The sequence below is a fragment of the Alnus glutinosa genome, chromosome 3, assembly GCF_958979055.1.
Source record: "Alnus glutinosa chromosome 3, dhAlnGlut1.1, whole genome shotgun sequence".
NCBI lineage: Eukaryota > Viridiplantae > Streptophyta > Magnoliopsida > Fagales > Betulaceae > Alnus > Alnus glutinosa.
This window is the reverse complement of record NC_084888.1, coordinates 18,721,906-18,866,084: the sequence shown is the minus strand read 5'-3', so window position 1 is coordinate 18,866,084 and position 144,179 is coordinate 18,721,906. Positions and strand designations below refer to the sequence as shown.

The 144,179-nt window shown below is 37.1% G+C and overlaps 5 protein-coding genes, 1 long non-coding RNA gene and 1 pseudogene across 8 annotated transcripts; 4 read left to right on the top strand and 3 right to left on the bottom strand.

Moving 5' to 3' along the window:
* Window positions 1-16,007: 16,007 nt before the first annotated feature.
* LOC133863241 (beta-amyrin synthase-like) lies at window positions 16,008-17,344 on the top strand. Its single transcript, XM_062299202.1, has 4 exons — window positions 16,008-16,107; window positions 16,650-16,816; window positions 16,958-17,146; window positions 17,321-17,344. The coding sequence occupies exons 1-4, from the start codon at window positions 16,008-16,010 to the stop codon at window positions 17,342-17,344; spliced, it is 480 nt and encodes a 159-aa protein (XP_062155186.1).
* Window positions 17,345-17,346: 2 nt separating this feature from the next.
* Window positions 17,347-20,230, top strand: LOC133862417 (beta-amyrin synthase 2-like). The gene is made up of 11 exons (XM_062298225.1): window positions 17,347-17,434; window positions 17,698-17,817; window positions 18,022-18,144; window positions 18,243-18,341; window positions 18,477-18,533; window positions 18,810-18,856; window positions 18,934-19,077; window positions 19,236-19,413; window positions 19,565-19,645; window positions 19,763-19,846; window positions 19,954-20,230. The coding sequence occupies exons 3-11, from the start codon at window positions 18,055-18,057 to the stop codon at window positions 20,074-20,076; spliced, it is 903 nt and encodes a 300-aa protein (XP_062154209.1). The 5' UTR covers window positions 17,347-17,434; window positions 17,698-17,817; window positions 18,022-18,054; the 3' UTR covers window positions 20,077-20,230.
* A 4,133-nt stretch (window positions 20,231-24,363) lies between these two features.
* LOC133865121 (small nucleolar RNA Z247) lies at window positions 24,364-24,462 on the bottom strand (annotated as a pseudogene).
* An 18,683-nt stretch (window positions 24,463-43,145) lies between these two features.
* On the top strand, window positions 43,146-44,258 carry LOC133863240 (uncharacterized). The gene has a single exon (XM_062299201.1). It carries the CDS (start codon window positions 43,146-43,148, stop codon window positions 44,256-44,258), a length of 1,113 nt encoding a protein of 370 aa, XP_062155185.1.
* A 6,778-nt stretch (window positions 44,259-51,036) lies between these two features.
* On the top strand, window positions 51,037-92,416 carry LOC133862412 (cycloartenol synthase). 3 transcript variants are annotated; one of them, XM_062298214.1, is made up of 18 exons: window positions 51,038-51,453; window positions 53,080-53,265; window positions 53,597-53,686; window positions 54,004-54,195; window positions 54,290-54,374; window positions 54,643-54,809; window positions 55,893-56,081; window positions 56,338-56,451; window positions 56,701-56,823; window positions 69,426-69,548; window positions 69,621-69,719; window positions 80,342-80,398; window positions 85,742-85,788; window positions 85,876-86,019; window positions 86,187-86,364; window positions 90,706-90,786; window positions 91,603-91,686; window positions 92,163-92,416. In XM_062298214.1, exons 1-18 carry the CDS (start codon window positions 51,223-51,225, stop codon window positions 92,274-92,276), a joined length of 2,304 nt encoding a protein of 767 aa, XP_062154198.1. In that variant the 5' UTR covers window positions 51,038-51,222; the 3' UTR covers window positions 92,277-92,416. The 3 variants fall into 3 exon arrangements, with proteins under 3 accessions (XP_062154199.1, XP_062154198.1, XP_062154200.1); XM_062298216.1 differs by lacking the exon at window positions 51,038-51,453 and adding an exon at window positions 53,775-53,868 and having other exon boundaries at window positions 53,126-53,265; XM_062298215.1 differs by lacking the exon at window positions 54,643-54,809 and having other exon boundaries at window positions 51,037-51,453; window positions 54,290-54,337.
* Window positions 92,417-93,057: 641 nt separating this feature from the next.
* LOC133863239 (uncharacterized) lies at window positions 93,058-93,623 on the bottom strand. The gene is made up of 2 exons (XM_062299200.1): window positions 93,587-93,623; window positions 93,058-93,398 (listed from the first exon to the last, which is right to left on the bottom strand). The coding sequence occupies exons 1-2, from the start codon at window positions 93,621-93,623 to the stop codon at window positions 93,058-93,060; spliced, it is 378 nt and encodes a 125-aa protein (XP_062155184.1).
* A 43,892-nt stretch (window positions 93,624-137,515) lies between these two features.
* LOC133862419 (uncharacterized) lies at window positions 137,516-140,191 on the bottom strand. The gene is made up of 4 exons (XR_009899221.1): window positions 139,965-140,191; window positions 139,822-139,886; window positions 139,158-139,214; window positions 137,516-137,783 (listed from the first exon to the last, which is right to left on the bottom strand). It is a non-coding gene; the product is annotated as an uncharacterized LOC133862419 (long non-coding RNA).
* Window positions 140,192-144,179: the final 3,988 nt, after the last annotated feature.

Sequence of the window (144,179 nt, the reverse complement as noted above, 5' to 3'; positions counted from 1 at the left end):
CAAAAACAAAAGAGAAGAGAGAAAGAAAAGAAGAAAGAGATAAAACGTTCTAGATCTTGAAGGAAAAGAAAATAATGGAACCCATTTGTCCCTTTTTCGGTCAACTTGCTAAGTAAAAGGAACTCTGTGTGTGTGGATTCTCGGTTGGTGATTAAGGAAACACCAAAATCTCTCAACTCCCTCAACCGATCCTCTTTCCTTCAACTGGACTATAGTGGGATAAAATATCTAACCTGAGATATTTTAGGTAAGTCCTTTATTAATCTCTATGTTGATTTTATTAAGTTAAAGTTATTAGAAGTTTTGTTTTAAAATTATTAGTTAACAAGTTATTAACGTTTTAATGTTGGTTTTAAATCAGGTTCAAGCGGAGTATTTAATTAATAAATACATCGTTATAATGCCCGAATAAAAAGTCACTATTTTACAAAAGCGCCGTTACGCCGTCCAAATATTTTAAAGTATTTTAGGTGTTATTAATACTAATGCCGTTATTCTGCCCGGATTTTATAAGAATAAAAAAAGGTTATTATGTTTATTTGATATAAAAATAAATAAATAAATAAATATATATATATATATATATATATATATATATATATATATATGATTTTTAATGTTAAAGCTTTTATAATGCCATTTTAACTAAAAGGGGTATTTTGATCATTATTTATAAATGCTGTTATAATGCCCACATGACATATATGGCATTATAATTAATAAATTGTATATGCCATTATAATGTCCAAATGACATTATATTAATTAAAGATAAAAAATGGAAAAAGAAATATTATGCTTAAGGATCTTAATAAATGTCGTAATAAATTCCACATAAAAGATTAGTAATAAAATGTAATTGGACCAATTTTATATGTCGTGGTAATGTTCAAACGAAAATAAGAGATAATATTTAAATAGGAAATTATATTAAGAATTAAAGGTCAGAAATTAGAATAGGATTAAAATGCATTTTTAGTGAATTATACTAATTAACTATTTGCTTGTATTATATATGTATATATTGCAGTGATTATATCTGTGAACGCTTTCCTTAAGCCAGAAGAATTACTGTGAGTATTTCTTACTCGAAATACTCACTGGGGATGATACGTGTGGTGGTTTTTGATTATGTGTTGAAGTCTGCTTTATTTAATTGTATGCATATGGTTTGGCATTTGATATGTTTAACATGCTCTAGTTGGAATTATATATTTGATGTTGTTTGCATAATCATATTATGAGTTATGAATGAGTTAATAAAAAGACTGGAGGTTTAGATACCAAGGCGTCAATGAATTGAGGAGACCAACGGATGAACTGAGGTTTACGTACCAAGGCGTCAAGCAATTGACTAGACCAACGGGTAAACCGAAAGTTTAGGTACCAAGGCATCAATACACTGATAAGATCGATGGATAAACCAAAGGTTCAAGGATTAATAACAAAGCTGGTGAGCATAGGCCACCAGTGGGAGCATAGGCCCCCTGAGAGATTTATGAAGCATAGGCTTCCACTAATAAGCATTGAGCATAGGCTCATAATGAAAAAAGCATAGGCTTCAATCTAACGGAGCATAGGCTCATAATAAGTAAAGCATAGGCTTCAAATGGATGGAACATAGGTTCTCATTAAGGTTAATGCAAGAAGTATATATGGTTGTGCATGTATTTATATAACTGTCGTCATTTGATTGCTTAGTGTTAGTTTTTGTGTTGGCTACATTCTGTTGGACAAAATCACTTCTATGTAATGTTACTGCTTTCACAGGGATGCTGCTTTATCCAGAGTCTATTCTTCAGCTATGTTCTTTAAGAAGATTCTGTGAAGTTTTCAAGGATTTATTTCGGTTCCCTGTCAGCCGTCCGGACGACATGGTATTCCTTCCGGACGCTCATCAATCAACAACATCCGTCCGGACGACGAGATCTTTTTGTCCGGACGCCCATCAATGTCTAGAAGCTTCAAACAGTTCAAGGTTGCATCCATCCAGACGTAATGGCGAATCGTCCGAATGCTCTTCAGAGTTTGAGAAGATCTCAGTGTTCCAGTGCATCCGTCCGGACGACGTGGATATACCATCTGGACACCATTCAGTGTTTGACAAGTATTCAGGTTTCTGCCTCAAGACACAGTTATAGGAAGATGGCCGCTACTGTCCGGACGATGTGTGATCCCGTCCGGACGAGGTTCTCTATAAGGCAAGACGTGCATACAAAGTTCAACCGTCCGGACGTCAGACTTAATGGTCCAGACTGTTGTGCAAATATCTACCTAAATAAATAGGCAAATACTTGTACGTTTTACTCGCAAGTGCACAAGATCAAAACAATAGTATAGCAGGCAAATACGAGATCATTCCCACGAGGATTGGTATAAATTGTCTTTAAAGAGAAATTCCTAAAAGCGATATATTGAATAAGACAGGATAAAAGATTGAATTAAAAATACTATGAAGAAAAGGTAGGGCTTTGATATCCACCGCTAATCATACTCAAATAAGATTCGCAATATGCACAATACTACAATCATAACATGATGCTTAATGCTTACCAGCCACAAGGGAATGGTATCTTCTCCTAAAGCTATTGATTTCCCTAAACAACGAGTTAGGCATGGTATCTACTCTAACTCTTTTCTTCCTTGAAGGATTTAGCATGGTATCTACTAAGTTGTTCTTCAAGGAAGCATAAATCTATGGAAATCGGTAAACACACTCAGATTAGAATATGGTATCTATTCTAGTTGTCTTTATGTTGATTAATCCAAGAACCTGTGTCGGGGTTCTTCCGTTACTCTATTATGCCCAGGACTCGGTCATCCAAATTGACATAAATAACAAATCCATACCACATGCATATGATGGCCAAACATAAACATATGAGGAATTCAAGAAACTAGAATTAATCAAGTTAAGCATCAATATATAAATTGTAGCAAAGCAAATTGAAAAACTTAAAGAGACATGATTAGGGCTTCAATCGAGCCCTAACTAAAGTATTAGTTACACATAATTTGGATGGAAATCATCCTCATAAGAAATTAATAAAGGAAAAGAAAGAAAATAAAAACTATAAAAAACCTCCTTCTTGATGTAGCCTTTGATTCTTCCTCCAAGTTTGTGTGTCTTTCTTCAAAGGCTAGAGGCCTATTTATAGGGATTAGAGAAGCTTTAGAAGCTCTAGAATTCCTATTACAATTCTAAGTAGGTTTTCTAGTCCAAAAAGAATAATTACAAGTCTTCTCCTTTTTCTGAAATTTCTATCCAAGTAGGAAAAGGATTCCAAAATTCGTACAGATTTGCGGTCTTTTATTGCGGGGCGATTTTGGCATGGAAAACGTCCGAATTAGGAAAAACCTATTTGAGAAATATTTGTTGCATTTATTATTAGCTTTCCAACGCCATCAATTTTGTTGCAATCTGATACTTGAACCGAAAGTTATGATTAAATTACTGTGACATGCTCATTCTGGATTCTTTCCAAAGATAACGAATTTTTGCCAACTTCTCTTTCCTTAAATTCAAAATTGATTTGGAGTTTGAATCTATCCAAAAGTGAGTTTGCTGACTTCATTATAATCTTGGAATTTGATTGGTTTTTCTTCTAAAACCTGTAAAATATAAGAAAACACAAAAACAACACAAAACATCAAATTATAACAAAACTAAGAGCATAACATATGTAAATTAAGGGGCTTGAATGTGTAACATTCAGCACTTATCACAGACGATCAAGCTATATATATGGAAATTGCGCGCACCAGTTCAACCGTCCGAACGTCAGCCTTCAAGGTCCGGACACTCCAAGCCTTATTATGGTAATTTCGTGCAGCCGAAGTACAACCGTCCGTATGCTAGGGCAACACCGTCCGAACGTGGCCTTGTTATGGAAGCTTTCAGTGCTACTTTGGAAAGGCAGTTGCAGTTGACCGTCCGAACGCTCGGTCAAGCCGTCTAGACACCTTCCGGTATTTTGGACATAACGTTTTACTTAAATATCGGATTGGGATGAAATTGGAGTCATTGGAAAGCTAACAAAATTTTATGTAAATTGAATATCTGGACGACCATTACACTTGTCCGGACAGACCACGTCTAGACGGAAACATTTGCCCGTCCTGACGACCCTGCAGAAAATTCCAGAATTACTTTCCGGACAAGAAAAACTTGGCCCGTTCGGACGACCCTGGCTCCCGTCCTGACGCGTGTGCCTCAGAATCCGTTTTTGACTAGATTTTGAGTTTCCAAAGCCTATAAATAAAAGGCTTGAGGCATGCTTTCAACATAGAATTCGGTGGTGAATCTCTACAGCTTAGAGAGGGTGTTTAGGGAGATATTGAAGATCTGCTAGCTCTCTAGCTTTGCCAATGTGTGATTATCAGCTGTGAAGTCTATCTTAGGGGACGACCCTAAGGTAAAGGATTCCATTGAAGACCCCTTCAGGTAGGATACCTAGTTGGGAGGCGTTCGTGTTGGGTTACACGTCAGAGTTCAAGGTACGACCACTGCATCAGGGGTATGTGAGTGCTACTACTTTGTAACTAGCTTTGTCTTCTGAATAGTGGATATCCTGGGCTTGGCTGCCTCGGAGTGGTTTTTCTCTTAATTGAGTTTCCACTTCGTCAACAAAATATTTGTCTCCTTTAATTCCGCATTTAATATTTTGTTGCACACTGTTCACACACTTGTTAAAATTAGAAGTCCAATAATTGTTCACTTAGTGTACTTTTAAATAATGCAGTATTTCACTGTGGTCAAAGACTGTTGACTCACTTGACCACAGCATGAGATTGTGGTGATAACTGCAATCTCATGCGAGTTTTTGCAGGGTGGATCGAAGGTCAAGACTACTGGAATAATTATTTTAATATGTAATATTTGTTATGTTGGAGAAGACAGTAATTATGTATTTATTAAGTGCCGCTTGTGGCACATATGTTATTATTTTTTTTATATTGAGGTTATTTAGTCAGCTCTGATGTGTCATTGTTAAAGAAAAATTATATTCCGCTGCTAATTTATAACTCTGGTGAGTTAGTAATGTCACGTGGAAATCGAAAAATTTTCACTTACGCTTTTTGTAAAAGTGGGGCGTTACACATTCCCCTTCATGTTTGCATGCAAGTGCCTGACACAATAACGATGCTCGAGACCGAGCATTAGGTCCTCCGGAGCATCGATTAGACCCTATGTAAACAAAAAATAAATGTCAAACAAATGTTATTAAAATAAAAATGACCGTACGATAATTGTATTAGATATTACCTTCTGTCAGTCCGACATGAACGACCATATATGCTCACATGGATAACCAATATCTTCCAACAGTTGGACCAAGAACCACGTCCATGTATCCTTGTTCTCGGTCTCGCATACCGCATATGCAATAGGATATATGTCATCATTACCGTCACGGCCGATGGCGGCATGCAATTGCCCACCCCATTTGGTCTTAATGAAACAAGCATCAACACACATCATCGGCATGCATTCTGCCAAGAATCCTTCTTTACATGCCGCCAAAGAAACATACATCCTTTAGAAGAACACTCTGTCCCTTTGGATGTAAGCTAAGCTATCGGGATTCCACTTCCGCAATACACTGCAATAGTCTTGGGTGTGACAATATTGTGAACCATCTCTTCTGTCGAGTATATCAATTGCCCTCTTCTTTGCACAATGGCAACTCAGTATTGTCATCTGCACATTGTAATCTCAGCGTATCATTTCCCGCAATGCCCTAGCCGTAAAGTTTCTTTGGTCTCAAAAAATCTCTACATATCGATTTGCAGCCCACCTTATAGTTGCCTTCTTGTTGTAGTAATCACTGCCACAGTTATGCTCATCATAGAGAGTCTTGATCTGAAAATACTTTCTACACGGAGTCCAGGAGACATGTATTTTCCAGTGACATAATGTTAGTTTTTGGCCTCATTCTGTGTTTGGACAAAATCACTTATGTGTAAAGATGTTGTAAACCGGGATTCCACTTGTCAGAGTATTTTCAGAAGACTCTGCACTGCGGAAAAGATAGAAGATTTCAGATTCCCTGTCAGCCGTCCGGACGACGTGTCATCCCATCCGAACGCCCATCTGTCCACTGTTCCATCCGTCCGGACGACATGTTCATCCCGACCGGACGCTAGACAGACCAGCATCATCCGTCCGGACCCTACACTGTGTCGAGAAGCTTCTGTTCCAGCTTGCATCCGTCCGGACCTCTCAGCAGCCTGTCCGAACGTCCATCAGTGATCGATCAGCTTCAGATTCTTTCCAAGTTCAGTATACCATCCGGACGATGTGGTTTCCCGTCCAGACACTATCATAAATAAGGCAAGAATCGCAATTCAAATGTCACCGTCCGGACGTAAGTCAGCATTGGTCCGGACGCGCGCTCATCAGTTAAGGAAATTGCCGATTCGACTTCAACCGTCCGGACGTCTGCCTCTATTGGTCCAAACACACGCATAGCAGATATGGAAATTGCGTGTTGAAGAATTGCCGTCCGGACGTTCATCCCCTTGGTCCGGACGGGCTAAGCCTTATATGGAAATTACTTGCAGCGGACGTGCGACCGTCCGGACGCAGGTCTTAAACATGAAAGATTTTCAGCGAAATTTTCAGAAAATCCTGTCGTACTGTTGTCCGTCCGAACGGCCCAGGTTCACCGTCCGGACGGCGTCCATACATATTACAACAGTCGCCCATTCTGCACCTTAGCCTATAAATAGAGGCCCCTGGGCATTGAGAACTGCAAGAATTTGGTATTGAATTCCACAAGAGCTCAGAGAAGTTCAAGATCCCTCTGAAGCCGTTTCAAGTGTGATGCGCTACAACTAAAGTCTATCTTAGAGGTCGACTCTAAGGTAAGGAATTCCATTGAAGACCCCTTCAGGTAGGAGACCTGGTTGGGAAGCGTTCGTGTTGGGTTACATGTCAGAGAGCAAGGTACGACCACTGCATTGGTACATGTGAGTGTTACTATCTTGTATCTAGCTTCGTCTTCTAAATAGTGGAATTCCTGGGTTTGGCTGCCCCAGAGTGGTTTTTCTCTTGATTGAGTTTCCACTTCGTGAACAAAAATCTGTGTGTCTTTTACTTTCCGCTGTGCTTAATTTTTGTTGACACTTGTTGCGCACACTTTATTTTTAGAAGTCAATTTCAATTTTCAATTGGTATCAGAGCAGGCAAACTCCGTTGAAAGGATTTATTTCCTGAGTGTGATCCTCATCTATTTGTGACTTCTATTTTTTATTACACCTTTTATCATGGATTTCTCTCAGTCATCTGAAGAAAATTATGATATTGAGCTCTCTAAATTTTTTGCAAAATTCGATAAACTTATTTCTCCAAAAGAGCTCAAAAAGGTGAAGCAAGAAAAAGAGTCTTTGATTGTTTAGTTGTCTGAATCACATGCTTTGATTGACTCTTTGAAATCTGAAAATACCATGTTGTTTGACATTATTGATAAACTTGAAAATGAATTAAAAGAATCTGAAGATCTCTTGAAAAAATTCTCTAGTGATAATTTGAAGAGCATGCTTTGTATTCATTCAGATGTTCCTAACAAGACTGGTTTAATTGTTGATGATTTGAGTGCTTCTACTTCACATGCTTCTGATTCTGAATTAGATTCCACTATTATTAAGCCTGTGATAGTAGACACTGCTTGTTTGGATAATTCTTGCTTGAATAATTGTGTGATGCCCAAGTCCAAGGAATCAGGAACACGAGGTAAGTTTTTTCCTACTTGTCATAATTGTGGGAAAATTGGTCATATTAGGCCAAATTGTTATTTGTTGAAATCCCACAAGCCTTGGATTAAGCAAGATGCTATGAGGAAAAGTGAAGTTGATGATTCTTCCTCATCAAAATATGTCCCTCCGCATAGGAGACTTATAAAAGGTAAGGGCAATGTTATTTGTAAGAATGCTAACCATAATTTTGCAGAGAATGTCAAGAAGCATTCAAACAAAAGAAGCTTGCCCACCTGTCATCACTGCGGCAATACCGGTCACATCCGATTCAAATGTCCACATCTCCAGAAGTTGAAGGTTCAGAGAAAGCTGCCAACAAGAGCTACATCAGGCACTCTACCTCCTACGGCACTTCAGGCTTCACGGCATCAGCAGCAGTTTGTTCCTGCCTATCAGAGTGGCAAATCAAAGAAGAACAAACCAAAGCGCTACAAGAGGAAGCCGCAGAAGCCCACTAGCGACCATGGCTATGAAGGGTTGCTGAGCCTGATGCAAGATATGCTAAGGAGTATGGCCAATATGGACATGACCCGCAAACCATCTCCAGGGGTTAAGCAGGTATGGGTCAAGAAGGATGAGACCATTCACCCCATGAGGGGGAATGAACGCACCTAGCAGGAGAAGGTGTTCATGCCTAGGATTCGGTTCCTAATCCTAAGGCATCAGGTTTGATTGCTTGCACTTTTACTTGTTATATTTGTGTGCTTACTATGCAATCTAGGAACCAGTTTGTTGTGCCCCCTATTCTCTTGAGAGAGCATTGCAGGTACTTGTTGGGGAAGACAGAAAAAGCAGGTCGAGCGACTGTTTTTCTGTATTGGCATCATCAGGTTTGATCTTGCCTTGCATATGATGTCTTTTCCATATTGCATTTTTTTTTTAAAAAAAAAAAAAAAAATGGGGAGAAGATGCGGAACTTTATTTCTTTATTTTGATAGCTTTTCAGATATTGCATGTGTTTTTACCTGATATCTTAGTTTATTGTGCATTGATTAAATATGCTTATATATGATTGAGAGTTTATGCATGATATCTGCTAAGTTTTCCTATTGCATCTTAATGATAGATAGTTACTTTCCTCATGCGATGAAAATGTGCACTTTCTAAGACTCCCCTAAGGTACATCTTTTCCTTCTCTGACCTTTTGCTTCTAGAAATTCTAGATAAGAGAAAAGGTCTTTGATTAAAATGGTCAAATTGACCACATGCTAGTTGAACCTAGAGCCTAAAAATTCTGGCACTCTCTAGGTTGCAGCACCATAAGAATCAAGCAGTAAATCATATGCATTATGCGCTTTTAAATTGTATATTCACTGCTTATGTGCTGAATTTGCTATATGCCTTGCCTCTACATGCAAGTAAAAATTTTACTTTGTCCTTCATGGTACAAGTAAAATAATTAGGTGCTGCATCTTAGGGGGAGTGTATCAGATGAGGGTGGCTAGGCCCTAGTAAGATAAGGTTTGACTTTCGGTTGATCTTTCATTGATTTTCTCTCTTGTTTGGAAAATCTGGTTGCTTTTTGTCATATCAGTGAATTTCATACCTTATTGAGAAAGTCTTGACACACACACGCATTGCATGAGTTGAGTAATCAATTTAAAATTTCTATCTGCAGGGAAATTTGTGCTTATTGAATACTTAACTCTCATTTATATCTTTGTATATTTTTGCAAAGCTATTTGACTGCTTTATCAGTTGATTATACATGCATGTTCTGAAGCTAACTTTTGGAAAAAATATTTTTCTACATATTTTCCTCAAGTTTCAGATTTTCAAGTGTGAAGCATTCGGATGAACCTATTCTTCGTCCAGACGAGAGCAGTCTTGCCATATACTGACCTTGCAGTTGCCATCCGGATGGTTAAGTGACACATTCGGACAGGATCTCTTCAGGTTTAAGACTTGCATCTCTTTCTCTGCCATACACACATCTTTGCATTTTTATTGATTTATCATGGCATCTTGTGTGTTTTTCTCGTGGATTTTTCCCGAGATTTTGGCATTTTTTGCACATCTCATTTCATCCCATGATTTTCATTATGTCTTCCATTATTCTTTTAAGTCTTTGTGCTTTTAGAATATTGGAATATTTGTTGGGATATTTTCTTGAGATAGTGTGCATGAAAATCCTTCTCTGTCTGTGTATTGGGCTGATCTTGATATATTTATGCCTTATGAGTAGCTGCATTGCTTATATTTCTCTTTGGCATCCATTTGACAGCCGTCTTAAATACCACATTATTTTTGGAACTAACAGTATCTAATGGTATTTTTGGAAGTATTTCTAGTTGGTTTTGATTCAGAAATATGACATCCAGCAGCTCCTAGCACAATGTTTGACAGATGGATCCTTTGGAAAACTGACTGTTGTTGAAGTTGGATGTTCAAATTCCAAAGGTCTCAGGATTAAGATGAGCTTTTCCCCTAGCTCATGCAATGTCTTCCGTAGCATTCCCTCAGATCTGCATCGGTTAAAGGTTCAGTGGTGAATCTCCTCAGTTATCTTGCAGACCAATTGCTTAAAGGATGTCAATCTGCGGATAACCAGGCTCAGGCTTTGCAAAATCAAGAGATTGAAGATCTTTCAGTCCATGGTCCCTGGCTTCCTGAGCTAGAAGCCGAAGTAGTACAAATCCAGCCTTTTATACGAATTTCTCTCCATTACTTGATTTCAGTGGATCAGCAGGATTTGATACTTGGAGGATTTATGTTACTCTCTTTTGGGCCACTTGCAGACTTTTCTCTAGTTTCCTATTGATTAGGATTTTAGAACGTTTTTTGTCTGTGGATATTATTACTCTATTTACCCTTGTACTTCTGAGACATTGAGAGGGAGAAATTGTTGTGTAGTTTTTCTCATTACTCTGTTTTACCCTTTGTTCCTTTGTGACAAAAAGGGGGAGTAATTTTTATTTTTGGACCGGGAATGTATTTCCAAACCGGTCAAGTGATTTTTGTCCCAGAATAGCCAAAGGGGGAGTTTGTTAGTTTTTAGCCTCATTCTGTGTTTGGACAAAATCACTTATGTGTAAAGATGCTGTAAACAGGGATTCCACTTGTCAGAGTATTTTCAGAAGACTCTGCATTGCGAAAAAGATAGAAGATTTTAGATTCCCTATCAGCCGTCCGGACGACATGTCATCCCGTCCGGACGCCCATCTGTCCACTGTTCCATTCGTCCGGACGACGTGTTCATCCCGACCGGACGCCAGACAGACCAGCATCATCCATCCAGACGACGTATATTTTCCGTCCGGACCCTACACTGTGTCGAGAAGCTTCTGTTCTAGCTTGCATCCGTCTGGACCTCTCAGCAGCCCGTCCAGACGTCCATCAGTGATCGATCAGCTTCAGATTCTTTCCAAGTTCAGTATATGGGAAGATCAACTTCAACTGTCCGGACGATGTGGTTTCCCGTCCGGACGCTATCATAAGTAAGGCAGGAATCGCAATTCAAATGTCACCGTCCGGACGTCAGTCAGCATTGGTCCGGACGCGCGCTCATCAGTTAAGGAAATTGCCGATTCGACTTCAACCGTCCGGACGTTGCCTCTCTTGGTCCGGACGCACGCATAGCAGATATGGAAATTGCATGTTGAAGAATTGCCGTCCGGACGTTCATCCCCCTTGGTCCGGACACGCTAAGCCTTATATGAAAATTACTTGCAGCGGACGTGCGACCGTCCGGACGTCAGTGTCTCACCGTCAGGACGCAGGTCTTAAATAGGAAAGATTTCAGCGAAATTTTCAGAAAATCCTGTCGCACAGTTGTCCGTCCGGATGGCCTAGGTTCACCGTCCGGACGGCGTCCGTACATATTACAGCAGTCGCCCTTTCTGCACCTCAGCCTATAAATAGAGGCCCCTGGGCATTGAGAACTGGAAGCATTCGGTATTGAATTCCACAAGAGCTCAAAGAAGTTCAAGATCTCTCTAAAGCCGTTTCAAGTGTACTGGGCTACAACTGAAGTCTATCTTAGAGGTCGGCTCTAAGGTAAGGAATTCCATTGAAGACCCCTTCAGGTAGGAGACCGGGTTGGGAAGCGTTCGTGTTGGGTTACACGTCAGAGAGCAAGGTACGACCACTGTATCGATACATGTAAGTGTTACTATCTTGTATCTAACTTCGTCTTCTGAAAAGTGGAATTCCTGGGTTTGGCTGCCCCGGAGTGGTTTTTCTCTTGATTGAGTTTCCACTTCGTCAACAACAATCTGTGTGTCTTTTACTTTCCGCTGTGCTTAATTTTTGTTGACACTTGTTGCACACACTTTATTTTTAGAAGTCAATTTCAATTTTCACATAACGATTTGCAGTGGGCAGTTACCCATTTTTTGTCGTTGTACACATACTTGTAGTCGAAGTTATTTCGCACTGCGAATAATTGCAATGCTTCTTTAAATTCTTTCAGGTTCATAAACCTCAACCCTACACTCAACTCCATTGTCTGACTCCAGTCCCGCTTTTTCTTCCACTCTGGATATCTTTTCTTACGCTTTACAGTTGACCCTTCACTTTCTTCACCACTGTCTAGACTATTGAAGTACTCACTGTCATATGTATCCGAGTCTAGTTCATTTGCTGCATCGACTCCAATGCCCGCTTTGGAATCTCTATCCCAAGTCTGAAACCAGGTATTTATATCATCATTGGGTTCGCGTAGGACATCCTTTTCCATCGCTACAAACATGTCCTCCTCCTCACCGTCTGTCAACTCAAAATCATTCAACTCAATGTCCTCCTCCTCCTCCTCCTCCTCCTCCTCCTCATCCCTTTGTTTCCTTGGCCGCTCGAGTGGCCGTTTCCTTGGCTGCTATGTTAAAGGTTGCACTGCTAGCTCTTGGGGTGTCTATTGCACTGCTGGCTCCTGGGGTGGGTCCTCTGACAAATTCTCCTCCGCATATTTTATCTCAACTTCTGCAGGAGACTGGTTCAAAAGCAAAACAGGATCTACCACTTCAATAGGAACAAGTTCTTCATGATCCACAAAAACATGCAGCTTTTTCCTGCCACTATTCAACAACCCTTTTTTCAGAGTAACGAAATCACCATTTTTGGTAAGACCTTGTATTTGCTTGTTGGTCTCATCATCAAACTTGTAATACATTTTGGGCATGTTGTTGTATTCATATTCCAGGTAGCACTCCAAAATGTTGGTCAAATCTCCAAACTTGAACTGGGATGTATCTATACCGGCAATTGTCAAAATGTCTCCGCCAAGATAGGTCATCCTGTGTCCAGATAGTGACCCATGATGGTAAACAAGTAGCTCAAATGTTGGATCTGACATATTTTGCACCCTGTGAATTAAACAAAAAAGAATCGCCATACTCTAGCAATAAAAACTGTAAAATTAATTACCAAAGAGAGTATGTAAAATGTAAAAACAAGTAAGACCATCTAACAAAAGGAATGGGATATGATATGATCACTGCCACAGTTAGGTTGTATCAATCATCCAGGAGTATGTTTAGGAAAAACTAGTTGTGAACATTCTTATTATCCAAAATTGAATGGCAGACCATAAGTGTCGAGAATTAATCTCGACACTTAATAATACATGACATGCCACCTATGCAAACTCTGTAGAGGACCTAAAAATATGGTACAAATCATGTAGAATTACATAAACTATAACAAAATACCCCCTAACTATAAATTCATTCACAAGTTTAATTTTTTTCAACTTAATTTCAAAACTGTTCACCATGGAAAAGTTCATTTTACACTTAACTAGGTATCACTAAATACCAAGAAGCTTTCAAACTTCATACTAACTAGCCATATGTAAAATATAGACTACAAACAAATAAATCACAAAACTTTTCAAAGAAAATCTTCTCTCTTTCTAAAGCCAATGATAATTTGAATCTTAAATCAGAACACAACTTGACAAAAGTCCAGTCTATCCCTGTTCTTGGTTTTTTTTTTTTTTCTCCCCTGAGTCCCTATCAAATCCTCCACCAAGGCAACAATCCAATAATGTAATTATTACAAGTTGTGTAATCTTTCCCAGTTTAATGTGATTATTACAGGTTGTGTAATCTTTCCCAGTTTAATGTGAAAAGTAATGTGTATCTCTAGTTTTTACCAAGCTGAGCATGTTTTGACGTGCACAGTTGGTGAACACATTATGGATTAGATCCTTTATCATGTCTTAACTTAGCTGTAGGGTGAAACTAATCTAATAACTGTGCTTTTGTACTTTATTGTTCCCTTTTGCCCAGTTGGGACCCTTTTGCCCACTATGTACAACCACAAACACAATAAACTAAAAAAAAAAAAGACAAAGACATGCAATAAAGCAATACATTCCAAAATGCAATGTGCTGAACAACAACCCAACCAAACTAGTTGTTGGTTTTTTTTACCCAACAAAAGACAAAAACACGTGATGATGGTCAGGCCCTACCCAACTTTTTTCCATCCACAACAACCGAAAGTTTTAGTTTTTATAACCTCATCACTTTGCCCAACAACCGACAAGCATTTGTTCCAAAAACCAAAAAAAAGATTCAACCGACAATCACAATACACAACCCATATATATAGCACAAAATAAACTTCTAACAAGTCCTCTAAAAAAACAAAAATGGGCAAAATACCTCGGTGAGAAGACCGCAAGTCATGGAGCACCGGCCGGCAGGTTCTGTGGAGTCGACGGGAGAGAGTTCGGGAGGGAGTCGGCCGAGTCTGTGGAGTCGACGGGAGAGAAATCGAGCGAGAGTCCAGGAGGGAGTCAGCCGGTTCTGTGGAGTCGACAGGAGAGAAATCTTGAGGGAGTCGGTCGGGAGGGATTCGGTCGAGAAGGAGTTTAGGGATTAGGGTTTTCAATTTACAAGTTAATTCCTTTTTGATTTCTTTTTAAGATGAACGATGAGATGATTTCAATTTTTTGTTTGAAATATTTGAGTTTCAGTTTTAAGTTTCTTAAATTGTAAAACACTTTCCCCCCAAAATAAACAAATGACGTGGGTGTGTGATGTGGAGGTGTTTGGGTGATTTGGAATTTAAGTGGATGCTGACGTATCTGACTGGACAGATGTCGAGTTTTTAGTGGTGCTAAGTGTCAGTGGCGTGGCGGGCCGTTAGTTTTTGTACAGAGAAGTTAACCGAGGTACTAATTTGGTCATTTCACAAAACTTATGTATCATCTATGATGCACATTGAAACTCAGGGATTAAAAAATAAAGTTTCCAAAACTCAGGGACTAAAAAGGTGTGTAACCCAAAATTTAATGACTAATTTTCTAAAAATATTGTATAAAAGAAGAACAGGAGAAGAGAAAGACATTTAAACTATCTCTTTTTTTCTTTTTTTTTTTCGATCAGGGTATCCCACAGTACCTATAGCTATGATGTACCTCGTTTGCTAAACGACTGGCCCACACAAGGTGGTAGTCGAACCTTCCGAGCGTAGTGACCACCTACCAGGAACTGTAAACTAATCCCCGGCCCAATGTCCGACGCCACTCCAAGCATTGGGCCTTAAATCGCAAGCAGATGGTCAGAGGCCCGAAGACCCCCCCACACAACCTGGGTGGTTGGCCCCAAAAGGAAGTTTGCACCTACGAAGTTTCGAACTATCTCTTCTTTTAATTACCTTTAGTACAATTAGTTTTTTGACATACTCACGTTCAATCATTTTATCGATCGATTTGGTACAGCCAAGAAGAATAGTTGTGCCTGCAAGTGTTGGTACAGCCAAGAACAATTTTTAACCCCATTGGTTGTCACGTCTATACTAATGGACGTTAAATGTGTGCCTAACTCGATCATCCTAGCTATCTACAAACTACTAATTTTTTATTAAATTTTTTTTAAAGAAAAAAAAACTACTTTATTAAAATGCAACCCTAATTTATAGACTGGCTCCACCAGTTAGTTACTAGCTAATTTACATCAATTACTGGAAAAATAACTGTAGCAAAAAAAATTTAAAAAAAAATGGTAATGGTGTTAATAAGTTGGTAGTTGGCTAGCTAGCTAGTTTCCCTCCAAAGCAAGCAAGATAATCAGCATTAAGAGAGGCGGCTCTCAACTCTCAGGTAGTGCTTGGCAGCTCTCATAAGCGAATGAACTTTAATTTAATGACTAATTAGTCAACATATATATATATATAACCTAGCTACGTACGTAGGTAAGATTAATAGTGTACTTACTTACTTTAAGATCGAAGGAAGTGTATATAAATAGAAGAGCAATATTTTGTGAGTGATAGGAGGGGAGATCGAGTAGTGCATGCTAAAGAATGTGGAGGGTGAAGATTGGGGAGGGTGCAAACAACCCTTACCTCTTTAGCACAAACAACTTCGTGGGGAGGCAAATATGGGAGTTCGACCCTAATGCCGGTATGCCTGAGGAGCGAGCCGAGGTTGAAGATGCTCGTCAACATTTTTCCGATAACCGCCATAACAACAGGAACAGCAGCGACCTCCTCTGGCGATTGCAGATCTCTCACCTTCATCGATCTTCTACATCTTCTACATCTTCTATATATATATTGTGGAACCATTTTTTTTTCTCCTTTTATCTTCTTAAAGTTCATTTGGCTTTTAAAATTATTATTCGGTTTGAGATATATGGGTCATTATTGAATTTTGATTCAATCATATATAATTTTAAAAGCCACATCAACTTTATGAAAATAAAAAGATAGTAAAAATATGATTTTTAAATCGCTATTTTTAGATTGTACGTTTTGAAATCGTAAACTCAAACGGATTCTTAACAGAAAATTCGGAGGGAAAGGAGACATTGTAAATTTTTTTGGAAATTAAATTGACGTTGTAACTTTTTAAACTTAAGAATCTGATTGCAAAAGTGTCGAAACATAAAGAGGCAAGTGAAGTTTCCGTTGATAATTATACATTTATCCCACGTATACATGCAGCAACACTTTGGTGCTATCTTCGGGTAACTTATTTTTCAATTTCATATTTGTACGGGAAGAGGTTTGTTGGGCCGATAACACCTCTCATTTTAGAGTTGAGAGAAGAGCTGTATGTTGAACCTTACCATACTATTAATTGGAGGATAGCACGCCACTTATGTGCGAAGGTGATGATCGATTTTTGCATATATATACCATTTAATTTTTACGACAATATTTATTAATTAATTTGATTATACATATATATAGAAGAAAATGAAATGATTTTTGTAAAATTAATTAATTAATTAATTGTTGTACGTACGTAGGAGGATCTGTATTATCCTCATCATTGGATACAAGATTTGGTTTGGGATGGTGTTTACATGCTCACGGAGCCTCTTCTAACTCGTTGGCCTTTTAACAAGCTAAGAAATAAGGCTCTTCAACTAGTGATGAAACACATTCATTATGAAGATGAGAGTAGTTGCTACATTGTCATTGGAGGGGTGGACAAGGTAATAAATAAATACACTATTCATTTTTATATACAAGGAATACATAGAGATCGATCAAGGATATATATATATATATACACCGCACGCATACACTCCTCATATATATATATATGATGAAGTTATATATGCCTACTCCTCAACTTGAGAGACTCTTATGCCCCTTCAATTGGACAGCCATTTTTTACGCTAGCTACTTGAATCGAAGATCCACATGGGGTTTACTTTAAGAAGCATCTTCATAGGATACATGATATCTTATGGGTTGGAGAAGATGGAATGAAGTTGCAGGTTAGTAGACATATATATTAGTCACAACTATCATATATAGAATCTTGAGAGTTTACAGCTTTTATTTATTCTTGTTTCTCAAATTGAAAATAAATAAATAAATAATTTACTTAATTTTCAATCACATTGGAGATGCTTCCCAAGTTATACTTTTCATTCTATATTCAGCCAGGCCTTCTCTTTAAGTAATAATTTTTGTTTTGAAATTACTAGTTGTACGTACGTCTACCCAATTTTCATACTTCATGTTCATATATATGCAGACTTATGGTAGCCAGGTTTGGGATGCTAGCTTTGCCATCCAAGCTTTGCTCGCTACTAATCTCAGTGATGAAATTGGACCTACCCTTATGAAAGGACACGACTTTCTAAAGAAATCCTAGGTTTTTCTCATTTACATTCTCCAATTACGGAGTGTCAAAGCTACCAATTTATAAGTGATTTTGTAGTAAAAGTTATATAGTACCTCAAGCATTTTTCATATGTATTAATAAACGTATGTCTCTTCAGGCAGTTTATACACGTGGGTTTAGATCCTTTTCATTAACATTTTGCCTTGCTTTGTCAACTAACGTAAACTTGGGAAGGTCAAGGATAATCCTCCTGGCGACTTTAGAAGGATGTTTCGTCACATTACTAAAGGGGGATGGCCCTTCTCTGACCAAGATCATGGATGGACTGTTTCTGATTGCACTGCAGAAGCTTTAAAGGTAACTCATTATGTTCAACTACAATTAATTTGAGACTTGAACCTCACCTCATCCACATTTAAAGGGGTTAATGATCATTGAGATATCTTATATGCCAGTGTATACTGTTGCTCTCTATGCTGCCACCAGAAATTGTCGGTGAGAAAATGGAACCTGAAAGGTTATATGATGTAGTCAATTTCATACTTTCTCTGCAGGTGAGAATTAGACTGTACTGGAATTGTGTATTCCAACTACTTTATGTTTGCACAAAGTAGATAAACTTGTGTTTCCTTTTGTCTCTCCAACATATTACTGTAATAAGAAGCTCCATCTTATGAGTACTATTGCAGAGTAAAAATGGTGGTCTACCAGGCTGGGAGCCAGCAGCCGGCTCGTCATGGTTGGAGGTAAATGCTTCAACATTTTGAATTAACTTATTGTTTGAACCAGTGGAAGCCATCGACACCACAATCTAACAGCAAAATGATAATTAAATGATATTCAGAGACTAGAAAAAAAAAATCATATTTCATTTTCCCCCATCTGCTTTAATTTCCATTTCAACTTTAGAGATACTTCCAATAACATTTAGTGTTAGTGGAAACCTTGTACAGTATTATTGTTTTGATGGCATCTTTAGCAATAATTGACCAAAGGTATTCTCTTTCTGTGTTGTTCTTCAGCTGGTTAATCCTGTAGAATTTCTTGAGGACACTATGGTTGAGCATGAGTAAGACTTGGCACCTTTTCTTTCTAACAATTGTTTATGTTGTAAATTACTTAAGGACTAAAAAGCAGGTAATTCAGGTATGTTGAGTGCACTTCATCAACAATACAGGCATTGGTTTTGTTCAAGAAATTATATCCAGGGCACAGGAAGAAAGAGACTGAAATTTTCATCACAAAAGCTGCAGGGTACCTTGAAGACACACAAAAGCCTAATGGTTCATGGTATGTTTCTTTGTTGAGTTAATTAGATTCGTTTGAATCGTCAAAGTTCGAACTCATGACCTTTGCTTTGATACCAAGTTAAATCATCCCTTATTCCAAAAGCTTAATCTGATAAAAACTGAAAAATTTAATCATTTAATTTATATTCTAACATGTAGGTACGGAATTTGGGGAATTTGCTTCATATATGCAACCTGGTTTGCACTTGTAGGGTTAGAAGCTGCTGGCAAGACTTATCAGAATTGTCTAGCAATGCGAAAAGGTGTGGAATTTTTACTCAAAACACAAAACGATGATGGGGGTTGGGGAGAGAGCTATCTTTCATGCACAAACAAGGTAATTTCTTTCCTTCAAATAATCTTTCTTATGCCCTCATTGATGCCTAAATTTAGTTAGTTAGTGCAGTAACAAAGAGCTGATCTTGAATTAGTTGTTGACTATCTCCAAAAACAAAAATACAAAAATATTTTTTGTCCATGGTTTACAGGAATATACGCCTCTTGAAGGAAATCGATCAAATTTGGTGCAGACTGCAATGGCTTTGATGGGCCTAATTCATGCTCAGCAGGTGACTTCATGATTTAAGCTCTTTGTAGTTAACTCATTCATAAATCATTTTAATTTTCCATATACTTTTTTCAAAAGATTTGAAGTATAAAATTTTATGTCATATATATAATAATAGGCAGAGAGAGACCCTAGTCCTCTTCATCGTGCAGCAAAGCTTTTGATCAATTCTCAAATGGAGAATGGTGATTTCCCCCAACAGGTACCACTCCTTGTCTTAATTAAAAATTACACCAAAAGTAGCTTTTATTTATATTAGAAAATGATTTTGTCATATAACCATTTACTGCATATATATTTTTATTGCAGGAGCTTATTGGAGCTTTTATGAAGAATGACATGTTGCACTACGCGCTTTTCAGGAGTACCTTCCCGTTGTGGGCACTTGCAGAATATCGCAATCATGTTTCATTGCCTAGCAAATCTGTTTAAACTATACATTGTGGATTATAGAATACAGCAATTCTATATACCCATTTCTCGCCTCACCTTCATATCATTAGATTGATGTGGCACTGCCTATCAGCTCTTCAATTTTTTCCATTTTTAATAAAGACGGTTGATGAAAACTGTCACTTCTACCCAATGATACGGAAGTGTAATGGGAGATGAGTATTGAGACACAGCTTGAAAAACAATGAATTAGCTTCAAAAACATGTATTCTTATTGAATTGTTATATTCTAGTTTTTAGCATGTTTTATTATAAAGTTTTACAATTAATATCATATTATCCTCCATGCTAGGACTAGCTAGCATACATTTTCATGTACGATGTTGCTGCAAAAGTGCGGGTGCATGCCTTAAAGAAAGAGTCAACATTAGCAAATTTTCTATCATTTGTAATTATTTCAACGTTGTTTTAGTTTAGTTTGGGTCTACTATTGGAGAGTCTATAAAGTTTATGATTGTTTGATGTTTCTGCCCTCCTTAACCGTAGTTCAGTGATCTTCATATATAGCAAATAAGAGTTGGTCCTTTAATAGGACTTTACAAGATGGAAGCTTAGTAAGACTAGAGGTAGAAACCTATACAACGACTATCAAGATAGTTTAGATAAACTAGAACTCATATTCAAATCTAGATAGATTAATCTTTATCAGGTGATAAAGATTTATCTAGTCTAATACACCCCCTCAAACTCGACATAGGTGGCCTAACGTTGAGGTTGGAAGCAAGGAGAAGAAACCGGCTGGCAGGTAGAGGCTTTGCAAGGACATCAACAATCTGATCTTTTCCAGAGATGAACCAAACATTAAATAACTTATCTGTAACTTGGTCACGAACAAAATGATAGTCTATCTCTATGTGCTTTGTACGTGCATGATAGATAGGATTGGAAGTGAGATAGGTGGCACCTATATTATCACAAAATAAAGTTGGTGCACATGGAGGTGAGATCCGAAGTTCATTTAGTAGAGTCTGAATCCAAACCAGTTCTGCAGAAGCATTTGCAAGGGCCTTATACTCCGATTATGTACTAGAACGTGACACAGTGGGCTGCTTTTTGGAACTCCAAGATATCATATTTTTACCCAAGAAGACGCAATACCCAGATGTAGATTTGCGGTCATCCAGGCAGCCAGCCCAATCTGAATTCGAGAAGGCTATTAGTTGATGAGATGAGAGCTTGTGGATGCAAAAAGTGTACTCAATTGTGGCCTTCAAGTAACACAAGATGCATTTCATAACAGTCCAGTGAGTTTTTCGGGGATCTTGCATAAACTGAGAGACCTTGTTGACAGTAAATGCTATGTCTGGACATATGAGAGATAGGTATTGAAGAGATTTAACCGTGCTGCGATAGAGTGTAGGGTCTGTAATGGTTGATCCTTCAAACTTGCTAAGTTTAGTAGATGAGGACATTGGAGTATAGACAGGCTTAACAAGCTCCATATTAGTCTTTTTGAGGATACCCAGAATATACCTTTGTTGAGATAGGTGAAGTCCATCCGATTTCCAAGAAGCTTCAACACCTAAAAAGAAGTTTAAATGACCCAGATCTTTTAGAGCAAAAGAGGAGTGTAAATCTTGTCTAAGTTTAGATATAGCTCCTCGATGTGAACTAGTGATGATGATATCATCAACGTAGATTAACACAAAAATTTGAATGCCATTAGCCTTGTAGATGAAGAGTGATGAATCAGCCTTGGAGCCCATGAAGTTGAGTTCTGTAAGCCAAGCACTAAGTCTTGAAAACCATGCTCTTGGTGCTTGTTTTAGAACATACAAGGCTTTGTGCAGTTTGCAACCTGCCGTAGGATGAGATGGATGCTGAAATCTAGGAGGTTGTTCCATGTAGATAGATTCTTGGAGGTTGCCATGGAAGAATGCATTGCTTACATCAACTTGATGGACTAGCCAACCTGCAGAGACAGCAAGAGAGAGAATTGTTCTAATGGTTATAGGCTTGATTATAGGGCTATAGGTTTCTGAAAAATCAATTCTGGGTTGTTAATGAAACCCTTTTGCTACTAAACGAGCCTTGTAGCACTCAATAGACCCATCAGCCTTCCTCTTTATTCGAAAAACCCATTTGCACCCAACTATGTTCATAGAAGAAGAGGGAGATACAAGTGACCAGGTACCGTTTTTGAGAAGTGCATCAAACTCTTGATTCATTGCCTCTCTCCATTCAGCATGCTTGCTAGCTTGAGTGTAGCAAGTAGGCTCAACATACTGACTTTGGAGTGAAGCTGTGAGTGCTTGAGGAGTAGGATATCGTAGTCAACAATCTGTGAACTTAGTAGGTTTGAAAATCTAATTTTGGGATCGAGTTATCATGCCATGCACTCTTGAAGGAAGGGCTTGGTTTAAAGGAACTAGGGCCTGTATAGGGGATGTTTCGGTTGGTGCAGATGAGGCGGAAGTTGTTGAAGAGTGGAAGGGAATTAGAGGTTGAGGGGAGTAATTTGGTAAGGTATTGTGGGAATTTTCTGGTCTGGAGCTGCGGGGGTCAGGAATATGATTGGTTGATGGAATTGTATGAGGAATAGAGATAGAGGAAGAGAGTTGATGAGGTGGAGACCGGGTGGTAATAGATTGTGAAAATGGAAAATTATGTTCATTGAATACTATGTGCCGAGCAATGTAAACTCTGCCAGAAGGGATGTGAAGGCACTTATATCCTAGGTGATTCTTGCTATAACCAATGAAGACACAAGATTGAGATCGGAAAGCAAGTTTGGTGGAATTGTGGGACAAAGGAATGGCCAACATTCACAACCAAAGATTTTCAACAATTTATAATCGGGGGAGATTTGGAATAACTTTGCAAAGGGAGATTTCTGTTTTGTGACTTTGGATGGGAGTCGGTTAATTAAATAAACGACATTCTCAAAAGCCGAATCCCAAAAAGAAATTGGTGCACTAGAAGTGGCAAGAAGTGTAAGGCCTATTTCGACAATATGTCGATGCTTTCTTTCGACAGACCCCATTTGATGGTGAGTATGTGGACAACTTAGACGATAGGAGACTCCCATTGTTGTGAGGGAGGTTTGAAGAGGGCGAAATTCACCTCCATTGTCACTTTAGACAGATGTTATTTTTGTTCCAAAGTATGTTTCAACAAGTTGCTTGAAACGTAAAAAAGTGGCAAGAACATCAGATTTGAGATTGAGAGGATAAAACCAAGTATATTTACTAAAATCATCCACAATACTGTGGTAATACCAATTATTGTTTACAGAATTTAGTGGAGCAGGGCCCCATACATCAAGGAAAAGTAATTGCAAAGGACGACTAGAAATAGAAGGACTTAAACTGAAATGGAGACGGTGACTTTTGCCCTGTTGACACGAAGAACAAACAGAATTGATCTTGGATGGACACACGAGCAATTTATTGAATTTGATAACTTAACTAACGATAGGAGAAGTTGGATGACCCAACTGGTTATGCCATTGATCCAAGGAAACTTTCTCACCAATGAGGGCAATAAGAGGCTTGGAAAAATGATCACGAGATGAGGGCCATGGATAGAGACTAGATCTACTCGGGCCTTTGAGGTGCAGCTGGCAGGTTTGGAGGTCCTTGACACCAAAAAAAAAAAAAAAAAAAAAAAAAAAAAAGTGGGATGAAATTCAATAAAAACCTGATTGTCATGTGTAAACTTGTTAACAGATATAAGATTTTTCTGGATTTTAGAGACATGGAGCAGTGATGGTAAAAGAAAGTTGTGTGAAGGTGTAGGCTAGATACCTCGACCAGAATGTAAAATTTCCAAACCTTGGCCATTGCCGACTCGAATTTTGTCAGTTCCAGTGTATTCCTCTGCATTTAAGTTGAGATTGGAGACGTCATTGGTGAGATGGATGTTGGAGCCAGTGTCTAGATACCAGGAAGAATCAGAGGCAAAGGAAACAGATGCTAGGTTGGCATGCAGCGGAGAAGCTTCAGTTTGATACCCTTGGTCAAAACGGAACCAGCAGGTTGAGGCAGTGTGACCTTGTTTATGGCAAACCTGACAAGTGGGGCGCTGAGAAGCACCTCGACCAGAGAAGGAGAATTGCTGAGGTGAGAATCGTCCTCGGCCACGGCCTCTGTCGCAGGAGAAGTTCTTGTTGCGCTAGCCAATGGAAGAGCCACGGTTGAATTGAGGATAAGATTGGCCTTGACCCTGAGCAGTGTTAGCAGTGGAGATAGACAAATCAATGGATGATTTGTGTTGCTCTAAACGCATCTTATAGGAGAGCATAAAACCGCAGAGTTCGTTGAGAGAGACTGAGTCTTGGCGTGTTGTCATGGAGGTGACAAGAGGATCATATTCTGGACCAAGACCTGCAAGGATGTGGGAGACGAGTTCCGATGCGTCAATGGGCTTGCCAATAGCAGCTAAAAGGTGAGAGAATCCCTGCGCTTTTTTATAGTAAGCAAAGATTGAGGGGGCTCCTTTCTTCAAGGTAGCAACTTGTTGTTTGAGTTGCATGATCCGTGATTGAGATTGAGCGGAGAACAGGGTCTCCAAGGTGAGCCAGACTTCCCGAGAGGTGGAAAGACCAATAACATGTGGTAAGGCTTCAACCGAAAGGGTGGAGATGATGGCACTGAAGATCATTTTGTCTTGATGATACCATGACTGATATTCCGAATTAGAGAGGAGGAGACCGGAAGTGGGATCGGGAATAAGTTGGGGTGGTCATGGATGAGTTCCATCGACATAGCCGAAGAGATTTTGGCCCTCAAGGAACGAAACCATAAGAAATCGCTATAAGATTTAGTTATCTTGGTTGAGCTTTTCAGAAATATGATTATGCACATGTTGAAATGCTGTTGGGTTTGCAGAAGAATTGGTTTGAGGTGGGTTTGAAACAGGAGGCGTTGTTTGGGAAGAGGTAGTTTCGGAGATAGGAGGGGGAGTTGCCATAGACGTTTGTCTTGATATGCTCTGATACCATATAAAGTTTATGATTGTTTGATGTTTTTGCATTCCTTAACCGTAGGTTAGTGATCTTCATATATAGCAAATAAGAGTTAGTCCTATAATAGGACTTTACAATATAGAAGCTTATCAAAAGATAAGCTTAGTAAGACTAGAGGTAGAAAGCTATACAACAACTATCAAGATAGTTTAGATAAACTAGAACTCATATTCAAATCTAGATAGATTAATCTTTATTAGGTGATAAAGATTTATCTAGTCTAATAGAGTCCACATCTTTTTCATTCATAGGATCGTCCACTTCTTCATTTTGGATCAAAAGTGGGAATAATCCTCCCTTGTAACCATTTCCTTATTCAATTAAAAAAAAAAAAAAAAAAACTATTGTCAGAAAAGAACCCAAATTTTGCCGAAAAATATAAATTTTGTCAGTATTTGTTACCTATTCGAGACAAAACTAAGGTAAAAAATGAACAAATTCGGACTAAGATGGGCCATGAAAGGATTTTGAACTAGTCAGGGTTAAAAGCTTTTGATTTGGGTAAATGGATCTGAATCGCATCAAATAAATTCACCAAGTTTAGAAATTTATTTTGATCCTATTTTTTTTAGGAGCTTGGTCAGTAATTATGTAAGAAAAATGGTTTAGGATTCTAAAATGTATTTTCTATCAGATTCTAATTATGCAAAAATTCAACAGATGAAGAAGAGAGAAAAGAAGATGAACTTTGAGAGAGAAAGAGAATCCAGAGAGTGAAACCTTATCTCATTAGAGTTAAGAATGAATGATTAGAGTTGAATCCGTATTTATACAAGCTAGAAACCAATAACATAATTACATGTGTTTAACTAAGATAACAGACTGAACTAATTCGTAACAAATTAAAACTAATCTAACTAATCTGTAATCTGATAGCCCCGCTCAAGATGGATGGAATATGTTGATGACATTCATCTTGGACAAAAGATCATGAAAAGCAGGACGAGGAAGAGCTTTTCTAAGAATGTCTGCAAGTTGATGAGCAGACTTAACGTGTAATGTCCGAATCAACCCTTGAGCAATTTTCCCGCACACAATGTGACAGCCCAATTCTATGTGTTTAGTGCGTTCATGGAAAATCGGGTTTGCTGCAATGTGAAGTGCAGCCTGATTATCACAGAATACCAAAGCCTCTTGAGAATGAGAAAGCTGTGATAATAGCTTAAAAGTGCATATTTTCTCTATTAATATAAACATTATCATACTATGTTTTATTCTAATTCTTGCATTTTATATTTAATTGTGGAATATTGTTTAATTATTAAATGTGAGCTGAAATTGATATCAATGCAATGAATTGTGTATTTTTTTTTTTTTTTGTAGGAATTACAAAAAGAAATGAAAAATAAAAAGGATGAGCTATTTTGTAGAAGACCAAAAGAAAAGAAAAAATAAAAGGAGAAGAAAAGAAATAAATGAAATGGAGAAGCTAGACGTGCGTGGGACCTGGGACCTGGGACCAAAAGAAAAAAAAAATAAAAAAAAATAAAGAAAAAAAGAGAGAAACACACGTGGTGTGTGGCGCCACTTGAGGGGAAGAATTCTTTCCAAGCTAAGCCACGATTTGCCCGAGGTTTCTTTCCATATCCGGAGGCGCCATTTCAAGCGCGTAAAATTTTTTTAGACCAAAAATAACACCCGTCTTTCCTTAGATTGTGAAGGCGCGGAAGCCCTAGAACGTGTAGCCTATAAATATTCATTCTTCTCTTGAAAAAAAAAAAAAAAAAAAAAAAAAAAAAAGGAGAGGGGCAGTAGGCAGAGAGGGCACTGAAGATTTTTGAAGCAGAGTTTTATTTATTTTTTTCTCAATTTATTTTATGTTTAGTACTTTGATTATGAGATTTATTTTTATAGACATGAGTGGCTAAATCTTTAGCTAGGGCTAGAGGTGAAGCCTAGTATTTTTTTTTTTTTGTCTTCGTGAAACCATTTTATTTGTTGTTCTTCATGGTTTAATAATTGAATGTCAAGAATAATTTTAATTTGAAAGAAGTTTCATGATGGCAAATTTATTTTGATTTGTTATTATTTTTGCTTATATCAAATACTTATTCTATTTGGTTTGATATGATTCAAATTAATAATAGATACTTAATTTATTGTGTCATGTTATCAAAATCAAATTCTAATTAAACCACATTCAATTTATTTTATTTTTAAGAGTGCTTTATTGTTGTATTTTCCGATTAAGAGAATTGAAATTCTACCTAATTGAGTTATTGTTATATGTCTCATGAATACGTAAAATGATGCTAGGTGGATCCTTGAAATCCTAGTATTTCCATTAATTTCGTCCAAAGCCAATTTATTTATTTTAGTTTCGTAGTTTACTTTTTAATTCAAATTCTATTCCATTGCTCCACTTTCTAGTGGAAACCAAAGTCAAATTTCTTCTTCTTATTTTTTTCTGCATAATAATAAAAATTATTCTCTCCTGTTTGATCATTCCCTGTTGATCGACCTCGTACTTACCGAGAATTATTACTTGCGAAAGCCTACACTTGGGTTTGCACCCTTTTTCGTACAACATTGGAGATCCTTAAGCAATCCAAGTAACCAAGTAATCTCACAAGTCATAGCAACCATGGACCTGTATTTAGCCTCAGCAGAGGACCTTGAAACCGTATGCTGCTTCTTTGATTTCCAGGAAATTAGAGAGTCACCTAAGAAAACACAAAAGCCGGCGACTGATCGACGAGTATCAGGGCATGCAGCCCAATCTGAGTCACAAAAGGCCTTCAACTTAAGAGAAGAATCATAAGGAAATAAGAGACCCTATCCTAGAGAGGACTTCAAGTATCTCAAGACCCGAAATGTTGTATCCAAATGTGGTTTTCTAGGAGAATCCATAAACTGACTTAAGAGCTGAACTGAAAAGGAAAGATCCGGCCGTGTAATGGTTAAGTAAACCAATCTGCCAACTAATCTGCAATAGCTAGAAGGATCATCAAGTAGCTCACCATCACCCTGGGATAATTTAAGATTCGTATCCATGGGAAAGAGGGCTGGTTTAGCACCAAGAACACCAAAATCCTCTATAATTTCCAAAGCATATTTGCGTTGAGAAATAGAGATGCCTTTAGCACTGCGGGCTACCTCTATACCAATAAAGTATTTCAATGGACCAAGATCTTTAAGGCTGAACACACTATTAAGAAACTTAGTAAGTTCTGAAACTGCTGCAACATTATCACTTGCAATGACTATATCATCAACGTAAAAAAGCAAAGCAATAAAGGAAGAAGCTTGTGTACGAGTGAAGAGAGAATAGTCAGCCTTAGACTGTGTGAAACCATGAGAAATCAAAGTAGAGGAGAACTTGGCAAACCATTGTCGAAGGGCCTGCTTGAGACCATAGAGAGATTTCTGCAATTTGTAGACTTTAGATGATCCTATAGTAGCAAAACTGGGAGGGAGCTTCATATAAATTTCTTCATCTAAGTCTCCATGAAGAAATGCGTTATTAACATCCAACTAATGAAGGTGCCAATTCTTCACGACAGCAAGAGCAAGAAGGCATTGAACGATTGTGAGCTTGGCAACCAGGGCGAAGGTATCATAGTAATCCAACCCTTCCCACTTAGTGTATCATTTTGCCACCAAACGAGCTTTGTAATGCTCAATTTCACCATTAGCCTTAAGCTTCACTTTGTACACCCATTTGCAACCAATGAGATGTTTATTGGGAGGAAGATCCATAATAATCCAAGCTTTGTTTACTTCAAGAGCACTAATCTCAGCAGCCATGGCATCACGCTATTGAGGAGATTTAACAGCTTGGGAAAAGGACTTAGGCTCAATATGAGAGGAGACAGAGCAAGTAAAATGTTTATAAGACTGTGAAAGATTATGATAACCAAGAAATGAAGAAATATCATGTTGTTTACCTGAAAAATGTCTTGTAGAATTGATTGGAAGAGCATATTGAGTTGCTAGATTACAATGATAATGCTGCAAATATCCAAGTCTACGCTTAACATGAGTGGAATGTCTTGTAGGAATAGGAGGGGATGAAACAGGTAAATTAAGAGAAGAAGAAATTGTAGTATCAAAAGATGAGGAATTATGTGTCAAAACAGGAGAAGTATTGTGAGCAACAAAAGGCTGAGAATGAACTGATGTAGGGCTAGAAGAGTTAATATCTGAAATAGGATAAGGGATGACAAAGCAACCAGTAGAATTGAAATTAGTAAGCTGAGAATCAAATGGAAATATATGCTCATGAAAATATAACATCCCGAGAGACAAAAATAGATTTAGAAGCTAAATCATACAGTTTGTATCCCTTGGAATTAGAAGGATAACCAATGAAAATCATACGGTTTAGACCTAGCATCAAATTTGGACCTATTGCGGGTAAGTGTTGATGAATAGCACAAATAACCAAATACTGCAAGTGATGATATGAAGGAGACTTGGAAAAGAGTAATTGATAAGGTGATTTATTTGACAGATTAGGAGCAGGTATTCGATTGATTATATGAATCAAGGTAAGAACACATTCACTCCAAAATTGAAGAGGCAATTGAGACTTAAACCTTAATGCTCGAGCAACATTAAGTAAATGTTGATGTTTCCGCTCCACAACTGAATTTTGTTGTAGAGTTTCAACACAACTTAACTGGTGTATAATTCCTTTGGTAGAATAAAAGTCATGAATACAAAATTCAGCCCCATGATCAGATCTAACAAATTTAATCTTGAGCTGGAATTGAGTTTTAATAAGATGAAAAAATGACTGAAATAAGTGACGAACTTGAGCTTTAGATTGTAACAAGTAAACCCAAGTAAAACAGCTAAAATCATCCACTATTGTAAGACAGTAAGAGCTGCCATTTATTGATTGAACCGAAAAAGGTCCCGAGATGTCTACATGAATCGAGTAAAAAATTGAACTTGAAACAGAAGTACTAATAAAACTTAATCTTCGTTGGCGAGCTAAAGGACAAACTGTACAAATAGTAATGGATTTACAAGAAGCAAAAGGAAGTACATCATGCAACAAAGACAATCTAAATTGTGGTAGATGACCAGAACGAAAAATGCCAAACATCGGCTTTAACAGTTTTAATGGAACTAGAAAACAAAAGCAGTAGTAGGATCATAAACTGTACATTGTAATGCCGAAGTAGATGAAGGAGTAGATGCCTTGGATGTTTGCAGAAAATGAAACAAGCCACCCTGCTCTCTAGTCATTCCAATCATCCTCCAAGTGTGCAAGTTCTGAATAAAATAGAAACCAGCACTAAAAATGAGACAACAATGAATATTTCGGAGTAATTGACTAGCATAAATTAAATTGAATGAAAAGCCTCACACAAAGGACATTTTTGAGAATAAGATGCTCAGATAATTGGACTATACCGATATGTGTCACTTGAGCAAAGTGACCATTAGACAGTTTAACTTCTTAAGAGACAATGGCAATAATTGAAGTGAACAAAGTCACGGAGCTGATCATGTGATTAGTAGCTCCGATGTCTATAATCCAAGTGTGACGAATTTGATGAATTTTAAGAAATGAAATTACAAGAAAAAACAGAATACCTCTTATCTAATGGACAAGAAACATGAGTAAAAGTTTGGATATTACTTGCCATGTTAGAAAAGATGTGATCTTGTCGAGGTGCAGAAGTACTAGCTGGTGGTAACGGCAGGTGTAATACCCCGTATTTTAAGATATTGAGTAAAGTATCCTAAAATACGATTTAAGGCCTAATAATAGGAATAACATACATATGAATATTTGTGGAATAAATATTCATCAAGATAGGTATAAATATTTAAGAGATTAAATATTTATTAGAAATATGTGTATAAGTATATAAGAGTTAAATGGATTAGAATTAAACTAGGTCTAATTCGATTGATCGAGCGATTGTTTAATGTCTTAAAATCGATCGTGCAATTAAGGAATCGAACCCTTATTAGAAGCCGAAATCAATCTATCGATTAAATAATCGATCGAGCGATTTAGTTATATAGGTGCTGAAACGGGTGAAAATTTGGCTAAGTATAATAGATTGATCGATTATTTTATAGTGTAAAAAGTAGATCGATCGACCTACTGTTCAAGTAGATCGATCGACTTACTGTTCAATTAGATCGATCGATTATTTAATAGTGTAAAAATGCAATCGATCGACTTTCTGTAGAAATAAATTCATGCACCGAATCTTCAAAAATTCGGGTTTTAATACCAAATCTTCTCCCCAGCCGTTAGATGCGATTGTTTTGGAGCAATCTTGGCCGTCCATTTCACTATAAAAGGAACCCAATCCTTTCCTCTGATCACACATCTCATTTCTCTTCCAAAACTCTCTCAAATTCTCTCCCAATCTCTCTAAAATTCTCTCTCTCTCTCTCGGTCTGTCCAGCACAAGAAAGGTAGAAGAAGATCAGAAGAAGCAGCAAGGAAGATCTCTTTCTCGTGGGGAATCTCTCTAGTTCTCTTTCTCTCCCTCTCTCTTCTCTCTCTCAGTTACTTGCAGTGAAGAAGAAGAAAGAAACAAAAGGAAGAAGAAAGAAAAAGAAAGAAAAGAAAAAGAAAAAGAGAAAAAGAATAAAAGAAGGAAAATGATATTTAGTTTTAAATAAAGTGTTATTTTAATATTTTGGTGATTTTATAGTTTTTATTATTTTAAGTACCTAATGTTTTTAAGATGTGTTTTAAACAAGGTATTTCAAGCGGAGTATTGAAATATAAAAATACGTTGTTATGATGCCCGAGTGAAAATATAATATTTTACAAAAGCGTCGTTACGCTGCCCAAATACTTTTAAAGTATTTTAAGCGTTATTAACACTAATGCCGTTATGCTGCCCAGATTTTATAGGAATAAAATAAGGTTATTATTCTAAAACATAAAGCTCATTATTTATATTTAGTAAGTTGTTACGTTTATTTGATATAAAAAAAAAAAATATATATATATATATATATATATATATATATATATATATATATATATATATATATATATATATATATGATTTTTAATGTTAAAGCTTTTATAATGCTATTTTAACTAAAATGTGTATTTTGGTTATTATTTATAAATGCTATTATAATGCCCGCATGAAATATGTGGCATTATAATTAATCAATTTTATATGTCGTTATAATGTCCAAATGACATTATATTTATTAAAGATAACAAATAGAGGCAGGAATATTATGCTTAAGGATCTTAATAAATGCCGTAATAAATCCCGCATAAAATATTAGAAATAAAATGTAATTGGACCAATTTTATATGTCGGGGTTATACTCAAGCAAAAATAGGAAATTATGGTAAGGTTTAAAGGTTAGAAATGAGAATAGAGTTAAAGGTATTTTTAGTGAATTATATTAATCTATTATTGTTTGTATTAAATTATATTGCAGAGAATATTTATTTGTAAACGCTTTTCCTGAAACCAGAAGAATTATTGTGAGTATTTCTTACTTACTGAGGATGATACGTGTGGTTTAGTCTTTAATGACTAGTGATTGCTGTTTTTATTTAATTGTATGCATATGGTCTGACATTTGATATGGTTATCATGTTTTGGTTGGAATTATGCATATGATGTGGTTTACATGATTATACTATGGTAAAGTTATGAGTTATGAATAGGTTAATAAAAAGATCGGAGGTTTAGGTACCAAGGCGTTAGTGATTGAGGAGACCAACGGATGAACTGAGGTTTACAAATCAAGGCGTCAAGTAATTGACTAGACCAGCGGGTAAACCGAAGTTTAGGTACCAAGGCATCAATTCAGTGATAAGACCGACGGATAAACCAAAGGTTGAAGGAATGAAGATAATAAGCTGGCGGACACAAGGCCCACAAAGGGAGCACAAGGCTTCATAAAGATGATAAGCTAGCGGGCACAAGGCTCACAGTGGGAGCACAAGGCTCCGTAGTAGACTGGCGGGCACGAGGCTCACAGTCGGGGCACAAGGCCCTAAGAACCAATAAGCAAGTATATGATTTAAGTAAATAAAGAGTTAAAGGAGATAAATGAATGTGATTAAATGTATGTGAATATAACTGTCATCATTTGATTGCATTGCATATGGTTAAATAAATCAGTGTATCACTGTGGTTGAGGACTGTTGACTCACTCGACCACAGCATGAGATTGAGGTGTTAACCACAATCACATGCGAGTTTTGCAGGTATAAAGGAAGCAGGTTAAGGAGGTGGCTTTTAGCATATAATCATTATTTGGATAAAGCAGTAATTATGTATTTATTAAGTGCCGCATGAGGCACATATGTTATTATTTTGGATGTAATTATTATATCAGAACAAAAGGTTATTATTTTTATATTAAGGTTATTCAGTCAGCTCTAATGTGTCATTATAAAGAAAGAAAAATATATTCCGCTGCCAATATTTATAACTCTGATGAGTTAGTAATGTCACGTGGAAATCGAAAAATTTTCACTTACGCTTTTTGTAAAACCGAGACGTTACAGCAGGGACTTCATGAGGCTTGAGCAAAGCAAGCAATTGTTGACACTGCTCTTGAGTCACATAAAGTTGAACAGAATCGGAGGATTGAACCGCATTCTAAACCTGATGAGCAGAAGCAGGTCGTGGCTTAGGTTTATAACCTGGAGGAAAGCCGTGTAATTTGTAACACTTGTCAATATTGTGGCCAAGAAGACCACAATGAGCGCAGGTGGGACGTTGCTTGCGGATATGTGGCTATTTGGGATATGGAGTTGAAGAAGACGAATTAGTCTTGGATAGTGCTGCTGTATCGTGAACAAAGGAAGAATAGGCACAAAGCTCACATTGCCTCTCTTCTTGGATTACCAAGGAAAACACCTTATTTATAGGTGGTAAAGGATCTACCAGAAGAATCTGCCCTCTGACATTAACAAAAAATTCATTTAAACCCATAAGAAAGTGAAACACATACTCTTGGTGATGATGATCAACGAGAACCTTTGATCCTCCACAAGTGCATTTTGAAACTGGACGAAAGCTCAGCAATTCATCCCAAAGGCCCTTCAATTGAGTATAATACACACTAACAGAATTGTTTCCTTGTGCAAGAACATAAATCTTCTTCTGTAATTGGAAAATTCTAGGGCTATTGCTTTGTGAAAAGCGTTCTTGCAAGCCGGACCACATAGCAGTAGCAGAATCAATGAAAATCACACGCTTGCTATCTCAGTGGAAACCGAATTGAGAATCCACGATAAAACCTTCATGTTACAACGCATCCAAGCGTGAAAAGAAGAATTAGTAGGAGATGGTTTAGGAATAGTGCCATCGATGAAACCAACCTTATTCTTGGCAATCAAGGCCATTTCCATGGAACGAGGCCATGTGCTAAAATTATCTCCATTCAGCATCTGAGAAACGAGCACTACTCCGGGACTGTCGCCATGGTGGAGAAAAAACAGACTTGAGAAATTCTCATTTGAGAATGGAGGAGGTGGAGCAGAAGAATCATTCATGGATGAATGCTCTAATACCATATCAGATTTTGATTATGCAGAAATTCAACAGATGAAGAAGAGAGAAAATAAGATGAACTTTGAGAGAGAAAGAGAATTCAGAGAGTGAAACCTTATCTCATTAGAGTTAAGAATGAATTATTAGAGTTGAATCTGTATTTATACAAGCTAGAAACCAATAACATAATTACACATGTTTAACTAAGATAACAAACTGAACTAATTCGTAACAGATTAAAACTAATCTAATTAATCTGTAGTATGATATTTTTAGACCATTAAGAAAGAATTATAAAATTGGGTCAAAATTTAGCTTGGGATTTGGTGATAAATTGAATATATTTTCTGTCGTATCCCCAATCCCTCCTAACACCATAAGGAGAAAATTGGAAGTGTGACTGTAATGCCCAGCCATAACATGTGGCAAAAATCGTCTATGGAAATAATTTGTTAATAAACAAAGCAATAAAACTGAGATAGATTAATATCGTTGATTTTCTAAATCACCCAAAATAGATGGTTGAAATGCAAAAGAACACCCAAAATTATAAATGCTTGGCCTTAGAATTTGGGAATCAGGAAAAAGTTCGGACTATCTGTGAACTATTTGAACGATGCAACATCAACACTAAAGAACGTTCGAACGATGCCACGAAGGAGGTAACAAAATTTTAGGAACATCGTCTGAACTGTTTGAGATAGCTGTTCGAATGGTCATAGTGTTGCATGTGATAATAATACATCAAAAAGCTTAGAAATGTGGGAACACTCTATTTATGGGCTAGGAAACCCTAGCAAAACCTCCCGGCTCGCCACCCATCAACCCTAGAGTGAGAGAGAGAGAGAGAGAGAAGTAGATAGAGAAAGATAAAGAGCTTGCTTGGCTTGGAGACCAAAAATTGTCTAAAGTTTCTGTCTTTGAGATAAGAATAATTGACTCTAGTCTTGTATTTTGTGGTTTGTTGTAAGGGTGAAAATGTAGGCGGATAATAACCACTAGTTGTCCGCTATTCAGATGTGGTTAGCAAAAAACACTATCCGCATATGCGGATAGCAGTTTTAAGATATGCAAATATCATTATTAACCGCATCTGCATACCCTTAATAATATATTAAATTAATTAGACAACGTCGTTTAGGTATTATCTCATATTCGAATAGCGGTTTTCCAGTTTTTTTTTTATCATTACCAACTATAAATAGATTATGCAGGAAGTTGAATAATCTATGAAGTGAAAATTTAATGGCAAAATGATTAGCAAGTGTGATTTGAATAATAATGTCCAACTATAGATAATGTCTTTTTGTATTTACTAGAAGCGGGAATTGCAATTTCAAAGCCTAAAACGCTCATTACCTCATATGCAGATACCGGATAATAACTGTACAGATGCGGATAATATTCGCATGATATGGATGCAGATGCGGATATGTAAAAGTGATAACCGCATTATGCAGATACAGACATTACTAATAACCACATCTACATCAGCATTTTCAACCCTAGTTTGTTCTATACTAGCTTTTATAAAATATGATCGTTAAAACAACCAATAATTGTGTTGTTTGTAGATCCTTAAGCCTTAGTGTTTTAATATCTTGTTTTTCCTTAATTTAAGCTATTTTTTGCCAACCAAATAATTAATTGTTGCAATTTATCTTTAATTCAATTTTATTGTTTTAATTTAATTATGTGTTCTAGATTCCTGGATTCGATCTCGAATTGATTGAGGTATTACTTTGCGACAATCTTGTACTTTGGAGCATTATTAAAGTTGCAGCAAACATCTCATTATCTCCGAGGCCCAATTAATAAAAGAGTAAGTGCATTATAAATTCCTAAATAAATGCGCGATTTGAATTAACTCCTTCGCTTTTTAATTTTGGAAATTAAATGCATGAGTTTTCAATTATTCGCTATGTTTGATGTCCAAGTTTATTGTAGACCGTTAGTGTCACTTGGCAAATCAAATTAAAATAATATTTTTTTTATTCAAAATTAAAATTTAAAAAATAAAATTTAAAAATAAAAGCTAAAAATATAATGTTTGGTTTAGATTTGAGCGCGGGTGATGATCTTCAAATCCATCATCTTCTCACACAACGAAATTATCAGTAAACAACGATAGATTTGAGATACAATACCCTTTTCGATTCTCTTGGTTTTCCCTATTCCAAACCCTAACTAGATATTCAATACCAAACTCTGCAACTGGAATGCTCCAAATTTGAACCAGCAAATTTGTAAGTAGAAACCTTTGGTTTCCACATGACATTACTACTACATTAGAAATGAATTATCGTAGCGGAATATATTTTTTTTTTCTAAAGACTTAAGAATTGATAACACAACACATAAGAGCTGACTAAATTACCTCAATATATTAATTAAACACGTAGTTTTCTCTTACGTATTAAGTACTCTAAGTACATCAAAACAAGTGCCACAAACGGCACATACACATACATAAAAACCTACCGAAATACAAACGTCTTTCTAAACATGTTATATACAACAATGGTTGTAACACAATTAATTACAAATAAATATAACTGGCTACACAAATGTTAGCTTAAAATATTAAAGCCATCAAAAGTAATCTATAGATATCAGGATCAACATATGAGTCCTAGCCAACCTGATCTCCTTCCTTTAGACCTACATGTTCATCAATCCTATACTGTAATTAAGTGAGTCGACTATTTCAATAAGATAATAATTACTTATTTATTTAGAAGCACATAATACAATGATGTAACATTATGTCACACACACACACACACACACAAACACACACATATATATAAAGTAATGATATAATGACAGTTTTATGCAAAGTCTTATTTATTTTCTTTCTTTCACTCTACTTGTTTAGAGCCATTACTTGGTTAACGGTTATCCTTAGAGCTATTACTCCTTCCACACAAAGTTTATTTGTTTGTTGCTAGAAACCTACGGTCCCAGTTTTGTTATTATTAAATCTTTCACGAGAGCCTAAGGTTCCGTTGGTAGCTGTTGCCTCTTGCTACTTACCAGCTTTGTTATTAACAAATTCATTAGTCACAACAGTATAATATGCAATGTTCCATTCACACATATACAATTTAAACAAATCTGCAATCATTATATTATGGAATTCAGTATCATGCTCAATAAGTAATTTATACTTACTCCATTTTCCACTTTCAAAGAATATCCACACAAGTTATCACTGCAATACAGTTTTGTACATGTGATAGTGAATTAGTACAAATCGCTAAAAACCTATTTTAACACTTTCGTCACTTCTGATTTCTAAAGAACTTAATATAGGTTCCTAATGTCGCTTGATATTATGACAGGATATAAAAATAGATAAGTTACATGACCACATATTTTCATATGGTCATTACCACGGCATTTGTCTAGCTAATGCCTAAAATATTTATAAAGTAAAACAGACATTATAAGAGCATTATTATGCTAAAAGTGTAATACTTTTTGTATAAAAAAGGGACATAATAACCCCATTAATATAAATAATGAGTATTATATTTTAAAAATATATGGACGGCATAACGACATAAATATAAATAATTATTTTTATCATTTTGTGAAATTTGGGCAGAATAACGGCATTAGTGTAACTAATGCTTAAAAACATTTTAAAAAATTTGAGCAGCGTAACAACGCATTTACAGAATATTAAAATAATTTGGGCATTATAAATATAACACTTTTTGAACATAGATTTTTAAAATACCCTTTAAACATAAAATTAATCTTTAAACTAAAATCAAAGCTTTAGGGACTTACCCAAAATATCTTCAAAATGATATTGGGATATTTTTGAAAAGATCCAAGCTTAAAAATATCCTTCTGGCCGAGAGAGACAGCGAGTGAAAGAGAGAGAGAGCTTTGAGAGAGTCTTCCATTTTTCTTTAAAAGCAGGTGGGCTGACCGAGAGAGAAGGAGAGGAGGTTATGTTTTTCTTTGATACTTGATGAACGCCAAATATTGTATATTTGGATTCCTTAATTTGCATTTATTAAACCTTTAGTTATGTTATTTTCTGACATTTTTGAATAGTTTTAGTGTTTTAGTGTTCTGTAGGTCATTGAGGGAAAATAACGATATTTATGTGAAATTGCAAAGAAGTGGAAAAACCGGTCACATAAATGTACCTCAAGAGTTTGATCTTCTCTCAGAAACTCTTACTCTCAAATATGGAATATATATATATTTATATATATATATATATATATATGGGAAAGACAAAAGGAAGGAGACACACGTTGGACCTTTGAGCTGGCAGCAAAAAGAGACAGCACCGAAGAAAAGGCACGATTTTTCTTCCAGGATCATAGCAGAGAATCACGCCTGACTCCTTTCCATACCTGAAACACGCCCGATTCTTTACAAAGAAGGAGCAGCTGGCAGCACCAAATTCTTTCCAAGTCTGGACGTGTGATCATGCGGCGCAAGGAGGACCTAAAAACTAGACCACATCTTTCCAAATCCTGGCAGCAACATGTGAGGTGGAGGCGCCAATTGATGAAGGGCAGGACATGCATCTATTTTACACGTTTCTTCTCACACGTTCTTTTCCTGTTTTGGCAACAGACGAGCTTAGCACAAAAATGAAGACACGTTCATTTGAGTTTTGCCAGCACCGAGACCTAGAGCTGCGTGTAAATTATTGAAGTATTTTCTTTCCTCAAGAAGGAGCAGCACGCGTCTTCATCCAGGAAACAAAGCTCCACGATAGACCAACACAAGTCTTGATTTCTTCCCAAAAAGGACAAGGCAGCAAATGATTTCTTTCCAAAGCAGCAAAAAGGAGACAACCGATTTATCTCCATAACTGGCGCACCGAATCCAATGCAAAGAAGGAGCAGCAGCGATAGACACGCATGATTCTTTCCAAATAAAAGACCTAGCAGTGCACTAAAACGTGAAAGTGCAGAGGGCAATTAGATTTTTTATATATTTCCTTTAAGGGAGAGGGGCCGAAACTAGGGTATTAGCACTATATATTTTAGTGCTTTTCTCGTGTAAGTCAGGCTGAACGGAACTGAGGAGAAAACGTGAGTGGGCGGAATTGTTTAAGTCCTGTTCTCGCACCTGTAGCCTATTTTGTTCTTCCTATATATATATATATATATATATATATATATATATATATATATATATATATATATTTTCTCTTTTTTTTGGCAACCGGGACGAACTGGACGTGATTGTGGGGGTTTCTTCATGCACGTTTTGGTAAGTTTTTCTTTAGTAAGTGATTCAATTTTTATATTTGTAATTTAAGTAAGTATGTTGTCTTTAGCCATGAAAGGCTAAATCTTTGACTAAGGTTGAAGATGTGTAACACCCCATATTTTAAGATATTAAATAAAATATCTTAAAATATGATTTATGACCTATTAATAAGGTAAAAGAATAAATATGAATATCTATGAAGTTAAATATTCATTTATTAAGAAGTGCTTATAGTTTTAGTTTAATAAAAGTTCAAACGAATCTTAAACTTTGGAATAACGGAAACAGGGTCAAACGAACTCCGTTTTGGTCGATTCAAAAGCCAGAACGCTCGTCTCGGAGTCCTCTATCTACATATAAAATTTCATAAAAATCAGAGTTTTCTAGATTTGCCGAAAGTGACCGTGACTCTACTGCCCCTGGACTGGGCAGCATGCATGTGTAGATTCTGCCACGTCATCGCCGTGTCACCCTATTGATTTTGTGATATTTTGTAACCAATTAGTCCTATTTATAACTTAGTTTCATTTCTTAGTAAACCCATGTGCCAAATCTAGTCAGGATAGAAATATTTGCTATAATTGGATTTGATTTTATTTGATTTGTGATGATTGAGATTTTAAGGTATTTTGTGGGGTGTCAAATTTAGTTAGAATAGAATTTATTAGATTAGATATTATTTGATTTTATTTGATTTAAGTATTGATGAAACCCATGTGCCAAAATTCACATGAAATGCAAATTCATATGAAATGCAAATGCATGTAGATATTTATCTAAGTAATGATGACACCCATGTGCCTTGGAGGATAAGGCTAACTCTCATCCATTAGATCAAAAAGTGTCTACTTGATCCTAGCCATTCATTCCCTTATAAATAGAACTAAAGAAGGATTCAAAAACCCATCAAGCTTCACGCACACACACTCATGGCAAAGAGAGAGAAAAGTGTGCTTTTGTGTAGTCCAAGGCTTAGAGTGTGTTCTAGGAAGTCTTTTGGTAAGCTTCCGATCATTAATTTCATTGATTTTATGCTTTAAGTTTTGATTTCATTAGTTTAAGCTTGATTATGTTCATTATGTGTTTATGTTCAAAGTTGATCACTTATTTATCAAATATGTCATTATGATGTCCAAATTCAATTGGGTATTCCTTAAATGTGCCGTTATGCTGTCAAAAGTTTTGAAAGGTTTTTTTTAAGCATTAGTTATAAAAGCGTCGTTGTTCTGCCAAATTTTATAAAGGGAATTATTCATAATTATGCCGTTATGCCGCCCAATATTCTAAAAGTATTTTTAGACATTACTAATACTAATGTTGTTACTCAGCTCAATTGGAATTGGTTATGTTATATAAATATATAGCTTTTATGATTAAAAGTGTTGGTAAAACGATTCTTATGTTCATAAGTATTTTAAAAATGCAAAAGGGTATTTTGGTCATTATTTATAAATGTTGTTATAATGCCCATATGGAATATGTGGCATTATAATTAAACCATTTTTTATATGTTGTTATTATGTTTAAATGATTTTAGCAATTATGTTAAGGTTTAAAAGGTTAAAAATAAAAATAGTGTTAATATGAGTTTATAAGTGAATTGTACTAATTCACTATTATTGGTATTAAATTATACTGCAGCTAATATTTATGTGAACACTTTTCTGAAGCAAAGAAAGAACTGTAAGTATTTATTACTTACTGAGGGTGAAGCTGAATTTCCATAATGTTATGGTTTCTGTTTTATTTAATTGTTTGCGCATGTGGATTTTGCATATTTTGTTATTTTAATTAATGAATTAATTATAACAAAGTTGGGAGTGACGTCTGCCAACGGATCAGGGAGTGACGTCTGCCTGAGCCAAAAATATTAATAAACAACAAAGTAGGGAGTTACGTCTGCCTACGGAACAGGAAGTGACGTCTGCCTGTGCCAAAAATATAATAAATTGTTAGAGGAGTGACGTCTCCTTTGAACTCGCTAAACGGGAGTTACGTCTCCTATAGCATGTTAGACAGGAATTACGTTTCCTAGACTTTATTAAATGGAATTACGTTTCCTTGAATCTATGCGTTAGAGTTATGTCTCTATAAGATCGAATGCAAGAAGCTCATGATTCATTTTATAATAAAACTGTGCATATAAAACTGTCATTACTTTATATTATTGCATTGTGTTGCATTTACTTAAGTAAATCAGTAATCATATCTATATTGAAAACAGCGGACTCACTTTAGTATTTTGTGTTGTTGTTTTCCTCTCTGTATTGTGTGATAATACAGGATATGAAGAAGAAGAATATCAGGACTATCCAGACTCTTAGATGGTTCCTGATACTAGTTTTTGAGGCGAGACCTCCCTTTTTGGGAACTACCATGTTGTAGTTCAATAACTTAGCTTAAAGACAATATTTATAATTCTGCTGTTATATAGTCATTAAACCTTAGATATTTTGGCTTGTATGACTATTTATGCCCTGTGAGGCATGACTACTACTACTTTGTATAATTATGCTGACTTACTTATTATATCTATCTTGAAGTATTTCAGTAGAAGCTCTGAAGTGTTACTTAATTCTTAAGTCTGTATTATATTTATATATATTCCGTTGCCAATATTTAACTCTGATAAGTTAGTAATGTCTTGTGGAAATTCGAAAAATTTTTACTTACGCTTTTTGTAAAAGCGGGGCGTTACAGTTTGGTATCAGAGCGGTTCGCTCTGGGAATCAGCAGAAACTTAGCGTCAAACTGTAACTTGTGTAAGTTACAGTTTGGTATCAGAGCGGTTCGCTCTGGGAATCAGCAGAAACTTAGCGTCAAACTGTAACTTGGGTAAGTTACAGTTTGGTATCAGAGCGGTTGCTCTGCGGCCCAGGTGAGACTTAGTGTCATATTGTAGCCCTAAGGACCAGTTACAGCTTAGTGTCAAACTGTAACTTGGGTAAGTTACAGTTTAGTATCGAAGCAGTTTGCTCTGAGGACCCTAGACTTGACCTTAGTATAGAAATAAAACACAAAGAGCTATAGGAATATAAAAATATTTTTGTTGGTATATATATATGCTAGACACTATGTAGAATTTCATGAATTAGAGTAAGAGTAAAATCTTTTGTCATGCTTCGTTGAATATATGCATTTGCGCACTTAAATTTTATTGTTTATAATGATTATTTACTTGTATAATTTTGAGTGTTAAAATTGTTCGCATTATGATTTGTTTATTAATGTTGATGAATTCTTTGTCAATGATTGATTATAGAATGTTTTGTTTATTAGCATTATTGGTTGATTTTAAATGTAACATAGCCTTTTTAAAGAAAATGATTTTATTCTACGAAATGTGGGATAACCGTTCCTTTAAATATAGAATCATGCCTCCTAGACGTCGTCCTCTCTGCGACTTTAACCAAGACCCGCGTCCCGAAGAAAATGGTGAGGAAGAGTTGCCACCTCCACCTCCACCGCCACCATACAATGACGGAATACACCCAGCCTTAGTACAATTTATAGCTGATGCCACTAGACACCTTACTGAAGCAATATCACATATTCCACGACCTAATGAACGAGCTGAACCCATAGGTTGTTCGTTGCGTGATTTTGCTAGTTTCCATTTTCGAACTTTTGAAGGAACCGAAAGACCGAACGCTGCAAAAGCATGGCTCACAGACATAGATGCATTGTACACTACTCTCGGTTGTACCGACGAGCAGAAAGTTCAGTATCTCGCACTGCAGCTGATGGGTGAAGCTGGGATATGGTGGAATGCGAGGAAGGTGCTACTTGGGGAAGAAACAGTGATCACTTGGGAGATGTTCAAAGTGGAGTATAATCGGCGCTTTTTCCCTCGATCCCAGAGACAATTGCGAGCAATAGAATTCCAAAATCTTGTTCAAGGTAATATGACCATAGAACAGTATTCTGCTAGATTTATGGAATTAGCCAGGTTTGCGGCCAATCTTATTCCAGATGAAGAATCGAAGGCGGAACGATTTGAACATGGCCTCAATCCTCGCACTAAGGAGAGAGTGATCTGCCACAAGATCAAAGATTATGCTAGGTTGGTAGAAGTTGCATCGCTCGCGGAAAGAGGAATCCGCGAATCAGCAGCAGCCTACGATTTGAAGAGGCGATTAAAACATCAAACATCGTATTCAGAAAAGAGGCTAGCAATCGAGAGTGATTCCAAGTTAATTGACAACAAGAATTTCTCGCCCACGCTAGGAAACCAAAAACCCCTTTGTGATAAGTGTGGAAAACCGCATGCGGGAGAATGTAGGATGACGAATCCAAGCTGTTTCAAGTGTGGTAAGCCTGGTCATGTCCAAAAGTATTGTTCCATGACCTCTGATAAAGGATCAAAGCCGCAAGGAGGCGAATCTCGACAACAGTATCCTGCCCAAGCACGAGTATATTCACTTATCCCTGGTGGTGCTGAAGAAGATGAGGAATATACAGATGCGACGGTAGGTACCATTCTTTAAATAGATAGCATTTGGCTTACTATTTATGATTTAGGACTTTCGCATTCATTTTCACTTGCGCCAATCACATAAATTTCTAATAGTATTCAACGGTTAAAATGGTATTTTTGACGGAGCAATAAATAGATCATGGTACTATATAAATTTTGTACCTAGATAAAACATTATTTTCTTACACCCTTTTTGATGAGTATGAATAACCCATATTGAAATCGAGACTTTAAGCTCAGTAATAAGATTCTCACCTATGAATGGTAGATATAATTTCAACAATAGAGGATTAGATAAGATACACTAGTTATTAAAATTATATGGTGAGATAATTGATAAAAAAGAAAAATTCATATTATTTTCTTACATCATTTTTCTTGTAGGATATTTTTATTAATCATTGATAGAAAGAAGATATACATTATTTTCTTATGTCGTTCCTATCCCGTAATGATCAAGGTTAGGATAACCTAATATTAGTAATTAAAATGTTACCCTTGATATTTGTATCGCTAGACATAAAGATTAGTAATCTAAATCTTCTCTTTATGCGATATAACGTTTACGAATTTCGGGAACGAAATTCTGTTAAGAGGGGAGGGATGTAACACCCCATATTTTAAAATATTAAATAAAATATCTTAAAATATGATTTATGACCTATTAATAAGGTAAAAGAATAAATATGAATATCTATGAAGTTAAATATTCATTTATTAAGAAGTGTTTATAGTTTTAGTTTAATAAAAGTTCAAACGAACCTTAAACTTTGGAATAACGGAAACAGGGTCAAACGAACTCCGTTTTGGTCAATTCAAAAGTCAGAACGCTCGTCTCGGAGTCCTCTATCTACATATAAAATTTCATAAAAATTAGAGTTTTCTAGATTTGCCGAAAGTTACCGTGACTCTACTGCCCCTGGACTGGGCAGCATGCATGTGTAGATTCAGCCACGTCATCGCCGTGTCACCCTATTGATTTTGTGATATTTTGTAACCAATTAGTCCTATTTATAACTTAGTTTCATTTCTTAGTAAACCCATGTGCCAAATCTAGTTAGGATAGAAATATTTGCTATAATTGGATTTGATTTTATTTGATTTGTGATGATTGAGATTTTAAGGTATTTTGTGGGGTGTCAAATTGAGTTAGAATAGAATTTATTAGATTAGATATTATTTGATTTTATTTGATTTAAGTATTGATGAAACCCATGTGCCAAAATTCACATGAAATGCAAATTCATATGAAATGCAAATGCATGTAGATATTTATCTAAGTAATGATGACACCCATGTGCCTTGGAGGATAAGGCTAACTCTCATCCATTAGATCAAAAAGTGTCTACTTGATCCTAGCCATTCATTCCCTTATAAATAGAACTAAAGAAGGATTCAAAAACCCATCAAGCTTCACGCACACACACTCATGGCAAAGAGAGAGAAAAGTGTGCTTTTGTGTAGTCCAAGGCTTAGAGTGTGTTCTAGGAAGTCTTTTGGTAAGCTTCCAATCATTAATTTCATTGATTTTATGCTTTAAGTTTTGATTTCATTAGTTTAAGCTTGATTATATTCATTATGTGTTTATGTTCAAAGTTGATCACTTATTTACCAAATATGCCATTATGATGCCCAAATTCAATTGGATATTCCTTAAATGTGCCGTTATGCTGTCAAAAGTTTTGAAAGGTTTTTTTTAAGCATTAGTTATAAAAGCGTCGTTGTTCTGCCAAATTTTATAAAGGGAATTATTCATAATTATGCCGTTATGCCGCCCAATATTCTAAAAGTATTTTTAGACATTACTAATACTAATGTTGTTACTCAGCTCAATTGGAATTGGTTATGTTATATAAATATATAGCTTTTATGATTAAAAGTGTTGGTAAAATGATTCTTATGTTCATAAGTATTTTAAAAATGCAAAATGGTATTTTGGTCATTATTTATAAATGTTGTTATAATGCCCATATGGAATATGTGGCATTATAATTAAACCATTTTTTATATGTTGTTATTATGTTTAAATGATTTTAGCAATTATGTTAAGGTTTAAAAGGTTAAAAATAAAAATAGTGTTAATATGAGTTTATAAGTGAATTGTACAAATTCACTATTATTGGTATTAAATTATACTGCAACTAATATTTATGTGAACACTTTTCTGAAGCAAAGAAAGAACTGTAAGTATTTATTACTTACTGAGGGTGAAGCTGAATTTCCATAATGTTATGGTTTCTGTTTTATTTAATTGTTTGCGCATGTGGATTTTGCATATTTTGTTATTTTAATTAATGAATTAATTATAACAAAGTTGGGAGTGACGTCTGCCAACGGATCAGGGAGTGACGTCTGCCTGAGCCAAAAATATTAATAAACAACAAAGTAGGGAGTTACGTCTGCCTACGGAACAGGGAGTGACGTCTGCCTGTGCCAAAAAGATAATAAATTGTTAGAGGAGTGACGTCTCCTTAGAACTCGCTAAACGGGAGTTACGTCTCCTATAACTCGATAAGCGGGAGTTACGTCTCCTATAGCACGTTAGACAGGAATTACGTTTCCTAGACTTTATTAAATGGAATTACGTTTCCTTGAATCTATGCGTTAGAGTTACGTCTCTATAAGATCGAATGCAAGAAGCTCATGATTCATTTTATAATAAAACTGTGCCTATAAAACTGTCATTACTTTATATTATTGCATTGTGTTGCATTTACTTAAATAAATCAATAATCATATCTATATTGAAAACAGCGGACTCACTTTAGTATTTTGTGTTGTTGTTTTCCTCTCCGTATTGTGTGATAATACAGGATATGAAGAAGAAGAATATCAGGACTATCCAGACTCTTAGATGGTTCCTGATACTAGTTTTTGAGGCGAGACCGCCTCCCTTTTTGGGAACTACTATGTTGTAGTTCAATAACTTAGTTTAAAGACAATATTTATAATTCTGCTGTTATGTAGTCATTAAACCTTAGATATTTTGGCTTGTATGACTATTTATGCCCTGTGAGGCATGACTACTACCACTTTGTATAATTATGTTGACTTACTTATTATATCTATCTTGAGGTATTTCAGTAGAAGCTCTGAAGTGTTACTTAATTCCTAAGTCTGTATTATATTTATATATACCGTTGCCAATATTTAACTCTGATAAGTTAGTAATGTCTTGTGGAAATTCGAAAAATTTTCACTTACGCTTTTTGTAAAAGCGGGGCGTTACAAGATGAAACCTCGCATTTGATATAACTTTCATTCTTGTTATTTTAGTTTATGCAATTCCGATATTTATCAAAGTATTGTTCAAGTCCAATATTCAATTAATTGATTTATGTCTTTTGATTGAATGATTGTTTATTAAAAGTTGGATATTCAATGTGTTTTAACCGATGGACACATCAAATGATTTAGTTGAAAAAGAATATCCATTGTGATTTGTTTGTTAAAACGGATACATTAGATGATTTGATTTTAGTTGAGTATTCGTTGTGATTTGTTATTGAGTTGAATTCATTGAATAATTTAATATATTTTTTACAGAACCTTGAACAATGAATAAGACTTAATTGTTTATCAGGTGTATGAATAGAATGTGTTGTTTGACTTGGCGATGTGGATTCTAAAACCTTAGTGCCTTTTTTTTTTAATTGTTCTTATTCAGTTTTAATTTAGTTTATTATTTTGCTCGATAAAAATCCCAAAAGTTCAACACTAGGTTAAAATATGATTAATTTAATTAGAAATGAATTTTTGCAACGCAATTCTTATGGATTCGACTTCACACTTGCACATACTATATTGCAAAAATACGTGCGCTTATGAGTAATTTAAAACTCACAGCATTACTGACTGAGACACACATGGAGAGTTTTTCTTCTAGTTTTTTGTTGTTGAGGACTGAGAGAGAGAGAGAGAGAGGTTGCTACTATTTAAGAAGAAACCACTGCTGCTGGCTAAGAGAAAGAGAAGGAAGAGAACTTTTATGTTTTATGTTTTATGTTTAAAGGAAGGAAGCCGCTGGAATAACATACCCAGAACTTACGCCTCTGATCGAGAGACACATAGAGGAAGATTTTTGCTTTGTTTAAATGCTGGTAGAGAGGAAAAAACATGGTAAGGGAGAGAGTTTCTATTTACAAAGAAAACGGGATGAAACGTGAAAAGGGTTGCACTTCCTTATATAATGGTTTGAAGGGTTGAGATTACTTTGGCTAAAACTGATTCACGGCTAGGGAGGTTGCAGCCTTGACAAAGGCCAAAGTGATTTGACCAAAAATCAAACCCATAAACTCAGTCAACATTAGCAACCAAAATGAGCAAACCAAAATCACACCCAGGCCAACATCTACCCACAAACACCAATTTCAATTGCCACACACACAGATTTTAACATAAGAAATCCACAAACACTAACCCGTTGAACCTGAAAACTTTAAATCCATACTGTAGGAAGCCAAAGCCATTGAAAATGAACCTTAACTCGGTAGAATATAAGCCTAAAATCACCACGATCAGCCACGCACAGGGGTTTTCTAATGGGTCACGGAACAGAGCACCGCCCATGGCATCTCTCTCTGTTACGGGTTCTCATCCCTCTCTCATGAAGACTCGAACCAACAAAGGGGAAAGAAGGGATGGGAAGAAGCTTCGTGACAGGAATTGATAAATCTTTTAGAGCAGGAAAATTCACAATCCAACTAAAAAAGAAACAAAAATGAATAAACATACCAAACTTTTTGGGTCGTGGATTACTGCCACTGGAGAGATGCTTGAACCACGGCCCATCATTGAATAGAGGCTTAAAGACGTTGAAGAAGAAGATGAAGGAGTAGGAATTGGGATCTGACCTGATATTATTTTTTAGGACAGAATTTTCTTCTGACCTGGTTAAAGAACTTCCTCCAAACTAGTCTCTAAAAAATTCGTGTGTCTCTTTTATGTCTTTTATACGTGGGAAATACAAGCTTTTTAAATAGCAAGGACATAGTTACTATTTTTTTTTTTTTTTTATTGAAAAAAGCATGTGTATCTTCAAACTTTATCATTTTTATTTAAAAAACATATGCTTCTTTCATGTAAAGTAGACACATGCTATTTTTATAGATTGGGTCGGAAGAAGTTCCTCCAGCCCAGTTTGAAAGAAATATTTGTCATTTTTTAACATTTTTCCTTTTACGATTTATTTTTAGTTTTTATTTTTCAGATTTTAATAAAATAAAATAAAATAAAAAAATATTTTAAGATGATTCGACAAGTGGCTCTAAGGGTGCGTTTGAGATTGCGATTCATAGACAATAAATTCGATTTTAAACCAAATCGCAGAACATAAATCGTTTAGAAACTGCGTTTTTAAAAATTGTGATTTGAAAACGCAGAAAATATGATTTTTCAAATCGCAGGTAAGATGGTTTTTTTTTGAAAACGCATAATTTTAAAGGCTAAACTACGATTTTGCCAAACACTTAAGAGCACTTTTAAGTCCCCAAGGGATAGTTCAATTGGCTGGGGACCACGGATCATGAAACGGAGGTCATTAGTTCAAATCTCTCCTCCCTCCTCTTCTGTAGACATGTACAAAAAAAAATAATGCATTTTTAAAAACCATTTTTTCAAATCGTATATTTTGAAATCATAAACCGAAACAAATCCTAAGGGTCTATAGTTTTACTTGGACTGCAAACTCAGATAAGGATCTATTGCGAATAATGGAAAGCTCAGGCATCTAATTTTCAAAATTAAAAAATGAGGGAGAGTGAATTCAAATCGCTTATTAAAAAATTTATGATGAATTTATCCTTAATAAAATGAATTATGAACTTTTATGGTGTTAAGTTCTGTCTTGGATTTATTCAGTTTAGAAAACTGCGTATACCCATTAGAAACACGTAAAGTTATTTTTGGTATGCATAGAAAAAAAAAAGAAGGTTAATTTGGGATTTTGTAAGACATATATAATATATCAAAGACAATTTTGGTATACTTAGAAGTTATCACACACACACACACACACACACACATATATATATATATATAGTTATGGGTACGTGTGTGTTATGTATGTGTACTTTGAAATTGTCATGAGTTGTGTCGTACAACACATGAAGGATTGCCCATGTTTGTCCCACACCATGGCAAACCCTTCAATCTTGCCGTTATAGGTTGTAGTGTTTTTTTATTTTTATTTTCTTTTAAATATATTTTAGAATAATATTCTAAATTACGAATCACTCACAATAGTATAAAAAGTTTATGAAGAGTCTTTGTGGTAAACTATAATTAAAAATAACTTTCTAAACCCGTTTTCCATCTGTTAAGTTAATAGAGTCCGTTAATGGATTACAATACAAATAATATTTAGAGGTTATCTCACTATTTATATGACGTGATAAATTAGCGGATTCTGTTAACTTGGTGGACGAAAAACGAGTTCAGAAAATGATTCGTAATTATAGTTTACAACAATGATCATTTATAAACTTTTTGTATCACAAAAAATAATTCGTAATTTAGGCCAATTGCAAGAACCAATAATTCAATTATCCCATACATTTTTATAAGCATAATTCCTTTACGACCCACCCTAGAAGATACTATTCCCTTTCTCGTTGACACCAACCGACCAACGATTTTTTTTTTTTTTTAATGAAAACCAAACAAAGATAATTTTTTTTTTTAGATCAAATAAAATAAAATAAAAATTCCGGTGCTAGCCCATCAGACATAGCATCCAACGATGCAGTATTGTAAATGTTGTTGTTGTTGGTTTTTTTTTAATTTTTTTTTTTTTTAATAATAATACCCTAATCCATGCAGTATTGTGCTTAGTTGACAGCCTCTTCTGTTTTGTGAAAGCGACAAGGAGAGAAAACAAAGCTGTCAAGCTCCTCTTCCTCTGTGTCTCCAACGTGCTACTATTTCTTAACCATTTAAGCTCATCGTATCCGCGAAAAGAATTAAACAACTGTGCAATGTGGAAGTTGAAGATCGGCGCAGAGACAGTCAGAGGAGATGGTGGTGGCGGCGGCGGCAGTGAAAGATGGCTGAGGAGTTTGAACAATCACATGGGACGCCAAGTGTGGGAGTTCCATCCAGAGCTCGGCACCCAAGAAGAGCTTCACCAGATCGACAATGCTCGCCGGGGTTTCTGGGAGCGCCGCTTCGAGAAGCGGCACAGCTCCGACCTCCTCATGCGGATTCAGGTCGCCCCAGAATCCCAAACATTGGAATTCTTTGTTGGTTCTTGTTTGGTTCTATGATTTGTGGTCTGTGATCATCAAGAAAAGAAAGCAATAGACGAGGTGTAAATTGGGTTTTCTTCATTTTCTCGTTTAATTCTTTGTTAGTCAGTTAGTGACATTTCTCAATTTTGTTGAAGATAATGCTTAAGAAAGGATATATGGTTTTAATATTTTTTTTTCTAAGAATTTATTTACATGGGTATGTATTGAGAATTGAATTAAGATCATTTTCTTCTTCTTAGGCGCTTGGACATTTTCTATTTGATAACAATTCCAATCTTTATTATGTATTAACATTCTGAAACATCAACTCTTGAATGAGTCTGCGAAGGTTAAGAAGGGAAAGAATTGATCTTGGTATTATTGAGTGCTCTACTGTTGTATTATTGTTAACAATTACAATCTTTATTGGCGGCATAATGTCCCCTTTGAGAGCAGCGTTTTTTGCTTGGACAACCGCCTGAGGAAGATCATGTGTATGAGGAGTGGGGAGGCTGTGGATTATCTTCTTCTCCATTGTGAGATCGCCAATGCTTTGTGGAGTGCTATCTTTAGTCATCTTGGGTTATGCCTAGAAGAGTAGTAGATCTTTTTGCTTGTTGGAGAAGGTCAGGAGGTAGTCTTCAGAGGGCCGTTGTGTGGGAAATGGTTCCGTCCTGCCTTTTGTGATGTCTTTAGAGAGCGAGAGGATGGTGGTGGAACTAAAGCTTTTCTTTTCCAAAACACTTGACCACTGCCTTAGGTCATAATTTGCTAAGTTTTCATGATTTTCTTGAATTGTTTTCTCTTTCTAGGTAGGTGTATATCTAGTCTACTCCCTGTGTACTTGGGTTATGCCTTTGTACTTTTCAATGATATTTCCATTACTGATTATTGTTCTTTTTTCTCATTCTAGCTAGCTAAGTGTTTTCTCTTGTATACTTTCTATGTACCTAGGTGCACCTTACGTTTTTAATGATATTTCGGCTACTTAAAAAAAAAGAAGAAGATCTCTACTATTGCTGAAACCTATTTAGATTTAAAATTTAGAGTGCTTTCTGAGCTAGGATCTGCATTGAGATCTCCATCCTGTCTTTTGGTTTCATTACTAGATTTGTATAGTAAATATTCCGTTATTTAAAACCCCATGAAAGTGATGCTAAACTTGTGTATTTATATATATATATATATATATATATATATATATATATATGTTCATAGCTGCTGACTTTTCACATTTTGCTGATTTCAGTAGGCTTATTATTAATCAGTATTGATTGTTATAAGATTCCGGATTCCTTTTCCCCTTTCTCTTTTTCATGAGTTGTCTTGGCTTCAAGGGACCATTAAGGTTTATCTATAATAGTTTCTTGAAGAATGGCCACATTAAGCAACATTTGTTATCATTCTCTCGCATAAAGACTTTGTCTTTAATTAAACATGTACTGATAACAACATGAGCAAGGGAAATTTCTGTGCTTTAAGTTCAAATAATTAAATGCTTGAATTTTGTTATTGTCTTTTTTGTTTTTTGTTTTGTTTTTTTTAAACTCGCTCTCTGTAATAATTGATTCTCAATATGTTACTTTAATTTTCTCTCTGATATAGTTTGCAAAGGAGAACCCATCTTTTGTAAATATACCGCAAGTCAAAATTAACGATACAGAAGAGGTCAGAGAGGAGGCAGTAAGTATGACCTTACGAAGGGCCATCAATTTCTACTCAACAATCCAGGCAGATGATGGTCATTGGCCGGGGGATTATGGGGGTCCCATGTTTCTAATTCCTGGTTTGGTAAGACTGAGAAAAAGAAGTCATTTCGATATGTTTTGTTTTGTGCAACAAAAACTGACTAATCTATCAATTTGATAGCATAGCATTCCATGCTATAAAATTTGCATAGTTTATTTAGAATTTTGCGGCATTCAGTAAAATGAACTGGATGACATCTTTTGAGGCTTTGATTAAAAAAAAAAAAAAACCGAAGAAAGAAAAAATAAAAATAAAAAAGAAGAAGAAGAAGAAGAAGAAGAAGAGTGAGGTGCTTTCACTCACTTTATCATTTGTTCCAGTAAAATTATCATGAACTGACATGAAGTGTAATCCTTCTTATCAATTGGAACAGGTGATTACCCTTTCAATTACTGGAACTCTGAATGGCGTCTTATCAAAAGAACATCAATGTGAGATCTGCAGATATCTCTACAATCATCAGGCAAGAATTTTCTTGCAACATTAACTGTTTTATGCATGAGGCTCCTTTTCCACTTTGAATTTCAATGTTTTGTCTCTTTGTGTTAAAGGAAAAAGGAAAAAGATAACTGCACAACTAATAATTTATTCTCTTCGGCTTCAATCTGGTGGGAACTGTTTTTAATGATTGATTCCTTTTACCTGGTTAGTTGCTCATATCACTGTTGAAAGCATTACGAATTACACTCGATAGAGCCTTATTCTATTTTCTTTGGGTCTCGTAGTATTAATATTGCTGATGAACACAAAACTTTGAAACGGTGATCCATCTAATTGCAGAATGAAGATGGGGGTTGGGGTCTACATATTGAAGGCCCAAGCACCATGTTTGGTACTGCACTAAATTATGTTACTTTGAGATTGCTTGGTGAACCTGAGGATGGACTGGGGGCAGTGGAGAAAGCACGGAAGTGGATCTTGGATCATGGTGGTGCAACTGCAATCACTTCATGGGGGAAAATGTGGCTTTCAGTATGAACTCCGTCTAAATTTTGTTATATTGTGCTGAAAAAGCCAATGCCTTCAAAATATTAGCTAAGTTGTGGTTGATTTTCACCGGTTTCAGGTACTTGGTGTGTACGAATGGTCTGGGAATAATCCACTGCTGCCAGAAGTATGGCTTTGCCCTTACCTTCTCCCATGTCATCCAGGTCTCTAACTTTTTAGTCATTCTTATACCACGAACACAATATATGCTCTGCATGTACGAAAAGTATTTTATATTGCTTACGTTTTAAAACTAATTAAATATTTTGGGAAAAAAGATATATACCACCATTGCAATTTGTTAAATCTGCATATTTTCACTGTTACAGTTCAGGAAGAACTTTAGTCCATTAGTGGTGTAGGGGTTGTCAATTACAGTGGTATGGGTTTGTCCTAAACTTCTTGCTGTTGAATTTCCATATTTTCTTATAGGAAGGATGTGGTGTCATTGCCGGATGGTGTATTTGCCCATGTCATATTTATATGGTAAAAGGTTTGTTGGTCCTATCACATCCACAATCCAATCTTTGAGAAAAGAGCTTTATACAGTCCCTTATCATGAAATCGATTGGAATAAGGCTCGTAGTGATTGTGCAAAGGTTGGTGAGAAATCTAGCTTTTTTTCACCTTCAAGTATTATAGATTTCACTTTTACCTTCCATATTATAGTTCTTTTTTCTTCTTTTCTTGTTCTCTTCTTCCTCCCGCACTTAGAAATAAGTTTCAGCTAACATTCTTTTGTAAACTCATGTATTTTATTTTAGGAAGCGTAGATTCTTCAAAATAGCTGTTGTATGCTATTTAATACGTATTTGATTCAAATACTTCGGGATATGTATTGGGCACATAACCTGCCCTATTGCCATCCCTAGTACTTTTTTACATGGTTCTACTCTTAATTGTCACTAGTGTTTTTTTTATTTTTTTTATTTTTGATAACTAAAATTTGTTAAAAGAGCACAATAAGGGGTTGCAATCCTACTTCATATGATGTATTTCAAGAAATTCAAAAAGGATAGTGACGTCGTAGCTGTGATCCAATCATAGAGAGAACTCAATAAGAATAGCTTTAGCCTCACAGTTGGTAATTCCATTCCCCAAATCCTTTTTCTCTACAGATACACCACATTTAAAACACAATAGACTTACCTTTCAAAATACAATCAAAATATCATGTCCCTTCCTGAGGGTTACTACATGAAAACCAGAGCCTTATAATATATTTTAACTTGAAGGTCATGACTTTTAGGAGGAGACCATATTAATTATTTTTCACGAGCTGTAGAGTCTAGCAACAAATATTATCATCTTCTTTCATAGTTATACGTCAAAATCCCATAGTGCTTATCAGCTCAGAGTCTCATTATTGCTTATCTGCAATTTTGCTTTCTTCTTCTTCTTTTTTTTTTTTTTTTTTTTTTTTTTTTTTCTTTTCTTTTCATCACTTGCCAACACTTTCTTGGTTTCATTTTTATTTTTTCATTACTTTTGTTAATTTAAATTATATCTTACATTTGTTGTCTATTGATTGTAAGCTAACTTCAAGTGTTGTTCTTTTCATGGACATAATTTGAGTTCATAATTAGCTACAGTTGTGTGCAAGAGCAGTTGTAATTCATAAATAAGAGTTCATATGCTACTTCTATCGTGTTTCATGCTATCTTTTGTTGTAATATTGTTAGGAAGATCTATACTACCCACATCCGCTGGTTCAGGATATCCTCTGGGCATCTCTTTACTATGCATATGAACCTATTTTTATGTGTTGGCCTGCAAAAAGATTGAGAGAGAAAGCTCTGCACACTGTGATGCAACATATCCACTATGAAGATGAAAATACACGGTATATATGCATAGGGCCTGTCAATAAGGTACACATTATGAATTGTTGATTTTGCACTTCCTTTTTGTTTTACTTTTGAAAGTGAGAACTAGTGAGCAACATTTGACACTACAAAAGTTAAATTTAAAGCTATAAGCAAAAATTGTTGATAGTATTTAAAGCATAATATGAGTTAAAGAGTCAAATCATCTAGCTTCTTAGCTCTACGCTTCTCTCATAGGCACTCCCTGCAGTTATTGTTAGTTTGATGGAGCTCTTGATTGTGTAATTTGTGGATTATGCAGGTGTTAAATATGCTTTGTTGTTGGGCAGAGGATCCCAACTCAGAGGAATTCAAATTGCATCTTCCAAGAATCTTTGATTATTTGTGGATTGCCGAGGATGGCATGAAAATGCAGGTCCAGAAAGAGTTTTAGACAGTCTTTGACTGACTTAATGAACCTCTCTCTCTCTCTCTCTCTCTCTCTCTCTCTCTCTCTCTCTCTCTCTCTCCCCACCCTTGTGATCTTATGTTAGTTCGAATTTGGTACGCTTTTGGATTTTTTTTGTTATTTAATGACCTATTGTACAGGTTACATTCATGTTTCACTACCTCAGATATTTGAATCTAATACATACCATGTGTGTTAATAATAATTGTGATGTAGGGATATAATGGAAGTCAATTATGGGATACTGCTTTTGCTGTTGAAGCAATTATATCAACTAATCTTGCTGAAGAATATGGACAAACTTTAAGAAAAGCACACGAGTACATAAAGGATTCCCAGGTTCTCATTGGCAGAAATGTTTTTTTTTTACTATATCTTAAAAACTGTTCTTATCATCAATTAGAAAGGGTATTATTAATAAAGGGAAAAGAGTATTTTAGCCATTTATTGTATTCTCTTTTCCCCTATATATATATAATAAAATAGTTAGAGGGCCACATTATGTTTTGAACCTCTCTTTTGTGCAAACTCTAGTTTGACATGGTATCAAAACATGTCTTAGGTTTAGTGCTTTCCAATTCATTTATTCTTTCTCGTTTTTCAAGCCTTCTTTTCCAGATTTTTTTTGTCTGCCTTGGTATGTTAACAGTGCTGCCAGCGCAGGCTTCAAGTATCCTAGATGCTCATGGTTGGAGGGGGATGGCACCATCACCACCGTAACAGTTGGAATGTCATTGACGTGATCCTCCTTAGTGAAGCCCTTACCATCATGTTGTGTGTACTGAAGAGTAGAACCACACAACGCTGCTATGGTAGTGAGTGAACCTTGAGAAACCTAGTTATGCAGGGTTGTTTGGTGCTGTTCGTGGTGGTTGGCCATGTTTGTACGAGTGGCCAGTAGTTTCTTTGGTGGTTGTGCATGTGTTAGCATTGGTTGGTTTCTTTGTTGTCGGTGGTTTGTTGCATCAGTTAGAGGTGGTTGACAATGGTTCGTGAGTGGCGAATCTATCTATGGTGGTTGCCAATGGTGAGTGTTAGTCGCCGCCAGCGAATATGTGGTTCATTTGGAAATGAAGAGTGGAGTTTGATTAGAGGCATAAACCAATTCTTATCTGGGTTAGAACACTAGCAGCGGATTCCCAACCATTTTTCCTATATTTAAGGAACAAAACTACTTTTTGCTTCCCTATAAAAAAATACACCACAATAGATTCCCTTACATTTCCCTATATCAATTAAATATTATTTTTTTACTCTTATTTTATTATTTTTCTCTCTTTCCTACTTTTTCTCTCTTCCCTATATCAATTAATTATCCTTCTTTTATATTAAAATAATACATAGGGAAGGAATAGTAGACATGTATACATAGGGAATTACTATTCATTCCTAACCCCCTCATCTAAATATAGGGTATCAGCTGTGGGAGGTTTTTTGATGTTTTTCATGAAATTTTCCCTAAATATAGGGAAGGGAACCAATATAGGGTAACTGCTACTAGTGCTCTTAGGATTAGGGATAGGGATAGGGATATCCGTGCTTGTTTTGGATTTGACTTCGGATACGTTTAGTCCAAGTTAAATTCTAAGTTGGGTGATCGGTCCAATCCATGCATTTGGATCAAATCATACCGGGTCAAATGGACCCATCAAACCTAGTTCCAATCTGTCAAATAGGGTCAAACCCAACTGACCCAAATCCAATTGGCCAGTCAACCTAGTTTGCACTTTTTGGTTGGGTTAGTTGAATTTCATTTGATTCCGATCGGTTTTGATGACTTTTCAGTTAATGTACTTTTGTTTCAGCCAATTTTGTGTTTTTCCAGTGTCTTGTCAAATTGTTTTGGCCAGATTTAGTGGATTTCGGACATTTTCAGTTACTATTTGGCTGGTACAGTATGTTTTCAGCAAGTTTCAATGAGTTCAGGGACGGCTCAGTGGAACTACTGAACTGGCTGGTACAGTACGTTTTCAGCAAGTTTCAATGAGTTCAGGGACGGCTCAGTGGTGTTTCGGCTGGTTTAGTTGATTTTGGTTTGTTCTGATCAGTTTTTAGCCAGTTCAGTGGTTTTTTGGCCGGTTCAGGTCCAGTTGTAGTTGATTCAGTGGTTTTTCGGCTGGTTCTGATCATTTTCAGCCAATTTTGTGGGTTTTGAGCTCGCCTCTTGCATTTTCGGCCTTATGCCAGCAGGTTATGACTATCCAGGTTGGATTTTACATTGATTGTGTTCCAGGACAGTATTATTCTCTTTATTTCAGTAGTTTTTGCTTGTTTGTTGATTTTCTTGGGTTACTTGCTCTTGTTTGGGTATCGTCTGGACGAGTATCATGGCTGCTAAACCTGCACTTTCGGCTTTGGTGTTTAATGCTTTGATGACTTCTGTTAACAGAAATAGTTATGTTTATTGGGCTAGATCCGTGGATGTGCTTTTGAAGGGCAAAGACCTGTATCATCAACCAGTATCAGAGAGCCCTAGAAACATTGATTCATCTATTCTTTGGGATCAAGAAAATAACCAAATCATGTCCCTCGTTCTAACTAGTGTTGAACGCAATATCGGATTACTCTATTGTATCTTTCTACTGCTAAGGTTATTTTGGGAACATCTTGAGCATGTGTATTTTGGTTCTAGGAATGTTACTTGGATTCATGGGGTTTAAACAGTGTTTTAGGCTCGAGTAGGGAACTCAAAGTTTGGAGTATTATTATCAGATTATGGGTGTTTGTGAGGAAAGAATTATGTATCAACCACTCTCATCTGATTTCCCATATGGAAAATTAACGTTAGGAGGCAAATGTTGTTCGCTTTGTTATTGGCTTGAAGCCAGAGTAAGAGCCTGTTCATGCGCAAATTTTGGACAGTTCTGAGCTTCCATCTCTTCTTGAGGTATTTTCTAGGTTTTAGCATTCTACACTATCAGATAGTGGTTCTCACAGTTGAGTTCTGATTGCTGTGAGGACTGCTTAGCCTTTGTTGTCTCTCGTGGTAGTTCTGGTAGTTTATGTAGGGAACACGGAGGTAGAGGCGGCCGTTGTCCATGTGGCGGTTGTGACTCATGGGGAGGTAGTCGTACCAGAGGTCATGATTCTTGTAAATGTACTCATTGTGGCCATACTAATCACATAGTCGATTATTTTTGAGATTTTCATGGATGCCATCTGAGTCTCCCAATCTAGTCTCATATCTTGAGGATATTCCTTCACCATTTGGATCACCTGCTAGCTCTGGCCAGACTCTTGATTCCTTGATTTCTCTACTGAGAGATGAATATGCTCAATTTTTAGCCAATAATCAGGTCACTCATATTCGGTTACCCTTGCTCGGTCAGGCATTGCACCTCATTGTCTTTTCTCCTCCATTCATGTTCCAATAGTCATTGATTCTTGCACATTTGACTATATGACTGGTTTGTCTAACACGTTATCTGATTATCATATTCTTGTAGACTCACCTCAGAGTGTTAAAACTTATTAATAGTTTCCCATCTAAAGTTGATAGAAGCTTGGAAAATACACTTCTTAGTCCTGATCTTGAATTATTATTTGTGTTATATGTTCTCGGTTTTGGTTTTAATTTATTATGGGCCATGGAGTCGGTGGCCTTTATTATCTGGACTTCACACTTATCTCTCCACCAGAAGTACTCAAGTTCTGATTGTCCTGGTTCTAGTGGCATTGTCATTTCAGTCATCTTGTTTCTTCCTGTCTTGAACCACCAAGTTGTGAATCTCTGTTGTGTTGTCTTTGAATTGCGAGGCTTGTCAACTTAGCAAGCATTATCGTGTCATTTTTGTCTCAGTCAGGGGGCGAGTGGTGCACCACTGGAAATCACACCTTTGGCAGTAAAAGGGGGAGAAAAGCACAGGATATCACCTAGATGGGTGGTGGAAAAAGTTATGAGATGTTATCAAGCTATCGGATTATCTTGTGAAGGATTTGAGGACAGAATGTTAGCTATGTTTGAGGAGATAGAAGCTGCTGGAGGAAGATCCTCGGCCAGTCCTAAGACTTTGTGTCCGTTGAACCAAGGGGCAAAAGGGAAGAGAGAACTAAACAGGTTGGCTTGGTCCTTGAATTATGAGAAGAAAGGGGTTCTATCGGCTAGAGATCGCACTAAAGGTAGGGGTTCTTTATGCAGTTATGATGCCTAAATTACTTTCGTGGAATGTTAGAGGGCTTAATGAGATGAAAAAAAGAGTAGAAATTAGAGGGCTTCTAAGAGAATGGAGGGCGGATATTGTTTGTTTGGTGGAGACTAAGATGGCGATAATCTCAAGGGAGGTGGTGCGGAGTTTATGGGGGTGTAATCAGGTTGATTGGTGTTATTTGGGAGCCAATGGAGCATCGGGTGGGATCTTACTTATGTGGGATAGGAGAGTGGTGGAGAAATTGGAGGAATGTATAGGTAGATATACGGTTGCTTGTTCTTTCCGCAACATTGGTGATAATGTTTCTTGGGCTTCTGGGGGGGTTTATGGCCCAAATGATGACAGGGATAGGAGGGATTTATGGGTTGAGTTAGCTGGATTGATGAGTTGTTGGGAGTTGCCGTGGTGTATTGGGGGAGATTTTAATGTTGTTCGCTTTCCGAGTGAGAGGTCGGACATTGCCAGTTTCTCAGTTGCTATGGAAGAATTTTCAGACTTCATCTTCATGCAGAACTTGGTGGATCTACCTCTTCAAGATGGCCAATTTACATGGTCAAATAACCACACATGGTCTAGAATTGATAGATTCTTAATTTCTGTGGAGTGGGAGGAACACTATCCCGAAGTAATCCAAAGGAGGCTTCCAAGATTTCTGTCCGATCACTTCCCTTTGTTTTTGGATTGTGGGGCACCAAGAGGAGGAAAAAGGTATTTTAAATTTGAGAACATGTGGCTGAATTATGAGGGTTTTGTTGAGCTAATCAAAAAGTGGTGGTTGTCTTATGAGTGTTCGGGTTCTCCAAGTCACATTTTGGCGTTTAAACTGAAGGCATTGAAGACAGACTTGAAGAAATGGAATGCTGAAGTGTTTGGTGATGTAGGGAAGAAGAAGAAAGAATTATTGGAGGGCATTTGTGAGCTGGATTCAGTTGATGAAGGCCGAGGTCTAGAGGAGGAAGAGAAGGTTCGCAAGATAGATATGTCTAGAGAGCTGGAGAAAACTCTTCTTTTTGAGGAAATAATATGGAGACAGAAATCCAGAGCTTTGTGGTTGAAGGAGGGGGACAAGAACACAATTTTTTCACAGGATGGCCAACTCGCGTCGCAAATTTAATCAAGTGGACTCTATAAGTATAGATGGTGAAATCTCCAAAAATCCAAGGGAGATTTAAGAGCATATAGTTCAATTTTACAAAAACTTGTATGTTGAGAATTGTTCTTGGCGGCCAAGGGTAGAGGGCCTTTCTTTTCTTTCAATTGATGAAGATGAGAGTAGCTGGCTAGAGAGAGGGTTTGAGGAGAAGGAGGTGTGGGATGTCATCAGAGATTTCAATGGAGATAAGGCTCCGGGCCTCGACGGTTTCTCTATGGCTTTTTTTCAGAAGTGTTGGGATATCTTAAAGCATGACATTATGGCTGTTTTTGCAGATTTTCACTCTCGAGGCAAGTTTGAAAAGAGTTTCAATGCTACTTTTGTCTCTCTGATTCCAAAGAAGAATGATGCTGTGGATGTGAGTGACTTTCGGCCTATCAGTCTTATTGGGGGAATCTACAAGATTATTTCCAAAGTCCTTGCGAACAGGTTTAAATCAGTTTTGGGTAAGATTATTTCAAACACCCAAAATGCGTTCATTGGTGGTCGACAAATCTTGGATTCAGTGCTTATTGCTAATGAATGTGTGGATAGTCAAATCCGTTCAGGGGATTCTGGGTTGTTGTGTAAGTTGGATTTGGAAAAGGCCTATGATCATGTGAATTGGGACTTCTTACTTTACTTATTACAACGTTGTGGCTTTGGGGAGAAATGGAGAGCTTGGATTCGTTTTTGTATCTCTACGGTGAGATTATCCATCCTTGTCAATGGAGCTCCGGCGGGTTTCTTTACTAGCTCTCGCGGGTTGCGACAAGGTGATCCTCTGTCGCCTTTATTATTTGTGGTGGTTATGGAGGCTTTGAGCCGGATGCTAGCTGCTGTGGTGGAGCAGGGTTCGATGACAGGCTTTACTGTGGGACATAGAGAGTCAGAGACGATAGTAGTGAATCATTTATTGTTTGCTGATGATACGTTGATTTTTTGTGGAGCGCAAGAAGAACAAATTCGACATCTGAGGTGCATTTTTCTTTGTTTTGAGGCAGTTTCGGGATTAAGGATCAATTTAGGAAAATCAGAAATTGTTCCTATTGGTGAGGTGGAGGATGTTGAAGGGTTGGCCCAACTTATGGGTTGTCGGGTTGGATCTTTGCCTATGACGTATTTGGGTATGCCTTTGGGTGCTTCTTACAAGTCCGTTCTTACTTGGAAAGGGGTGGTTGAGAAAATGGAAAGGAAGCTGGCTGGTTGGAAGCGTATGTATTTGTCAAAGGGCGGACGGTTGACTCTTATTAAGAGCACGCTGTCCAATCTCCCCACGTATCTCTTGTCGCTGTTCCCTATTCCTTTGAGGGTGGCTAATCGTTTTGAAAAAATCCAGAGGGATTTCCTATGGGGTGGCATAGGGGATGAGGCCAAATTTCATTTAGTGAAATGGAACAGGATTTGTACTCTGTTGCATTCAGGTGGGTTGGGAGTTCACAACCTCACCCAGTTTAACCAAGCTCTTTTGGGTAAATGGTTGTGGAGATATGGTAGGGAGAGAGAGGCTTTATGGCGTTTGGTGATTGACGCCAAATTTGGGAGCCTAAAGGGTGGGTGGTGCTCTATTGAGGTGTCGGGTTCCTATGGAGTAGGGGTTTGGAAATATATCAGGAAAGGGTGGGAGAAGTTTTGCAATTATGTTCGGTTTGTGGTAGGGGATGGGTCATATATTAGTTTCTGGCATGATCGGTGGTGTGGGGAGAGATCTTTGAAGCTTTGTTTTCCAGTTCTGTATAGTCTTGTGAGGAACAAAGCGGCAATGGTGGTAGATAATATGGCTGTTCATAATGGCAATATTCATTGGAATGTTCTCTTTACGCGGCAATTCCAGGACTGGGAGTTGGAGATGGTGCTTTCTTTCTTCGAGCGGTTGTACTCCACTCCGATTCGACAAGGAGAGGGTGACAAGTTAGTTTGGAACCTCTCTACAAGGAGCTATTTTGAAGTAAGGTCATATTATGAAGCACTTAGTAGGAAAGAAGGTCTATCATTCCCGTGGAAGAATATTTGGTGTGCTAAGGCTCCGACAAGGGTGGCGTTCTTTGTATGGTCTGCAGCTTTAGGTAAAATTTTGACTCATGACAATCTGCGAAAGAGGAATATTGTGGTTATTGAGTGGTGTTGTATGTGTAAAAAGAAGGAGAAGTCTATTGATCATCTGTTACTTCATTGCGACACCGCCCGTGAGCTTTGGAGTTTTATGTTTTCTTTAGGGATAATTGCACCGTTGGTCCCTGTGGTATACCATAATTATTTTTCACTCCCTATGGTTTAAAAAGTTCATGGAAGGTCCTTGTGATATGCAATAATTACAAATCGATCCCTGCCGTGAAATTCTGTTAAAATTTTTAACAGATTCCGTCAAATGCCACGTCAGCGCCACGTGTTGTCATCTTATTGGTGGCACGTGGCGCTGACATGTCCAATCTTAATAAAATAATATAAATTTATTAAAAAATAAATAAAAATACTTATTTTTTTAAAAAAAATAGAAATTCAAAAAAAAAAAAAGAAAAAACAAAAATGGGGAAAGGGGTGGCCTGGCCACCCCCAGCCCATGGGGGTGGCCGCGCGCCACCCCCAGAGGCCGCCTGGGGTGGCGCGCGGCCACCCCCAGTGGCCGGGGGTGGCGCGCGGCCACCCCTAGGCCATTGGGGGTGGCCTTCGGGCCACCCCTAGATCTTCTAGGGGTGGCCCGTTGGCCCACCCCGGCCACTGGGGGTGGCCGTGCGCCACCCCTAGATGCCGCCTGGGGTGGTGCGCGGCCACCCCAGTGGCCGGGGGTGGCCTTCGGGCCACCCCTAGATCTACTAGGGGTGGCCCGATGGCCACCCCCAGGGGTGGCCGGGGGTGGCCTTCGGGCCACCCCTAGATCTACTAGGGGTGGCCCGATGGCCACCCCCAGTCTGGGGGTGGCCACGCGCCACCCCTAATAGATTAGGGGTGGCCCGAAGGCCACCCCCTGGGGCTTGGGGGTGGCTGGGCCACCCCTTCAGCTTTTTTTTTTTTGTTTTTTTTTTTGGAATTTTTTTATAAAAAAATAAGTATTTTTATTTATTTTTTAATAGATTTATATTTTTTTTATTACGGTGGACACGTGTCGCCATCTTATTGGCTACAAGTGGCGCTGACGTGGCATTTGACGGAATCTGTTAAAAATTTTAGCAGAATTTGACGCTAGGGATCGATTTGTAATTATTGCATATCACGAGGACCTCCCATGAACTTTTTAAACCATAGGGAGTGAAAAATAATTATGGTATACCATAGGGACCAACGGTGCAATTATCCCTTTTCTTTATTTGGAATTGAATGGGTCATGCCACAATCGGTGCTGGGTTTGTTGACTACTTGGGGTGCTTCTCGAGGGCATGGCCTAGCAAAGAATGTTTGGCGTTTAGTTCCTCACTGTGTTTTGTGGAGCATTTGGAGGGAGCGGAATGCGAGGCTTTTTGAAGATGTCGAGACTGTAATGGTAGTATTAAGGAAGTGTCTTCTTAACACGCTATATCTATGGATAGCACCCCATCTTTGCCACCTAGGTGTTTCTACTTTTGTGGACTTTCTTAATTTATTAGATGTTCCTCCCGTTTAGGGGCTCTCTTGTATACTTCCCGTGTATTAGGGTTGCGTCCCTCTGCGCTTTTTATTGAATTTTATATTACTTATCAAAAAAAAAAAAAAAAAGTTAGTTAATTCTAATGTATAGGGACCAACAAATATTGATTCAAAGAAATTCTACTATTATGTGATATTTGGGGAATATCGCTCTTGCATGACATGGTTATTTTTGATGAAAAATTGATACAAGGTATTCTCTATCTTTCAAATTTTTGGTAGCAAAATTGAACTCAATTTGGATTTAAAATTCGTATTTTGCGTTCTAATGATGCCTATTTGTTGAATTTGAATCCAGCTCTTTTTTTTATTTTTTTTATTTTTATTTGTCATTGTTCATCAAACATCTTGCATTCACACTCTAGAGCAAATTGTCATTGTTCATCAAACATCTTGCATTCACACTCTAGAGCAAAATGATGTGAGTGAACGTTAGAATCATTATTTGTTGGAGGCTACTCGAGCTCTCTTGTTTCACATGGATGTCTCCAAACGTTTTGGATTGATGCAATTCTTACTGCTTGCTTTCTAATCGATAGCATGCCTTCGTTTGTCTCAAGAGAGCATCCCCTCATTCCACATTGTTTTATTTTTTTTGATAGGTAAGAGATCAATTTTATAGAAAAAGCATAAGGCGCCCCTTAGTACACTGGCAGTATACATTGTTTTATTTTTCTCTTTCATTTTCTTTACCATTGAATTTTTTTGGGTTTGCCTATTATGTTCACAACCTCGGTCTGATTTTCATAAACTTGATCTTCATAGTACTAAATGTGTCCTTTTTGATTATTCTTGAACCCAAAAAGGTTATCATTGTTTTTTTTTTTTGATAAGTAAGAAGATTTTATTAAAAAAGCGTAAAGCGCCCTAAGTACACAGGAAGTATACAGAGGAACAGCTCAACTAGCCCACAAAAACAAAGGAAAACCCAAATACAAAGAGAGGCCCCAAAAACCCAAAGGTAAGCCCCCAACATACACCCAAGAAACAAAAGAAGCAACTCACACACCCAACAATCACCCAACAAACAAAAGAAGCTCCCCAAATACAAAAACAGCCCCTACCAAGCACCCAAACCTACCCCGAAAGCCCCCAAACTAAAACTCCCTACATCATGAGAGCTTTTCCTTTCCCACGCTTGGAGGAAGTGTTAGCATCGCCATAATTGATAGAGCTCTTCAAATTCAGAAGCTCCCTCTTGCCTTTTGTCTTTTGGCAAGCAATCATTTTGTCCCGATGGATATCTTCTTCCAAGGCATCCAAAATAGCCAAAGACTCCTCATCTTGAACACCATCCATCTCCCAGTCCAATGGTAGCCCCTCCCAAAAATCATCGTCCTTCTCCCAAACAGCAAGCTCCCCATTTAGATCAAACCCAACAGGCCAATTCCGAGAAGGAGAAAATCCATTGCCCTCTACGGGTGGAGGACAGCTTGGGGGGGAGGGAAGACTTCCCACTCCAACATCCTTGACCACCGGAGACGGAGGGTTGAGAAACCCCTTCCGAAGGAAGCTTTTCTTCTCTGAACCCGCAGATTTCTTCACTGGAGGCTCTGTAACTGAACCCTTCCATACAGACGTCTTCGAAGCTTCCAAAGAGTCAGCTAGCAACACCTCGTTCCATTTCACAGAATGGCCTACCCTGAGATCTCTAGCCTTTCTGTAGTATCTCTGGAAAGGCTTGGAAGGTTGCAAAACAGGAAAAGAACGGATCTTCTCTCCCAGCTCAACCGCGCTTGATGGAGAAGGAAAATCGGCCATCCCAGTACCAGCCCCGACTGAAGAGAATGGAAGAGAGGCGTGAACAGAATCCACTTTAGACCTAATCGGAATCGGTGCGACGTCCATGGACGCCGGAGGTAGCAAATCCAGAGCCGGCGAAGGGGGGAAAACGAAAGGGGAGGGAGACATGGCGGGAACGACCGCCGGAAACGACCCACATCCAGAACTTGGCACCTCCTGACCCACCCCATAAACTGCCGCCGTCGATATCTCTGGCCGAAGAAAACTCCCGCGAACGGCCGTCGAAGTCGCACCCAACAAACCTATCGGCTGCAGCAAAACTTTAGGTTTAGGTCTTGGTCTCGGAGTGAACCGACCCAAACGGAAGCCTTTGCGAAAAAGGCCCTTCCTAGACCCAGAGGACCGCCCCAACCTTCTCCCAAAAACCCGGCCCAAAGCCAAATATAAACTAACGAGCAAGTTTCTCCACGTGTGCAAGTTCAAATTAAAAAAAAACCCCCTATCTGGAAAAACCCCACCTCGTGCAGAGAAACTCGAATGACGAAGCTGCTTACCCATCGGACAAAGAGGTTTGTCCAAATCCAACGGACCATCCGGAGTGGTCACCTTCACAGGGAAAGGCGTCACCTTTGCTGCCGGCACCGGAGCCGAACTCACCACTGTCGCATATGAAGGCCCCGACCTATCGACAGAACAGCCCAGCGTTTCCCCTTCCTTCTTCCCACCCAGACTATCCGTCGCAACCGAGGACCACCTCCCACAACCCACCGCAGCAGAGAGAAAGGCAGAAATCTTACTCAACTCCCCGGAAAACTTGCGCCAGCCCCAACCTCCGCGACCCTCCGGGATCAGAACGAACCCTCTCCGACCTCCCAACCCAAACACCCCCACCTCTAAGAACTGGCCGTCTTTATTGCCACCCCTCCGAGCAATCAACAACTTCGGTCCTTCCCTGTAAGACTTGATAAACTCTTGTTCTCCAGGAAAGCCCAAAAGTGTTTCCATCGTCGAAGCAAGCCATGCAGAACACTGGGAGCTTAGAACGACCGCTCCATGGAAGCCCTGATGCTTCTCCTCCACCCGCACCACCGACGCCCCCTCCAAGACTGAAAGGACAAAGGATTTTGACTCCACAAGGAATCTCCTCTCCATTACGGCACACCCAAGCTCAGAAAACCAACCCAGACCGGAAACGCATACTTGCCGGAGAAAACAGAACCCCACCAGCTAAGCACCCTACCGAAAAAAGGAACCACCCACAAAAGCACAAGAGGCACGATGCGCAAACCCGAGAGACTGGAACGAGGAACGAAGGAGGAACCTAGCTTGACGCGCTCGCACGCGTCGTCGCTAGGCAGAGAGAGAGAGAGTGGGAAACTACTTAGATATGTGAAACTACTAAAGATTCTATGTTGTTAAAATCCTTACCAGGTTATCATTGTTATAGTCCGTTTATCTTGTATACTCATCGTGTAACTGGGCCTTACACTTTTATGATATCTCGATTACTTATCAAAAAAGAGAGGACGGTGGTGGAATTAAAAGCTTTTTTCTTCAAAACTCTTTACCACTAGATGACTGCTTATGATTGTTTTTCATATTTCTAGTTTTCGTGACTTTCTTTTTCTTTTTTTGGTTAGGTGTTTCTTTTGTATACATCATGTGTGTACTTGGATGCGCTCTTTTTCGTTTCAATGAATTTTGATTGCTTATAAAAGAAGGGCAATAATTTGGTCACGTAGAAGTGTAAGAAACAAATGGTAGTAGCGCGATCTAGGGCAGAAACTAGAGCAATGGCTCATATTGCTAGTTAGCTAACACGGTTACAACATTTTTTCTTCAAGAATTGGTTTTATAGGTCCTACTCCCATCTCATTATCTTGTGACAATCAGACTGCACTACATATTGTTTCTAATGTGGTATTTCATGAAAGAACTAAAATATATTGAGGCTGATTGTCATTTCATTTGAGATAAGATATTGAGTGGAGATATATCTACATTATTTGTAAAGTTTAAAGACCAACTTGCTGATTTGTGTATAAAGTTGTTGTATCGTAATCGTTTAGAGTTTATTTCTTTTAAGCTGCGCTTATATATATATATGCTCTGGAGGAGAGTGTTAGAAATGGTATTATTGTAATAAAGGAAAAATGGTATTTCTGCAATTTATTGTATCTTCCGTGATATAAAAAATAAAATAGTGAGAGGGCCACATTACGTTTTGAGCCCCTCTCTTTTGTGCAAACCCTAGTTTGACATCATCCTTGCTTGACCAATTGTGCTTTTCTTTGAAGGTCATAGAAGATTGTCCAGGAGATCTAAATTTCTGGTATCGTCACATTTCAAAGGGTGCTTGGCCATTCTCAACTGCGGATCATGGATGGCCTATTTCGGACTGTACAGCGGAAGGATTGAAGGTCAAGTGTGAACAGACAGTACACAGACTTCATCTACAAACCTAAATTTCTGATATCTATTTCCTTGTGCAGGCTGTTATATTACTATCAAAATTTCCATCAGAAACAGTCGGGAAATCGGTAGATGTGAAGCGGTTATATGATGCTGTATATGTTATCCTTTCCTTACAGGTAACCATCATATATGTTGCATTATTAGTGGGAAGTTAGAATCTACATAGGAACATAAACTATGATTTTTGAGCATATCAAGCAAAAACAATTCTGGTTGATGGCTTGAGAAAAGACATGATGGCTAGACTGTATAATGGCATTGATGTATAATAGTAGGATTCTCATAATTGACGTCAGCTAGTCAACTTAAGGCTTTATGCTGTTTCATTGCTATTGCCAGAAACATACATCTGAAATTGTGAAGCAAACACAAGAGTGGCATGATGCACTGTAAAGTTTAATATAACTCATAAAAGAAAAGAGTTCTCTATAGGAACATTTCTGAATGAGATGTGCCTGCCCATTTCCCTTTCAGTTCTCCAATTTTTTGATTCTTTGTGCAGCTGGCAGATCATGCATCCAATTGGAGTAGATGACTATAGAAATTCAGAGTAGTTTTGATTGACTGCCTACCTCAACCGTAGGGCAGTGAATTCTTTATATAATATCAATAGTGTTAGTCCTTTAGTAGGACTGTACAATATTTGAATTTAAGCTTTATCACTTAAGCTTATGAATAACAGAGAATTATAAACCTAATGCTATACAACTTCTAGCCTAGATAATAGGATAAAACAAATCCTTTTAAATCTGGACAGATTTGTCTTTATCAGAAGATCTAATAAGCCCCCTCAAACTCGACGTAGGCACCCTGAAGTTGAGGTTGAAACTGAGCTGGAGAAATCGGCTTGAAGGAAGTGGTTTTGTTAGGACATCCGCAAGCTGATCTTTTCCAGAAATAAACCGAACTTCTAGATACTTATCTGCAACTTGATCTCGAACAGAATGGTAGTCTATCTCAATGTGCTTTGTAAGGGAGCCTTGGAAATAGAAGGACTGATGCTGAAATGAAGACGATGACTCTTGCCCTGCTGACATGAAGAACAGATTGTGGAGAGCTTTGAGGAAACCACGAGCAACTTATTGGATTGAATAACACGGCTGACAATAGGGGAAGCTGGATGACTTAATCGGAGATGCCATTGATCCAGGGAGACCTTTTCACCTATGAAGGCAGCAAGGGACTTGGAAGAAGGAGCATGAGAGGAGGGCCAAGGATAGAGACCAAGTTTACTCGGGCCTTGGAGGAGCAGCTGGCGGGTTTTGAGGTCCTTAACACAGAAAAAATTTGGGTAAAATTCAATGAACACATGATTGTCACGGGTGAATTGATTTACAGAAATGAGATTTTTTTGTATTTCAGGAACATGTAAGAGGGAGAATAATTGAAAGTTATGTGAGATTTCCAAACCTTGGCCATTTTCGACACGGATTTTGTCCATACCAGTGTAGTCCTCAGCATGCAAGTTGAGGTTGGAGAGATCATTTGTCAAATGAACGTTGGCACCGGTGTCCGGGTACCATGAAGAGTTGGTGGCAGGAGAGGTGGAAGCCATGTTGGCATGCAGTGAAGGAGAGGCAGGCTGATAATCCTGCTTAAACCGGAACCAGCAGGTGGCTGCTGTGTGGCCTTGTTTGTGACATGCTTGACAACTGGGGCGTTGGAAGGAACTAGGACCAGATGAAGGGAACTGCTGAGGTGGCCCTCTACCACGGCCATGGCCACGGCCCCTACCTCAGGAAAAATTGTTGCGATAGCCTGGATTGGAGCCACGGTTGTAGCGTGGATGGGAGGGACTTTGACGTTGGGCAGTGTTGGCAGTAGAGATGTTCAAATCAATAGCAGATTTGTGTTGTTCCAACCGTAACTCATAAGATAACATATAGCCATAAAGATCATTAAGAGAGATGGAGTCTTGCCTTGTAGTCACAGATGTGACAAGAGGATCATAATCTGGTCCAAGGCCAGCAAGGATGTTGGAGACGAGTTCCGAGGCGTCGACAGGCTTGCCAATGGTAGCTAATAGATGAGAAAATCCCTGCGCTTTTTGGAAGTAAGCGGAGATTGATTGAGCACCTTTCTTCAAGGTGGCTAACTGCTGCTTGAGCTGCAGGATGCGTGATTGGGATTGAGCGGAGAATAGTGTCTCCAAAGTGAGCCAGACTTCTCGGGAAGTTGAGAGGCCAATGACATGAGGTAAAGCTTCTACGGATAGCGTTGATATGATGGCGCTGAAGATCATTCGATCTTGTTGGTACCAGGTTTGATAACCGGGATTGGCAATAAGGAGACCAGAGGTTGTGTCTGGGACGAGCTGAGGGGGTCGTGGTGTTGAACCATCAACATGCCCGAATAGATTTTGGCCTTCTAGGAAAGGGACCATGAGGAATCGCCACAAGATGTAGTTTTCTTGGGTAAGCTTCTCGGAAATATGATGATGTACATTCTGAAGGGGTGTTGGGGCGGAAGAGGTAAGGATAGAAAGAGGGGGTGAGGTTAGGGTGGACGAGTCGGTTTCAGTAGTTGGAATAGCCATAGACGTTAGGCTCTGATACCATATAGAAATTCAGAGTAGTTTTGATTGACTACCTACCTTAACCGTAGGGCAATGAGTTCTTTATATAATATCAATAGTGTTAGTCCTTTAGTAGGACTGTACAATATTTGTATTTAAGCTTTATCACTTAAGCTTATCAATAACAGAGAATTATAAACCTAATGCTATACAACTTCTAGCCTAGATAATAGGATAAAACAAATCCTTTCAAATCTGGACAGATTTGTCTTTATCAGAAGATCTAATAATGACTGCTTATGATTCTCAAAAGAGGTTGCACACAGGCTGCAATTTTTTAATCTTGGCGTGTGAGGGTAAGTGTCGGCGTGTGAGATTGGTATCGGAGGTGTATCATCGCAATTCTGTTTGTTTTAGTTTCATTTGAGTTGAGAGATGAGATACTTGAGATTTTTCTATGTTGAAGCAAAATCATTTGAGATTCGTTCTGAGATTGGTTTAGGAGGGAGAAGTAGAGGAAATTTCCAAGTGGTGGTCTTGGGAAGGTTGAGCGAGCATAGGTTGGCTGAGGACTTTGATGGAGGCTTTGATAAAAGCAGGAGATTTGAGCGAGTTTTGTCAAACCGATTTAGTGGGAAATACAGTGCATATTTTGCAGTGGTGACGAAATCATCACGGAAGATTCTTAGAGTTATTAGAATATGGTGGTGGAAGGTGACGTAGTTTTGTTATAGTACTAGAGGGGAGAGAAGGAAGTGGATGGGCTAGCTGCATATCTCAGATGAGGTGGCTGGAGAAGTATAGTGAGAAGAAAGATGTTGGGGGGAACAAAAATGGGGAGAAACACCGTGTTGCCACGGACTGTGGATTAGGGAGGGCAGTCATTTGTGGAGGTGCTGGAAGGGAAGGGGCAGTCCCAGAAAAGAGCCTTGTCAAGCAGGGGCAATACAGGCTTTTTCGGAAAACGATCAATGCTGAATATGGAAAACCTTGGAAGGAAGGTGACGCATTCATCAGCCGGAGATCACTGGGTAAAGATGGAGAGGTTGTATTGATGAAGCCTGTTTTGGAAGGAGCTTTAAAGTTGCAGCTGTTGAAGAATATGTTGATGCCGATTAAAAGGAAGTTGATAGATGGTTGGGTTTGTTAGGGATGGTCTCTGTGCTAAATAGTGCCGGGGAGATAGAAGGCCCAATAAAAAACAATTTAAAGGATTCGAAAGGCAAGACAGTGGTTTTGTCGGGAAAGAAAGAAGACTCAGTGATGGGCCAAAAGGAGTTTGGGTTTCTAAAGAATAAGGAAATGGGCTCGAAGGGGGCAATTGGGAAGGAGCATTTCAAAGCCCAACGATTAAATGAAAAAAAGTCAAACTTGAGACGAGTAACTTCTTGGTATGTAGTTGTCTAGTACAACCTAAGTAGAAAGATCAATGGGTGCGAATGTGTGGGGTGCTTAGCTCGACAACGGGGACTTACCGGAGTATGGAGATGACAACGACGAAGTTCGTATCTGACTCAGAGGGTTCCGATGTAGTCTCTGGGTGCATGGCTGGTTTTGTTGAATGTATGGCATCGAGTGTCCCTCCTTTGGCCTGGAGTTCAAAGCTCGATATGGTGGAGGAAAATAATGGGTCTATGGTAGATAACGTTGAAGAGCACAAAACAGATGGAGGTGAGAGTAGTATAGTTGGGGAGTCATCTTTGGCTTTGATTTCTCGATTTCAAGTGGGTGAGGGAGTTGATGCGGAGGAGGTTAAGGGTGGTTGGGTATTAAAGGGGTGTAGTTTTGGTGGGGGGTTGTGGCAGTGCATTGCAGAGAATGGGGTGGGTGTCAATTGGTAGTTGGAAATTGGGATGTGTATGGACTCTTGAGCAGAGGGTGGTGTTTGAGTTGGGTAACCAGATATTGTATCAGGGTGTAGTATGGTGTTAGTTTTATAGGACTTCACTAGCACTTGTGGAGAATGAGGAGGGAGTAGGGGCTTTGTGGGTAGTACATATAGTTTATGCTGTGGGGTTGTGGTTGATCCTGGACGTGCTGTGGTGACATGTACAGAAGAGGAAAGTAGGGGAAGTGAGATGTTTGATATTCATCCACTAGCTGTATTTGGGGAAAAAGGAGGGTCTTATTTGGTTCTCCAGATTGGTTGGTGTAGAGGGTAAATTTTTTTTGTCATGAAGTTGGATTATCTTGCGAAGGTTTTGAGGATCAACTTATAGCTTTGTTCGTTTTGATTGAAGCTAGTCGACCTCAAAGTAGAGTGGGTAGTGTCTCAAACTTGAGTGGAAAATATGGGAATAAAGGAAATCATGAATTAAAGAGATTGGTATGTTCGGTGAAAGAATTATGCTGTTAAGGGAGGTCAATCTCATAGAGTGACAGGCAAGGGGAGGGGTAGCAAATGTTCTTTATGAAACCTAAGACCATATCATGGAATGTGAGAGGCTTGAATGATAATGAGAAAAGGATGGGGATTAGAGGGCTTCTAAGGGATTGGAAAGTTGATACTGTGTGTCTGTAAGAGACAAAAATGGAGGTTATTGGTAGGGAGGTGGTTCATAGTTTATGGGGTTGCAATCATGTGGATTGTTTGTATTTGGGGTCAAGAGGGGCCTTAGGAGGCATTCTGTTAATGTGGGATAGGCGAGTGGTGTAGAAAATTGAGGAATGTGTGGGTAGGTTTGTGGTAGCGTGTTCTTTTAGATGTGTAATGGAGAATTTTGAATGGGCATTTACTGGTATTTATGGGCCAAATGGTGATGTGGAAACAAGATGTCTTTGGGATGAGTTATTAAAATAGGACATTATTGCAGTGCTCAAGGAGTTCTATAGCCAAGGGAAGTTTGAGAAGCGTTTCAATGCTACTTTTGTATCTCTTATTCCGAAGAAAGCCGGGGCAGTTGAAATTAAGTATTTTCGTCCTATCAGCTTAGTGGGCGGGTGTACAAAATTATTTCTAAAATATTGGCAAATAGGTTAAAGTCGGTATTGGAAAAGATTGTCTTAAGTTCTCAGAATGCGTTTACCAGGGGTAGACAAATTTTGGATTCTGTCTTGGTGGCAAATGAATGTTTGGATAGTTGGATTCGCTCTAGGGAGCCGGGAATATTATGCAAATTGGATTTGGAGAAGGCCTATGTGGGAAAAATATTGCACAGCAGAATAGGATCCCTATGGGATCGAACTTTATGAAGACATGGAAAAGTACATGCCTTTATAAAATTAAACAAACAACCATGTAAGAACACCTACTTGCTTGTATGGCCACTCCTTTGCTATGAGCAAAAATTTCTTTTATTGCTTCTCCAATGAAGAACATCTAGCTTGGGATTTATTGTGACCTTCAAGTCTTCTCCCCAATGACTGAATATAACCAAAGAGAATGGACTCTCGAATTACTCTCACAATAGTATTCTTGAGAATGTTCAAGAATAATAATAATAGTGTTAGAAGAGTTATTAGGGTTTAGAGTCATTAGGGTTTGTGGGTATGTAACATGAAGAATAAGAGAGTAACGTGCCTCCACCTTTTTTGTTTAAACCGTTCATGTAAACTATAAGTCTATAACATGGTATAAGAGCTTTAGGGTTTAGATAATTGGTCCCTTTGTTTGTAATATTAGTTTTCCTCTCTATTTTTGATTTTCTATCTAATCCCTTCACGTCTTGGTGAGTCTTCTTTGTTGGAAGCACCGTCCGTGTGGGGGCAGTGGCTTGATAAAGCTCTAAAAGGGCTCTACTTTGTGATCGGGAAAATCTCCGGTGTGAAAAAGAAAAGAAAAAAAGGAAATCGATTTGGTGTTCTATTGGTGGTGAAGTTTGGTTCTCTGTGAAGTTCGGTGGTTTTTGTGGGGTTTCTTAGTAGTTTTCTTGGTCTCTGGCATTCTCTGTGGTGTTTACCAGTGACGTCTAGCCATACGGTGGTTTTTTACGGCTGTTGTGGTGTTTTCCGGCAAGTTACGAGCGGATTTGTGGTTTTAATGGTGTTTTTTGTGTTCTCCAGCAACTTTTGAAGTGTTATGAGGTGCCTATGGCTAGTTGTGGGCGTTTCCAGCTTAGACTGGTTGTCGCTGGCAAGTTTCCGGCGCATTTGGTGAAGAAGACGACCCCTGTTTGATTCTGGTTGCTTGGCTGTTCCCTATCCTAGACAAGGATAGCTGAAATAGTGTTTGGCTGGTTTGCTGGTTCAGTGTTTTTTTGACCGGTTAAGCAGTTTTTGTACAGGGTCAGTGTGTTTTTTGACCGGTTCAGTGGTGTTCTGTCCAATTACATGCATTTTCTTGCAGATTCAGTGGTGTTTTAGCTCGTTTTGTGTTGGTTTGGCCTACATGGAGCTACCATTGGGTTTGTTGCTCAAGGGGAATAGTTCTCGTTGGTGTTTTGCGGTGTTTTTCGACTGGTTATTGGTGTTTTTTTGGCTATATTCAACCGAACTTGGTGTTTTCCAGTGAGATCCGACCAGCCTTGGTGTTTTGTGGTGGGTTCAGACTAGTCCTTGGCGAGATCCTACCGGCCTTGGTGTTTTGGGATGAGATCCGACCGCCCGTTGTAGTTTTACGACGAGTTTTCGAACGACGTTGAAGTTTTTAGCGAATTTTCTTGTTATTTTAATTTTTATAAGTCTTTGTATTGCGTGCTCCAAGCTGTTTTAGGGGTAGTGTTAGAGCATGTTTTTTTTTTTTGGTCTTTTTTCGTTTGCTTGTTTCTTTGAAGTTGGGCTTGTATGATATATATGTTCTTGCTTGAGGGGTGGTGTTAGAAGAGTTATTCGGTTTTGTGGGTATTTTGGTCATTGTTATATTTATCTAAGCCTATATAATAAGATGTGTTGGTAGGCTATGTAACAAGAAGAATAAGATAGTAACGTGCCTCCATCTTTTCTGTCTAAACCGTTCATGCAAACTTCAACAAACAGCATAAACTACTAGAGTGTAAAGACTCAATTGTGAAGCCTGCAGGTACCTCTATTTATGGGCTAGGAATACTTGGAGAGGTGGAAAACTAATTCCACTAGGAGACTACAAGGGTGGACAGCCAGGGTTAGGAAAAACGCTAGCCTCCGTGCTCCACATAGGTGCCTATAGCTGGTGTTATGGGCTTGAGTTTCATCCCAAGCGCAGTCTCCTATTCATGCATCTCTATGCACTGTCTCTCTAGCCCATGTTTTAACAAACTTAAAACAAGTAGCCCAATAAATAAGAGCCTGGCAAGGATTAATTTACATTAGCTCAGAGTGGGACTCAAAGGAAAAAAATAAAAACTAGCTTCAAATAGGCCTGTGACCTTGTCATTTCATGACTTGTCACAAGTTACTATTTAATTACAGTTGATTCCATTAAACAATTGTAATTGTATTCTAGTTTATATTTTTTATTAAACCAATTAATCCGTTCGACAATTCTTAATATTGACTTTTGATTCCTCTATGTAATGTTCCGTAATTGAAATAAAGTAAGCGAGATTGTTACTTACTTAACTACCTCTTTATCCTTGAGTACTTAATTTAAGCACAGAATTATTCTCGTACTTGTGAAAACTCATTTCACTATGTACATAAGTATTTTAGTAACTCTTACAAAAATGCTTTGGCCAGGGACTGGGAAAATTGCTGTATTAAATCTATCTCAAGGGAAATTTTTCTTATCCTTAAAATAAAGAACTTGAATTCCTTCTTTAGAAAGGTGTTCCCACAATGCTACATGTGATCATTTAACGCACCGAGAATTTTAACCGCGTAAAGGTCTTACTGCTAAATGCATCAAAGTGATTTACATTTCATATCTGAGTTCACAATTCTCTCAAAATTATAAATCAATATCATAAGAAGTCTTTGGAGTTACAATCATTCATTTCGATAGTGTTTTAAAGGAAGGACAACTCCCATGATCCGTTCAGTGTATTGCATCTTTATGCTTCCGAACCAACATATCAATCTGAAGTCTCTACCTCACATGATTAAAATAGATCATCATGATTAATGTGTAATATCTTTTGCAAATGGAATGCCCAATTCCATTACCGACTGCAAACATAAGATTATGAATTTGCAAGGTTTATGGTTTAAGATCTTCTGTGCGATAATTTCATTACTTACACTATAAACCATATTCAATACAATACATTGAACAGTTACATGCACATGATAAATAAGCAATAAAGATAAACATGTAAATAGGTTATATGCCATATGCTCAAGTAAATAAATAAGTGAATAACAACTTTATTCAATATAAATTAAAATGTCTTATAAAAAAAATTGGAGTTTAGGGCACCATCCCCAACACTATGACCACGTCAATTGGGAGTTTCTATTCTATTTGTTGAAGAGATCGCTGAATATCTGCGGTGCAATTTTCCATTCTCATTAATGAGTTGCTTTCAGGCTTTTTTAGTAATTTGCGTAGATTAAGACAGGGGGATCCACTGTGTCCATTATTGTTTGTGGTTATTATAGAGGCATTCAGCATGATGATGTCTGCTACGATGTATAGTGGGCTTTTATCTGTCTTTTTTGTGGGATTGAGGAATCATGAGCAAATGCTAGTGTCGCATTTATTGTTTGCAAATGATATGTTAATCATTTTTGAGCCTAGTGGTGAACAACTTCGTAATTTGAGATGCCTTCTCTTATGTTTTGAAGTGGTGTTGGGGTTGAAGATAAACTTGTCTAAGTCAGAGATTGTTTCCCTAGGCTATATGGGGGATGTGGAGGGTTTGGCTAGCATTCTTGGTGTAGAGTGGCTTTGTTGCCGTTGAAGTATTTGGGTCTTCCTTGAAGAGGCTTTATTTATCAAAGGGAGGCAGGTTAACTTTGATAAAAAGTACTCTTTCTAATTTATCGACGTATTATTTGTCCTTTTTCCCTATTCCGGTAGGAGTTGCAAATCGACTGGAAAAACTTGGGAGGGACTTTCTTTTGGGGGGTATTGGTGATGAGTTTAAGTTTTAGCTAGTGAAGTGGTCGAAAATATGGACTCCATTAATTTCAGGGGGTCTAGGGGTGAAAAATCTCATTCAGTTTAACCGAGTCCTTTTGAGTAAGTGGTTGTTGAGGTATGCTATGGAGAAAGAGGCTCTGTGGAGAACGGTGGTGGACATTAAATATGATAATATGAGGGGATGTTGATGGTCTAAGGAAGTTGGGGGGCCATATGGTGTGGGAGTGTGGAAATGTATAAAGAGGGAGTGGGAAGGTTTTTCTAAACATGTGAGGTATAAGATAGGAGATGGATTTAAAGTGCGGTTTTGGCATGATGTTTGATGTGGGGAGTAGCCTTTGAAGTTCTCCGAAATTATTCACTATTCATTGTGGTAAGAATGCGTGGGTGGCAGATCATATGCAAATTCGGAATGAAAGCATTTATTGGAATATTATCTTTACAAGACCTGTGTATAATTGGGAGGTGGAAGTGGTCTTTGGTTTCTTTGAGTTGTATTCTCAAAGAGTAAGGCATGGAGGCAAGGATTAAATTTGCTGGATTCCTTTTAAAAGGAAATCATTTGAAATTAAGCCTTACTATCAGGAGTTATCTACTCCAGTAAGGTTCCCTTTTTCTTGGAAGAGTATTATGAATGTTAAGGATCACTCGAGAGTGGCGTTCTTTGTGTGGACGGCGGCTTTAGGAAAAATCCTGACTTTGGATAATTTACGAAAGATGAATGTTATTGTGGTGGAGTAGTGCTGTATGTGTAAGAAATGTGGGGAGTTTATTGATCATCTTTTCCTTCATTGTGAGGTTGCAACAGAATTCTGTAGTGCACTTTTTCAATTGTTTAGTGTTGCTTGGGTTATGCCTCAAAGGGTGAGCGAGTTGTTGGTAAGTTAGAGGAGACAATTGGAAAATCGTAATGCTTTGAAAATATGGAGGTTGGCTCCTTTGTGTTTAAAGTGGTGTCTTTGGAGAGAGCGGAGCGCAAGGAGCTTTGAAGATCGTGAGAATGGATTGTTAGAGATTACGAAGATGATATTACAATCCCTTTATACATGAAGAATGGTATGGAATAACTTGCATGTTTCTAATTTTTCTCAGTTTTTGGAATTTTGTTCCCTTTTTTTTTTTTTTTTTTTTTTTTTTTTGGTACTTTAGGGGTTATCTTGTATATTTCCTTTGTACTAGGGTTGCACCCCTCATCGCTTTGAATGAATTTCCATTACTTACAACAAAATAATAATAATAATAATAATGATTCTCTAATGGTTGACTTTTATTTGAAACCACTGCAGAATACTGATGGTGGCTTTGCAACTTATGAATTGACCAGATCCTACCACTGGTTGGAGGTAACTACTATAAGTGCTCAAGACCTTTAATTTTAATTTTATTGTTAGTTTTTATTACCATTGGTTGAAGGTTCCAATGAGCTTTAGCTCAAATTTGACTTCCTCCCTTTCTAGCAAGGTGGAGGGTGAGGTTGTGGGTTTTAGTCCCACCGGGTGCATGTGTAACTTGGCAGCAGTAAAAAAAAAAGTTTTTCTGCTTTTATGAAAGTTTAAATTAATTCCAATTATGTCCATATGGAGAGTTTCATATTGTGAGCTGGCTTGGTTGTCCTAATGATGTTTGCAGTATAACATGAACATTTTCACGTATGCCTTCCTACCATCAAAAAGTTTCATTTTAAGCCAAAATGATCAATATGCAAAATCTGAAAAACTTACTACAGAGATTCGCACGGGGAAATTTAGAAAATATTAGTTCTTCATTATTTTTTCCTTGTTTATGTTCCCCGTTACAACCCTTGAAAAGTCCTTATGATTCGTGTTATGCATGTGACTCCAGTGGTGTAGAATGAGAAGATATGCAAGCCTATGGTAGATCATTTCCATTGGAATGAATTTGAGCGAAACACATACCCTTCTAACACATGAGAGTCGAGTGTTTATTTCCGTGAGGGTCTACATTTTTTAGTTCACTCCATCTTCGAGTGAAAATGCTTACTAAGTAATTGTAAGTTGTTTAAGAATGTTTATTCATGATATGTTATGAGTATTGAAGAGTTTGGTTATTCTTTGTTAATGGCGTTGCAACCTTAGTGTTTTTAATTAGGAAGGTGAATTTGAGTTTTGCCCGAGGACGAGCAAAAGTTAAGTGTGGGGGAATTTGTTGAGAATGCAAAATGTCATATTTTTCTCCTTTAATGTTTAGTCTTTTATCCTTATTTGGTTCCTAAATGTACTCATTATTCTTTTATTTTGATTTAGGATGCAATAGAGGCGTTAAATGCAAAATAAAAGAATAATGAGTACATTTAGGAACCAAATAAGGATAAAAGACTAAACATTAAAGGAGAAAAATATGACATTTTGCATTCTTATCAGCCGTTCTGCTTGTGCAAGCATATTCTTGGTGTTATGCTGCAGGCCCGAGATGAGAGTAGTACTGGTCTCCTTTTTGGCTGCTTGATTACCTGTAACGCCCCGAATTTGAGCCTGCAAATTCGTAAGCAGAAACCTCCGGTTTCCACGTGACATTACTACATCAGAGATAAACTCTCGCAGCGGAATATATTTTTTTTTCTTCTAAAGACTTAGGAATTGATAGCATAACACATTAAAGCTGACTGAAATACCTCGATACGTTTATTAAAAGTTACTTAGGTTTATCTTTACATGCCATATGCACACTACGTGCATCAAAATTAGTGCCACAGACGGCACATAAGCATATAACATAAAACATGCCAAACATGACATCGTTATAAATATTTTCATGCCATAAAACAAATCACACATAAGCACAACTAGTAATTTCTAAACTAGCACATAATAGTTCTTTGATGGTTTCAAAAACCATCAAAACTGGCATATGGGTCCATGCCTTCGTTCTCCAGATCTGCAACTATGCAAATATGACGTCATCATATTTACGTAGACAAACAAGTGAGTCATCCATTTTCATATCTAAGTTACCATCAGATTAATAACAGTTCGTAAATAATACAAATGCAAAGGTTGTATGAATGTGCATCATAGTAACCATTTAGTTTGTGTTTTATGATCATCTTACTTCAGACCTCTCGTTCTTAGGTATCCAAACCCGTTCATGTCCTTTGCCTCACACTTAAAGTCTTACCTGTTTGCACTGGAATCCTACCGGTCCCAGCATTAGTTATATATTAGGACTTTGGACTCACCCTGGGTCACTATGAACCCTCTGGATCCACTGACTAGCCTTCATACACATCTTATATTACTAGGCCGTAGAACCTTTTGTGACTTTAATCAGACCAACTTGTAATGCTTGCTAGGTCATTAGAAGAAAACCATCAAAGTGTGTTTGGAATGGCATTTTATAAGCTAATTTGACCTTAACTCTCATTGTATGGAATACCCTTGAATTGCTTGTCCCTTTTTTACCGGATGGTGAGATGATAAACCAATAGTTGGAAGACAGAAATTTTTTGGTGAGATGGCTAAAATACATTGTTAATCCTTTTGTAATTTGAATTAGGTTAAGTTTCTGATTTGGGTCCATAGAAATATTACATGGCCTCTCCCGCTCTCTCCCTCTCTCGGCGCGTGAGAGCGCGTCAACTGGGAGTTCGCTCTTTCCTTTTCGTCAATTAGCCTCCCGTTTGTTCTTCGGGGCTAGAACTTTGTTTTGTCCCATTTTTTGGGTCGCGCTTTTCCGTAGAGGCATAAGCCGGTTACCATTCTGGTTGGGTGGGTTTTTCTTCTGGTGATGATTTGATGCCTTGACGTGGCCGTTTTGTGTTTGGGTGTGTCACGAGATGGATAAGTGATTTATAGTAGAAGCCAAGACTTTTGCCTTTTCGGTTTTGGATGGGGCGTCGGTGTTGAGGGTGGAGGAGAAAAGAAAAATGTTCCAAGTGGCTTGTGTTGACGATGGAAGGGCTTTTGGGTTCCCCGGTAGAGCAAGATTTTGTCAAGTCATTCAAGGAAGGGCCGAAAGTCTTGATTGCTCGGATAGGTGGCAACAAAGCTGGCTGTTTTTTAGAGGCGATAGTTTTCGGGATGGGTGGCCGGAAAGGTTTCATTCTGATCCCTGAGGGTAGTGGAGGATGGGGATGGCACAAGTTCTCCGACGAACTGAGAAAGGCGGCAGATTACCTCTCAGCCATGGTGGGATGCGGGCTCGGGTCATCGTTTGCGTTGGAACAGAAGGCTGGGAAGGTAGAAGGGACAAGTTTGGGTTTGGCTACGAAGTGGACTGGGCTCTCTTTTGCGGAGGTGTTGAAGTCGAACCCAATCACTGCCGGGAAGAAGGTGTCCAGCGTGGGGGTTCTTCCTTCCAAATTGAGGGATTCACCGGCGAAGTCGTGTGATTTTCTTCCGGTGGTGAGGTTTGCAAAAGAAGACCAGAGAACGGCGGTAGACTGCTATTCCTTGGAATCTTCCCCGCTGGATCCTCTGGACAAAGTCCAGAATCACCGACCGCTGGGCAAGAAGTCTCTCCCAAGTTCGAATTTGAATTTCAAATTCTTGAACTTGCTTACGTGGAAACAGTTGGTAATCAAATTCAAATTGGCCATGGGCCGAGCTGCTGGGAAGTTTATGGGCCGGTTTTTCGGGTCTGGCCTGGGTTGGAAACACATAGGTATTGGCTTGGGCCAGTTTCTGCCAAGACCCAGAGCCTCCCGTTCGAAGTCAGCCTCTGGGAAGATGTTGGGTTTGCATTTTATTGGGGGTGGGTCGACAAGGCGTCTGAGGACTGGCTCAGGCTTGGATCGGAAATGCTCAGGTTATCGTTTGGGCCGGTTTCTACCAAACTCCAAAACCGTCTGTCCGGCGAAATCATTCTGGAGATGTTGCTGGAATCAGCTTCTGGGGAGTTGTTGGGGTTGCATTTTACTGGGAGTGGGTCGACAAGGCGTTCGAGGACTAGCCTAATGAGAGTGGGTCCGGTGTCGCTGGTCCCTTTGGGGTGTTCTCTTCGGCAGATACCCTCGTCGTCGACAACTAGTGGGATGGCTCCTTTTGTCTTCTTCCTGGGGTGGGTCTAGTGGATTGCAGGTGACTCCAGTTCCTTCAAGTCCAGCCTCTACAGTCTTCAGGTTTCCTCCATCGCCGGCTCTGGATCCTAATTTTCCAGCAGTTCTTACCCTTTTTCTGGCTGCTGTCTTTAAGTTCATTCCGTTGAGGCCACTTCAGGTTCTTCAACCCGGTTTTGCCCCTTCGTCTCTTGATGGAGCGGCTGGATTGGGTGAGAAGTTGCGATCATCCCTCCCTGTGGTGGTTTCTAAGCCTTTTCAATGTTACTACCGGAGGGCGAAGGAACTAAGGGAAGGGCATTCTATGATTTGGAATGATGAGCTATTTTCAGATTCCCTGGAAGCCATGAAGATGTCTGCTGGTTGTGCTATTAAAAAGGTTGTGGTTGCAGAGCCGCCAGAGAAGAAGGTTACAGAGCCTCCAGTGAAGCAGGGTCTTAGAAGGGGATTTCTCAATCCTCGCCCGAAGGTGCCAGTTATTTTCACATTGCCGCAGAAGGTCGTCGAGCTCGGGATGGTTGGACCTTCCTCCCCCACAAGCATTTTCGGATTCCCTGGAAGCCATGAAGATGTCTGCTGGCTGTGCTGTTAAAAAGGTTGTGGTTGCAGAGCCGCCAGAGAAGAAGGGTACAGAGCCTCCAGTGAAGCAGGGTCTTAGAAGGGGATTTCTCAATCCTCGCCCGAAGGTGCCAGTTATTTTCACATCGCCGCAGAATGTCGTTGAGGTCGGGATGGTTGGACCTTCCTCCCCCCCAAGAGGTTGCCTATCTCCTTTTTCTGCTGAAGGAAATGGATTTTCCCAGTCTCGAAATTGGCCTATCGGTTTTGATCATAATGGAGAGATTTTGGTTTGGGAGGAGGACGATGATTATTGGGATGGTTTACCCTTGGATTGGGCTTTGAATGGTTCTTTTGAGGAGGAAGCCTTGGTTATTCAGGACGCCATGGAGGAAGATTTTTTGTGAGAGAAGATGATAGCACGCCAAAAGTCAAAAGGAAAGAGGGAGCTTATTGCAAAGCTCCATAAATTATAGCGATGCCTCAGTCTCCTCTAGGCGTAGTAAAGGGAAGGCCTGCATGTTGTAGGGTCGTGTGCTTTAGTGGGTCTGTGGGTTTTTTCTCGTGTGTGGTTGAGCTCTTTTGTGGGTTGTTTTGGGCTTTCTTTCTTGTGTCCTGGGGTTCTTTTTCCGTTTTTAGTCAGTTGTTGTGGGTTAGCTTTTGGTGTTTCTTGTGTATATTTCATGTGTACCAAGAGGCGCCTTTACGCTTTTTTAATAAATCATTTCTTACCTATCAAAAAAAAAAAATTAGGTTAAGTTCCTAAAGTTTAGTTTTTCAATAGAGTCCATTTTTTGTTTCTGTTTTTTGTGCGCCAATATCATCCTTATCTGCAGATATTAATTGAAATTGATGGAATGCATCATTTTGGAACTTCTTTCTTTAATCTGTGTGGCTCATGCCATATCAACAAATAATAGAATTCTTCAACTTTAATTTCCCTTTTATTTTTTAGTTTAGTCTTAGAACAAGTAGCTAGCAGCAATTGTGTTTCTTTCTTTTCTCTCTGGAATGTCTCTCTCTATCTCTCTCTCGACAGCACGTGTAGGCACGTCCTGTCGGGATGATACTAAGACTATATTTGCTTTGTTTGTTGTTTCTTTTTTATTTTCAGCTAATCAATCCTGCTGAAACCTTTGGTGATATTGTCATTGATTACCCGTAAGATATTGTCACACTTCATTTTCTATGTTTATAATTCTATTACTTTCATTAGAAAAACTCTAATATGATGTTGAATGGATGTAGATATGTTGAATGTACATCAGCAGCAATTCAAGCACTGACATTATTCAAGAAATTATATCCTGGGCATAGGAGGGAAGAAATAGAAAATTGTATTGCTAAAGCTGCAGAGTTTATTGAAAAAATACAAGCATCAGATGGCTCTTGGTTTGCTTCACATTGTTTCTCGATTTATATTTTGCATTTTTGCTTGAATATAATTCTTCCTGTCCTAGCCTCAGATTAGCCCCAATTCCTCACTCATATTTCATGGAATTGTTGTGGACAGTCATTACGAAATTACTTCCACCAATTAATATAAATAATTTAAATAGGTATGGATCCTGGGGTGTCTGTTTCACCTATGCTGGGTGGTTTGGGATAAAGGGGTTGGTTGCTGCCGGAAGGACTTACAAGAATTGTTCTAGCATCCACAAGGCATGCGATTATCTGTTGTCCAAAGAGCTTGCTTCAGGTGGTTGGGGAGAAAGTTACCTATCCTGTCAGGACAAGGTTTGTGATTCTATGATATTTGAAATATCTTTCATTTTCTTGTCCAGGCATAGAGCTTGTAGTTTTCCTTTTGATATAGTTTACCTTTAAAGTTTGCTGGTTCTGCTTATATGAGAACTTTGATCAGTTTATTTATGTATAATGGGTTCCAAATCATGAAACCATGCCATAGATGAATTAACTCGTGTAGTTAGACCTCATCTATCTGAATTATATTTACCTTTGTCTTATGACTTTGATCCACAAGCTACACGTTGTTCATGCTTGCACAAGGACATGAAACCAAGATAATCAAGTAATCAACTATAAGGAAAGTGCATGGAACTAAGTCTGATCAATTGCTATGAAGAGCATTATCAGATGTATCTGTAAAGAGCTAAAAAACACTAGAGAGATTTCAGATAGACTACTGTTCTAAACAGGAAGTCAAAATGATGACTAGGAACACCGTGTTGATGGAGGCAGCAGGAGGAAGAACGTCAATAAGGAACTTGCAACTACAATTCGCTCTTGATAAGTAAATTGTAGGTACGATTCATCAAATCCAAAAGATCTCTTAAAACAGGTAGAACTAAAACGTTTCTGGAGAAATAGGAATTATGCAGTTGTCTGTGAGATAGTCGCCAATGATTATCTGTTGGAATGAAGAACCTTGATTGAAAACTTGAGGTCTAGAAATAATTACGCTGTAATATTATGCGAAGTAATAGGAAATAATTCAAGAGTGAGAAGAAAACAGATATTCTGAAATATATAATCTAATTTTATCCGACTGTAATCGACTCTAAGCAGATAATGACTACCCATGACATTGGTTAAGATATAAAGACCTATAGAACTAGGGAGAAACCTAATTCGCAACCGACATTTTAATGCAAGATGTAGTCAATATCTTCATTCACACACTGTTTCTCCTTATCCATATCACCAAAGAATATAATTGAACTGCAAGAATGATCACATGCCTTCTCCACAGCAAATTTACCTTATACCATAGGACTCAGCTCCTAAAATCAGATTTAGTTCAATTCAGATGATGCAAACTTTTTTTTCTTCATCCTTTTTTTTTTTTTTTTTCTCGATATGTTTAGACAAAAACAAAGTTGGATGCAGTTATATTCAACAAGTAGTTAAACTTGTGGGCCTTGCCACTATTACCACTCAATGATCTCGACCTTCAGTTACTTATCCAAAATAGTAGTAGTAATGATTAGAACAACAACAATAATGGTAATCATATTGTTGAAAGATGGAAACTAGATTTTATTCTCTTTAAGTTATTCTTATTGTAATATTGCCTTTATTTCTTTCCATATTAGTCTATAGGTTTCTTCTATTTAGACCTATGTAATCGTATGAAACAAAGACAACTAAATAAGAATTTATTCTTCCCTCTCTCGATCTTTCTTTTCTACTTGGTATCAAAGCAGAATTAAGATTCCTTCGTTTTTTTGGGTTTCTTCGTTTATCTTAGCCCGTGGTCATGCAACTGGTATTATTTGTGATTGATCAACTAGATGTTGCTCACCATCATCTAGGTCACACGATCTACAGACCACCAGTGTTCTTTGGGCAGTTCCTCTGATGAACGATGGCGATTTGGTGAGCACTCAATCCATTATGAACGCTAATCAGTGTGTTTGATGTATCGATTGTGAACAAGGTGGTCTTCCCTGGTTTGTTCGGCGGTTTCTGGTCTGATGTGGAGGTTTTGAGGCCTATCGGAGTAGTGCACCTCCGGAGATGACAGAGGCAGTTTTGTTTTGCACAACTAAATGACACATCATTTCGTGACTGGTGGAGAACGACATGTCGTTCAGAAGTGTGTCGCTACTATGCCATTTAGCCCTAAAGAAAACGGCTTGCAATTCAAACCTAGAGAAAACGACCTGTCGTTCAGCAGTGTGCCAAACGATAGATAAGCCCTAAACAACTTGTAGTTTAGAAAAAAAAAAGAAAAAAAGAAAGAGTAGATGTTGATTGCAGAATAATTAGTATTTTTTTTAAGGTTGAATTTTAGTATTCTCTTTTATTTGTAATTTTCCTTGGGTCCACGTGGTGTCTTGGAGCAATTTACTGGATTGGATGTCTGATTTGAAAGTGTCGGAGACAAATCAAAAGAAAGGGGTAGAGAGTCAAGTGACTATGGTGAAAATCAAACCCTCCAAATCACCACTGCCAAATTGAATGGGTTCAACTATCTTTCTTGGTCACAGTCCGCTCTGTTGTATGTTAAGAGCAAAGGACAAATAGGATACTTGAATGGCAAAATTCAAGAACCAAAGCGAGATGACCCGACACAAGACAAATGGGAAGTAGAAAATTTTACCATTATGTAATGGTTGTTGCATTCAATGCAACCGGAGATTAGTCAGGGATACTTGTTTCTTCATACAGCAAAAGAGGTTTGGGATGCAGCTGCTCAAACGTATTCCAAAATAGGGAACACTACACTAAAATATGACTTGAAGTACTGGATACATGGACTAACCCAAGGTGACTGGTTAGTAGCCACTTATTTTCTTAAACTCCGTAGTTTGTGGCAGGAGTTGGACCATTATCAGAACTTGCAAACTGATTGTGCAGCCGATGCTCTTAAAATTAAGAAGATGATTGAAGAGGAACACATTTATGAGTTCTTGGGTGCTCAACCCTATATGGGAGAGATAGAGTTAGATTTTCCTCTACCCCACTCTTCTCTCTCTTCTTTTTATTGAACCCTGTTAGAATATAAATGATTAAATTTATCTCTTCCTATTAGTTTAAGCTTTTTAGATAAGTGGTAATTTAACATGATATCAGATCTAGAGGTCATGAGTTCGAACCCTGTCTTTGTCATTCACCTCCCATTTCAATTAAAATATCCCACGTGTTGGGCCTCGCATTTTAAGGGGAAGTTTGAGCCCACACGTGAGGGAGAATGTTAAAATATAAATGATTAAATTTACCTCTTCCTATCAATTTAAGCTTTTGGGATAAGTGATAATTTATCAAACCCTAAATAACCGTTCAAATCTAGCAGATTTATATCAGTGTCTGTTTTTGTTGTCATAGGGTAGGCCTTCCTGGGGCCTGAAACACGCCATCAGCCTGTGCAGTAAAGTAACAATAAAATGTAATATGTTGATGTGCAGGAAAAGGATCTTTACCTGATGTACGATGGTTATTAGATCTAGTAGTTGGCCTCAATAGGGGCGATCAGGCCTCAAAAGAAAAGAATGTTGAAATTGGACGCATACTTTTTTAAAAATATTGCCAATTTTCGTTGGATCAAATGGCATCTCCTCCCCCATAAATAAGGATTGGAGGGTTAGGTCACAGGTTCAATCTTGTATGGGTTTGTGAGAACAATATTAATATAAAAAAAAAAAAAAAAAAAAGAACAATTCTTTGAGAATGTTTCAAAAAAGTATTGATTGGAGTGGTGGTTCAGAACTGATATATCAATTAGATAACCTGGTTAACTTTATCTGGGACAGCCGGGTTAATTTGAGACTGAATTTAAAAAAGTTGATCCGGTCTTACAATTTTTCTGCTGTCCTTTGAAAGCTTATTTGATGTTTATTTGCTTATTCCCCTAAATAGAGCCAATCAGACGCTGTGTTCCAACCCCCTTTGTATATGCAAACACAGCCCCCTTTGTATATGCCGACACGGCAATTTTATACGAAATCCAAGGGATTGATTGTATTGAACTCTGTTAGTCTCACATTTTTAACAGTATGCAGTCACTATCTTTTTTTAATGGCATAATGGAGTTTGAGTGATAAAGTTGGAGTTCTCAACTTGAAGTTATTGATGCAACGTCACCAATATGCAAAGACTCTAGAGAAAGTGGTTGTTTCAATTATAGTTTATTAATCGAATAAATGGAACTCGTTTTCAATGAAATGATACTGAGCATGAAATGACTGCGCTCTTATCAGATCGCCCTCTTAACTTCTCTAAGAAGCAGTGGAAACAAATAAAACAATGATGCATTTCTGTTGTTCAATATCTTTGAAGTATAGAAAGCCTATTTAAAACTTTCTCGCTTTCTTGTATGCTTCTAGATTGTTCCCCATCACAAGGCAAAAAAAGTGAATTCTTAAAATTTCATCATCAAATTCCAAAAGTCTAGTTTCATAATGTTCATTAACAATGAACAAAGATGGTTGACCAAATTGATAGAATTATTGTTTTCTAGAATCAATTCATCAATTTTGAGAGTCTTAGCAATGGTGCCTTCCAAACTATTACTCAGCTAACAAAACAGTGAAAGATTGGCACTATATTTAGTACTTATACTCTGCTGTAACTCCTATATGCAGACCATCTTAACTTAAATCTCTTCTTCACCAGGTGTATACCAATCTCAAAGAGAATAGGCCACATATAGTCAATACTGGATGGGCTATGTTGGCCCTCATTGATGCTGGGCAGGTACATTTGGAGATCAATCATCTTCTCCCTCCCCCATCCCCCCTGTTTTTCAATGTGGTGCTAATCAAATAATTACTATTGATTTAGCATTTGGTTGCTACTCTGTTAAAACTTGTATTGTGAATCTCTTATTATAATATTCTTTTATTTTCTTCATTTTTTATCGGAGAATGCTTGGCTCTCAATTAAACTAATGCGATGGGAAATTTGGAAATGTTTCAGAAATTCATTCACTCCATAGTGAATTCTTTGATTTTGATGTAAACATTTGAGTTATTTTTTCAAATTTGTCTTGCATAAAAAAACTCGTCCATCACCCATCACCGTACTTCTCACAGTTTAAGATCTAAAGCAACCATAGATTCTGGTTGACTGCATTTCCAGTTTCCTTCTAAAACAATAAAAATTGGCGAAACAACAAATCAAGCCAGTTTTATTTTCTTTTGTTCTTTCTTTGTTTCCCAACAGAGATCTGTTGCATGTAGAAGGGGAGCCTTATTTCTTCTTTTTTCTTTCTTTTTTTTTTTTCTTTTTTTTTTTTTTCCCTCAAATATAGATCACGGAATAAGTTTGGATAGTTGTTACATCTCTGAAGTGGATAAAATATATTTGAGCTGGGTATGCCAATCAAAAGAGCTACTGGTTAAAGAGTGTTTGGGGTGTATGACAAGTATGGTGGCGTGAAATAACTTGCTAATCCAGTGTGCTTATCAATTAAGCTCAGCATTTGGTGCTTTTCTGTAAAATTCTATCTGCTTCTGTATCTTGTTTCTAGCCTAAGTAATTATAATTGATCTTTTCCCCTATTTTTGGAAGGCTGAGAGAAATCCAACCCCGTTGCACCGTGCGGCAAGAATACTAATAAATTCTCAAATGGAGAACGGAGATTTTCCTCAAGAGGTAAACCTACACTTTTTTTTTTCTCTATGTTTTTCAGTTTTTATTCAAATTAATTTAATTTAATTTTTTTTAATTTTTTTAATACCATCAAAGAGTTGCATATAATTTTTAATGTTCATTGTCTGAGAAAAGACAGTAACAGGCCAACAGTCCATTTCTATGGATCTAAATAGAAAAACATGTGAAAAATAGAAAATATTGTTAGCATATTGTTACTGAGGATGGTTGGATGACATGGAAACATATAAGAAAAAGGAGTTGGGGGTTCTCCGGACAATTAATTGTTTTAGATATCTGGGGGTCTTTGTAGACTGCATAACATAGCTTAATTGTAGTCACTTGGCTTGTTTGCCACGCGTATTTAGACCACAGAGCATAATAATCTTTTAGAAACAGTGTTTCACTGGAATATGGTCAAGAAAGTTAACTACCTATACCTTGTATATATATATAATTTGTCCATTTTTGTCATACAGGAGATTATGGGAGTTTTCAACAAGAATTGTATGATCAGCTATTCTGCGTACCGAAACATTTTTCCTATATGGGCGCTTGGGGAATATCGTTGTCGGGTGTTGAAGGCCCTCTGAATGATGTCATTCTTACTATTGCTTTCAAAGAGTATTTTTCTAAATCTTCTGTGTTCATATATTGTTAAGGCTGTGTAACTCAACTCTTAACTGTTTGAACTCTAATGAATAGAATGTTACATTCTTCATGTTTTCTCAAAGGCGCAAACATTTGAGTTTTTATGTTGTCTATGCTCCCTAATCCTTCTAATAAATAAAAAAGTATGCTTCTAATTTTTTGAGTGGGCAAAATCCACTAGCTCTGCTGATCCACCACTGATCACTATATTATATAAACCAAACACGAAAAACCATTTCTAAATGCCAACCAGCAAATCCAACTTGGAAGCCACCACCATCAAACTCTTAATATACTTGTGCTCTTTTCTAGCAGCAATATTGAACTTCCTTGTTTGTCATTGCTGTAAAAAGAACACCCAACCAAATACTCAGCTGTTCATTCGTACTAAAAACAATTAGGAGAAAATACGCTTAGGCCTCCTAAACTTAGACTTGATTGACACGTAGGCTATCAAAATTAAAAACTGATGCTTACCCTTCTCCACCTATCACTTTGTTACATGTTACACCCTCCATTAGTATAAACGGATGCAAAATACTACTAGTGATGAGCACATGCTAATTTTTTATTTGAACTACCTTTTTTTTTTTTTTAGAAAAGATTATGTTTTATAAATCAAGTAGAGAGGTCTTGCCCCTCAAGAACAATGCTTTGGATAGGAAGCGGACGCTCCTCCATCCAAACTTGATCTAACATGTGAGTCAAAGCTGTTTTGGCTAGTCAGTGGGCTGCTTGATTACTAGTCCTACGAGTGTGCCTTACATCAAAATAATCTAAACTGGAAAGTAAAACCATGGAGTCTTCAATAAGCTGACTGAAACTGGTCCAACAAGGTTCATCCTTGCGCATTGCTGATACAACTTGTAAGGAATCCCCTTCAAATGTTGCACGTCGAAGTCCCAAGTCACTGCAAAATGATACTGCCTTCCATGCGGCCATAGCTTCTGCATGTGTAGGGTCGGTTATATGGGGAACAGTCTGAACCAAAGCCGCCACCAAAACTCCACCATTATCGCGAATGACAACCCCTAGCCCGATCAGCTTCTTCGTTCCATCCCAAGCTGCATCTCAATTCAGCTTCATTATGGCCTCCAGGGGCTTCATCTACCTAGAAACGGTATGCACCCCGGTAGCGTCGTCAGAAGCAATTGAACTACTTAAATGACCCATAAAAGTAATAATAAAAAAAAAATTGAAGGTCGAGGGTTGGTCAAACCACCCCTTTACCTTGAGGAGGTGGTTCAGCCACCTGTTACCAATGTGAGGGTTGGTTGAACCATCCCCATCGGCTATATGGATGGTTTAGCCTTTTTTATTTTTATGTTTTAATAATTTTTAAGGGTAATTTCAGCGGTTCAAGTTTAAAAAAACAATCAGATGCACATTGCTAGTTTCATTTTTCGTCAATTTAACTGTATATACTAACAAAGGTTGTAATTTGCATCAAAGTAATAGTTGAAGGGGTCAAGTGCTATTGTAACTGATGGAGATCAAGGCACCGCTTCAAAGGATCTCGTTCAAGTACCAATTGGGCCGGTTACGAGAGAACGAGCAAACAAGTTCAAGGATGTACTCAACGGACTCATCCAAGAGTTATGGGCTCAAGCAAATTCATGGAGGCCCATTGAGCATGATCCACGTGGGCAACAAAGAATCATCACCTTGATTCAAGTTCTAGAAGGATCCGGTCAAGGCTAAGAATTGGCAAAAAATATTTTGGGTCTATTCTAGAAGGATCGGATTGCATGGCTATTCTAGGCGCCACTTTCTTTCCTTTTATGTTGTCTTTTGTTTCCTTCTATATGACTCTAGGCATCTAGTTCTTCTTTCTTATTCCAGCTCTTTTTTTTTTTAGGCAAGTAGGGATTTATTTTAGCTTTGATTAGGAGGGTGGGCGTCCAGCCTTTATTGCCTTATATGAATATATGTCGTGTGTGTTTTAGGAAGGTAAGGATTTTTTTCCTTACCCATTTTCGGCTTTAATTAGGTTTTCTATGTTAGGTTTTTTTTTTTTTTCTCTTGTAATGTTCAGCCCTTTAAATAGGTGCATAAGCAATGGAAAATGCAGACATTGATTTTCCATAAAACTTGTGAGGTTTATTCTCTTTGGTTCTTTGAAGAACTACGCGAACTTATCGGGATTTCCCGTGGCGTTCATCTCGACTTATCAAACGGAGTTTCCACCACCGTTTGTGGCGTCTTCCTTATACCGAGGTTCTTGTTTGTCATAAACAACAGGTCGAGGTCTTCCATTCGAATCTGTCCATAGAACGATCTCGGGTTCCCTTTCGTTGTTGGGTCTCGTTATTCTTGACAGGGTTCACATCATTTGGTATCAGAGCACGGTTTCTAGTTCAGGTTTGCCTATCCTTTAACATCTTTCATTCCTTTGTTTCTTCTTTGCAGTCCACATCATTTAACTCTTCTTAGCCGAATTTCCTTTACCCTATCTGTTCAATCTTTGTTTGTCTTGTTGATGTCTAAACTATTGGTCTGGTCTCACATCTCTTAGTTATTTCGAAATCTTATTTCATTATTCTCAAAAGCTAGTGGCTGATCATAAAAAAAAAAAAAAAAAAAAAAAAAAAAAAAAAAAAAAAAAGAAAAAAAAGAGAGAGAGAGACTCGAAGAAGAAGACAGAAAGGAGTATGAAAAAAAAGAGGGGTAATTACCTTTTCCCCCCATCAACTACCAGCCATTGTCAACATGCCCCCATGAACTGACACCTCGACCAAAAGAGAGCATCCAACTACCAACTTTACACACTTTGCCCCCTTCCGTCAAGGAATTCCGTTAACTTGGACGGAATATTCCATTTTTGGGCGTTAATTTTGGTTTAAAGACCAAAATGCTCTCCAACAGTAATTAATAAAAAAAATATTAAAATTAATATGTTTAAAAAAGTTGAAGGCATTTATGTCTTTTTACGAATTAAACTGACGGAAGGGGGCAAAGTGTGTAAAGTTGATAGTTGGATGCTCTCTTTTGGTCGATGTGTCAGTTCATGGGGGCATGTTGACAATGGCTGGTAGTTGATAGGGGAAAAAGGTAATTACCCAAAAAAAAAATAAAAAATTCACTATTTTGTGCTTCCAAAATTCCAAACTGCCATATTCCTTCTAATTCTAATCTGAAAATTTCCATATTCCTTATGTTCAGATCTGAGATTCCTTGATTAGTTCTGGGTAAATTGTTGCTGGAAATTTTGAGTTGTTTGTTTAGTTTCAAAAGAACTGAAAGAGAATTATCAAGTGGAAAAAGGCAAGAGTGGTGAGAACATCAAAGGGTAAAAGCCATATTCTTTTGAGTGAAACACGAGTGGAGGGTGATCCACATTCTTGAGTGTAAACACATAAGGGAGTGATTCGTGAGGTTCTTTTTTTTTTTTTTTCTAACCATTGTTTTGCAGCAATCATGTCTCACGATAGTGGTAAGAGCATTGCCGAAGATGATACAAAATTGGCTGATCCGAAAGTGTTTATAGAGGTCATGATGAGTGAGATGAGGCGTGTGATGAAGATGAAGATGGAGCAGGTTCATGAACGGATAGATCAGATGGAGAATAGACGTGAGGAGCAACCACAAAACGGTCGTAATTTGCGAAGAAGGGAAAGAGTTCCACCGAGGGAGGAGGATGAAGAGCGTTATGGGTCTGGTTTTGATGAAGAAGAAGATCAGGATTCCATTGTTAACAATAGGAGACCTGGAGGAAGATTTAGAGAAGCTAGGAATCGCGAAGATAACAGCTTGGGTGGTATTAAGATGAAGATTTCTTCCTTTCAAGGTAGATCTGATCCTGAGGCATATCTTGAGTGGGAGAAGAAGATGGAGTTCGTGTTTGATTGCCACAACTACTCCGAGACAAAGAAGGTAAAATTAGCCGTGATTGAATCGGTAAATACGAAGATGAAGTGTTGTGTGATGTAGTACCGATGCAGGCCGTACACCTATTGCTAGGGCGTCCATGGCAGTTCGATAGGCAAGTGAAGCATGATGGCTTTACGAACAAGTGCTCTTTTGTACTTAATCAACGATCAATCACTCTTGTACCATTGACACCGCAGCAAGTATACGAGGATCAAGTGAGATTACAAAAGGAGAGTGATCAAAAGAAAGAGAGTCAGCAAAAGAAAAAGAGTGAAAATTAGAGAGAGGCCGAGAAAAATGAGAGAGAAAAAGAAAATCAAAGTTCGGCCCTCAAGAGAAAACAAAAGAATTTCTATGGAAAAGTGAGTGAGATCAAGCGAGCAATGTTTTCAAAACAACCGATGATTGTACTTTTTGTACAAAGAGGTACTTTTTGTACAAAGAGGGACTTTTAAACACTAACGAACTTGACCTTGCTTTGCCTAGTTCTATTGTTTCTCTTTTGCAGGAGTACGAGGATGTCTTCCCCGAGGAAACACCACATGAGTTACCTCCAATCCGAGGGATTGAACATCAAATTGATTTTGTTCCCGGTGCAACCATCCCAAACCGACCAGCTTATAGGAGCAATCCCGAGTAGACAAAGGAGCTTCAACGACAGGTAAGTGAATTGTTGGAGAAAGGGCACGTGAGGGAGAGCATGAGCCCATGTGCGGTTCTAGTCTTACTTGTACCTAAGAAGGATGGGACGTGGAGAATGTGCGTTGATTGCCGAGCCATTAACAACATAACGGTAAAGTATCGTCATCCTATCTCTCGCTTAGATGATATGTTAGATGAGCTGCATGGTTCTTGCATATTTTCTAAGATTGATTTAAAAAGTGGTTATCATCAAATTATGATAAAAGAAGAAGATGAATGGAAAACCACCTTTAAAACAAAATATGGTTTGTATGAATGGTTAGTTATGCCTTTTGGTTTGACTAATGCTCCAAGCACCTTTATGAGACTTATGAACCATGTTTTGCATGCATTTATAGGCAGATTTGTTGTTGTTTATTTTGATAATATACTCATTTATAGCAAAAACATAGACGATCATGTAGTATATTTGAAATCCGTTTTAGATGTGCTAAGGAAAGAAAGGTTGTTTGCTAATTTAAAGAAGTGCACTTTTTACACCGATAAGCTTGTATTTTTGGGATTTGTTGTTAGTGCACACGGTATACAGGTTGATGAAGAGAAGGCACGTGCAATCCAAGATTTGCCGAGCCCTACAAGTGTAGGTAATGTTCGTAGTTTTCATGGACTTGCTAGTTTCTACCGGCGGTTCGTGAAGGACTTCAGTAGCTTAGCCGCACCGCTTACCGAAGTGCTCAAGAAGAACGTTGGATTTCAGTGGGGAGAAGAACAAGAGGAAGCATTTCAATTAATCAAAGAGAAGCTGACTAACGCACCTTTGTTGTCTTTACCTAACTTTTCTAAAACGTTTGAAATTGAATGTGATGCTTCAGGTATTGGTATAGGCCCCGTTATTATGCAAGAAGGATGACCAATTGCTTACTTCAGCGAGAAACTCAGCGGGGCAGCCTTAAACTACCCAACTTATCACAAGGAGTTGTATGCATTGGTTCGGGCTTTAGAGACGTGGTAGCACTATCTATGGTCTAAGGAGTTCGTGATTCACACCGATCTTGAGTCCTTGAAACACTTGAAGGGTCAACACAAGCTAAACAAAAGGCATGCGTGATGGGTGGAGTTCATAGAGACGTTTCCATACGTCATTCGGTACAAGCAAGGTAAGGAGAATGTGGTCGCCGATGCACTTTCTCGCAGGAATGCCTTACTCTCCACACTTGATGCAAAATTGCTTGGTTTTGAACACATTAAAGAATTATATGCTGAAGACCACGAATTTTGTGAGGAATATAAAGCTTGTGAGAAAATTGCCTCTGGTAAGTTCTTTAGGCTTGATGGATTCCTATTTCGAGAAAATAAGCTATGCATGCCTAACTGTTCTATGAGGTAGTTATTAGTGCAGGAATCACATGGTGGGGGATTAATGGGACATTTTGGAATTGCAAAGACTTTAGCTATTTTGTAGGAACACTTCTATTGGCCTCACATGAAACGAGATGTCGAACGGATTTGTGGTAGATGTGTCACACGTAGGCAAGCTAAATCCAAAGTGCAGCCCAACGGTTTGTATACTCCTTTACCAATTCCTAGTGAGCCTTGGATTGATATTTCAATGGATTTTGTGTTAGGATTGCCTAGGACTAAACGTGGAAGAGATTCAATTTTTGTGGTCGTGGATAGATTTTCTAAAATGGCACATTTTATTCCATGTCACAAAACGGATGACGCTTCGCATGTTGCTGATTTGTTCTTTAGAGAGATTGTGAGATTACATGGTATGCCTAGGACAATTGTTTCGGATAGATATGCTAAGTTCTTGAGCTATTTTTGGAAGACTTTGTGGTGTAAGCTAGGTACTAAGCTATTGTTTTCCACTACTTGTCATCCACAAACTGATGGTCAAACTGAAGTAGTAAATAGGACTTTGTCTACTCTATTGAGGGCAATCATTAGAAAGAACATCAAAACATGGGAAGAATGTTTACCACATGTTGAGTTTGCATATAATAGAGCTGTTCATTCTGCTACCAAATTTTCGCCATTTGAAATTGTGTATGGGTTTAATCCTTTAACTCCATTGGATTTATCTCCTTTACCTTTGACAGAGCACGTTAATTTAGATGGCAAAAAGAAAGCTGACTTTGTGAAGCAGATTCATGAGAAAGCAAGACTCAACATTGAGCGAAGAACGGAACAATATGCCACACAAGCCAACAAGGGACGTCGCAACCTGGTTTTTGAACCCGGAGATTGGGTTTGGCTGCATATGAGAAAAGAAAGATTCCCTGCGAAAAGACTTTCCAAATTGCTCCCAAGAGGAGATGGTCCTTTCCAAGTCCTCGAGCGTATCAATGACAACGCTTACAAGCTAGATTTACCTGGTGAGTACAATGTAAGTGCCACTTTTAATGTTACTGATTTGAGTCCTTTTGATGTAGGTGATGATTTGAGGGCAAATCCTTTTCAAGAGGAGGGAAATGATGGAGATCAAGGCACCGCTTCAAAGGATCTCGTTCAAGTACCAATTGGGCTGGTTACGAGAGCACGGGCAAAGAAGTTCAAGGATGTACTCAACGGACTCATCCAAGAGTTATGGGCTCAAGCAAATTTGTGGAGGCCCATTGAGCATGATCCACGTGGGCAACAAAGAATCGTCACCTTGATTCAAGTTCTAGAAGGATCCGGTCAAGACTAAGAATTGGCAAGAAATATTTTGGGTCTATTCTAGAAGGATCGGATTGTATGGCTATTCTAGGCACCACTTTCTTTCCTTTTATGTTGTCTTTTGTTTCCTTCTATATGACTCTAGGCGTCCAGCTCTTCTTTCCTATTCCAGCTCTTTTTTTTTTAGGCAAGTAGGGATTTATTTTAGCTTTGATTAGGAGGGTGGGCGTCCAGCCTTTATTGCCTTATATGTCTTGTGTGTTTTAGGAAGGTAAGGATTTCTTTCCTTACCCATTTTCGGCTTTAATTAGGTTTTCTATGTTAGGGTTTTTTTTTCTTTTGTAATGTTCAGCCCTTTAAATAGGTGCATAAGCAATGGAAAACGCAGACATTGATTATTCATAAAACTTGTGAGGTTTATTCTCTTTGGTTCTTTGAAGAACTACGCTAACTTATCGGGATTTCCCGTAGCGTTCATCTCGACTTATCAAACGGAGTTTCCACCACCGTTTGTGGCGTCTTCCTTATACCGAGGTTCTTGTTTGTCATAAACAACGGGTTGAGGTCTTCCATTAGAATCTGTCCATAGAACGATCTTGGGTTCCCTTTCGTTGTTGGGTCTCATTATTCTTGACGGGGTCACATCAGTTCCTTCATATATAGTTTCAAGGATATCCCATGCTTTTTTAGCTGTTTCACAATTAGAGATTATTGAGAATTTTGAGGGTGAAAGTGTTGAGCATATGACATTCATAGCTTTGTCATTCGCAGCAAGAGTTTGTTTTTGGAGAGCTGTCCATTCAGCTATTGTTGTATTCAAATTCAACAATAGGCCAAACGTCTATTGCTTTTGGAAAAAATCTTATGTGCGATTTCCAATAGCCATAATTATATCCATCAAAATAAGGAGTCTAGGATCGCACTCAGGAATTTAATCTAAACACGAGTGTGCCGGCTCTAATACCAATTGAAAAATAAATAGACTCCTAATTTACCGTGTGTGTGATCAATTTGTAACAAAATATCTAAAATGAGGAATTAAGAGAAACTCAATTAAGAGAAAAACCACTCCGGAGCAGTCAAACCCAATATATCGACCATTCAGAAGACAAAGCTAGTTACAAAGCAGTAGCACATTACCTGATGCAGTGGTTGTACCTTAAACTCTGACACGTAACCCAAAGTGAACGCCTCCCAACCAGGTCTCCTACCTGAAGGGGTCTTCAATGGAATCATTTAGCTTAAGGCTCCTCCCTAAGGTAGACTTCAAAAATGATTAAATTACACGACGACCCTCAGAGAGCTAGCTAATTTTACAATATCTGCCTAAACACCCTCTCTAATTACAAAGGAATTCAATACTGAATTCTGTAAATAATACACGCTTAGAGACCTCTATATATATATATATATCCTTTAGAAGACCTAAATCGAATCTGGTTCGGATTTCTCTAGGCCGCGTCTGGATGGTGAACTATGCAACCGCCTTTCCATAATGTGCTTCACGCGTTTCCTTATTAAGGCCGTGTTCAGACGGTTGCAAGCTGTCTTTCCAATCTGTATCTGTAAGCTGTCCTTCCAATCCGTGTTCTTGAATACTAAAGAGTGTCCGGACGATGTTGCCCTGTCGTCAGGACGGATGCATGCTAAGTTGGCAGAATCTTCTCGACACATAAGGGCATTCGGATGTTTCACTATACCATTCGGCTAGGAACAAGGGATCTGACTTTTGTTGAGTTGGAAATTGTACAAAATCTTCCTGGAACTCTGAAATTGACTTCTTGAAGCTTGTGACACTAAAACTTGTCATAATAAGGCTATTTCCATATTAGAGAAATAATCTCTGAATATTTGAAGACTTTGAAATAATACAGTATCCCTGTTAAAGCAGCAACATTACATGATAGTGATTTTGTCAACAGAATATAGCCAATAAAATTAACACAAATAATTCTTGTGATTTGAAAAATTGTAAAAAATTTGCAATGTCATTATCTTAAATACCTGGGATTTTGGTATTAAGTTTCAAACACACGACTTGAAATCTATGAATCTTTCTAGTTGGGTTACTTTGGTTATGACCAAACTATTTCATAATATAGATCTCAATTCGAAACAATGATAACGCAAAGAAAATGGTTATAATATGCATTTAACATTGATTACATAAATATTAATGTATCTAATCAATAAGAAAATAACACATAAAATAAATTAAAATAAAATAAATTGATCGAGGTTTTAAAGACGAAATATTTACTGCCAAAACATTATCTCGATCATTTAAAGCAGCAATAAATTTTCAAATAATAACTATGTCTATATAAAAGTTTTAGCACCTGTGATTGTTTGTTACTTGCTATAAAAGATCTTTATAAACTGTGCTACACAAGAATTTGATATATGAAAAAGTACTTGATCGTAAATAGTCATTAAAAGACAAAATCTTGTCATAAATTAAACACATACAACATTGTATGCAAAATGTGTTAGAGGTATTAATATGATTATTTGTGAATAACATAAAATTCTTAATGGAAAATCATGAAAATTACAACACAAGCTCTGATACCACATGTTAACTGTAATCTACATAATATTTTTTAACTTTCAAGATCTTAACTATCATGATTTTCACAAAAAATAAAAAAAATGGATAAAAGAAACATACTCGAATCCTTAGCAATGAAACTCTTTTCAAAGCTCAAACACTAGGAAATAGTTTCTCTCACTTGACCATCTTAAGATATACAAAGCTGATGGATATTGTGCATATTAATAGGGTAGTGAGTGGACTGGTTTCCTTATTTGTCATCATTAATTCTACTTCACCTCAAAGTAAGAATTAAATAAGAAACAATTTTTCTTAATTAATTAACCAACAGTTTATTAAGGAGGATTAATTTACAATATAACATTAGGAGTTTAATAAATTTTCATATGTGCCATGCCATGTAGGACATTAATTACAAAATACACACACACACACACACACTCACACACACATATTTCATAGAACCAATTAATATTGCTAACCGAAGAGGCTGCTCTACAAACAAGAAAATGGCCAAATGCCAGAGCCTTAATTACAAACAAAAACAGACAAAGTGGGAAATTCCTTTTAAGTACTCTAGCCACTACCAAAAAAAACAAAAGAGAAGCAATTCTTGGCAATTATTTTAAGCCAGAAAGTAGGCATTACACGTCAAGAAACCCCTTCTGAGGTATAATTCCTGACCTAAAACTTAAGTTGTGGCACTCTCTGTCGAGAAACTGAATTTCTTGACACATAACTTATTTGCCAATAAAGTTTCCTGGCACATAAGTAATGTCCCAAGAAATTTAGTTTGAAATTTAGTTTCCCCGCACAACTTCAGTGCTAGGAAAGTTTACTGCCACATTACTTATGTGCCGGGAAATTTAGTTTTCTGGCACAAAATCTATGTGCCAGAGAATACGTTCTTCCTAGCACTTAAATACGCCAAGAAACCAAGGTTTCCTGGCACATAATAATGTGCCAACAAACATTTGGTTTCCAGGCCATTAATTTATGTGCCAAGAAACATTGTTTCATATATATATATATAATTGATTATACTGGAATCAATTTTTTAAAAACCTGTTAATATATATATAACCAACACATTCTGTAAGAGGCATTCATGATGCAAACTAAGGAGCTGGACATGTTGATCATACACGTGGGAATGAAGCTGAAGTTGCACAAGACCCTTTGTCACTTCCTAGTGGCCCAATTACAAGACTTAGAGCCAAACGTTTCAAGGAAACACTAAATGGGCTAATCCAAGAGAATTTGGTTGATTCTAAAAAGACCAAAATGGGCTCAAATAATAATCAAGGCTTAGTCCATGTCATCAAAACAATTGAAGAGGCTAATTAGCATGCAAAAACGTGACCAGCATGGTTTGACCATTAAAGGGTGTGAATTTGTTGAGTTTCAAGGATATTAAATAAGGAAATGAACTTGGTCTTGGCTGGTTATGTTAAATACATTGAACTTAGTCATTTAGTTATTTTGTGAGGACTTATTTATGTTGTTGTTTGTGTTGCTTTTAAAGCTGTAGTTATGAATTTTTCCTATTCTTGGAGGGTTGTTCCAAGTATATAGATGGGCATTACGAATTTTGTAAGGCAAAGATTGTTTTCAAAAAATTAATATTATTGTGAGGTCTTGTGTTCCTCTTCGTTCTTGAAAGAACTCTTTGAACTTATCAAGTTAATCTTGTGGCGTTCAAACAACCAAACTTATCACCTTGATTCTTGAGAGATTCTTAGGTTTCTTGGTGTGGCGTTTCAATCCTTCGTAGTCTTGGTTTCTCATCTAGTTAGGTGACGGGTCAAGGCTCAACAAATCTTGTCAACACAATCTTGGGGTTTAAAACCATCATTATTATCGGGTTTCATCACAATTGTTGGTGGAGTTCATATCAATTCATCATTATTATAATTCATGAAATTCATGATAACTCATCCTAAAATAAAGAAAGAAATCAAAATTGACATATATATATAGTGGCAACAAACATATTATATGTTTAATTAATATAAAAAAAAAATAACATCAAATAATCCCAACTATTAATTAAGAAACATCCAAGTGCAGTAGTTGCTACAAAAAATTAATATGATCAATCTCATAGTCAACAACAAGCTACAAATATATATTGTTAGAATTTGATAGACAGCCAAAAGAAACAAGGTAGATCCTGTAAGTCCACAAAAGCCATATGATCATCACCATCTTTGATCCCATCTGAAGCAGAATATATCTGCAATATAATGAGTATCAATGATGTATTAGAACCCAACTCAACATGAACTACCATTCATAACATCAAAAAGAAAACTATCATTTAGAAGAATTAATTTACTTCAGAGAGTAAGAAACATCCAAGTAAACCCACAAGATGTAAAATATAATCTATCATTAATTATATAGATTCTGCCCGTCCCATATTCATGAACAATTGAACATCACCATCATGTAGCATCTCTTGGACGATTGACTTTTATGTCTACAAGTTGAAAATAATCAACCTAATTTAATTAGGCCATTCATGTGAGGCAAATTAAGTATCTTGATGTTTTCAATATATTGATTGAAGTGTCTAGTCACAATGGTTTGTATGTATATATATTGATGCTTTTCCATCCAAATTTGCCCGACAATTGACAAATATAATTAAATCTTTTTGTAAAAAAAGTCCTATATAATTAATGCTTTGAATATAGTGATCCAAGTTTTTCCACTCCATATACATATAGACCCACAATGGTTTGACTACAGAACATTTAAGTTTTTCTACAAATGTTTAAGTCATATGATTGCTTGGTGTTTTCCAACCATGTATACACATCTTAGATTCGACTCAAGAAGGTAAATGTGAAAAAATATTAGAGGACATTCAATTTATTAGCAATAAATCTGGATCTATTGTTTATGCTAAGTACAAATAAATATTTTTTATGCTAAGTACAAAAAAATGCAACATATTAAAACAATTGCTTAGCAGCTCTCCTTGGGTGACGACATTCAGCTTTTGTAGCTTACTTCAACACTGAAAATTGGTTGAAGAGCATAAGAGTAGGCTTGAATAGCTATACATAGCTTTGCCCCTTAATGGGATCTCCCATTGCCAAATATATACGTTATTAATAAAAAGCAATAAAAGAAATAAAAATGAGCATTTTCAGAAGAATCAGTTTACCTAAGAGGGTAAGGAACATCCAAGTAAACCCAAAGTCTCTTGCTAAACCCACAATCAAAGAACAATTGTTATTTGCTATACATACAACCCCTACAAAGAACAACATTGAACCTCTCCTCTATAACCTCAAATTGCCAATTAAGTAGATCTCACATACAATACTTCTCAAATGTTAATCTAATATAGGACACTTCTCAATTTTCAAACTTAACAGCAATTAATGAAATAAACTTAAAGTAGGAATAGAAAAATATATACCTAATCATTAGCCTCGAACTCATCGACATCTTGTTCATCATCATGGTCCAGATCATTATCCCAATCAATGTTAACATTCAATGCACCTTCCCTCCACATAGACATGATTATTAGTTAGAGAAATGCTATAGATCCCGAAATATTTTCCAAACAAAACGTTCCAAACTGACACGGACAGTTATGTGGCTGAGCCACGTTGGGGGTTTACAAAAAAAATTAAAAAAAGCTCCCCCAAATATTTTTGTCCTCTCTCTCTCTCTCTCTCGCTCGCGGGCCGTCCCACTCGCTGTTCAAGCCACCAGCCGTCCCACTCGCCATTCCCGAAGGCCATGGACAGCCAGCGACTGGAGCTCGGGAGATATCCGCCCAGAAACAGAGATCCGGCCAACCCCGACAACCTCGCGGATCACAGATTAGATCCGGCCGAGCGTGGGTTTCCGGCCGGATCTCAAATCAAATCCAGCCGATCCGGCCAAACATGGGTTTTCGGCCAGATCTGATGAGATCTGGCCGAGCGTGGTTTATGACAGGATCTCAGATCCGGCCGAGCGTGGGTTTCTGGCCAGATCCAGTCAGGCCAGCCGGTGAGAGGGGGAGAGAGAGAAAGAGTGCCGATCTGCTTAAGGGCGAGAGAGAGGGTGTAACACCCCCGAACCGGCTAGGGTTAGGGTCGTCCATACACAAACTCAGAGACGCAAAAATCATAAGGTCTGCCAAAGCACTAAACTAGGATGCATGATTTCTAAAGCGAACGGGAATGGTCAAATTCATAAACTTCATTACAAGCTGAAACAATTATCAAAATAACAGTTAAGTCTGAAAACATAGATAAAAGCCCAAGGGCATAAGTTCGTGATAATGCACTAGAGACAACAAAAGGGTCATGCAATGCTCCTACTGCTAGCCTAAATTCCCAATTTTCCGGCCGCCTAGGTCTCACTGCTCAAAACCTGAAAACAAAACAAAATAAGGGTGAGGGAGCAATGCTCAATAAAGAAATCCTCAACAATAAAACAGTTGAGTTAAATTCATTTTCTTTAAAACCTCAAAACAATTTATTTTCCAATCTCAATTCAAGGCACAATTAATACATATCGCTATTTACACAAGATAACCTTTATTAAAATCCTCTCTTAAAACATTGAATATCTAAAAACCCGTCCAAACTTCTTGTGTCATATCATTAATTAATTGCAATTCAATTCTCAATAAAACCAAGTTATGACCTATTCTTTTATACGGAAGATATAATTTATACTAATATACTTAAAACTGATTTCTCATAATAGGGCCCATGTACACTATTACGCCCTGTGTACTTAGGGTTGCGCAGTCTTTGCTGTGACCATGGCAGGTAACTGTGTCCGCAGACCTGCCCCGTCAGCTAATTAATCAAATGCACTTAGCATGACCTAGAGACGGATTACCGCTTCTCAACGTTCTTTGGTGAGGTTAGTCAAACTAGAAAATAGGCTACAGAGAAGAAAAGAAATAAGAGTAAGAGAAATAAAAATCAACAATTTCCTACATAATATGGTTACGCAAGGGAAAGGAAGTAAAATTTTTTAATAAATATTGGGTGTCAACTTTTACTGTACAACATGGTGAAAGAAGGAAGAAATTAGATAAACACATGAAGAAATTATGAGACTCACAAGCCACGGTTAAAGGAAAAAGAAAAGAAAAGAAACAAAATTAATGCCTTTGGAATGGAAGCTGAACGGTCACAGTTTAGACAAAGAAATGAGAAAATAAATGTATAATGGTCTCATGTACATCATGGAAGAAAGAGAAAATGAAAGGATTTATAACATATAAAGCAAAAGTGGATGGTCTTTCTCTTTCTCGCACAACAAGAAGAGAAGAAGAAAAAAAACAAGCAACAAAAGACCAAGAGATAGGTCCCACGTTTGAACAAAGAAATGGGAAATTTAATTGAAAAAAAAAAATAAAACCAATGGAGAGGTATGAACGGCTGGAGCAAGAAAGAAAGAAAGGGAAAAGAAAAATGAATAAACAACAAGCAAAAAGGGGAGAATGACGTAACAAGGAACCCATAAATAATAAACAAGAAGAATAAGGAAAAAGGCAAGTTGGAGGCCCGATTCTTGAAGGAAGAAACATCAACAACAACAAATAAAATAATGAAGAAGAAGACAAGGTTAGTCATGCTACCAAAAGGACATAGTTAGCAGTGAAGAAAACGAAATAAACAAATAGAGAAAAAAAAAAAAAAATAGGAAGCACAGCCCATAACAAGTACAAGAAGAAAAAAAATAAGAAAAACTCAACTGAAGCACAAGAGTACCGGAAAAGGTTGAAACAAGAAGATAAAATCAGTGAGTAGTAATAAAACCACATGCTGGAAATGTACGACTAGTCAAGATTATTTGAAAGAAAAGTGAGGAGGAAGGTACAAGAAGTTCACCTCCAGTGGTCCCCAACAGAGAGAGTGAGAGAGAGTCAACAGGAAATGCTTGGGTGAGAAAGGTGAGGCGGCAGATTGTAAAAGAAAAGGAAAGAGGGCTGACTTAAGGACATATTTATAGGGTTAAGGTTTTGGGTATAAATATTAATATAATATTAATAAAAGTAAAAGCATTTACAGATTTACTTAATAAAATACATAACCGATTATCTGAAATTTTATTTTATTTTATTTTTTAAAACCATTCTCATTACTAGGCCAATCCACTAAGCCTAGTTTCTCACTCAAGGAAATTACTATTCTATCCCTTAAAGAGGTCAAGGATATTACAGAGGGAGACTCAGCCACGTCCCTGTCCATGTCAGTTTGGAACGTTTTGTTTGGAAAATATTTCGGGGTCTATAGCATTTCTCTATTAGTTAATAAGAGGAAAATTTATTTCATTGTATATGCTAAAAGCCATGTTTTGAATTTATTTGTGATGCGAGAACCACATCCAATTGCTTGAATACCTTTAGAAATTCTAAGCCCACTTCTTTTTTAAATTCTTCAAAACACGCATGTCAAAGATCATTGCAGGTACCTGATGGCATCAAGGACAAAGTCCATGTTGATGACGTAGGTGGAATAACTTTTCCTAGCCCACTTACACGACCAGGCAATTCCTTTCCAAAAACCTTGGAGTATGCATCATTTGGATCCCAATAAATTATCCCTTGTGTGGACCCTCGAGTCGATTGAGGTTGTTATGCCATCAACTCCTCCATTTGCAATTCAAACAAGGCAAAAGTGTTAGCAATTCGCCACCATTCCTTTTAATGTCATTATACATCATTATACAAGCAAAGAGAAAACAATATTAAGAAACTTATTAATTTTAAAACAACGACGACACATACAATTTTGGTCGCGGCCTCTATAGACATTGGGTACCATCCTTGTGCTTGTGAGTTTTTATGAATAGCTCGCTTCTATCGGGACCCCTCCCTGATATTGACTCATAGCTTGGCAAGGGGTGCATTTAAGGATGTATATATATATATATATATATATATATAAAATGTTGAGATGGTGCTAAATATGCGTTGTAAATTACCTCTGAAAATAAAAAAATTCCAAACCAACCACAACCAAACAATTCACCAAATATGTAAAGTAATATAGCAATTAACACAGATATTTGGTTAATAAGTGGAAACTCTTTGAACTCAAAGAGAAAAATCACTCCAGGGCAGTCAATCCTAGGAAATCAATTAATGCGAAGAAACAAAAAATTACAAGATGTTAATACTCACAAAACCTTTGTAGTCACCATACTCTTGAATTATAATCAGTGTCCCACATATTTTCTTCTCTCCCAGAACCTCTAGAGAGTTCTTCTTCTTGATCTTCCTTAACTGGAACTTCAATTGGATTCAATTGTTCAAGGTTTATGATTGAACTAAAAACTCTAAGAGAGATACATCATAAATCTATTTAGGTCTAAAACCCTCTCTTAACACAATGAATTCTAGAGTAGAATCCTTAATAAATTCGTGTTTGGAAGTCTGTTGTGCAAATATCCACTTAATTAAATAGATAAATATTTGTGCATTTTACTCGCAAGTGCACAAGATCAAAACAATAGTAGTAGGCAAATACGAGATTATTCCGACGAGGATTGGTATAAATTGTATTTAATAGTAGCAATGTTGAATGAAGTGGGATAAAATATTGAATTAAAATAATAAGAAGAAAAGGTAGGTGATGGAGATCAAAGCACCGCTTCAAAGGATCTCGTTCAAGTACCAATTGGGCCGGTTACAAGAGCACGAGCAAAGAAGTTCAATGATGTACTCAATGGACTCATCCAAGAGTTATGGGCTCAAGCAAATTCATGGAGGCCCATTGAGCATGATCCACGTGGGCAACAAAGAATCGTCACCTTGATTCAAGTTCTAGAAGGATCCGGTCAAGGCTAAGAATTGGCAAGAAATATTTTGGGTCTATTCTAGAAGGATCGGATTGCATGGCTATTCTAGGCGCCACTTTCTTTCCTTTTATGTTGTCTTTTGTTTCCTTCTATATGGCTCTAGGCATCCAGCTCTTCTTTCCTATTCTAGCTCTTTTTATTTTAGGCAAGTAGGGATTTATTTTAGCTTTGATTAGGAGGGTGGGCGTCCAACCTTTATTGCCTTATATGTCTTGTGTGTTTTAGGAAGGTAAGGATTTCTTGCCTTACCCATTTTCAGCTTTAATTAGGTTTTCTATGTTAGGGTTTTTTTTTTTCTCTTGTAATGTTCAGCCCTTTAAATAGGTGCATAAGCAATGGAAAATGCAGACATTGATTATTCATAAAACTTGTGAGGTTTATTCTCTTTGGTTCTTTGAAGAACTACGCGAACTTATCGGGATTTCCCGTGGCGTTCATCTCGACTTATCAAACGGAGTCTCCACCACCGTTTGTAGCGTCTTCCTTATACCGGGTTCTTGTTTGTCATAAACAATGAGTCGAGGTCTTCCATTCGAATTTGTCCATAGAACGATCTTGGGTTCCCTTTCGTTGTTGGGTCTTGTTATTCTTGACGGGGTTAACATCATTTGGTATCAGAGCACGGTTTCTAGTTCAGGTTTGCCTATCCTTTAACATCTTTCATTCTTTTGTTTTTTCTTTAGCCGTCCACATCATTTATCTCTTCTTAGCCGAATTTCCTTTACCCTATCTATTCAATCTTTGTTTGTCTTGTTGATGTCAAAACTATTGGTCTAGTCTCACATCTCTTAATTATTTCGAAATCTTATTTCATTATTCTCAAAAGCTAGTGGCTGATCATCAAAAAAAAAAAGAGGGAGAGAGAGAGAGAGACTCGAAGAAGAAGACATAAAGGAGTCTAAAAAAAAAAAAAAAATCACTATCCTGTGCTTCCAAAATTCCAAACTGCCATATTCCATCTAATTCTAATATGAAAATTTCCATATTCCTTGTGTTCAAATATGAGATTCCTTGATTAGTTCTAGGTAAATTGTTGCTGGAAATTTTGAGTTGTTTGTTTAGTTTCAAAAGAACTGAAAGAGAATTATCGAGTGGAAAAAGGCAAGAGTGGTGAGAACATTAGAGGGTAAAAGCCATATTCTTTTGAGTGAAACACGAGTGGAGAGTGATCCACATTCTTGAGTGTAAACACGTAAGGGAGTGATTCGTGAGGTTCTTTTTTTTTCTAACCTTTGTTTTGCAGCAATCATGTCTCACGATAGTGGTAAGAGCATTGCCGAAGATGATACAAAATTGGCTAATCCGAAAGTGTTTATGGAGGCCATGATGAGTGAGATGAGGCGTGTGATGAAGATGGAGATGGAGCAGGTTCACGAACGGATAGATCAGATGGAGAATAGACGTGAGGAGCAACCACAAAACGGTCGTAATTTGCGTAGAAGGGAAAGAGTTCCACCGAGGGAGGAGGATGAAGAGTGTTATGGGTCTAGTTTTGATGAAAAAGAAGATTGGGATTCCATTATTAACAATAGGAAACCTGGAGGAAGATTTAGAGAAGCTAGGAATCGCAAAGATAACAACTTGGGTGGTATTAAGATGAAGATTCCGTCCTTTCAAGGTAGATCTGATCCTGAGGCATACCTTGAGTGGGAGAAGAAGATGGAGTTCGTGTTTGATTGCCACAACTACTCCGAGACAAAGAAGGTAAAATTAGCGTGATTGAATTTTCTGAATATGCTATTACTTGGTGGGATCAGCTTGTGATAAACATGAGGCGGAATAGAGAACGCCCAATAGACACATGGGAGGAGATGAAAGTAGTGATGAGAAAGCGGTTCGTTCCAAGTTACTACTACCGAGAGTTGTACAAAAAGCTACAAGGTTGATAAGTGCTCAAAAGTGCATATTTTCTCTATTAAAATAAGCAGTATCATACCATGTTTTGTCATAATTCTTGCATTTAATACTTAATTGTGGAATAATGTTGAATTATTAAATTTGAGCTTAAAGTGATATAAATGCAATTAATTGTATTTCTTTTTGTAGGAGTTGTTGTTGCTTTCAAGCGACTGGACCACTTGGTGGAATTGACAAACAAGCTGGGAAATAAGATTGAGGCAGCTACTCTACACGTTATTGGCAAAAAGGTTGTGGAAGAAAATCGTCCAAATTCCAAGATTTCAACAAAGTGGCAAATCCTTTATTTAGGGAAAGAATCCAGATTGAGCTTGTCATCTTATTTTCATCATAACTTTCGGCTCAAAAGCTACTGAGAGTTGTACAAAAAGCTACAAGGTTGATAAGTGCTCAAAAGTGCATATTTTCTCTATTAAAATAAGCAGTATCATACCATGTTTTGTCATAATTCTTGCATTTAATACTTAATTGTGGAATAATGTTGAATTATTAAATTTGAGCTTAAAGTGATATAAATGCAATTAATTGTATTTCTTTTTGTAGGAGTTGTTGTTGCTTTCAAGCGACTGGACCACTTGGTGGAATTGACAAACAAGCTGGGAAATAAGATTGAGGCAGCTACTCTACACGTTATTGGCAAAAAGGTTGTGGAAGAAAATCGTCCAAATTCCAAGATTTCAACAAAGTGGCAAATCCTTTATTTAGGGAAAGAATCCAGATTGAGCTTGTCATCTTATTTTCATCATAACTTTCGGCTCAAAAGCTACTGAGAGTTGTACAAAAAGCTACAAGGTTGATAAGTGCTCAAAAGTGCATATTTTCTCTATTAAAATAAGCAGTATCATACCATGTTTTGTCATAATTCTTGCATTTAATACTTAATTGTGGAATAATGTTGAATTATTAAATTTGAGCTTAAAGTGATATAAATGCAATTAATTGTATTTCTTTTTGTAGGAGTTGTTGTTGCTTTCAAGCGACTGGACCACTTGGTGGAATTGACAAACAAGCTGGGAAATAAGATTGAGGCAGCTACTCTACACGTTATTGGCAAAAAGGTTGTGGAAGAAAATCGTCCAAATTCCAAGATTTCAACAAAGTGGCAAATCCTTTATTTAGGGAAAGAATCCAGATTGAGCTTGTCATCTTATTTTCATCATAACTTTCGGCTCAAAAGCTACTGAGAGTTGTACAAAAAGCTACAAGGTTGATAAGTGCTCAAAAGTGCATATTTTCTCTATTAAAATAAGCAGTATCATACCATGTTTTGTCATAATTCTTGCATTTAATACTTAATTGTGGAATAATGTTGAATTATTAAATTTGAGCTTAAAGTGATATAAATGCAATTAATTGTATTTCTTTTTGTAGGAGTTGTTGTTGCTTTCAAGCGACTGGACCACTTGGTGGAATTGACAAACAAGCTGGGAAATAAGATTGAGGCAGCTACTCTACACGTTATTGGCAAAAAGGTTGTGGAAGAAAATCGTCCAAATTCCAAGATTTCAACAAAGTGGCAAATCCTTTATTTAGGGAAAGAATCCAGATTGAGCTTGTCATCTTATTTTCATCATAACTTTCGGCTCAAAAATCTGATTGCGTTGATTTTGGTGGCGTTGGAAAGCTAATGAAACATTCTACAAATAAGTATGAAATAGGTTTTTCCTGTTTCAGACTTTTACTATGCCCAATTTGCCCCGCAATAACAGAGCGCAAATCTGTGCGGATTTGGAGTCTTTTTCCTACTTGATTTGGAATTTCAATGGATGTGTTATGACGAGGGGACCGCATCAAACTGATTTTTTTCAAAGCAAATTCCTTCCATACACAGTTGATTTTCTTTCCATATATACTTGGTGATGGACGTGTGGAGCACAAATCAGAATGACTTTACATGATTTCTTTCCATGATTTTTACCAAGTCACACATATTCAAGATCTGATTTATTTCCATCCTCGGGCTGCTATGCAATTAATGCAAGATTTGATTCTTTCCTTAGCTCGACCACCAAGAAAAACCCAAAAAGACCTCGGAAGCACTATAAATACCATGTTTTGGTCTTAAGAAGAGGGAGCCCCGGAGGAAGAAGGAAGAAGCAAGGACAGTTATGGAGGCTCCAAACCGGTTTTATTGTTTGAGTGGCTAAATCTCTAGCTAAGGCTAGGGGTGAAGCCTAGTTTTTTTTATGTATTCTTGATACTCTTATATTATTGATTAAATTTGGGGTTGATTTTTATTTGAGAGTAATTTTATGATACAACTTTATTTTGATTCATTATGATTTTTGTTTATATCAAATGCTTACTTTGTTTGATTTGTTATGTTTCGAAAGTATTTTGAATGCTTAATTTATTATGTCATGTTTATGAAATCAAGTTCTCAATCAACCCATGTTTGATCTATTTTATATTATGTCTCAAGAATATGTAATAAATTGCTAGGTGGATCCCTGAAGCCTTAGTGTTTTCTTTTAACTTTTCTTTTTATTAATTTAGTTTAGTTTATCATCTATCCATTGCTCCACTTTTTAGTGGAAAAATCAATTCAATTTACTTTTTTGCACAATAATAGGAATTTTACTTAGTATCTACCATTCCCTGTGGATCGACCTCGTACTTACCGAGAATTATTACTTGCGAAAACCTACACTTGGGTTTGCACCCTTTTTGGTCCAACAAGTTTTTGGCGCCGTTGCCGGGAAATGTGTCTAGGACACTAAGTTTAATTTCTGTTATTTTTATTTTTATTTTATTTTATTTTTAAATTTTCTTTTAGTTTTGAAATGGAAGTTTGGTGGAGCAATCCTCTTTCAGGTGTGTACCCAAGATCATTTGGCAATCCATACTCACAAGCGTATATTCACCCCAATTTCAGTTGGAATAATCATTCGTTTTTCAATGAGCCCCAAGGATTTCATAATCATCATCCTTTTGTGCCACCACATCGAAATACATTGGAGGATACATTCCAAAACTATCTTCAAGTCAGCAACCAAATCCTTCAAACCAATATCAAGGATGATGCAGTGCAAACCAAAACCTTGGAAGAAACATTGCATGCCTTTATACAAAGCCAATCTCAGATCAACCAAGACACCAAGCGAGATTTACAGGAGTTGAAAGACGCACTAAATAGAATTGAGTCCTATTTGCATAATGAGATTGAGAATGAAAATTTTTCTGACTCAATGACTCAATATGGGGAGAATGAAATTGAAAATCCTCAAATGGATGAAGATGATATGTTTAGTGATGTTGAGGAAGATGTAGATGCCCATGAACTGAAGTTGGTTGAAACACTTGAGCAAGATCACTCTGATATATCTTGTGTTTACGAACCTTTAGAATCTTGCTTGACTAACTCTTGTGATTTGAATTTTTGTGAGGATTGTGCACCTGGATTGGTGGTGAACACCTGGAAGCCGTTTGAACTCCCACCTTATGAGCTCAACCCATTGCCATCAAATGATACTGTGCAAAAGGATAACTTAAAATCCTTACCTGGAGCACGCAAGTATGCGCACTTTAAATTCAATGATGACTTTCCCCAGGTAAGTTCATCCAATCTTGATGCTTTGCAAGGTGGTAAGTCATTTGATGTTTTGTATGATTATAAAAGCATGATGGGTTGGAACATTGCTGATAAGAAAAAAATGAAATAGAGAATCATTTTTATTTATTTATTTTTATTATTATTATTATTATTTTTTTTTTTTTTTTTTTAAATTTATGTTTGTGTCGTAGTTTGGGTTTCCTTTGTTTTTGTTTTGTTTTTCTAATTTTTGCAGGTATAAGTTTAGTTTGTTTTCATCAATTCAAGGTACTCTTCTTAATCTATACTTCTGTGCTTTATTTTGTTACATTTGGGACAATGTAAGTTTTAGGTTGGGGGGTGGAGGTGCTTGATGCTTGATGTTTGTCGTTATTTTTGTTGTTTTGTTTATTATATATATTTTTTAAAAAAAAATGATATTTTCAAAAAAAAAAAAAAAAAAAAAGGGTTGGTTTTTTGTTTTTTTTAGGTGTCTTGTGTGTTTTATTTTTGTTTAGTAAAAAAAAAATTAAAAAAAAAAAAAAAAAAAAACAAATTTTGTGCTATGTTGTTGACTGTGCATGACTACGTCACATCTGTGGTTTGTATGTCATTGGCCTGTTTAACATGTTGAACGCTGCATGTCATTATTAATCTGAATCTTTTTACTCATCTGTTGGATTAGAGAGACTTCCTTGTTTGAATTATTTATCACAAGCACGTTTGCAGTGGTTCTGTGAGGTTTTTGATTTGAATTAAGGAATGTGTATCTTAAAATTTGTTGGATGAATTGTTGATGAAACCTGGGCTTAAAAAAAAAAAGAGAAAAAAAAAAGAAAAGAAAAGAAAAGAATAAGAATATCATCAGTTTGAGTCTCATTGAGTAACCAGACCTCTTGCCTCACTAAGCTTGGAGTGTTCGCGTCAAAAGGTGAGATTTTCAAGTTGTTTGATTGTATGGCTAGTTTGACTTCGTAGCCTTTTTGACTTGAGAAAGTAAGCCCTTAGGGATGTTTCTACATCTAGTGCCCTAAAACCATCTGGTTTGGGTGTCACTGGCCCAACACTCGTTACATGGGTCAACTAGAAAGCTTAAGGGAGTCAGACATTGCACAGCCTACAAAAAAAAAAAAAAAAAGATTTAAGCCTTGGTTGTTTTTATTGGATTGAATTCCTACAGATTTTGGGATACACAAACTTTGAGGAAAATTAAGGCCTCATGAATCTATGTTAATTTCACTTTACACTTATTTGAGCATGTGGTGTCTCAATTTTTCAACTATGAGTTGAATGATTTTTTTGATGGCCTAATGATGTGTTTATGTTGTTCACCTTGTTAAACTTACTCATGATGTCTAAACCATGTATTTGTTTGGTAGTCTTTGCTTGTTAACAACATAGTGCTTTAAAATGTTTGTGGGTATCATTTCTGGCAAACCCTCACAAGACTTCACTCGTCCATTAGGGAGTCCTAGTGGTTTAAAAGGCTTGTTGCATACGCTAAATGCAATCGTACATCCCACGAAAGAAGGATTTATCTTGTTAGTTTTTATTTTATTTTGTTTTTCATTGCTAAGGGACTAGCAATAAGCCGGTTGGGGGGTGTGATAAGTGCTCAAAAGTGCATATTTTCTCTATTAAAATAAGCAGTATCATACCATGTTTTGTCATAATTCTTGCATTTAATACTTAATTGTGGAATAATGTTGAATTATTAAATTTGAGCTTAAAGTGATATAAATGCAATTAATTGTATTTCTTTTTGTAGGAGTTGTTGTTGCTTTCAAGCGACTGGACCACTTGGTGGAATTGACAAACAAGCTGGGAAATAAGATTGAGGCAGCTACTCTACATGTTATTGGCAAAAAGGTTGTGGAAGAAAATCGTCCAAATTCCAAGATTTCAACAAAGTGGCAAATCCTTTATTTAGGAAAAGAATCCAGATTGAGCTCGTCATCTTATTTTCATCATAACTTTCGGCTCAAAAATCTGATTGCGTTGATTTTGGTGGCGTTGGAAAGCTAATGAAACATTCTACAAATAAGTCTGAAATAGGTTTTTCCTGTTTCAGACTTTTACTATGCCCAATTTGCCCCGCAATAACAGAGCGCAAATCTGTGCGGATTTGGAGTCTTTTTCCTACTTGATTTGGAATTTCAATGGATGTGTTATGACGAGGGGACCGCATCAAGCTGATTTTCTTCCAAAGCAAATTCCTTCCATACACAGTTGATTTTCTTTCCATATATACTTGGTGATGGACGTGTGGAGCACAAATCAGAATGACTTTACATGATTTCTTTCCATGATTTTTACCAAGTCACACATATTCAAGATCTTATTTATTTCCATCCTCGGGCTGCTATGCAATTAATGCAAGATGTGATTCTTTCCTTAGCTCGACCACCAAGAAAAACCCAAAAAGACCTCGGAAGCACTATAAATACCATGTTTTGGTCTTAAGAAGAGGGAGCCCCGGAGGAAGAAGGAAGAAGCAAGGACAGTTATGGAGGCTCCAAACCGGTTTTATTGTTTGAGTGGCTAAATCTCTAGCTAAGGCTAAGGGTGAAGCCTAGTTTTTTTTATGTATTCTTGATACTCTTATATTATTGATTAAATTTGGGGTTGATTTTTATTTGAGAGTAATTTTATGATACAACTTTATTTTGATTCATTATGATTTTTGTTTATATCAAATGCTTACTTTGTTTGATTTGTTATGTTTCGAAAGTATTTTGAATGCTTAATTTATTGTGTCATGTTTATGAAATCAAGTTCTCAATCAACCCATGTTTGATCTATTTTATATTATGTCTCAAGAATATGTAATAAATTGCTAGGTGGATCCCTGAAGCCTTAGTGTTTTCTTTTAACTTTTCTTTTTATTAATTTAGTTTAGTTTATCATCTATCCATTGCTCCACTTTTTAGTGGAAAAATCAATTCAATTTACTTTTTTGCACAATAATAGGAATTTTACTTAGTATCTACCATTCCCTGTGGATCGACCTCGTACTTACCGAGAATTATTACTTGCGAAAACCTACACTTGGGTTTGCACCCTTTTTGGTCCAACAAAGGTCTTAGACAAGGGAGTCGAAGCGTAGAGGATTACTACAAGGAGATGGAGATTGCTATGATCCGCGCTAATGTAGAGGAGGATCGGGAGGCTACAATGGCTAGATTTTTACTTGGCTTAAACAAGGAGATCCATGATAAGGTAGCGATGCAGCATTATGTGGAATTGGAAGATATGGTGCATATGGCTATCAAAGTGGAACAACAACTCAAGAGAGGGAGTGGGACACGTGCAGGCCTTAACTCTAGTTCTACCTCTTGGAAATCAAGTCATACCAAGCCGCTGGACAAGTCACAAACGCCCAATCCCGAGCCCAAGTCCGCGACCATCAGCCACGTTCCTTAAGGTAAAACCGAAGCCTCTACCTCTAGGAATCGTGATATTAAATGTTTTAGATGTCAAGGCAGGGGCCACATAGCAAGTCAATGCCCAAACAAGCAAGTCATGGTGTTGCAAGCCAATGGTGAAATTGTGACCGACGATGAAGATTCCGATACCGACGACATGCCGCCATTGGAGGATGTTTCCGAGGAGGAGTATTTAGCCCCTGACGCATTGACATTGGTGGCGAGGAGAGCATTGAGCTTGCAACCAAAAGGAGTTGATGAAGTACAGCGGGAGAACATCTTTCACACTAGGTGCTACGTTAAAAACAAGGTATGTAGTGTGATTATTAATGGTGGTAGTTGTACTAATGTTGCAAGCACAATTATGGTGGAGAAATTGGGATTGCCCATGGTAAAGTACCCTAGACCGTACAAGTTACAATGGCTAAATGATAGTGGTGAGATAAGGGTGAACAAGCAAGTGTTAGTTGCATTTCGAATCGGTAAATACGAAGATGAAGTGTTGTGTGATGTAGTACCGATGCAGGCGGGACACTTATTGCTAGGGTGTCCATGGCAGTTCGATAGGCAAGTGAAGCATGATGGCTTTACGAACAAGTACTCTTTTGTACTTAATCAACGATCAATCACTCTTGTACCATTGAAACCGCAGCAAGTATACGAGGATCAAGTGAGATTACAAAAGGAGAGTGATCAAAAGAAAAAGAGTGAGCAAAAGAAAAAGAGTGAAAATCAGAGAGAGGCCAAGAAAAATGAGAGAGAAAAAGAAAATCAAAGTTCGGCCTTTGAGAGAAAATCAAAGAGAAAACAAAAGAATTTCTATGCAAAAGTGAGTGAGATCAAGCGAGCAATGTTTTCAAAACAGCCGATGATTGTACTTTTGTACAAAAAGGCACTTGTAAACACTAACGAACTTGACCTTGCTTTGCCTAGTTCTATTGTTTCTCTTTTGCAGGAGTACGAGGATGTCTTCCCCGAGGAAACACCACATGGGTTACCTCCAATCTGAGGGATTGAAGATCTCTTCTCTTCTCTTCCTCGGTACAGACCAGCAGTAGAAAACCCAGCACTTTCTCTTTTAAGTTGCAGAATCTCTCTTCCTCCTCCTCTTGGCTTTACACGTGAAGCTCAAGCCTTAAACTTTCTCACCGTAAGTCTCTCCTTCAACTCTCTATTCTTCTCTCAGTGTATGTGTGCATGTGTTTGGCTATGCAAAAACAAAAGAGAAGAGAGAAAGAAAAGAAGAAAGAGATAAAACGTTCTAGATCTTGAAGGAAAAGAAAATAATGGAACCCACTTGTCCCTTTTTCGGTCAACTTGCTAAGTAAAAGGAACTGTGTGTGTGTGGATTCTCGGTTGGTGATTAAGGAAACACCAAAATCTCTCAACTCCCTCAACCGATCCTCTTTCCTTCAACTGGACTATAGTGGGATAAAATATCTAACCTGAGATATTTTAGGTAAGTCCTTTATTAATCTCTATGTTGATTTTATTAAGTTAAAGATATTAGAAGTTTTGTTTTAAAGTTATTAGTTAACAAGTTATTAACATTTTAATGTTGGTTTTAAATCAGGTTCAAGCGGAGTATTTAATTAATAAATACATCGTTATAATGCCTGAATAAAAAGTCACTATTTTACAAAAGCGCCGTTACGCCGTCCAAATATTTTAAAGTATTTTAGGCGTTATTAATACTAATGCCGTTATTCTGCCTGAATTTTATAAGAATAAAATAAGGTTATTATGTTTATTTGATATAAAAATATATATATATATATATATATATATATATATATGATTTTTAATGTTAAAGCTTTTATAATGCCATTTTAACTAAAAGGGGTATTTTGATCATTATTTATAAATGTTGTTATAATGCCCACATGACATATGTGGCATTATAATCAATCAATTTTATATGCCATTATAATGTCCAAATGACATTATATTAATTAAAGATAAAAAATGGAAAAAGAAATATTATGCTTAAGGATCTTAATAAATGCCGTAATAAATTCCGCATAAAAGATTAGTAATAAAATGTAATTGGACCAATTTTATATGTCGTGGTAAAGTTCAAACGAAAATAAGAGATAATATTTAAATAGGAAATTATATTAAGAATTAAAGGTCGGAAATTAGAATAGGATTAAAATGTATTTTTAGTGAATTATACTAATTTACTATTTGCTTGTATAATATATGTATATATTGCAATGATTATATCTATGAATGCTTTCCTGAAGCAAGAAGAATTACTGTGAGTATTTCTTACTCAAAATACTCACTGGGGATGATACGTATGGTGGTTTTTGATTATGTGTTCAAGTCTGCTTTATTTAATTGTATGCATATGGTTTGGCATTTGATATGTTTAACATGCTCTGGTTGGAATTATATATTTGATGTTGTTTGCATAATCATATTATGAGTTATGAATGGGTTAATAAAAAGACTCGAGGTTTAGATACCAAGGCGTCAGTGAATTGAGGAGACCAACGGATGAACTGAGGTTTACGTACCAAGGCGTCAAGCAATTGACTAGACCAATGGGTAAACCGAAAGTTTAGGTACCAAGGCATCAATACACTGATAAGATCGACGGATAAACCAAAGGTTCAAGGATTAATAACAAAGCTGGTGAGCATAGGCCACTAGTGGGAGCATAGGCCCCCTAAGAGATTTATGAAGCATAGGCTTCCACTAATAAGCATTGAGCATAGGCTCATAATGAAAAAAGCATAGGCTTCAATCTAACGGAGCATAGGCTCAGAATAAGTAAAACATAGGCTTCAAATGGATGGAACATAGGTTCTCATTAAGGTTAATGCAAGAAGTATATATGGTTGTGCATGTATTTATATAACTGTCATCATTTGATTGCTTAGTGTTAGTTTTTGTGTTGGCTGCATTCTGTTGGACAAAATCACTTCTATGTAATGTTGCTGCTTTCACAGGGATGCTGCTTTATCCAGAGTCTACTCTTCAGCTATGTTCTTCGAGAAGATTCTGTGAAGTTTTCAAGGATTTATTTCGGTTCCCTGTCAGCCGTCCGGACGACGTGGTATTCCGTCCGGACGCTCATCAGTCAGCAACATCCGTCCGGACGACGAGATCTTTTCGTCTGGATGCCCATCAGTGTCTAGAAGCTTTGAACAGTTCAAGGTTGCATCCGTCCGGACGTAATGGCAAATCGTCCGAACGCTCTTCAGAGTTCGAGAAGATCTCACTGTTCTAGTGCATCCGTCCGGACGACGTGGCTATACCGTCCGGACGCCATTCAGTGTTTGCAAGTATTAGGGTTTCTGCCTCAAGACACAATTATGGGAAGACGGCTGCTACCGTCCGAACGATGTATGATCCCGTCGGGACGAGGTTCTCTATAAGGCAAGACGTGCATACAAAGTTCAACCGTCTGGACGTTAGACTTAATGGTCCGGACGATCAAGCTTCATATATGGAAATTGCGTGCACCAGTTCAACCGTCCCAACGTCAGCCTTCAAGGTCCGGACGCTCCAAGCCTTATTATGGTAATTTCGTGTAGCCGAAGTACAACCGTCCAGACGCTAGGGCAACACCGTCCGGACGTGGCCTTATTATGGAAGCTTTCAGTGCTACTTTGGAAAGGCGGCTGCAGTTGACCGTCCGAACGCTCGGTCAAGCCGTCCGGACACCCTCTGGTATTTTGGACATAACGTTTTACTCAAATATCGGATTGGGACGAAATCGGCATTGTTGGAAAGCTAACGAAATTTTCTGTAAATTGAGCATCCGGACGGCCATTATACTCGTCTGGATGGACCACATCCGGACGGACCACGTCCGGACGGAAACATTTTCCCGTCCAGACGGCCCTGCAAAAAATTCCAGAATTACTTTCCGGACAAGAAAAACTTGGCCTGTTCGGAAGGCTCTGGCTCCCGTCTAGACGCGCGTGCCTCAGAATATGTTTTTGACTCGATTTTGGGTTTCCAAAGCCTATAAATAAGAGGCTTGAGGCATGCTTTCAACATAGAATTCGGTGGTGAATTCTCTACAGCTTAGAGAGGGTGTTTAAGGAGATATTGAAGATCTGCTAGCTCTCTAGCTTTACCAGTGTGTGATTTGATCAGCTATGAAGTCTATCTTAGGGGACGGCCTTAAGGTAAAAGATTCCATTAAAGACCCCTTCAGGTAGGAGACCTGGTTGGGAGGCGTTCGTGTTGGGTTACACGTCAGAGTTCAAGGTACGACCACTGCATCAGGGTTATGTGAGTGCTACTACTTTGTAACTAGCTTTGTCTTCTGAATAGTGGATATCCTGGGTTTGGTTGCTCCGGAGTGGTTTTTCTCTTAATTGAGTTTCCACTTCGTCAACAAAATATTTGTCTCCTTTAATTCCGCATTTAATATTTTGTTGCACACTGTTCACACACTTGTTAAAATTAGAAGTCCAATAATTTTTCACTTAATGTACTTTTAAATAATGCAGTATTTCACTTTGGTCAAAGACTGTTGACTCACTTGACCACAGCATGAGATTGTGGTGATAACTGCAATCTCATCCGAGTTTTTGCAGGGTGGATCGAAGGTCAAGACTACTTAAATAATTATTTTAATATGTAATATTTGTTATGTTGGAGAAGACAGTAATTATGTATTTATTAAGTGCCGCTTGTGGCACATATGTTATTATTTTGGATGTAATTATTATATCAGAACAAAATGTTATTATTTTTTTTATATTGAGGTTATTTAGTCAGCTCTGATGTGTCATTGTTAAAGAAAAATTATATTCCACTGCTAATTTATAACTCTGATGAGTTAGTAATGTCACGTGGAAATCGAAAAATTTTCACTTACGCTTTTTGTAAAAGTGGGGCGTTACACATTCCCCTTCATGTTTGCATGCAAGTGCCTGACACAATAACAATGCTCGAGACCGGGCATTAGGTCCTCCGGAGCATCGATTAGCCCCTGTGTAAACAAAAACTAAATGTCAAACAAATGTTATTAAATAAAAATGACCGTACGATAATTGTATTAGATATTACCTTCTGTCAATCCGACATGAACGACCATATATGCTCCCATGAATAACCAATATCCTCCAACAGTTGGACCAAGAACCACTTCCATGTATCCTTGTTCTCGGTCTCGCATACCGCATATGCAATAGGATATATGTCAACATTACCGTCACCGCCGATGGCGGCATGCAATTGCCCACCCCATTTGGTCTTAATGAAACAAGCATCAACACATATCATCGGCCTGCATCCTGCCAAGAATCCTTCTTTACATGCCGCCAAAGAAACATACATCCTCTGGAAGAACACTCTGTCCCTTTGGATGTAAGCTGAGCTACCGGGATTCCACTTCCGCAATACACTGCAATACTCTCGGGTGTGACAATATTGTGAACCATCTCTTCTGTCGAGGATATCAATTGCCATCTTCTTTGCAAAATGGCAACTCAGTATTGTCATCTGCACATTGTAATCTCGGCGTATCATTTCCTGCAACGCCCTAGCCATAAAAATTCTTTGGTCTCGGAAAATCTCTACATATCGATTTGCAGCCCACCTTATAGTTGTCTTCTTGTTGTAGTAATCACTGCCACAGTTATGCTCATCATAGAGAGTCTTGATCTGAAAATACTTTCTACACGGAGTCCAAGAGACATGTATTTTCCAGTGACATAATGTTAATTTTTGGCCTCATTCTGTGTTTGGACAAAATCACTTATGTGTAAAGATGCTGTAAACCGGGATTCCACTTGTCAGAGTATTTTCAAAAGACTCTGCACTGCGAAAAAGATAGAAGATTTCAGATTCCCTGTCAGCCGTCCGGAAGACGTGTCATCCCGTCTGGACGCCCATCTGTCCACTGTTGCATCCGTCCGAACGACGTGTTCATCCCGACCGGACGCCAGACAGACCAGCATCATCCGTCCGGACGACGTATCTTTTCCGTTCGGACCCTACACTCTGTCGAGAAGCTTCTGTTCTAGCTTGCATCCGTCCGGACCTCTCAACAGCCCGTCCGGACGTCCATCAGTGATAGATCAGCTTCAGATTCTTTCCAAGTTCAGTATATGGGAAGATCGACTTCAACCGTCCGGACTATGTGGTTTCCCGTCCGGACGCTATCATAAATAAGGCAAGAATTGCAATTCAAATGTCACCGTCCGGACGTCAGTCAGCATTGGTCCGAACACGCGCTCATGAGTTAAGGAAATTGCCGATTCAACTTCAACCGTCCGGACGTCTGCCTCTCTTGGTCCGGACGCACGCATAGCAGATATGGAAATTGCATGTTGAAGAATTGTCGTCCGGGCGTTCATCCCCTTGGTCCGGACGCGCTAAGCCTTATATGGAAATTACTTGCAGCGGACGTGCGACCGTCCGGACGTCAATGTCTCACTGTCTGGACGCAGGTCTTAAACAAGAAAAGATTTTCAGCGAAATTTTCAAAAAATCCTGTGGCACAATTGTCCGTCCGGACGGCCCAGGTTCACCTTCCCGGACGGCGTCCGTACATATTACAGCAGTCGCCCATTCTGTGCCTCAGCCTATAAATAGAGGCCCCTGGGCATTGAGAACTGCAAGAATTCGGTATTGAATTCCACAATAGCTCAAAGAAGTTCAAGATCCCTCTGAAGCCGTTTCAAGTGTGTTGTGCTACAACTGAAGTCTATCTTAGAGGTCGGATCTAAGGTAAGGAATTCCACTGAAGACCCCTTCGGTAGGAGACCTGGTTGGGAAGCGTTCGTGTTGGGTTACACGTCAGAGAGCAAGGTACGACCACTGCATCGGTACATGTGAGTGTTACTATCTTGTATCTAGCTTCGTCTTCTGAATAGTGGAATTCCTGGGTTTGGCTGCCCCGGAGTGGTTTTTCTCTTGATTGAGTTTCCACTTCGTCAACAAAAATCTGTGTGTCTTTTACTTTCCGCTGTACTTAATTTTTGTTGACACTTGTTGCACACACTTTATTTTTAGAAGTCAATTTCCATTTTCAATTGGTATCAGAGCAGGCACACTCCGTTGAAAGGATTTATTTCCTAAGTGTGATCCTCATCTATTTGTGACTTCTATTTTTTATTACACCTTTTATCATGGATTTCTCTCAGTCATCTGAAGAAAATTATAATATTGAGCTCTCTAAAGTTTTTGCAAAATTCGATAAACTTATTTCTCCAAAAGAGCTCAAAAAGGTGAAGCAAGAAAAAGAGTCTTTGATTGTTCAGTTGTCTGAATCACATGCTTTGATTGACTCTTTGAAATCTGAGAATATCATGATGTTTGACATTATTGATAAACTTGAGAATGAATTAAAAGAATCTGAAGATCTCTTGAAAAAATTCTCTAATGATAATTTGAAGAGCATGCTTTGTATTCATTCAGATGTTCCTAACAAGCCTGGTTTAATTGTTGATGATTTGAGTGCTTCTACTTCACATGCTTCTACTTCACATGCTTCTAATTCTGAATTAGATTACCCTATTATTAAGCCTGTGATAGTAGACACTGCTTGTTTGGATAATTCTTGCTTGAATAATTGTGTGATGCCCAAGCCCAAGGAATCAGGAACACGAGGTAAGTTTGTTCCTACATGTCATAATTGTGGGAAAATTGGTCATATTAGGCCAAATTGTTATTTGTTGAAATCCCACAGGCATTGGATTAAGCAAGATGCTATGAGGAAAAGTGAAGTTGATGATTCTTCCTCATCAAAATATGTCCCTCTGCATAGGAGACTTATAAAAGGTAAGGACAATGTTATTTGTAAGAATGCTAACCATAATTTTGCAGAGAATGTCAAGAAGCATTCAAACAAAAGAAGCTTGCCCACCTGTCATTACTGCGGCATCACCGGTCACATCCGATCCAAATATCCACATCTCCAGAAGTTGAAGGTTCAGAGGAAGCTACCAACAAGAGCTACATCAGGCAATCTACCTCCTAAGGCACTTCAGGCATCACGGCATCAGCAGCAGTTTGTTCCTGCCTATTAGAGTAGCAAATCAAAGAAGAACAAACCAAAGCGCTACAAGAGGAAGCCGCAGAACCTTCTGAGCGTAGTGACCACCTACCAGGAACAGCAAACTAATCCCCGGCCCAATGTCCGACGCCACTCCAAGCATTGGGCCTTAAATCGCAGGCAGATGGTCAGAGACCCGAAGACCCACCCAAACAACCTGTGTGGCTAGCCCCAAAAGGAAGTTTGCACCTACGAAGTTTCGAACTATCTCTTCTTCTAATTACCTTTAGTACAATTAGTTTTTTGACATACTCACGTTCAATCATTTTATCGATCGATTTGGTACAGCCAAGAAGAATAGTTGTGCCTGCAAGTGTTGGTACAGCCAAGAACAATTTTTAACCCCATTGGTTGTCACGTCTATACTAATGGACGTTAAATGTGTGCCTAACTCGATCATCCTAGCTATCTACAAACTACTAATTTTTTATTAAATTTTTTTTAAAGAAAAAAAAAACTACTTTATTAAAATATAACCCTAATTTATAGACTAGCTCCACCAGTTAGTTACCAGCTAATTTACATCAATTACAGGAAAAATAACTGTAGCAAAAAAAATTAAAAAAAAAAATGATAATGGTGTTAATAAGTTGGTAGCTGGCTAGCTAGCTAGTTTTCCTCCAAAGCAAGCAAGATAATCAGCATTAAGAGAGGCGACTCTCATAAGTGAATGACCTTTAATTTAATGACAAATTAGTCAACATATATATATAACCTAGCTACGTACGTAGGTAAGATTAATAGTGTACGTACTTACTTTAAGATCGAAGGAAGTGTATATAAATAAGTTTTAATAAAATTGATAATATTAAATAATAGAATTAAATAATGTTAAAAATATTCATAAATAAAACACATTCTCCAACTTTAAAAGTTATATTCATGAAAATAATAACAATAATATTAGATTACGTTTTGGGTAGAGATTTTTTAGGCCTTGTAACAAGCATTAAGCAACAAAAATACAAATCAAATTTAAGTTTCTTAAATTGTAAAACATTTTCCCCCAAAAATAAACAAATGACGTGGGTATGATGTGGAGGTGTTTGGGTGATTTGGAATTTAAGTGGATGCTGAGGTATCAAACTAGACAGATGTCGAGTTTCTAGTGGTGCTAAGTGTCAGTGGCGTGGCGGGCCGTTAGTTTTTGGGCGAAGAAGTTAACCGAGGTACTAATTTGGTCATTTCACAAAACTTATGTATCATCTGTGATGCACATTGAAACTCAGGGACTGAAAAATAAAGTTTCCAAAACTCAGGGACTAAAAAGGTACGTAACCCAAAATTTAATGACTAATTTTCTAAAAATATTGTATAAAAGAAGAACGGGAGAAGAGAATGACATTTAAACTATCTCTTTTTTTCTTTTTCTTTTCTTTTTTTTTTTCGATCAGGGTATCCCACAGTACCTATAGCTATGATATACCTTGTTCGCTGAACGACTGGCCCACACAAGGTGGTAGTCGAACCTTCTGAGCGTAGTGACCACAGACCAGGAACTGCAAACTAATCCCCGACCCAATGTCCAACGCCATTCCAGGCATTGGGCCTTAAATCGCAAGCAGATGGTCAGAGACCCGAAGACCCCCCCACACAACCTGGGTGGCTACCCCCAAAAGGAAGTTTGCACCTACGAAGTTTCCAACTATCTCTTCTTTTAATTACCTTTAGTACAATTAGTTTTTTGACATACTCACGTTCAATCATTTTATCGATCGATTTGGTATAGCCAAGAAGAATAGTTGTGCCTGCAAGTGTTGGTACAGCCAAGAACAATTTTTAACCCCATTGGTTGTCACGTCTATACTAACGGACGTTAAATGTGTGCCTAACTCGATCATCCAAGCTATCTACAAAATACTAATTTTTTATTAAATTTTTTTAAAGAAAAAAAAAACAACTTTATTAAAATGCAACCCTAATTTATAGAATAGCTCCACCAGTTAGTTACCAACTAATTTACATCAATTACTGGAAAAATAACTGTAGCAAAAAAATTAAAAAAACATGGTAATGGTGTTAATAAGTTGGTAGCTGGCTAGCTAGCTAGTTTCCTTCCAAAGCAAGCAAGATAATCATAATTAAGAGAGGCGGCTCTCAACTCTCATGTAGTGTTTGGCGGCTCTCATAAGTGAATGAACTTTAAATTAATGACTAATTAGTCAACATATATATATATATATATATATAGCTACGTATGTAGGTAAGATTAATAGTGTACGTACTTACTTTAAGATCGAAGGAAGTGTATATAAATAAGTTTTAATAAAATTGATAATATTAAATAATAGAATTAAATAATGTTAAAAATATTCATAAATAAAACACATTATCCAACTTTAAAAGTTATACTCTTGAAAATGATAAAAATAATGAAAATAATAACAATAATATTCGATTACGTTTTGGGTAGAGATTTTTTAGGCCTTGTAACAAGCATTGAGCAACAAAAATACAAATCAAATTTAAGTTTCTTAAATTGTAAAACATTTTCCCCCCAATATAAACAAATGACGTGGGTGTGTGATGTGGAGGTGTTTGGGTGATTTGGAATTTAAGTGGATGCTGACGTATCTGATTGGACAGATGTCGAGTTTCTAGTGGTGCTAAGTGTCAGTGTCGTGGCGGGCCGTTAGTTTTTTGACAGAGAAGTTAACCGAGGTACTAATTTGGTCTTTTCACAAAACTTATGTATCATCTGTGATGCACATTGAAACTCAGGAATTAAAAAATAAAGTTTCCAAAACTTAGGGACTAAAAAGGTGCGTAACTCAAAATTTAATGACTAATTTTCTAAAAATATTGTATAAAGAAGAACAGGAGAAGAGAAGGACATTTAAACTATCTCTTTTTTTCTTTTTCTTTTCTTTTTTTTTTTTCGATCAGAGTATCCCACAGTACCTATAGCTATGATATACCTCGTTCGCTGAACGACTGGCCCACACAAGGTGGTAGTCGAACCTTCTGAGCGTAGTGACCACATACCAGGAACTGCAAACTAATCCCCGACCCAATGTCCGACGCCACTCCAGGCATTGGACCTTAAATTGCAGGCAGATGGTCAGAGACCCGAAGACCCCCCCCCCACACAACCTGGGTGGCTAGCCCTAAAAGGAAGTTTGCACCTACGAAGTTTCGAACTATCTCTTCTTCTAATTACCTTTAGTACAATTAGTTTTTTGACATAATCACGTTCAATCATTTTATCGATCGATTTGGTACAGCCAAGAAGAATAGTTATGCCTGCAAGTGTTGGTACAGCCAAGAACAATTTTTAACCCCATTGGTTGTCACGTCTATACTAATGGATGTTAAATGTGTGCCTAACTCGATCATCCTAGCTATCTACAAACAACTAATATTTTATTAAATTTTTTTTAAAGAAAAAAAAATACTTTATTAAAATGCAACCCTAATTTATAGACTAGCTCCACCAGTTAGTTACCAGCTAATTTACATCAATTGCTGGAAAAATAACTGTAGCAAAAAAAATGATAATGGTGTTAATAAGTTGGTAGCTGGCTATCTAGCTAGTTTTCCTCCAAAGCAAGCAAGATAATCAGCATTAAGAGAGGCGGCTCTCATAAGTGAATGACCTTTAATTTAATGACAAATTAGTCAACATATATATATAACCTAGCTACGTATGTAGGTAAGATTAATAGTGTACGTACTTACTTTAATATCGAAGGAAGTGTATATAAATAAGATTTAATAAAATTGATAATATTAAATAATAGAATTAAATAATGTTAAAAATATTCATAAATAAAACACATTCTCCAACTTTAAAAGTTATATTCTTGAAAATAATTAAAATAATGAAAATAATAACAATAATATTCGATTACGTTTTGGGTAGAGATTTTTTAGGTATTGTAACAAGCATTGAGCAGCAAAAATACAAATCAAATTTAAGTTTCCTAAATTGTAAAACATTTTCCCCCAAAAATAAACAAATGACGTGGGTGTGATGTGGAGGTGTTTGGGTGATTTGGAATTTAAGTGGATGCTGACATATCTGACTGGACAGATGTCGAGTTTCTAGTGATGCTAAGTGTTAGTGGCATGGCGGGCCGTTAGTTTTTTGACTGAGAAGTTAACCGAGGTACTAATTTAGTCATTTCACAAAACTTATGTATCATCTGTGATGCACATTGAAACTCAGAGATTAAAAAATAAAGTTTTCAAAACTCAGAGACTAAAAAGGTACGTAACCCAAAATTTAATGACTAATTTTCTAAAAATATTGTATAAAAGAAGAACAGGAGAAGAGAATGACATTTAAACTATCTCGTTTTTTCTTTTTCTTTTTCTTTTTTTTTTTTTCGATCAGGGTTTCCCACAGTACCTATAGCTATGACGTACCTCGTTCACTGAACGACTGGCCCACACAAGGTGGTAATCGAACATTCCGATTGTAGTGACCACCTAGCAGGAACTGAAAACTAATCCCCGGCCCAATGTCCGACACCACTCCAGGTATTGGGCCTTAAATCGCAAGCAGATGGTCAGAGGCCTGAAGACCCCCCCACCCACACAACTTGGGTGGCTGGCCCCAAAAGGAAGCTTGCACCTACGACGTACAATTAGTTTTTTGATATACTCAGGTTCGATCATTTTATCGATCGATTTGGTACAGCCAAGAAGAATAGTTGTGCCTGCAAGTGTTGGTACAGCCAAGAACAATTTTTAACCCCATTGGTTGTCACGTCTATACTAATGGACGTTAAATGTGTGCCTAACTCGATCATCCTAGCTATCTACAAAATACTAATTTTTGTTTAATTTTTTTTATAGAAAAAAAAAAAAAAAAAAAAAAAAAAAAAAAAAAACTACTTTATTAAAATGCAACCCTAATTTATAGAATAGCTCCACCAGTTAGTTACCAACTAATTTACATCAATTACTGGAAAAATAACAGTTGCAAAAAAAATTAAAAAAAAAATGGTAATGGAATTAATAAGTTGGTAGCTGGCTAGCTAGCTAGTTTCCGTCCAAAGCAAGCAAGATAATCAGCATTAAGAGAGGCGGTGTTTGGCGGCTCTCATAAGTGAATGAACTTTAATTTAATGACTAATTAGTCAACATATATATATATATATATATATATATATATATATATATATATATATATATATATATATATATATATATATATATATATATATATATATAGGTAAGATTAATAGTGTACGTACTTACTTTAAGATCGAAGGAAGTGTATATAAATAAGTTTTAATAAAATTGATAATATTAAATAATAGAATTAAATAATCTTAAAAATATTCATAAATAAAACACATTCTCCAACTTTAAAAGTTATATTCTTGAAAAAAATAAAAATAATGAAAATATTAACAAAAATATTCGAATAGGTTTTGGGTAGAGATTTTTTAGGCCTTGTAACAAGCATTGAGCAACAAAAATACAAATCAAATTTGAGTTTCTTAAATTGTAAAACATTTTCCTCCCAAAATAAACAAATGACGTGGGTGTGTGATGTGGAGGTGTTTGGGTGATTTGGAATTTAAATGGATGCTGACGTATCTGACTAGACAGATGTCGAGTTTCTAGAGGTGCTTAGTGTCAGTGCCGTGGCGGGCCGTTAGTTTTTGAACAGAGAAGTTAACCAAGGTACTAATTTGGTCATTACACAAAACTTATGTATCATCTGTGATACACATTGAAACTCAGGGATTAAAAAATAAAGTTTCCAAAACTTAGGGACTAAAAATGTGCGTAACCCAAAATTTAATGACTAATTTTCTAAAAATATTGTATAAAAGAAGAACAGGAGAAGAGAAGGACATTTAAACTATCTCTTTTTTTCTTTTTCTTTTCTTTTTTTTTTTTTTTTTCGATCAGGGTATCCCACAGTACCTATAGCTATGATGTAGCTCGTTCGCTGAACGACTGGCCCACACAAGGTGGCAGTCGAACCTTCTGAGCGTAGTGACCACCTACCAAGAACAGCAAACTAATCCCGGCCCAATGTGCGACGCCACTACAGGCATTGGGCCTTAAATCGCAGGCAGATGGTCCGAGACCCGAAGACCCCCCCACAAAACCTGCGTGGCTAGCCCCAAAAGGAAGTTTGCACCTACGAAAATTTCGAACTATCTCTGCTTCTAATTACCTTTAGTACAATTAGTTTTTTGACATACTCACGTTCAATCGTTTTATCGATCGATTTGGTACAGCCAAGAAGAATAGTTGTGCCTGCAAGTGTTGGTACAGCCAAAAACAATTTTTAACCCCATTGGTTGTCACGTATATACTAATGGACGTTAAATGTGTGCCAAAATCGATCATCCTAGCTATCTACAAAATACTAATTTTTTATTAAATTTTTTTTAAAGAAAAAAAAAACTACTTTATTAAAATGCAACCCTAATTTATAGAATAGCTCCACCAGTTAGTTACCAATTAATTTACATCAATTACTGGAAAAATAACTGTTGCAAAAAAAATTAACAAAAAATGGTAATGGTTTTAATAAGTTGGTAGCTAGCTAGCTAGCTAGTTTCCTTCCAAAGCAAGCAAGATAATTAGCATTAAGAGAGGCGGCTCTCAACTCTCACGTAGTGTTTGGTGACTCTCATAAGTGAATGAACTTTAATTTAATGACTAATTAGTCAACATATATATATATATATATATAACCTAGCTACGTATGTATGTAAGATTAATAGTGTACGTACTTACTTTACGATCGAAGGAAGTGTATATAAATAAGCTTTAATAAAATTGATAATATTAAATAATAGAATTAAATAATGTTAAAAATATTCATAAATAAAACACATTCTCCAACTTTAAAATTTATATTCTTGAAAATAATAAAAATAATGAAAATAATAATAATATTCGATTACGTTTTGGGTAGATATTTTTTAGGCCTTGTAACAAGCATTGAGCAACAAAAATACAAATCAAATTTAAGTTTCTTAAATTGTAAAACATTTTCCCCCAAAAATAAACAAATGACGTGGGTGTATTATGTGGAGGTGTTTGGGTGATTTGGAATTTAAGTGGATGCTGAAGTATCTGACTAGACAGATGTCGAGTTTCTAGTGGTGCTAAGTGTCAGTGCCGTGGCGGGCCGTTAGTTTTTGGACAGAGAAGTTAACCGAGGTACTAATTTGGTCGTTTCACAAAACTTATGTATCATTTGTTATGCACATTGAAACTCAGGGATTAAAAAATAAAGTTTCCAAAACTTAAGGACTAAAAATGTGCGTAACCCAAAATTTAATGACTAATTTTCTAAAATTATTGTATAAAAGAAGAACAGGAGAAGAGAAGGACATTTAAACTATCTCTTTTTTTCTTTTTCTTTTCTTTTTTTTTTTTTATCGATCAGGGTATCCCACAGTACCTATAGCTATGATGTACCTCGTTCGCTGAACGACTGGCCCACACAAGGTGGTAGTCGAACCTTCTGAGCGTAGTGACCACCTACCAGGAACTGCAAACTAATCCCCGGCCCAATGTCCGACGCCACTCCAGGCATTGGGCTTAAATCGCAGGCAGATGGTCAGAGACCCGAAGACCCCCTCCCACACAACCTGGGTGGCTAGCCCCAAAAGGAAGTTTGCACCTACGAAGTTTCGAACTATCTCTTCTTCTAATTACCTTTTGTTCAATTAGTTTTTTGACATACTCACGATCAATCATTTTATCGATCGATTTGGTACAACCAAGAAGAATAGTTGTGCCTGCAAGTGTTGGTACAGCCAAGAACAATTTTTAACCCCATTGGTTGTCACGTCTATACTAATGGACGTTAAATGTGTGCCTAACTCGATCATCCTAGCTATCTACAAACTACTAATTTTTTATTAAATTTTTTTTAAAGAAAAAAAAAAACTACTTTATTAAAATGCAACCCTAATTTATAGAATAGCTCCACCAATTAGTTACCAACTAATTTACATCAATTACTGGAAAAATAACTGTAGCAAAAAAAATTAAAAAAAAAATGGTCATGGTGTTAATAAGTTGGTAGCTGGCTAGCTAGCTAGTTTCCTTCCAATGCAAGCAAGATAATCAGCATTAAGAGAGGCGGCTCTCAACTCTCACATAGTGTTTGGCGGCTCTCATAAGTGAATGAACTTTAATTTAATGACTAATTATTCAACATATATATATATATATAACCTAGCTACGTATGTAGGTAAGATTAATAGTGTACGTACTTACTTTAAGTTCGAAGGAAGTGTTTATAAATAAGTTTTAATAAAATTGATAATATTAAATAATAGAATTAAATAATGTTAAAAATATTCGTAAATAAAACACATTCTCCAACTTTAAAAGTTTTACTCTTGAAAATAATAAAAATAATGAAAATAATAACAATAATATTCGATTACGTTTTGGGTAGAAATTTTGTAGGCCTTGTAGCAAGCATTGAGCAACAAAAAGACAAATCAAATTTATGTTTCTTAAATTATAAAACATTTTCCCCCCAAAATAAACAAATGATGTGGGTATGTGATGTGGAGGTGTTTGGGTGATTTGGAATTTAAGTGGATGCTGACGTATCTGACTGGACAGATGTCGAGTTTCTAGTGGTGCTAAGTGTCAGTGCCGTGGCGGGCCGTTAGTTTTTGGACAGAGTAGTTAACCGAGGTACTAATTTGGTCATTTATTAAAACTTATGTATCATCTGTGATGCACATTGAAACTCAGTGATTAATTAATAAATTTTCCTAAACTTTGGGACTAGAAAGGTGCGTAACCCAAAATTTAATGACTAATTTTCTAAAAATATTGTATAAAAGAAGAACAGGAGAAGAGAAGGCCATTTAAACTATCTCTTTTTTTCCTTTCCTTTTCTTTCTTTTTTTTTCGATCAGGGTATCCCACAGTACCTATAGCTATGATGTACCTCGTTCGCTGAACGACTGGCCCACACAAGGTGGTAGTCGAACCTTCTGAGTGTAGTGACCACCTACCAGGAACTGCAAACTAATCCCCGGCCCATTGTCCGACGCCACTCCAGGCATTGGGCCTTAAATTGCAGGCAGATGGTCAGAGACTCGAAGACCCACCCACACAACCTGGGTGGCTAGCCCCAAAAGGAAGTTTGCACCTACGAAGTTTCGAACTATCTCTTCTTCTAATTACCTTTAGTACAATTAGTTTTTTGACATACTCAAATTCAATCATTTTATCGATCGATTTGGTACAGCCAAGAAGAATAGTTGTGCCTGCAAGTGTTGGTACAGCCAAGAACAATTTTTAATCCCATTGGTTGTCACGTCTACACTAATGGACGTTAAATGTGTGCCTAACTCGATCATCCTAGCTATCTACAAACTACTAATTTTTTATTATATTTTTTTTAAAGAAAAAAAAAACTACTTTATTAAAATGCAACCCTAATTTATAGAATAGCTCCACCAGTTAGTTACCAACTAATTTACATCAATTACTGGAAAAATAGCTGTAGCAAAAAAAAATGAAAAAAAAAATGGTAATGGTGTTAATAAGTTAGTAGCTGGCTAGCTAGCTAGTTTCCTTCCAAAGCAAGCAAGATAATCTGCATTAAGAGAGGCGGCTCTCAACTCTCAAGTAGTGTTTGGCAGCTCTCATAAGTGAGTGAACTTTAATTTAATGACTAATTAGTCAACATATATATATATATATATATATATATATATATATATATATATATATATATATATATATATATATATATATATATATATATATATATATAACCTAGCTACGTATGTAGGTAAGATTAATAGTGTAAGTACTTACTTTAAGATCGAAGGAAGTGTATATAAATAAGTTTTAATAAAATTGATAATATTAAATAATAGAATTAAGTAATGTTAAAAATATTCATAAATAAAACACATTCTCCAACTTTAAAAGTTATACTCTTGAAAATAATAAAATAATGAAAATAATAACAATAATATTTGATTACGTTTTGGGTAGAGATTTTTTAGGCCTTGTAACAAGCATTGAGCAACAAAAATACAAATCAAATTTAAGTTTCTTAAATTGTAAAACATTTTCCCCCCAAAATAAACAAATGACGTGGGTGTGTGATGTGGAGGTGTTTGGGTGATTTGGAATTTAAGTGGATGCTGACGTATCTGACTGGGCAGATGTCGAGTTTCTAGTGGTGCTAAGTATCAGTGTCGTGGCGGGCCATTAGTTTTTGGACAGAGAAGTTAACCGAGGTACTAATTTGGTCATTTCACAAAACTTATGTATCATCTGTGATGCACATTGAAACTCAGGGATTAAAAAATAAAGTTTCCAAAACTCAGGGACTAAAAAGGTGCGTAACCCAAAATTTAATGACTAATTTTCTAAAAATATTGTCTAAAAGAAGAACAGGAGAAGAGAAGGACATTTAAACTATCTCTTTTTTTTCTTTTTCTTTTTTTTTTTTTTTCGATCAGGGTATCCCACAGTACCTATAGCTATGATGTACCTCGTTCGCTGAACGACTGGCTCACACAAGGTGGTAGTCGAACCTTCCAAGTGTAGTGACCACCTACCAGGAACTGCAAACTAATTGTGACGACCCATTTTTTTTTAAAAAAAAAAAACATACATAAATTGATCTTCACAGTAGCACGACTACTTGTCGCTCAGCCAACATAACGTACATGTTTCATAACATGTACCAGATATTCAGAGTTACATTTAACACAGCGGAATATAAATATTAATGTGTGGAACACATATCAAAAGCGGAAGTACATCTAATACATAACTGTTATCAACAACAAGAGCCATTTATATGTCTAACTGAGTAAAGCTTATAAAACATTTTACTATAATTACATATCAAATTACAGGCTCGACAACTACGTAAACCACGTAGGACACGAGCCATAAATAAAATACCCAAAATACAGACTACACATGAGTCCGTGATTTATGACTGTCGTGATGTGCTCCAATCATAGCTTCTTATACGCTAGGTAGACGAGTCAATATCTATATCCGCATAACCTGCAATCAAAGCAACCAAAGCATCAATGTATGCACGGTTGCGGGGGTTGCCGCATCCTTACAGGTGGAATTATGAAACCACCGCCTTAGCATAAATAATTACACTAAGACCTCAGAGGTATACTATTCAATGAGTTTTCGCAAAGAACTAACTTTTTATTTTTTAGTCTCGTGTATACTATAACAGCTACCAATTTATAAACTTTTGTTTGAAAATCCCCATAGCTGATTTAGCAAACACCGACTAAAAGAAAATATTTAAAGCATACTATGTAGCTGCGAACACATATAGAAGTTCCAATCATCCCACCTTGGAAACTACATATCTTCTCACCTACTATAAAACTATTGTATTTTGTGGCTCAAATGTACAAAGAAACAGCATTGCCTAATGTAGGTAATTTCATGTCAAAAGACACCTACATTACCCAACTAGTAGCGTACAGTCTAGGTACATCAAGCATAAAACAATGGTGGCTCAAATGTACAAAGAAACAGCATTGCCAGATGTAGGTAACTTCGTGTCAAAAGACACTTACATTACCCAATCCAGTAGCGTACAGTCTAGGTACATCAAGCTTAACAATGGTGGCTCAAATGTACAAAGAAACAGCATTGCCAGATGTAGGTAACTTCATGTCAAAAGACACTTACATCACCCAATCCAGTAGCATACAATCTAGGTACATCAAGCATAAAACAATGGCATCTTACTTAGTAATACAAAGAAACAGCATTGCCAGATGTAGGTAACTTCATGTCAAAAGACACTTACATCACCTAATTCAATAGCGTACAGTCTAGGTATACTAAAGCGCGATGCCTTTAAATCATGCAAATAGAAATATACATAACATAAAAACAGTACACACCGACACTATGATATATGTATGCATATGCAATGTCCTCAGAGTCCCTGGCTCAAGAAACTAAGTCCCAGACTCAAATCGCCGAGTCCCAGACTCATATCACCGAGTCCCAGACTCATATTGCCGAGTCCCAGACTCAAATTACCGAGTCCCAGACTCATATCACCGAGTCCCAGACTCAAATCGCCGAGTCCAAAGTTGTGCCGTTAAGCACGCAATGCATCATGTCCCCCCTTTTATAACTCACACTAAAAATCTCAATCATTTACAATGCAACCCTAGTCTACAAAAATCCCCAACCATATCCTAGAGTCACACCATTTATTCAAACTCCACATATCATATACATACTTCAACATCATCATAATTTCAAGATATTCAAAAGTACTCAAATAATCCAAAACAGATATATTCAACATACAGTTGGTTCAGATTCATAAAACATATATATTTGCAATTCATTAATATATGAAAATAATAGTTTCTCAGTGAGAAGAATACTCACCTTGGCTGCGCGGATATTAAGCACTAGGTCTCCTAGACACCACCAAGCAATGCATTACTGTAAAAACAATACATTGCACATTATTGACAACTTCTAATATTAGACTCACATTTAGCTCTTAAATTGCTCAAGAGCTAACCCATGGAAATCTCATAATATTTTTAGGGTTCCAAACACCTACCCATAAATCCTAAACACTAATTAAAACTCAATTAACACTAACCCAAAGTATTCACTAAATGTTAGATATTAAAATCGTCATTTAATTATTTACCTGTAACATTAATCGTTAACTTACCATTATTTTCACTAACCCATAAATTACTAACATTTTCTCCATAGCATTAACCCTAAAATTATTTTCATTATCCTGGTCACATAAAACACTACCATATTAAAATAACATTAACCCTAAAATTACGTTTACTAATCTTTTTACAATAATTACCAACTTATTAGCATAATTTATTCATATAGATTTTAATCACTTAAAAAACCCAAATTAGTTTAACCTATCAAATTAGGATCTCTAAGCTATAAATCATAATTTATAAAACATTATCCCAAACACAATATTATTAATCCAATAGCTTTTACTAAGGGTTAATCACATAAAAACTCAATTAAAATTAAATACCAAAAATTAGGGTTTGAAGAAACTCACCAAAAATTCCACCAAATGTAAATCCAACACTTGGAGAATGTTTAACAAGCTTCTCACAACAAATCCTATGTACACATAAAATCAAACTCATATATCTTTAGATTTAATCTAAAATCTTAAAGACCAAGAGTTTGAGAAAATACCTCAAACTAATCGGTAGAAACGTAGATCGGGTTTCGTAGATCACTTTACCGAAGTCAAATTTGAGTTTGAACAGTTAGATTTTCGTAGATCATGAATTTTGTAGAAAAACTCCAAAGAGGACCAAAGAGAGGCATTCTCCCTCTGTTTCTTTTTTTCTCTCCCACGATCCTTTTTTTTCTTTTTCTTTTTTATTATTTTTGTTTTTCTTTGGGAAGGGCCAGATGGCCCTTCCTTCTTTTTCGTGAAGGGCCAGGTGGCCCTTCATTTAAGTATGTGGGGCGCAGGTCGCCCCACATGCTTTATTAATTTTTTTTTTTTTTTTTACTTTGACTTTTCTTTACTTCTTTTAATTTTTCTTTTCTCTTTTTTATTTAATTTTATTAATTAATTTCTTTTATGTTTATTTTTCATTTCTAATTTCTTTTATATTTTATTTTCTTTTTAAATTTTCTTTTATATTTTATTTTCTTTACACTTAAAAATATTCTCTTGCATTTTTAATAACACTAAATTAACTTAACTAATTATTTACTTAAATTTTTTATACTTTAATTATTGAATAATGCCCCGGACATTATACTAATACCCGGCCCAATGTCCGATGCCACTCCAGGCATTGGGCTTTAAATCGCAGGCAGATGGTCAGAAGCCCGAAGACCCCGCCACACAACCTGGGTGGCTAGCCCCAAAAGGAAGTTTGCACCTACGAAGTTTCGAACTATCTCTTCTTTTAATTACCTTTAGTACAATTAGTTTTTTGACATACTCACGTTCAATCATTTTATCGATCAATTTGGTACAGCCAAGAAGAATAGTTGTGCCCGCAAGTGTTGGTACAGCCAAGAACAATTTTTAACCCCATTGGTTGTCACGTCTATACTAATGGACGTTAAATGTGTGCCTAACTCGATCATCCTAGCTATCTACAAACTACTAATTTTTTATTAAATTTTTTTAAAGGAGGAAGAAAAAAAAAATCCTACTTTATTAAAATGCAACCCTAATTTATAGACTGGCTCCACCAGTTATTTACCAGCTAATTTACATCAATTACTAGAAAAATAACTGTAGCAAAAAAAATTAAAAAAAAAAATGGTAATGGTGTTAATAATTTGGTAGCTGGCTAGCTAGCTAGTTTCCCTCCAAAGCAAGCAAGATAATCAGCATTAAGAGAGGCAGCTCTCAACTCTCAGGTAGTGCTTGGCGGCTCGCATAAGTGAATGAACTTTAATTTAATGACTAATTAGTCAACATACATATACATATAACCTAGCTACGTACGTACAATGACGGAGAGAGGGGGGCCATGCGCCCCCCCCCCCCCCCCCCCCCCAACTCTTGAGAAAAAAAAATTAAGGTTTCTTTTTACCTATTGGCCCATAGTAAGAAATTTTTGTGGCTCAATTCTTGGTCCCTTCCTTTTTATCATCTCTTCAACTAGTTTCATCTCATTTGGAACGATAAGTTTATTGTCAAAAAAATTTCTTTTAATATTTCGCCGGTAGCAACGGACATGCATGTTTGAGAATGGTAACAATGGAAGGAGTTTTACAAAGTTGTAGAGATTTTATTCAAAGTAAATAAAAATGGTTTAGTAAATCAGAGTATTGGAAGAAAACAGATGTGGATTTGAAGAGTCACAGGCCTGAAAAAGTTCAATTTCCTAAGGATGTGTAGCCAAAGATAACGTGAAATAGAGATTCATTTCAATATAACTAGATGGCATTAGAAAAGTCTAGAAGATATGTATTTCATTTGTTGTGTTGCATTTAGCATAATGTATTTTGTGTAGAATATAGTGTGTTTTGTATAACAGTTAGTGGGCTATTGTGTTAGTTAGAGTGGATTGTTCTAACAAAATGAGCAAGAAAATATTAGTTTTAAGATCCATGTCATTCAAGTAAAATCTTGCGAAAACGTCGAGAAACACACAATTCATCTAACTCAAATTTCTCAATTTTAGTACAGAAACTGAGATCTTTTTTTTTTTTTAATATATATATATTTCATTTTCTGAATCTTTAGATAGCGGTTTTCTTTACCTTTTTTATTTTTTTTCCAAAAAACTCTTTTCAATTTTGCTTATTAATTTTAATTTGAAGGGAATAATAAAAATATCAAAACTGGGTTATGTTTAATTTACTTAAAATTTGCCGTCATATATATTCATAATTTAACCCCTACTTAAGAAAAAAATTTATTTGGCCCCCTCCCATTAAAATGTCCGGCTCCGTCCCTGCGTACGTAGGTAAGATTAATAGTGTACGTACTTACTTTAAGATCGAAGGAAGTGTATATAAATAAGTTTTAATAAAATTGATAATATTAAATAATAGAATTAAATAATGTTAAAATTATTCATAAATAAAACACATTCTCCAACTTTAAAAGTTATACCCTTGAAAATAACAAAAATAATGAAAATAATAACAATAATATTCGATTACATTTTGGGTAGAGATTTTTTAGGCCTTGTAACAAGCATTGAGCAACAAAAATGCAAATCAAATTTAAGTTTCTTAAATTGTAAAACATTTTCCCCCCAAAATAAACAAATGACGTGGGTGTGTGAAGTAAAGGTGTTTGGGTGATTTAGAATTTAAGTGGATGCTGACGTATCTGACTGGACAGATGTCAAGTTTCTAGTGATGCTAAGTGTCAGTGGCGTGGCGGGCCGTTAGTTTTTGGACAGAGAAGTTAATCGAGGTACTAATTTGGTCATTTCACAAAACTTATGTATCATCTGTCATGCACATTGAAACTCAGGGATTAAAAAATAAAATTTCTAAAACTCAGGGACTAAAAAGGTGCGTAAACTAAAATTTAATGACAAATTTTCTAAAAATATTGTATAAAAGAAGAACAGGAGAAGAGAAGGACATTTAAACTATCTCTTTTTTTCTTTTTCTTTTTCTTTTTTTTTTTTTTTCGATCAGGGTATCCTACAGTACCTATAGCTATGATGTACCTTGTTTGCTGAACGACTAGCCTACACAAGGTGGTAGTCGAACCTTCCGAGCATAGTGACCACCTAGCAGGAACTGCAAACTAATCCCCAGCCCAATGTCCGACGCCACTCCTGGCATTGGGCCTTAAATCGCAGGCAGATGATCAGAAGCCCGAAGACCCCCCCACACAACTTGGGTGGCTGGCCCCAAAAGGAAGTTTGCACCTACGAAGTTTCGAACTATCTTTTCTTTTAATTACCTTTAGTACAATTAGTTTTTTGACATACTCACGTTCAATCATTTTATCGATCGATTTGGTACAGCCAAGAAGAATAGTTGTGCCTGCAGGTGTTGGTACAGCCAAGAAAATTTTTTAACCCCATTGGTTGTCACGTCTATACTAATGGACGTTAAATGTGTGCCTAACTCGATCATCCTAGCTATCTACAAACTACTAATTTTTTTTAAAGAAAAAAAAAAACCTACTTTATTAAAATGCAACCATAATTTATAGACTAGCTCCACCAATTAGTTACCAGCTAATTTACATCAATTACTAGAAAAATAACTGTAGCAAAAAAAATTTAAAAAAAAAATGGTAATGGTGTTAATAAGTTGGTAGCTGGCTAGCTAGCTAGTTTCCCTCCAAAGCAAGCAAGATAATCAGCATTAAGAGAGGCGGCTCTCAACTCTCAAGTAGTGCTTGGCGGCTCTTATAAGTGAATGAACTTTAATTTAATGACTAATTAGTCAACATATATATATATATATATATATATATATATATATATATATATATATAGCCTGGCTACGTATGTAGGTAAGATTAATAGTGTATGTACTTACTTTAAGATCGAAGGAAGTGTATATAAATAAGTTTTAATAAAATTGATAATATTAAATAATAGAATTAAATAATGTTAAAAATATTCATAAATAAAACACATTCTCCAACTTTAAAAGTTATACTCTTGAAAATAATAAAAATAATGAAAATAATAACAATAATATTCGATTACGTTTTGGGTAGAGATTTTTTAGGCCTTGTAACAAGCATTGAGAAACAAAAATACAAATCGAATTTAAGTTTCTTAAATTGTAAAACATTTTTCCCCTAAACTAAACAAATGACGTGGGTGTGTGATGTGGAGATGTTTGGGTGATTTGGAATTTAAGTGGATGCCGACGTATCTGACTGGATAGATGTCGAGTTTCTAGTGGTGCTAAGTGTCAGTAGCGTGGCGGGCCGTTAGTTTTTAGACAGAG

Bases quoted from the DNA above. Each gene is read 5' to 3' on its own strand.
- LOC133863239 (XM_062299200.1), bottom strand. From the start codon at position 93,623: ATGGGGATGGTTCAACCAACCCTCACATTGGTAACAG. The intron at 93,399-93,586 runs GTGGCTGAACCA...ATTGAGATGCAG, and splicing joins AACCCTCACATTGGTAACAG to CTTGGGATGGAACGAAGAAG.
- LOC133862412 (XM_062298214.1), top strand. From the start codon at position 51,223: ATGTGGAAGTTGAAGATCGGCGCAGAGACAGTCAGAGGAGATGGTGGT. The intron at 53,687-54,003 runs GCAAGAATTTTC...ATCTAATTGCAG, and splicing joins GATATCTCTACAATCATCAG to AATGAAGATGGGGGTTGGGG. The intron at 56,452-56,700 runs GTCCAGAAAGAG...ATTGTGATGTAG, and splicing joins AGGATGGCATGAAAATGCAG to GGATATAATGGAAGTCAATT.
- LOC133862417 (XM_062298225.1), top strand. From the start codon at position 18,055: ATGTTTCGTCACATTACTAAAGGGGGATGGCCCTTCTCTGACCAAGAT. The intron at 18,342-18,476 runs GTGAGAATTAGA...GTACTATTGCAG, and splicing joins ATTTCATACTTTCTCTGCAG to AGTAAAAATGGTGGTCTACC. The intron at 18,857-18,933 runs GTAAGACTTGGC...CAGGTAATTCAG, and splicing joins GACACTATGGTTGAGCATGA to GTATGTTGAGTGCACTTCAT.
- LOC133863240 (XM_062299201.1), top strand. From the start codon at position 43,146: ATGCCTCCTAGACGTCGTCCTCTCTGCGACTTTAACCAAGACCCGCGT.
- LOC133863241 (XM_062299202.1), top strand. From the start codon at position 16,008: ATGTGGAGGGTGAAGATTGGGGAGGGTGCAAACAACCCTTACCTCTTT. The intron at 16,817-16,957 runs GTGATGATCGAT...GTACGTACGTAG, and splicing joins CACGCCACTTATGTGCGAAG to GAGGATCTGTATTATCCTCA. The intron at 17,147-17,320 runs GTAATAAATAAA...TCAATTGGACAG, and splicing joins TCATTGGAGGGGTGGACAAG to CCATTTTTTACGCTAGCTAC.